Below are 144,179 nucleotides of genomic sequence, written 5' to 3'. Positions count from 1 at the left end.
TGGGGAACCTGACTTTGTAAAATGTATTAAATTAGCACGCCTTCGATGGACGGGACATGTAATTAGGAGAAATGAAGATGAACGACCAGAAAAATTTTCGACCGAAGAGGACCAGTGGGAAGACAAGCCAGAGGAAGACCAAAACTTAGGTATCAAGATAATATAGAGGATGATCTAAAATAGATCGGATTTAAGGCACGGAGTAGAGTTGCCAGAGACAGGGGCGAATGAAAGATTGTTCTAAAGAAGGCTTTGGCTCATAACGGGCTGTAATGCCACTGATGATGATGCACAGAGAATTAAGTGGGATGACTGAAGGTTTTTTTATTCTTAAATATGGGGAGTGCGTTACTAAGTGTATAGTGCTCTGACACACCCCGTGTATATGTTTACTTAAATGCTAAAAAGTGTGCTTGAGGTGGGGTGTGTATTCCCAGGTGTATATTGCCATCACACATCCCGTCTTTATTGTTTTGGAGGTTTTTTTTGGGCCTTCTTTCACCGCTTCTGTTGACTTGTTGCATGGCTATCTCAGTATTCTTAGATCCTGCTGGTCCACTCTATATCCTGCTAGTTGTTGTTTGGGCCATCGTCCCTAGGTTTTCATCATAGTCTATTAACTCTTAATATTGTATTTGGATCATTTCTGAGGTCGTTGAAAATCTCGTATGCTCTCTCGTCCATTGTTCGTGGGATCCTTTTTGGTTTAAGTCTCTATATACATACCTTAACGATACGTATTTTGGTATTCCCAGCACTTCTCTGATTATGGAGTTTTGGACTGTTTGGATCTTCTTCCTGTTTGTTTTACAGATCTGTCCCCATGCTACAGAGGCATACTCTAATGTTGGCAGGATAATGCTATTTGCAACTCTGATCTTTCTTTTGAACCTCATCTTCCTTTTCTGGCCTATTCGCGAAGAGACTTGACTCCTTAATGCCTTGGTTTTGTAGATAGTTTGGTTTACATGTTCTATAAATGTCTATAAATGCGTTATGCCTAGGTATTTAGCTTTACTGGTCCATTCTATTGAAGTTTTGATTAACATTAGATTTCCATTTGGTCTGCCTCTTCTATGCTGGTACATGACGGCCTGTGTTTTTTCCGAGTTTATTGCTACTTTCCATCTTATGCACCAGGCATTTATGCGATTTAGAGCTCTTTGCAGATGACTTGCAGCTAGGTCTAGAGAAATTAACAAAAGATGTGTTTATTTATTTTGTTCTTTTCGAAAAAGCTTTCAATTAAGCTTTTCATAAAACTATTTATGATCAAAATATTGAAGTTTGATAAAAGTGATATGAGAATGCTAGGAAATTTCGACTGAAATCAATGAATCTACTCTAAAATCATCTTTGCCAGCCTTGAAATAGAGGCAAGAAGGAATTAAAATAAAATGGAGACTTTAGACGAATTTTGTATATAATCTTACTGGAATAATTTAGGTTAACTACTTTCTTGTTGTACTTATTGGTTATTATTTTTAAAACTAATTTATTTTGTAGCTGATGTTTTTTCATCTACCCTATTCGACATAATATTCAGACCTGTCATAAACTCCGTATTTTATCTCTACCCACATTATCCAAAGTTTGACATGTTAAATATATTTAATAATGTTAATTATTTATCTTTTCGTGATCAGCACCTATACATTTAAACCTGTGATCTATCTTTCATCTTCTCTCAACATCCGGTTCGCTGTAACACTCCAATTAACATAAAAATGTTCAGGCTGTACCAAAGCCCGAAAACTATTTCGTCGTCCAAAGATGGTAGATTGCTTTTGCTTCGTTCAATGAAGTGCTCCATCATTATCTTTTCTTTTATAATTGTCGAACATAACAAAAGCATTTCCAGCCTCGACTGATGAAGCAGACAGATCACGCAATCGTTCAGAATTATTTAGTGTTACGGGGGATTCAAGAAAATCCTTTTTTATCAACCGTACGCTTTCGTTTGCGATCACAAACCAAAGGCAATTTTAAATAGTGTTATATTTTTTAATATAACTGTCAATATTATAAATTTAATTAGTTAACATAAAAAGAATTCCTAATATAATTTGGAGTAAGACAGTCAGTATTATTGGAGATATTACTAAAAAGATAGCGTGATATTGAGATTATTGGTCAGTAATCAATGTGAAGACAAAACCAGCTGCAGACTACGATTCCGATCAGAAAATATTACTATCAGAATTTCCCATTAAGCTACACAGTAAGACAATTAAAAATAAAAGACAAGAATTGGTTCCAAAACTACCAGAAAATTCTAGAGAAGCATTAGCAAAAGCTGATCTACCAGTGACCACCGAAAACCCTGATAAAACGTGGGACTACACAAAGGAGTAGATCACTGAAACCATCAACAACAGAATCCCCAAAGAAAAAATAGATAGGAAAAAACATTGGATGACTGAAAATACTCTGAACTGTGAAGAAGAAAGACGAAAACTTAGAAGTGGCACATCTAATTGAAAACAAAACGAAATATAGATATGTACCATAAGTACAACTATAAAATACTTGTGTAGAGAGGATAAAAATAAGTGTATTAAAAACATATGTGCATAGCTAAAAGAACATGCTAACCACCAAGAATTTAGCGAACTTTCCTCACTCAGAGTCAAATGACTGAAAAATATCTAAAAAAACTTCTTTTTGATATTTTTTTTTGGAAAAACTTTCTTCCAAAAGAAAGTTTTTAACTTTTAAAGGAAAACAATTGTATTTTTTACCAATGGGAACCCTCTTTAGTAGTGGTTACTTTAAAATTTGACCATAGATCTAAGGATGGCCTTGAAAGCTGAAAGCGCTCAGATAAAAATTAAATATTTTACAGACTTCAGAAATACTTTTGTTTTCCATTATTTTATTTGTCACAAGTTTATACAAAAACATATCAGTTTTTTTATTTCATAAAAATTATTGCAATGAAAATAGAAGCAGTACACATACATTTAACGAATAAAACGGCACAAAAGAAATATAATTATCTAATTTACATGTAAAAAACCACATGTAAATTATGTGGAAGAAATTTAAAAGAATGAGTGCAGTCCTTTAATAGGCAAAAAGGATAAGAGATTAGCAAATCATGAACAAAAAATAGGTGATTCTTCGCAGAGAAATCCGTTGAGAGAAAAAGATAAACTTGTTACATACCTAGCAGAATACTTATTATACAATAGATTTTTTTACTGTATGCCTTGACTGGTTATTCTCCACTGGACGTTTTCCTTATATGTTATTCCTTCGGAGGTCTCAGTCTCTCGAGCCCCCCGACACTACTACACTGATTACTAAACAATGCATTACTGGTACTGAGAACAGAGGACAGTTCCTTTATACCGTCGATGGTGACGTGGTTTGGGTGGAGGTTGCCGTCGGAGTTAGCGTGGGATTTCTGAAAGCAGGATTTTGATTGGCGTGTGGAACGGACAATATTTTTATGAGAGGTCTTCATGTCGAAGGTAACCGTATACTGCCATCTCTGTTATTGAGACAATTAGGCCTTTTTTCAATTTCTGTCTGCTCGGATAATTTCTTGGTTTCCAGAAGCAGATGGGAGGTATGGTTCTGAAGTTTTCGAAATTAATTTTGTGACCTGTATAAAGATGGTGTTCACTTAGAGCTGAAATTAAATCGGAATTACGAACAAAAATGGAATGTTCATAAATCCTATTTTGGATTCTACGATGTGTTTGGCCTATATAGGATCGGGGGCAGTCTGCACAAGGAATTTCATAAGCTCCATGTTGTTCAGTTGCAGTAGATGACTTTGATTGATCGAACAAGAGATGAAAGTTTTTGTTGGCGGTAGATATTGTCTTTATTATTCTTGATTTATGACTGACATATACTGACAAAATTTTGTCGATGGTGTCAGTGACATCTTTGATGTAAGGAAGAAAAGCTTTCTTATGATGAGAATCTGAGTCTTTGGCTTGAGGTTTAGTGGGAGATTGATGATTGTGGATGTCCTTATTGATGTGATTTTTGTGGTAACTGTTTTGGATGAGGGTTCGTTTTATTCTAAAGAGCTCAGCGGGTCTACTTGCATCATCGCAAAGGCTGGTCTGCAGACAAAGGTATTAATGACTGAATTAATTTGTGAAAGTGGATGATGAGAGTTGGCATGCAAGTAACGATTGGTATGAGTGGGTTTTTGATAAACACAGTGATGAAAACGTTAGGATTGGTTTTTCTTTATGATAACGTGAGAAACGGTAGCGATGCACCAGTTTCCACCTCCATCGTGAACTGGATACTGTGATGTATACCATTCAGATGGGTTTAAAAAGACATTAAAGCATCCCTACCATGGGGCCAAATGACGAATGTATCGTCAACATATCGTAGTCAAATTGATGTGGATAGTGCTCTGATCTTGTATAGTCTTCCATAAATATATTGGCAACTACTGGAGATAGTGGGGAGCTCATTGGGGCACTATTTATTTTCTGTAGAATTGATTTTAAAAGATGAAATAAGTGTTGGACATACATGTTTAATGAGAGATAAGTGGTCTTGCTGAATACTGTATTTAGTTTTCAGAATGTTTACTAGAATGTCTGACGGTGAGATAGCGTGTTTAAGATATTCGATAAAATATAAAGAGTTTTTGACGTAGGATAAAGCATTTTCTGAAAGTTCTTTCAGTGCTTTTTTTTCGGATTGGCTAACGTTCGGAGTAGGAACCTTTGAGTTTTTAAGAACTCTAGTGATGTCTTGTTTAGTTATTTCAACATCTTCGAAAGGTAAACAAGAGATGGCTTTTTCAGTTTGACAGATAATTGTGTCAATTGTAATGTGACTTGGGGTAACATAATAATTGAAACCTAAAGCTTGAGTGGCAATGGTCGAAATAGGGGTATCAAAAAAGTTATTAACCACTGTAGTGGCGAATGTATTCTGCTATTTCCCACTTCAAGTGATAGCTAAAAATAACTAGAATGATAGTCCTGCTAGGAAATGGTACTAGGAAATTGACCTGGTCTCACTGCATTTCTGAAAGAAATTTTTCTACTCCTACGAATCATGTGTGGAAATGGATAAAAAAAATATATTTAAAATATACATCGATAATCTCAAAATTTAAAATAAACAATGAAAGTTCTAACTGACCTCTTGAAATAGCCAATACAATAGTAGCTAAAACATTTAATAATATGTCTTCTAACAAACACTACATTATTTTCCTTAATTATAAGATACAAGCTGAAAGTGCAAATTTGCCAGAAAGTGTGACATAAAACAATTCACTTAACCTGCCTTTTACCATTGAAGAACTGGTTAATGCCATAATGGAATTAAAAAATGCGGAGCGAAGCCGGCGAGCCACCCCTACTTTACCGAAGAATGTATTTAACACCATCTCACTTAACTTGTATTGCTTCAGATCCAAGTAAACCTTTGTATGACAATACCTTCAACAATAAGTATATGAACTACTTTAATAGTAGGTCTCACATACCAAAACCTTACTATGAAAGAATTCGAATGTACCGTTCTGAATTAAATATTCAATTTCCAAAAGTTTTTACAGTAAACTCTAACAACTGGCCTCCATGGACTATTGGGGAACCGAAAATAAATGTATAATTAAGCTTAAATATTAAGGATCAGATAAATGCAGCAATATTTAAAGCTTATCTTGAAGTAGCAGTACAAAGGCTGGTTTAAAATATTTACCGACGCGTCAAAAACTGAACAAGGAGTTCGTACCGCTATTATTACATCAAAAGATTCCTTTAAAATTTGACCTTTTCACTTATTCTACCATATAGTCATCAGAACGTTTTGTATTGTTCAATGCCTATTATATATTAATAGCAAAATCACCTCCTATAGTGTCATTTTTTCCGACTGCCTTAGTCCAATTAAAGCCATGCAAAATCTATACTCGAAACATCCCATATAAAAATTAGAAAATTAGAACTTCAGAAAACCGAAAAAACAATAAACTTCTTGTGGATACCTACCTTTCCACATTGGTATTAAAAGTAATGAATTAGCAGATGTAAGTGCTCACGATGTTATTGGTAACGATAAATCAGAAGTCGAATGTCGGAGTGTGGCAAGTGATTTAACAGTATTTTTTTAAAATAAAGTGCTAAGTGCGTGAAAGTGCTGAGTGACAAAATTTGGTTTCAAAACTAAAACAGATTAAAAGTAGCATTTCTCCGTGGCAACCAACAGCAATAAGCAGAAGTTCCCAAGTAATCCTAACTCGCTCTCAGACTGAGCCATAGTATGTATACACATGCACATTTATTCTCAAACAGCGAAGCTCCAAAGTGTTCAATTTGTGATGTAGTAGACAGTACAGACCATTTCGTAACTGACTGTCCTAAATATAGCATTGAAAGATGTATATATGGCATCCCGAATAGCTTGCAAACGGTACTTGGAAATAATTTTGACTACAAAAACTAATAGTGTATCTATCTTGTATAAATATGTTGTATAAAATTTAATCATATAAGTACTGTTAACAGTTAAAGAAATAGAACAGCAGAAAAGAATGCACCGTGGCCATCTTCACAGATAGCCAGGCAGCTCTTAAGGCACTCAATTCTGTAGAGGTAAATTTTAAGCCAGTATGGGATTGTGTGGGTGACCAAAATAAATTAGAAGACCGTAGCAAGGTTACGGTAGCCTTGATACCAGGGCACGATTGTCGAAAGAGTAATGAAAAAGCAGATGAAATGGCCAAACAAGACTCAATAATGCCATTCATTGGACCGGAACCCTTCTGCGGCGTTGTAAAGGCAGTAACAAAAACAGTTACAAAAGAGTGCGTATCACATAAATCTCTGGAATGAATGGACCAGGACAAAGACAGGCGAAACAGTTAACTATGGAACATTCGCCATAATTTACAGCAGCCCTAATAAGCACAGACAGGGAAAAGCCATAGTAGGTTCTGTTAACATGGCACTGTAAGTTGAATAGGGATTTAAAGCTGATGGGATTGACAGATGATGAGCTATGCAGATTCTGTCACTTAAAGGAAGAAACAGCAGAGCACATTTTGTATCAGTGCGATAGCCTGGCAAATATGTGGCTCTTAAGTAGCTATTGACCTTTAAATAACCCAGCTAGAGAATGTAATGTAATTAAATATACTGTAATCATTAAGTCGCTAATTATCTTTAGGATGCTGCGGCTTTTTTGTTTAAACAAATAAAACTATGAATAAATTTAAGGGAATGAGAAAATTTCTTTAATAGACAAAGAACATCGGAGATTATCAATGCGTGATACACAAACAGGCGAGACTTTGGCAGTTTCCGATAGAAAATATTTTAATATAATGAAGTTGAAAAAGAAATCCAACCTGCAGAGAATACAGACATAGCGTAGAAGTACATAAAATATATTACATACCTAGCTGAATACTCAGAGTTAAAAAGAGTAAATGCATAAATGCTAAATTACCAAATCTAGCCTCGAAAAGAAATATGCTTATTGTTTAAATATCATCATCATTATGTGCTACAGCACATCGACCTACTAAAGTTTCCTGTGCCATACTGTTTTGTTTTATGCTGTGTTTTCCAGTTAGAATAACACTCTTTTAAGCATTTTCTGTCTTCTTTTGCTTCCCAAGAGGTGCTTGTTTGCGATTCTAATCATATTAATAAATAAATAATGGATATTTTAGGTTACAAAAAAAAATTATGGTTAATGTTATTGTAACAAGCATTATATTTATACTGGTAAAAGAGTACAAACACGTCTTTGTATTCTCTATATTATTCTGTTAAAATTTGTAGCACTCTCGTATACTTGTACTTCTGTCCTTGTCTGCTTCATAAAATTCATTCTTTTTTTCTTAGTAATTGCAGCTGCAACAAAAAGTTGATGGCTCTATCTAGATCTCTGTCGGTGAATTGCTGACAGGTATGTTATTGGGGTGGGTACCAGGGGAACCTGTAATTTTATCACCATTACGTGTTAGTGTGTGCACAGATTTCGTGATTAGGTACACAACAAAATGGGCAGAAAGAGAGATGGTTATGAGAGGTAGCCTCGTAGCTTGAAGAGATTCTTTTTGTTCTACAAAATACGAAATTATATTAGATGATTGGTAGATACCGTGTGTCATAAATTTTGTTACAAGAATCTAATCGTTATAGTGAAAGAACAAGTATTTATTACCTATAAAAAGAGTTTCCGTTTAAAATGTCTGGCTATAAAGATATATATTAAAGATTTATGTAGATGATATAGAATAGAATAAATAACTACAAGGTACTCAGTCTTGTCAATTGGTTATCGCATTCTTTTATCTTTTCCATGCATGTCCATTACAAGAATTTTGTTGTCGAACTTTCTTTTAAGATTTACTGTTAAGTCTATAATAATAGATGTAGTAATTGTTTAATAATAATATAACTGAATGTATGTAAGGACACAATTTGGGACGATTTGCACTTTGCATTTGGACATTTGGCAACAATATGAATATGTTCCATAGTGTATTTTAAAAATAAGATAACTTCCCCGAATTTTAATCTTCACGAGGATCTTCCTTAATCGTGTGTTTCATAGGAAACACACGATTAAGGATGAAGGAGACTTTCGTAAGGTTCCAGAAGGAAGCAGAGAAGATTGGGCTCCAAATCAATGAAAATAAGACGAAATATATGTATATGAGCCGCAATAGCCAAAGCAGAGACAGAATCGGTCAGAACATCACCATCGATGACTTTAACTTTGAGCGCGTTAGAGAATTCAAGTATCTTGGCACAACAATAACTGAAGACAATAACGGATCACAAGAAATAAACAACAGGATCCAGGCCGGCAACAGATGTCTTTTTGCCCCTCAAAACCTTATAAAATCGAAACAACTAACAAGACGTACGAAGATACAGGCCTATAAAACAATCATACAACCCGTTGTGATGTATGGAAGCGAAACGTGAACGATAACAAAAGCAAACGAAGAGAGACTATGTGTTTGGGAAAGAAAAATCCTAAGGAAGATCTTTGGTCCTGCGCTGGATGAAGCATCAGGACAATATAGGATAAGAACTAACAAAGAGCTCGAAGAACTTTACCCAGACGCCAACATCATAAAAGAAATAAAGACTCCAATGGGCAGGACACCTCAGAAGACATTCTAACGAATGAACAGTAAGACTGGTGTGGGAGGAAGTCCCAACTGGAAGGAGACCACGCGGACGTCCTCGTCTCCGGTGGCGAGATAATATAGCAGGAGACCTAAGCACTATGGGCGTCGAGAACTGGATGGAGGATGCTCAAGACAGTAAACAGTGGAGACATGTTGTCGAGTCGGCTAAAACCCACGAAGGGTTGTTACGCCACGGCGTAAGTAAGTAGGTAATTTTAATCTTCGAATCCCAAAATACATAGGTGTGCATAATTTAAAAACGCTACGTTTCCTTTCATTAAGTATTTGAATGAAACGTTGAACTAATATATTTCATAAGTATATGATCAATGTTTTTGTTATCAATGTATTTATAAAAGGTTAAATTTCATCGGTGTGTATAAGAAATCATTTATACATAAGTTTGATACATATTGTTAACAAAAACTGAATAATCCCGTTTTATATGGAAGTGATCATTATACTGTTAAAGTCTCTTTCACTGACAATCGTCATATAGATGAACTTCTAAATTCGTTTATATCACTAATCCAATTTGCTGGGGAAAGTCATATAGGTAAAACACAAACTCTACATAAAAGAAATTCATTACCATGGTGAAACGCAAAGTGTACTCACAATCAAAAAATATAAAAAAACTTTAATAAATTAAAACACCAAAAAACACCTGAAAATAACAATTTTATAAATACAACTACTAAAAAACTAAAAAATCTACAGGCCAAACCTTCGAAACATTCACGTCCACTAAATTCTTGGTGAATCATAAGGTTGTACCTTATTTAAAATGTGTGTCAAATCAAATCTAAAAATTAAAAGGAAGTACTTAAAAATCAATTAGTACCAAACCAGTTCCATGTATATACTAACGAATTAAAATAATAGTACATTACTTCTGGTGGGATGATACTATTAGTACCGCCTTTATTATAGATTTCGTCTATTACTACAAAGTCAACAATATACAACTGACATGAATTTATGATTTTAAACAACTGGCAGTCACACTAATGGTCCAGAACTGTGTTAGTGGACGAGGACTGTAACTGAAACAACAATAAAGACGATATATATTAACCATCCACATCAAAACAAAGGCCACCTATACGAAAAGAGTCTGTTTTGGGATCAACAAATGTCTTAAAATTCATAAAACTGACAGTAGTGACACTGATGACTTGAAGACAGATAAAACCCTGATGTCCCGAGAAATTAATTTACGCTAATATGTAATATGTAATAGGTTAAAACTCAGGATCCATCCACGCAAATATGAGAGGTAATGAGATATGATGCGTGTCATCGATGAAAGCACAAACGTCCAAAAAACAGTTTCTGGAATAAAAATAAAATTTTACCCCGGAAAGAAAACATAAATAAAAAATCAAAGGATAGCTCGTAGCTTTATTAATGCAGACAACCACAAAACACTGTGTAGGCCCCACTAATAAGCTTTTTCTTTCAGGACATCCTACAAAAAAAAATAAATAAAAAACATAAAAAACGGTCTTTGCCACAAAAAAAATAAAAAAATACTAACAAAAACCGGCGCAAGCCACCAAAAAATCGGGGCACGTAGAGTCCAAACCCTTGAGCAACAAGTCTCCGAACTGAGCGCAGGCTTGAGGCCCAAGCAAGTAATTTTGGTTTCGCGGATAAGTCACGAGAGGACAACAGGAATAAAGAGTCTAACGCTAGTCTGGATTTTGAATCGGTTAGGGAATCATGTTTCTAACCTAACCCAACCCTAATAGGGAAACTTTGTGGAGTCTGGAGAATGCGTCTGTTTCCATGTCGAAAGAATTTCACTGACTTCTGGAAACTTTTCGAGTTTCGAGAGAGTGAGGGGGAAGAGTGAGGCGGAACTATCTATAGCGACGGATGTGCTGATCACGAATCTGTACTTAGTTTTTTTTCAGTACGTCAGGTTTTCAAGAAAAGTGTGTTTGAAATTTTTCATAGAAACTGCCAAAAATACTGAGAAAATATTTATTCAAACCTTATTTTTAATATAAAATTACACTGCAAAATTGAGTTGTTCTTAAAAAAAATAATTCAGTATAACATACATTAGACAATATTTGGTTTTTTATATAATATAAAATTACACTGCAAAATTGAGTTGTTCTTAAAAAAAAATAATTCAGTATAACATACATTAGACAATATTTGGTTTTTTTATATAATATAAAATTACACTGCAAAATTGAGTTGTTCTTAAAAAAAAATAATTCAGTATAACGTACATTAGACAGTATTTGGTTTTTTTTTAAAACTGTTCTCGTTTTCCATGAAAACTGCATTTTGTGGTCTTCTTTTTATGGATTTTTGTGATCGGGTCCCTTTTCAAGGTCCAGCAGTAATCAGCCATCATTCTTATATCCCATCTTCCTTGGTAACGTCTCTCCATCTCCTTTATATCTTGATGGAACCTGTCTTCTAGCTCCTTGCTGACAGCTCCAAGAATTTCGGAAAAATAGTCAACGTGGGATTCCAAAAAATGAAGTTTGACGCTCATATTACATCCCAGTTTTTTATAATTTTCAACCATGTTCTACGAAAGAACTTTATGCTTCAGATTCATCCTGGGTCATTGTATTCTGGAACAATCTGTCCGATTGTAAGGTTCTAATTTGAGGGCCTACAAAAATTCCTTCTTTAAGTTTAGCTTCAGAAAGTGCAGGAAATTTGTCGCACAGATATTCAAAGCAGTCACATTGTTTATCTAAAGAAAACTGCTTCATCAATCCTTACTTTTTAAATAGGAGGCAAAAGAACTCATTTTGGGTCAACTAGTGTATCACGTTGAACATTTTTTTTGTCCCGGTACTAGTTTTTCTCTGAGTGGCCACTCTTTCTTAACGTAATGTAAATTTCTTGCTCGAGTGTCCCACTCGCATAAGAAACATGGATACTTTGTGAATCCAGACTGCTGACCCAAAAGCGTGGATATTATTTTGAGACCTCCACAGAGGGAGTTGTCAACAATATTCGCTATACTTTATTTTATTTAGCTACAGTTCAAGATTCTCATATGTTTCTTTCAGATGCACGGAGTTAGCAACAGGCACTGAGCCACAAGTATCACCATTGTGCAACGAGACACTCTTCAGAGTTCTCTTAGAAGAATCATTAAATAACCGCCATGATGTGGAATCGTAATTGTCAGCTCCCAGTTTCATGCCTACTTTAAAAATATTATGATAATACACCCGTGAGCCCTCTTGAGAAAAATATTCCGCAAACTCTTTTTCACGATGCCTATATCACGAAAATGTGGTACCTGGAACCAATAGATTTTTATTTTTCAGTCGTGATCCTAATGCCGACCACTCACGATACTGCGACGTCGTTCAATTTTATCGAGTTCGACTAATTGACAAACATTTTGATCGTCTGTGACCGTGCATCCAACAAAATCGTTACAATTTTACCACAGAAAAACTGGTTTCTATGATGCAGTACTGCAGAATTCATATCATCGACGATTTTGTCGAACGAAACCGCAGTATCGTGAGTGGCCGGCTTAAGATTTGTGCAGCATTCTTCGATAGGCTTAAGTCTCTCACTAAGTCGTTTAGTTCAGCTTGGATAAATTTTTGAGGTTGGTCTATCTCAGGATTGAATTCATCTTCATCGGTTTTTTCGTCTGAACTTTCATGCTGATGATTGCTGTTGGATGGTGTAAAGAAAAGTTAGAGAAATAGGGATTCCTGGTTTGTGAGATACAGGTCGTTTAGCAGAAGGTAAATCAGGATATTGAATTTTCTGTATTGCTGTAATTTTTTCCATACACTAGGAATGCCGAAGGGTAAAGAGTTACGTGTACCTTTTGTGTCTATTTTCTCAGTAGTTCGACACATTAAAACCACACTTTGTGTGGAGCCCAAGGTTTGTCCTGATCACCAAACTTTACAAGCATCAATAAGGTACTTGTTTGCACTAGTACATAATATCTCACAAGGCTTTTTTTTTAATTTTGTGAAACATTTTGACGTGATGGGCTTAAACCGAATTGATATTCAGAATCAGCGTACCCGTATTAGCTAAGGACACATGTCAAACTCAAAACACCAAAAACCATGTCGGCCTGTGAACGTGTGACGATAATATACTTTAATTTTTTAAAATACGCCTATATATTCAACAGAACATGTTTTTAACCGTCACTGGCTGTATAAAAGACTAAGAAGAAGTCCATTCGGAGTATTTCAATTCCGTCGATTTAATGAGTTGAATGTGCTGAAAGGCGAAAGATATGAATTACTTCAAGTTATACTGGAAGGAAAAGTACAGGGCAAAAGATCAGTAGGAAGACGCCAGAACTCGTGGCTGAAAGACCTGAGGAGATGGTTCGACCGCTCATCCGCAGAGATCTTTCGCGCAACAGTTTCCAAAATTACAATTGCCATTTGGATCGCCAACCTTCGAAAGGACACGGCGCAATGAGAAGAGAAGAATGAGTTGAACAAAATCGATAATTCCCGCTCCTGACTCGACGACCGCATGCGTTGAATGTAGTCACCAATATTTTCTTTACCGTCTGGTGTGTTGAATCGGACACATCCTTCCATAGACATCTATTTCTTGCTAAGAAATGAATGGGACTTCTGATTAATTCCCCCAATCGTCGATTTATTATTCACGCATCAAATATCGTCACGTTAACGTTCTAAGCTCTACTAAAGCTGAATATGTACACGTAGAACTTACATAAATTCGAAATAATGAAATAATTTTCATATTTAGTTTGTTTAGACCAAAATAAATGCCTTGAGAAAAACAAATTCTGTCCTCAACTTATTTAGTACCGTCTATGGCGGATACACGGGGGAATAAGAAAATTCCCCCCTCTACCCAAATAAGGTCCAAAATTAAAGAAAACCTATTATTTATCTCTTTTGTGTAGTTTAAGTTTATCTTTTTATGTTTTTTGGTTGGTGTTTCATTGGAAGTTCTCCTCTCCCCCAAGTTGGAAGTTCCCCTTCCAAGTCAAATGTCTAGATCCGCTACTGACTAATCGAGGTCATTACAAACGTTACAAATTCGTCGTATTTTAGTGTTAATGTTAGAAGACTTTAGATAAATTAAAATAAACATTACATTATAATACTTGAGAAATTTTCTCGTTTTCCATTTTGATGACAATTGCTAAAATCTTTTATTTTCTTTGCTCTATATATTTTATAAATCTTACCCTCCCTGTTATTTATATACAAACATACTTTCGTTCTGTTTTTGGCAAAATTTTAAAGATCTGTGCCAGGCCTATTTTCTCACCGTTCTTTATTTTTTTCTCTTGTTTTTTGCTTCGTTGTACCACCAATAGGTAACCTTAATAATACATACTGTTCTATCCTTTTTCAAATAATATCTTCTTTCTTGTTCCATCTCATTTTGTTTAAAATATTTTTGCCCGAATATACCTCTATCCTCATATTTTAACATCAACTATTTACTTCAATGTTCAGCACAAGAAACTTATGATGTTGGCTTAGTGTTTCACTAATAGTTCTTATATTTACTTATAGTTTTCTCTAGTCTAATATAATAATTTAATTGAGAGAGATCTTGTCGATTTTAATTTGCGATGATTTGATGAAGTTGATTTCTCTCTTTCGAAAGAATTCATTAACAATCGTTATATCTAGTGGTAATAATAGTTACAACATATCACTTCAAGCACCTTTTCTAGTTTCAAAGCCTCATACATCGCTTCATATCATCTTTGGACTAAACTGCAGGTGCATTAAAATCACCTCATATTATGAACCTCTTCTCTGTTTCAAACATCAATGAAACATTTTCTTTTATTCCTACTTATTCAACATACAAGACATTTAACACACTGACATTATTTTATCACTGATCCAGATTATAAATATAGGGTTTATATACCTTCAAATACATTATAGATATACAAGAAGAAAAAAAAATCAACAAACTAAAGAACTCGAAAAACTGAAAGAGCTGGATGGAACAGAATAATAATATTGTTCTGAACAATGGACAGTGGGAGTGTGACGTCACAGCTGTCAATTACTTTCCAAACAAAAGTTGAAATGCCCAATCTCAAGACCATTTAATTTCTATAAAGTTAACATTTTGCTTCCTCTGCTGCTTTTTCTTTTAAGTATATTGTTTTTTACGATAATACATCATAATTCAGTGTTCTATTTCTATGAAATATAGTTTAAAAGTTTAAATTAAAGACATTCTAACCTTACTTTATTGATACATGCATTTTATTGCTATTTTTATAAAACAACATACTTTATTATTTACACAACCTTGTAAAATTGTTGTAGTAACTACTTAGATATTGCAAAAAGCGGAAAGATTCTGTAAAAAAAATTAAAAAATAACGAAAAATACAAATTATCCACACTAAACAAGGTTTGTTTGGAAAGTGAAACTGACAGATGTCAATAAAATCTACGTCATCACTTCCACGGTCCATTAAAGGTTAAAGTACGTTTATTGACGTCCAGCATATTCAAGCAAAAGGTTGGAAAACATTCTACATAGAGCCAGCTTTTCCATGATCCGCGAAAGATTACAATATTGTATTTTGAGAACGATTTCCGAAGTGGAAATTCAAACGTAAATAATCGTACTTTAACCTTTAATTGTGGCTATTTCCCATTTAAATAGTAATTAGAATAATAATAAATACAAAGAGAAACAACATTGCGCCTCCAGCAGAAGTATATCCCTAAAACTTAGAATGAGTTTCGAGAAATAAGACGTTCTTCTTTTTTTTTATGTAAATATTTTGTTTAATTTAATCATTTTCTTCTGGACAACGATAGGCACTACGCCAATGGCCCTATGTCCAATCTACAAGCGAGAAATTACAATTTAGATCGAATTGTTTAGCCGTTGAAAAAACGAAATGATTACGGCAACCAAGCACTTGCCGAGCCGAAGAAAAAATGATACGGCTGAATAAAAATGCCTCTTGTACAAGAGTGGACTGAATTGATGTTACCTGAATTGGATGTTTTTTATTATTCTTGGACTTCCTGCTATACTCATTTCTAAGAAGATTTTAATAGCTTCCAGTCTTAACGGCGGGGTATGGCTGTATAATTTTTTTATGGACACAAAAAGAAAAAATCCCATTATAGAATGTATCGTGTCCACTAACCGAGTTTGATTTTTGGAATTAATGGGTTTATGATATTATTCAGACGAAAAATTTTATGTACTCCAGAATAAAAAAAACATTTTTAATTTGTGTGTATAAGTTCAAGTCGGTCTGAGTTAGGATGAATAGAATAGAGTAGATATATGCTTTATTGTCACTGAAAATTGTACAATTTTGTGGACAAAGCTTACAAAAAGTCAAAAAAATAACAATAACAATTAAAATTTACTAAAATTACATAAATCGTCAATATTACACAATAAAAGATAATAAAATATACAATCCATTGCAAAATTTAACTAAATTGCAAATGGCATAATAAAACCTTACCAACTAGTTTACGAATAAGTTTAAGTTGCTGCATGTGATACATAAATATACACTCATGGACAAAAATATGGAATATTTTGGAATTTTCAAAATAAATTCTGGTCAAGCAAGTCGTTTATTGTAAAATAGAGTTTATTTTAATAATGTTTAATGAACCATTTATGTTTTTATGCGGAGAAAATTGTGAAAAAAATAAATGTTTAATATTAGCTAAATAAGGTTATTTTACTCTAAACTTAAATGATAACTTAAATTGCTTAAACAACTGGTTTAAACTGAAAGAAGTGCATGATCAGTAACGAGTATTCCCCCCTCTAGCTCCTATTACTGCTTGTATCTTTCTCAGCATGCTTGCAAGTAAATTTTGGACATATCCTTGGGAAATTGTATTCCATTCATCCTGTGCAGCGAGCCGAAGCTTCTCTATCGTATTTGGAACAGGATTTCTTTCTCGTATGCTGCGTTTTAGGTGATCCCACATGTGCTCTATTGGATTTAAATCCGGGCTAGACGGTGGCTAATCCAATCTTCGAATTTGGACCTCATCAAGATAATTACTCACTATGGCAGCGGCATGTGGTCGAGCATTATCGTGCATTAACGTGAATCTTTCATATCCAATGTAACCAATATACGACAAAACATGATCTTACTGGATGTTTTAATCGTAAGAATCACCAGTCATCCGTCCAATCACTTCCACAAGTGCGGTACGTACCTCCCAACTAATACCTTCCCAAAGAATTATGTCATCAACTCCAAAATTAACGGTCTGGGCGAGACTGCAGCTGGCGAATCGTTCTCCAACTCTTCTGTAGACGTAGTTTTGACCATCTGACTTCCATAATAGGATTCTGGTCTCATCAGTGAAAAGAACGTTTTTTCAGTTGTCGATATTCCACTAAATATGTGTTCTTGCAAATTCCAAACGACGAGCTTTATGATTTTGGAGAAGACGTGGAACTTTGGCGGGGCGTTTGGGCTTTAAGTTTGCTTCTTTTGATCGTCTAACTGTTTGCGAACTCAAATTAACTCATCAATGTCAATAAACGATTTCGTGTAGAATTAAGAACCAAAAAACGGTCATCAATTGCGATTGTGCACCTTGGGCGTCCTTGACCAGGCCTTCGTACAAAATTTCCTGTTTCGCGGTACCTTTTTAGAGTATTTGAAACTATAGATTCAGTTCTGCTGAGACGTCGTGCAATACCTTTTTGTGCATATCCTTCCTCGTACAAAATTACAATATGTGCTACTTGGACTTCATCGCAGTGCCGAATTGGTGGGATACTTGTTTTAAAATTAGTTAAATCAACACAATATTTAATTAAACTTAATAAATTAAACTAAAAATAACCGAATTAGTATGATTTTTCCTTTACGTGAAGAAGGATTTTTATGATAAAATGTACGAATGACACTAACCACTGAATAAACGTCAAAATAAACATCAAAATATTTCAAACCAGTTAAGTACATCAGCCTACTATATGAGTATTATCAGTAATCTAAAATTATTTTGAAATAATGGTGACTACAAAAAAAAACTGGAAAATTCCAAAATATTCGATATTTTTGTCCAGATTAGGTCTTCCTGGAAAAACATGTAGGTGTTTACGAATTAAGCAAATAGTTTGTGGAATATATAAAGAGGAATGAGTTAAAATCCCGTGATTTTTGAAGTAGCTTCTGCAATGTGTTATTCTACTGAGGCCAAAAAGATACCGTATTGCCCTTTTTTGTAATTTAAAAATAATATCAGATTGGGCAGCTGTACTAGAACCCCAAAAAGGAAAGCCATATCGAAGATGAGACTCGAACAAAGAAAAATATGTTATTTTGGAAGATGCTAAATCGATTTCCTTCGAAACAGATTTTATTGCATAGCAGGCTGAGACTAGTTTCTTACTTAACAAATCGATATGAAGGAACCATTTAAGGTTGCTGTCTATAAAAATACCAAGAAATTTTACAGAATGAAATACTGACCTGGTTGTTATTAAGAAGCAAGCGTAGAAGAGCTCCTTTATAGGATAATGCTACTGTCTTATCCACGTTAAAAGAGATTAAATTAGAGTCGGACCAGGTTTTTATTTTAAATAGATAACAAGGTATAATTGCATGAAGATTTACAATATTAGAGTTCCTCCAGGTAATACTGGTATCATCAGCAAAAAGAAAAAATTTTCCATCGATTTTTAAATTAGTGATGTCATTTATAAAGATAAGGAAAAGTAGAGGACCCGGTACTGAACCTTGTGGTACTCCACATATAATGCTTGTGACTAGAGTCAGTGTCACTTACTCTAAGTAGTTGTTTCCTATTCCTCAAGTAAGATTTTAACCAATTTAAAGAAATACGTCAAATTCCGTAGCTGAACGATCATATCTAGCAATTGTGGTATATTTTTCTACAAAAAAAAGGCTCGTTGACTTCAAGTCATAAAAAATAAGATGAAGAAACATAAAAGAAAATATTTCTATAATTAATTAGGCGATATATACATTCTTTAAAAAAAAGGCGATGTTAATAAACTCATTATTAAATAGACTATTTCACGGCAAGAAAAGATGATATCCGTGAATGCTAGGACTGCAATGGTGCTAGACAGATTCAGACTATTTAGCTGACTAAGCATTTGCAGGAATTAGTATGGCAAAAATGTGACAAGTTTCTTAACGAAGTCGACGTTTGGAAAAACAGATCTTTTAAAAGTAAAAGATCTGTTTGTCTAATCCAACTTAAAATTAAAAAAAAAAAACGCTGTCCACAACGTGTCTGCAATAAATTTTACATTTCTTTGGTCACGTGATTCACCGCCTACAAATGTACAAAACGAAATAGAATCATTGTACAACTATGACAACTATCCCAAGGAAGTAAAGTACAAATTAGAAGTAACTACTAAAGAGGCCAGAGAAATGCTAAGAAGCAGGGCTACTTTGAATAAGTATGGACAACAACAATATACAAAGTAAATTTTTTTAGCCAGAAAGATTAATAATAATAGAAAAAATAGAAAATAATAAGAAACCTGGATAACTCTAGATTTTCTCTTACATCTTCTTTTTTATCTCATTAGTTCAAAGTCACCTCTCTTTATCTTTATCTTGCGGTTAACTAAAAGATCTTATACCGTTTTTAAGAAAATTTATAATATAATACCAGCAGAAGAACGCTTTATATTGGTTGTAAAATAATGCCCTGTGGTACTCTAGATTTTTCCCCGACTCTGCTCCACGTCCAATCATAAAATAGTGGATTGGCATCGAGTTAGCGCGTTTCTCGCCGACCATACTTTATTTTCTGTTCCACGGCCATCTTCATCTTATAAATAAGACATTATCTTGGGGCTCGTAATGTCATACAGCGTTGCCAATAGAAATTTCCCATTACTTCTAAAAATATATTCCACTTCTATACTGTATTTTATTAATTTTTTTTATAAAATATTACGATATTTTCCCATTTTTGAAATAAGGCTAGATGTACTAGAAAACGAACTGTCTAGAAGATGTTATTAGATATTAGATATATATGTAAGGTATTACCATTGTTATTTTTCTTCTTCATCGCGTGAATCGTTATGCCTTCCAGCATCAGATTGTTTATTTTATTGTTTGTTGCTTATCTACTTTTTTTCCAGTTTTTCTGGTCTGCACTCATTGCTCTCATTTATTCTATTGTCATTTCTATCTAGTTTTTCCTTGCTCTACCTCTTTTTTTTTCTTCGTTCTCTTTGGTTTTATTATCCTATTAGTTCAATTGTTTTGGCTTTTTCTCAATAGATGACCTATCAGCTCAAATATTTCCTCTCTATATTTTCTAGTAGAGGTTCTTGATTTATCTCTCTAATTTATTCATTTTTGGACATATCCAGTTTTATTCAATGTTTTTTATTATGTATTATCATTATTTTGATCTTTTTTCATTAATTTCTATTTTTGTGGATCGAAAAATGAATAGTTCCAAATGTCCGGAGGTTAGAAGATTGTAAAAAACTTAAAATAAAACTTTACATTACCTTTTTGGTGAAGTAGAATTATCAGTGCATTATTTCAGTTCCATTTTATAGTAATCCAGACGTAGATTAAAAACAGCTTTATTCTACGAATTTGGGTCGATAATAGTGTTGTGAATATTAGTTGCTCTGTTTTTGTTTTCTAACTTCTCCGATATAGGAGAGAAGGAAGACCTGAACATGATCGATTGGGGGATTTTAACGCTCGAATAGGCAATGAAGTAATACCCGGAATTAAGCAAAAACATAACGAGGATGTCAGAAACGAAAATGGAGAACTGATGATAAATTTCTGCTCGAATAACGAACTAAGAATAAACAACACATTTTTTCACCAAAAAAACCAACACAAATATACATTTAATAACACCTGTAGAGAAAGATCTATGATAGATTATGTTATAACCAACAGAGAAATACATCCATCGAAAATAATCAGCGACCATAGCCTACTATTATGTAAAATAAGAATCATCCTGAAGTAATTTCCACCCATGGGAGAGGCGCCAACACAAACAAAAATCAAAGTCGATGGACTAAATACGGAATCCATGGAATACTTATACAGGAAAAGAATATCAGAGAAGAAGAGATGCCTCTAGGAATAATCAAAACGATCGAAAATATCTACCAAAACAACAAAATAAAAGTATAAGTAGAAGTAGACTAACCGACTCTATTGAAGCTGCCAATGGGATAACAAAAGAGATTCCCTGAGTCCTCTATTGTTCAACCTGATTATGGATTATGGAGAACAGGCCAGAAAATCTTTCGAAAAAATAAAAAAACTGCTTTGTGATTCTCGAATAAAACTCGAAATTCGACTACGTTTATCAAAATGCTACGTTTGGTCGACTCTTCTATATGCAGTTGAAACGCGGACCATAAAAACATCAACCGTAAATAAATTGGAGGCCTTTGAAATGTGGATCTACCGGAGAATGCTCAAAATTTCATGGACATCGCATACCTCAAACGAAGAAGTGCTGCATAGAATAGGCAAGGAAAGAGAACTTTTTAACACAGTAAAAGTTAGAAAAACATCATACCTAGGCCACATACTGAGAAATAATAAGTACCAATATGCCCAACTTATAGTGAAAGGAAAAATCGAGGGAAAGAGAGGCCTAGGAAGGAAAAGACTATCGTGGCTCAGAAACATCCGACAATGGATAGGGCTAAATTTTGAACAGCTAATAAGAACAGCTGAAGATAGAGAAGATTTTAAAATTGTAGTAGCCAACCTCCATTGAGGAGAGGGCACTTTAAGAAGAAGAAGATTATGGATGAAATAATGAAAAAAATAAGAACCAAAAAAGGATACTAAATAGGAGATAAACAACTTATAATAATCTGCTAGGCAGACGACGCAATACTACTCTTTCAAATTGAAGATGATTAACAACGTATGCTGCACCAATTTAATATAACCGCCAAAAAATTTAACATGTTAATTGTCCCAAAAAAAAAAAAATGCATGGTTACAACAGCAAATTTACTAAGATATAAATTGGAGCTGGAAGGTCAGATAATAGAACAAGTAATGGTGTTTAAATATCTAGGCATCACATTATCTAGCTACGGAAATCTCGACAGCAGAGATGAAAACACCTAGAAAATTTGATGGTAAGACACTATGGGACAGAGCTAAAAGGACAGATATACGACGTAGATGCAAGCTGGAGAACATCAAGAACTGGGTAAGAAATAGAAGAATAGAATGGAACGATCATATAAGCTGAATGACAACAAATAGAGTAGTAAAGACGGCAAGAGACGGTTCCGCAGGACGGTTTAGTAGGAAGACCACGAAAACGATGGAACGACAACTTACTGGAGGCACATTAGAAAAGAGTCAGAGTCATGACTATATAAAAAGAAGAAGAATAAGAAGAAGAAGCTCTTCGATACATTTTCTGACCCCTAGTTTATGTTTCTTAAATTGAATTTGAGGTAACTCTTCTCTTATTGTTGATAAGTCATTGGAAAATTCAAAGTTTGCTTTACATTAGAAATTGTCTTTTGTTCTGTATTTGATTTGTCAAAGATCTATTTTTTTATTGCTTCCGAAGCATTAGTCTGATTTGGAGGATATCTTCAAGATAAATTCCAGACAACTATTGTTTCAGTGTTTATTTCTTAAATAAATATTTGTTTAATGAACATCTTTTATTTATAATACAATATCAAGGTTTTAAAAACTTATCTGGAATTATAAAACACGTAAAATGTAATAGTAAAAAATGTAGTACAAAAGCTACGCGTAGTATTAATCCAATACACTCAGCAATTATCTCGAATTTTTGGAAATATCTCATCATGTGGCAACCATGTTCGATCGTGAGGTGTTTCGGTTTTTTATTCTGGCGGCTTCTCATTTGAATACGAGGGAGTACAGTACCGGACACAAGTTTTCTCACCTCTATCGCCTCTAAAACATTCAAAGTCGTGACTCGATCCGACAACGGAATGAAGAAGGGCTATATGACCATGTGCTTACTTTTTCTACTGATTCTTATCATTGGTTAAGCACATATTAAGAAACTGTTAGTGCTATATATCTGCGTCAAAAGATACGAGTAACTGATATATCAAATTGAGTAATAGAATACTGCTATTATAGAATAATTTCGAGAAGTGCATAGAATAGTCAAAAAGAAAATATTTGAATAAAATATTTGTTTACAAATAAGCTGATGGCAGAAAAAGATGACAGTTTCATACAGTAAAATGTGCATACCTACAGCAAAAAATACTTTTTTTATTGAAATATGCTTTCTATATATTACAAAACTACCAATACCAATAAAAATATCATCATCATCATTCTGGCTTTATAACCCTACGTGGGTCCTAGCCTCCTAAAGAATTTCTCTCCAGTCATCCCTATCCATCGCCTTTCTTCGCCAAGCACGTATTCTTATATTTATCATGTCTTCATCGATGTTATCAAGGAACCTTGTTCTGGGTCGTCTTCTTCTTCTTCTTTGACCGATGGGTCTATCAAGAAGCATTTTTCTAGCTGGGTGATTTTGTTCCATTTGCGTTACATGTCCTATCCACTTCAGAAGTCCTATCTTAATATATTTACAATATCAGGTTCCCGGTATATTCTATAAAGTTCGAATTTGTATCGTATTCTCCACACTCCATTGTCATTCACTGCTCCATAGATTCGCTTTAGTACTTTTCTTTCGAAACATTCTAACATATGTTAGGACTGGGCGTATTATTGTTTTGTAGAGTTTGATTTTGATATTTCTAGATATAATTGTGGATTTAAGGAAGATATTGAGCCTAAAATAGCATCTGTTGGCCTTGCAAATTCTGCGGTTTATCTCTGCGATAGGATTATTTTCAGTGTTAAGGAGCGCTCCTAGGTATACAAATTCGTTCACTGCTTCGATGTGTAACAAAAGCAAATGAATTAAGGCTGGCTAGCGGACTGTGCCGGAGAGTGACTGCTTGACACTCAAACGAGGATTCGGCCAATGTGCATGCCCTACAGAGACCGTAAAATGAGAAAATGAATGACAAGGTAATCAAAAAAATATATGAATAATGTAAATGAAAGTGATAAACTATGGAAGTTGCTATAAGATATGACTGGGCGCCTGGAAAGTATTAACATATATCTGAAATGAAAAGGAAAACAGGTATTAATTGAAATATTTTGACTTCACAACAAATTTAACACTTAGCCAAATATAATATATACAGTCTACTCCTTTATGCTACCCACCACCATTTATGTACAGTTAACCCAGTTACTTGTATACTAAAAAAAATTCCCTGGTTATACACAATTGATCCTTGATTTTCTAAATTTACAAATAATAAAATATAAGCAAAAAAATTTAATGATTCTATTTAAAAAAGGTAACTTACTTGCCCACTAGAATATAATTATGCACTTCGGCTTTCAATTAAAATTAATAATAAAGTAAAATGGACACTCTATCCTTAGGGGATAGGTGCCAAAAGTTTAAATATATATTAAGGAAAATACCAATAAAAGACACTCTAATTAGATGTGTACACATAAAACCGTACAATAGAGTTAATAGGGAGGATTTAAAACCTCAACCTGTAGTTGACAATTACTCCTTAAATGTTATTTAGTATTATTTAAAAAAAATGACGGGTCTTTATTATTAGAAGAAATGGTATGATTTAAAGTAAAAAAAAATTATTATATAAAAAATTATTAAAATTAATGGATAACAAAACTTTATGGTAAAAATTGACAATGCTCCACATGATGTCCATGTTCACAATACACGAAACTGTCACTACCTACGAACAAATCGCTGTAGATTAAGTCTTTCAGAAAAAAATAGTCTTAATTATAACTATTACAATATTTTACCAAAAAGTATAAAACAGCTAAGCTGTAATAGTTTCGATAAAGTTATAAAAAATATCTTCTAAAATATTGTTTTTACTGCTCAGAAGAATATATGACTCATTGCAGAACATCCACTGAACTGCTTACCGTAACTTTGCCATAAATGTTTTTCTGTTTAATATGTGTTCGTGTTTGTATATATTATTTAAGTTACGTTTTATATTCCTTTTTTAATACTATGTATGTTTTTTTTTTGACTTGCTACAAACAATATTTGTATATGTTATGTAGTTAAATAAATACTCTACTCTACTCTACTATACTCGAATGAATGAGGGAGGTCCTTCCGGTTGGCTTCCCTAAGTTGTCCGGGAATAGTCCGGTAGAGATCTGGACCTCTGAATGAACAGCTAAGGATGACGAGACCCAACCCTAGGGATCAGGTGAACAATCCAACCAGGAACAACTAAACCCTTTTTCTTTAAACAAATCCCAAAAAACAAACAAAAAAAGGAATTCTTTCCTTGACTCTTTATTGACTCCTTCAGTAGGCTAAAAAGAACATTTGTGTTAGCGTTCCTTCTTACTCTTGAGAAAAAATAGGGAAAAACACAAGGTTTATTAACCTTGAAAAGTACTACAAAAAATTACTAAACAACCTTGTATGAAGGCAAACACTTAATGGTTTTGTAAAACTGTGAACTTCTAATGGTCTGACAATATTTTATGTAAATTGGAGATTAAATAGATAATTTTAACGAAAAGCATGATCTGGATATATTTTAGATTAAAAAAGAACGGTATGAGACAGAATATTGTTAGAACCTAAACAAAGATAAATAATTATATGTTTTTAAGGCTGGGTAGTAAAATAGAACATTGACATGTGCTTTTATATCACTACTATATTTTTTTCTAGAATATTTCTTTGTGAAATGAGGTGAAAAATGACAGATACATATACCAATTATCAAAGGAGAAATGACAATATTTTAGAAATCAAAATGGCTTAGCGTTTTTATACTTTTTTATTGATAATTGGATCCACTTACTGGCTCAGAGTGGCTATAAACCAAACGAGACACTCAAAAAAAACAAACCAAAACTTTCTTTAACTTATCTTCTTCCCCCAAAAAACAAACTTTAATATTCTTAAAACAAATTCTAGGCCATCTCTGCCCGCCTACTTATTTATAAACCCAACTTTTCTTCCCCGAAGTCAAAACAAGAGTGACCACTAGTAGTTAGTCGGTTAAGCATGTCTGCCAAAACTGCCGCTTGGAGTCGCTGCTTAATAGCAACTTATAAATTAAAAATTACTAAAAGATATCGACTGAATATTGAATTAAAGATTTTATTTAAAAGTGATGAAAGGATTATTGAATTACAGATGACGTCAGTTGTTGTTTTCTACAAGTGATCATACGATTTGTGGTTACCTGCTTATTTTCATATACTTCGTTTTGTTGGTGTTTATTATTAAACCCATTTTTGTGGCTGATTCTTTTAATGCTACATACCTCTCTCGTACAGCGTTTTCCGTTCTCCCAACAATATTGATATTATCAGCATAGGCCAGGATTTGCACTGATTTATTATATATATATATATATATATATATATATATATATATATATATATATATATATATATATATATATATATATATATATATATATATAAGAAAAATATTCGAAAAGACCTCAGAGCTTATAGAACAAACCAGATTCTTGAAACCATAGAGAACAATAAGAATATGAAAGTACTAAAAACATGTAAATCCGCTAGCAGGAATAAAATCATAAAGATAAAAGACGACCGTGGAACATTGTGCTCGCATAAGGAAGAGATCGTTAGAGAAATCCGAAAATTTTACGAGAAGCTGTATACTTCTACTATTCCGAACCCCGGTATACCAACAAAACATATCTTAAATGTGGGCTCAGAGGATCTCCCTGAAATAATAACATCAGAAATTAGAGTCGCCCTAAAACAAATGAAAAATGGGAAAACACCAGGAGAAGATAAAATTACTTCAGAGATGCTAAAAATGGGAGGCACTGCATTAGAAGCGGCAATGAGAGCATTACTGAATAAATGCCTATTGGAAGGACAAATACCAAAAGCATGGAAAAATGCGGAAGTCATTCTACTCCATAAAAAAGGAGACGCCGCAAATATAGAAAACTACCGACCAATAAGCTTGTTGTCACACCTTTACAAACTACTAACCCGAATAATAACAAATAGATTGACAGCTAAGCTAGATGCATACCAACCAGTGGAGCAAGCAGGCTTTCGTAAGGGTTTTAGCACTATCGATCACTTGCAAACAATCCGGACAGTTATTGAAAAAACAATAGAGTACAACATACCACTACATCTGGCATTTGTCGATTATCACAAAGCATTCGACAGTATCGAGAAATGGGCTCTCTTAACAGCATTGGACGACGCCAGAGTAGATTCAAGATATGCTGCCCTCCTTAAGAATATATACGATGATGCTACTTTTCACGTAAAAATAGATGATGATCTGGAAACTATGAAAATAGACCTTGGCAAAGGCGCGAGACAGGGTGACACCATCTCACCCAAGTTATTTACTTTGGCATTAGAAAATGTCTTCAAAAAACTAAATTGGGTCGAAAAGGGATTAAAAATAGATGGAGTATATCTGAACCATTTGCGTTTCGCAGACGACATAGTACTAATAAGCACAGATATCCATGAACTAAAATCAATGCTACAAGATTTAAATCACAAATCGAATCAAATAGGATTAAAAATGAATCTCGACAAAACAAAGATATTAAGCAACAGCCTAGAAAACATCACGATAGATAACATCAATGTAGAAAAGGTAGAACAATATATATATCTAGGACATGCAATTAAAAACGAAAAGGAAAATCAAACCCTAGAAATTAAAAGAAGGACACAATTATCATGGGCTGCTTTTGGGAAGTTGAGCTTCATTTTAAAAGACAGAAAAATCCCAATACACTTAAAACGAAAAACCTATGACACTTGTATACTACCAGTTGCAACTTATGGATTGGAAACTATGGCAATAACAAGAAAAATGGCAGAACAATTAAGAGTAACTCAACGGGCCATGGAGAGGGCCATGTTAAATATAAGCCTCAGAGACAAAATTCCTAACACCGAAATACGTCGAAGAACTAAAGTAACCGACATCATGGAAAAAATAGCGACATTGAGATGGCAATGGGTAGCACATGTAGCAAGACAAGACACCAACAGATGGTCTCATAAAGTGACATTCTGGAGACCTCGAGAAACAAAAAGAAGCGTGGGAAGACCCAAAAAGAGATGGATAGACGATATAACAGCTGTAGCTGGAAAGCAGTGGATGAGAATTGCAAAAGATAGGGAAGCGTGGAAACAATTGGAGGAGGCCTATGTCCAACAATGGATGAATGAAGGCTGAAGAAGAAGAAGATATATATATATATATATATATATATATATATATATATATATATATATATATATATATATATATATGTATATATGTATATTCAATTTATTAATTATTTATTTATTATTTTTTATTTATTATTATTTATTATTTATTATTAATATTATATATGTATATTCAACTAGTGGTTGTGATTTGTGACATACCAATTATTTTTTCCAGAGCCAGATTGAACAGTATAAAGGAGAGAGGGTCTCCCTGGCGTAGCCCGTTATTTGTTTTAAAAGGTTCAGACAGTTCCCCCTGATTTCGTACTCTACATTCAACTTTTTCAAGAGTTAGTATTGTTAAATTTACCAACTGATTTGATTTTCCTAGATCTTACATTGCTTTAATCATTTCTCTTCTATTCACAGAGTCGTAGGCTGGTTTGTAGTCTATAAAAATATAATGAGTATTAATGCCGTATTCCAGTGTTTTTCCAAGATTTGCTTCAGGGTTGCAATCTGATAAATTGTCGATTTACCACCTCTGAAACCAGCCTGCTATTTTGCTACTATCCGTTCTGCATATGGTGCCATACGGTGACATAGTACTGTGGAAAATATTTTATACGCTGCATTTAGTAGCGTAGTTCCTCTGTGGTTAGAGCATTCAAAAATATATTATTTTTTGTGTACGGTGCAAAGTATTGCTACATTCTAATCATTGGGGAGGGATTTGTGTGTCCATATTTCTTTTATAAGCTGCTGTAATGCTATTATGGTACCATACATAATAGTAAAATACAAAATTATAAAAATTTTTCATTATAGACTTGCAAAAATTCTATATCAAACTTTTTTCAATGCAATTTACTATTTTTGTTAGGAATAAGCTATAATTTTATTTTTGAAGTTTAGATTTCTACTTCGAACGTCAAATAAATTTATTTTAAGGGTAATGGGGTATTTTTTGCGTTTTTTAATTTCTTTTATTCGATAGTATAACCCTTCAAGAGTATCCAGTTAAAATTTCAGAGTGATCGGAGCAAAATTGACGGAGTTATAAGCATTTAGGAGTGAGTGAGTTGAGTGAGTAAGTTGAGTGAGGTGAGTGAGCTGAGAGTGGTGAACAAAAAAACTAAGAGTTTGTCGAAAACAGGAGCAAAAAGATGCTGTAGATATTTTAGCAGGAAGCACGTCGCTATAGGGGCCTGGAATAAACGATGCTGTGTGAGTATAAAAAAATAAGTTTTTTTTAAATGCGTTTTTCTCAAGAAAAAAAAAACTACTTGATCGATCCTTCTCAAATTTTGCACACTACTTTTATGGATAAATTACTAGGTAGCAACGTCAAAATATTGTCCATTTTTTTGTTATAATTAATTTTATAGCATGAAATTAGTCAAATTTTAACAAAAAATTTTTGAAAATTTAAAAAATTCGTCTGTTTTTACTTCTAAAATAAAAAAAACAATAAAATGTACAATATCTTACGTTGCGACCTAAAAAACTCATAATCTAACGAAATCTATTTGGTTTTTTGTCAGCAGATGATCCAGTTATAAGTTACGATGACCACCGCAAAATAACATTTTTGTCATCTTGGAAAATTAGCTTATTTGTAATATTTTTGTACTAAAATTTCAGATAATACTCTTGAAATATTGTACTATAATGTACTAACGTTAAAAATAAATTTATATCAAACAATTTTTCAAAAAAAATCTTAAAAATTGGTTGACATTGAAAATATTCCCTACCCTCCTCCTTAAGTAAAATTGTAGCTTATTCCCAAAAAAAAATAGTAAATTGCACTAAGATGCCACAATAAAATAGCTTCAGAACTTTTTTCAAATTAATAACTTCACAATGTTTTTATTATTTTTAATAACGTTAATAACAAACGCCTAAGATCCAAATCATACTACATTATCGAGACGAACTTTCAGTTACTTGAATTATATCGTACTGTGCAGTTTTTTAAAACTAGTATGAATAATCCACTAAAATAAGGCAAAAAAGGGGACAAACCTCGGAATGAAAGATAATAAGCTGAAAATTTGCATACGTGTTTATTTTGATGGTATAAAACTTACCTCAAAAGTCTTATATAATCACGTGTCCGCGACTTAAGATATTAAAGGTCAAAGGTCACGAAAATGAGTTTTCTGCAAATATCTCGTTTCCCTTACACTTTATGACATTTAAGGTGGTAAGAAAAATTGTAGAATGGAAAATTCTCTTCACTTTTTGTCTCAAGTACTTTTATGTACCTTCAACCCTTCTTAAGATAGAGCGCAAAGAGTGGGGGACCGCTTACCTGTGTATACGGTAACGCGAAGTCAGCCAGTAGGATTCAATAAATAATAAGTTATATAGTTAATTATTCACTTAAAATACTATTATTATCATTAAATTTTTAATATTTATTATTTAATAAACTATATTTATAGATATTAATTATAAAATATATATTTTTTATATAATATTTATTTTATTTTTAACAAACATACAATATTAAATGAAATATTTCAAATGAACTTTAATGATATTTTTAACAGCTGTATATACGATAAATTAAGATCAAGTGCAGAATTCAACAATAATCATTTTTATATTTAATTAAATACTGAAAAAATCATATTTATTATCTTTTTAAATTATATATTTATTTATTAATCCAATAATCGATTTATTAAAGTTATAAATATAATATATATTCTTTTATTATGTATGGTTAATATTTTTGTATTAATTTTCTTCTTCATTGTCTTCTTCTTCTTCCTCTGACTGCTCAATATCGGATTCATCATCATCATTCTCGTTTATTAAAGTATCAGAATAAAAATATTCAAGAATATCAGGTGCATATTCACTTTCTTCATTGAAATCATCTGAAGTTGATGAAGCGTTTAGACATGATTTTCCATTACACTGTCCACAAATTAAAGTACATTGCAATCCTGATTTCCTGCATCCGCAATTAGAACCACAACCTTTCTTGCAATTGCAAAATATTGTATTCAGCAGTTCTTCTGGTGCTGGCGGTAATAATGTTGTTATTGGTTCCAGAAATTCATTTTGCATTACCCAGCCGAATTCTTGGGGTTCTAAATCATTTTCCAACCAAATTTGGGTCTGATAATAGACACGAATGATATACTGACGAGCTGCTACACTTGAAGGTGGAAGACTTGATAACTGCACTGGTTTGTTGAGTCTTGTTGATTTGATGAACTGGGTGTATCGAAAAGAGTCTATAACGTCTTCTGATGTTAGAGCATTATACGCTGCTAAGAAAATACGTACTCCATTTTCAAATAATTCTGGTACAGAGCAGTTTTTTTGTTGAAATAGTTGAGGTGACTGATGTAAATGGTGATTTTTTTCGGACATTTTAATAAACGATATTTTACCTTTCCTATAAATCGCAAAAGTCGAATCACATCCACTAAACGCGTGTAAAAAGCAACCGCCGTACAAGAGATTTGTATTTCGAGATATAATATTCGTAGTAATATGGACGAAAAGTATTTTATTTAATATTGTATGTTTGTTAAAAATAAAATAAATATTATATAAAAAATATATATTTTATAATTAATATCTATAAATATAGTTTATTAAATAATAAATAATAAAAATTTAATGATAATAATAGTATTTTAAGTGAATAATTAACTATATAACTTATTATTTATTGAATCCTACTGGCTGACTTCGCGTTACCGTATACACAGGTAAGCGTTCCCCCACTCTTTGCGCTCTATCTTAAGAAGGTTTGAAGGTACATAAAAGTACTTGAGACAAAAATTGAAGAGAATTTTCCATTCTACAATTTTTCTTACCACCTTAAATGTCATAAAGTGTAAGGGAAACGAGATATTTGCAGAAAACTCATTTTCGTGACCTTTGACCTTTAATATCTTAAGTCGCGGACACGTGATTATATGAGACTTTTGAGGTAAGTTTTATACCATCAAAATAAAGACGTATGCAAATTTTCAGCTTATTATCTTTCATTCCGAGGTTGCATCCTTATTTTACCGGACTAGAAATACATAATAACGAATCGAGCTTTAATTTAAATAGTCTTTTTTGCCAAATTATGTAATTTAGTCAAATTTACGTAGAAGGTTTAAATTAATATTGTATACAAAAACAAAGTATATTTGACAGATAAACGAAATAAAATTCTGGTATATTTTGAGAGGGTTCAAAAAAAATCAGAAAAAACCTAAAGGATATCAAACAGAGTTACTCAGAATAATTTTTTACAATAGTTTTACCTGAGACAGTAAAAAACCATTTCTTCGTCACGACTGTTCTTTTGTCACCGATTTGCTAATCCTGTTACATAGCTATTCAATAGACTTTTGTATAAAGATTACACCACAATACAAGAATCCATTACACAGACAGATGTCACGTTGATGTACACACAAAGAAAGAAATCCATTTCGTCACAAAATAGATCTATTTTCTGCTGTCGTTTTACAACGACCGTGGTTTGAAATTTTCAAAAGGCGTTTTCTAAGACATCTATCTAACTACTGTTTTAAAATATCTCAAGATGATCTATTATGGTTTTAATGATTTCTCGGACAATATTATAGAATAATTAAAACATGGACTAAGGTACTAATGGACGGATATCATTTTTCAAGTCTTGTGTTCACTTTTTGTTTTCATAACATTATTAGATTGTTCTGTAACATGTTTAGTCGTTTATTATTGACCAAATAAACCTGATATAATCCCATCAGATATAGAGGTATAGAGGCCTACAATATTTTTAATTGTTTATTTCTAAAACTTTTTTTTATTCCTCTCATGAAATAAATTAGTTAAAGAATCCACATCCAGAGAACAATTGGTTATTTATATTTCTTAACATATACTCTAATCTGCTTTTCTTCTTTATACTTCGCCCCTTTTGCCCTTTTTTAGTACCTTTTGTACGATATTAAAAACATTTTGTCTCACGTAGGTAGTTCCCTACACTACGACATTGATAAGAAGCACACTTAGACACCTGATGAGGGCTTGAAAAGGGCAGTGACGATGATTGAATAGATCTAATGTTCTACCACCATGAAAAAGGGAATCTGATCCTTTTGTACTATGCAGGTGCACGCATATGGAAGCAAAACAAGGGACTCCTTTGTTTTTGCTTAGGAAGACGTCATTATGAGCAACCAAAGGTTAATGGGTTTGCCACCCAACTTGTGTAATAATGACATTATGATGATCATGTTGAATGTAATTTGATTTTTGAATTTTAAAACTGAGACTAATTTCTCCTGTATTAAAACAAAAAAATTTTAATGCAAAAAAATAATTTTTTTATTACTTTATAATCATATACAGTAAGTTCTCTTTTTATGCGGATTATTTTTATGCGATTTTAAAGTTGTGTGGTTTGTATACTATCCAAAAAAATTTATTATTAACTATTATAATTAAAAATCAACTATTCACATCCAGATGTCAGTAAAGTGAGCCTTTGCAATTCGGGGATTCCCTTGTTACTTGTACTAATGTTGTTAATACACATGGTACAATGAATACACAAGGTATGATACATAATGTTCCAAAATCGATTCGCTTTTGCGCATGACGTAGTCAAGATCGCTTATTCCCGCAACATTTGAATGTAGTTGTATATTAAAGACTTTTAATTTTAAGTTTTTTTATATAATTTGGCTAATTTAATTATAGTAATTATAAAGAGATGATAAAATTATGTTATTATAATATTTATCCTTTATAAAACATAGATATCCTTTATAAGTCAAGTTTTAATTATCTTTTATTACACGTAGGTACAGGTTAATTAACTTATACTCCAGAGTTCGATATTTCAGATGTTTAAAAAGATACAGAAAAGTGGTAATGGAGGTACACAAAATTTGTACGTATATATACCTACTGAACTAAATACAAAATCAAAATAAATAATGACAAAGTCAACTTTATTTATATCGAATGAGCTAGCTGGCCATCGAATATGAGTGTAGTGAGGGCACACAATATTGCACAACATTTAAAATGACATTTTTGTAATATTCGCACATAAAATTATCTTGGTATTGTTTATAATAATGATAACATTGTATATTTTAATAATGATAACATGATTTAACAAAGAAAAATATGTTATTTTGGAAGATGCTAAATTGATTTCCTCCGAAACAGTTCTTATTGCAAATTGCATAGCAGGCTGAGGCTAATTTCTTACTTAACAAATCGATATGAAAAAACCATTAAGATTTCATGACTAATAATTAATAAAAATAAAGATTTAGACTTACGTCGTTGACCTAGAAGTAGTAAGAGGCTGCTCAACATACTTTTTGGACTCTCTGTGTTCGCCTCCTTGTACGCGTTTCTTTTGGTTGGTTAAAAGGGTAGCCGATGTTGATTTAGGCAAATAAAGACTAGGTACTGCCTCATGTTTGAGTTTTAGACCCTTTTTAGAAACGTAATTTAAAAGTTCCTGTTGTAGATTTCTTTGGTAATCTTCAGTTTTAAAATGTGTATACCAAATTCTTGCAGTATTACAATTAAAATTATCCTATCTACAACAAGATATAATCCACAGTTTTCTGGTCACGCTATCTGTAGGAAATGTATGAAACCTAAAGATTTTATCTTCATTGTCACTATTGCAACAAGCAATTACACAGCGTACTTTGAAAAAGGTACAAAACCAGATATACAATGGCAAATAAAAACTTTCAGTTTTACAAAAAAATATTATACAGTATAAATAAATAGTAACTAAACACCATTTGTATAAAGACACATATATAAGCATATATCTAAATTATTTTTCTATTATAAAATAGATGACTCAGTCAGTATTGAGATACTTTAAAATATATTTATTATCTCATAACTTGCAATTTGCAATAGTCACCATTGATAACCGATATTATTGTTGAACTTTTGTTTTTATACAAGCTTTCTGTCTTGCCGGTGTAAAGTCGTCTGAAGTCGATATTTATTGTGTTTTGCGTTTGAACTAATTTGTGTCTTATTTTCATATTATTATATTGTTTGATAAGTAAATTTTGCATATAGTAATCGGTAGGTTATAGTAAGGTGTATATTTTTTATTTTACTAAATTTCATTATAACTCATCTAAAATACCATATTGAATTGTAAAACAGATTTTTCTCTATTGTACTCTATTTTGTTTTTATTTCAGTAAAACTGCTTGGAAGTGAGTGACAGTGAATCAGAATAAGCAACTCTACTACTATTTACCTATTCACAGTATTTCCTCTGCAGAAAATTTTTAAATTTCAAGGGATTTGCATACAAAAAGAGTACTTTTTGTATGCAAATTTTTCTCTATTGTACTCTATTTTGTTTTTATTTCAGTAAAACTGCTTGGAAGTGAGTGACAGTGAATCAGAATAAGCAAATCTACTACTATTTACCTATTCACAGTATTTCCTCTGCAGAAAATTTTTAAATTTCAAGGGATTTGCATACAAAAAGAGTACTTATATTATTAGTATATGTATGAAAACAAAAATAAATATTTTGCCTGAATCTCTAGGAGAAGTAAAGGTTTTACGCTACTGAAAATATATTTTTTATTCAATTATAACCAAAACAAAACATTTAAAAAAAATTAGATCACTTTTTAACCATAATTTCAAAATTAATGTGTACGTTAAGCTGTAATAATGGGTTCGAGGTGGTTCAGGCGATCTTAACTACGTCACACTCCTGGGCCAGCTGTCAAATGTCATGCGCAATATCATACCTTGTGTATTCATTGTACCATGGTTAATACATAGTTCTATTATTGCTGCTCCACAAAATTTTAGTAATAGAGACTGGATACAAGAGCGTAGGCGCAAAATTTCGGGCCAATGCTTTTTAAATGCATTTTATTTTTTTCGAATCCTGAGAAAACTAATAAATATTTTTGAAAAATTTAAACGCAGAAAGAAAGAATACATTATTACCGAGGGCCGAAAGTCTCTGAAAACTTCTATAATGTTTATTTTAATAAGTTACAGGTGTGAAAAAAAAAGAGAAAGTTTAGTGTGATTTTGAATTTCAAATATCTCATTCAAAAAAACTTTTTGTTTATTCTAAGGGACTTTCGGCCCTCAGTAATAATGCAATCTTTCATTCTGCATTTAAATTTTTCAAAAATATTTATTAGTTTTCTCAGGATTCGAAAAAAAAATGAATGCATTTAAAAAGCATTGGCCCGAAATTTTGCGCCTACGCTCTTGTATCCAGTCTTTACCTTTTACTTTTCTGTTCTTCAGGTTCTTAAGTATTTTCCGAACTTCGTGTACATTTATATTAAGTTTTTCATTTGTGGTTATTTCTGGTGTTATCGATTCTAGAGTCGTTTGTTCTTCCTTTGCATAGAGGAACCTTTTTTAGATAGTCAGTCCACGTGTCCTTTTTTATTATGTGTTTTGGTTCCATTAGTTTTTTTACCTGCGTTCTTTGATCTCTTATAAAGCGCTATATTTCCATTTCTTTCGAAAAGCATTCCCAGTGATTATTTTTGCATATATGTTTCGTTTCTAATTGTCTTGTAATTATTATGGTATGCCTCTTGTGTTTTGGTTGACATGCATTTCAGGTAAGCTTTTTTCTTCTCTTTGCATTTTTACTTCACTTTTGTACAAAACCGCGGAGATCTTCGCCTTGGTAACGATTTATTTTTATTTATATTTCTTTTACCAAGAACTTCCTTGGCCGAGGCTAAGATATTACACTTAATTTTTGCCCAGCTTTGTTCGACTCCATCACTTTATGTGATATATGTGTTTCAGTTTTTTTCAGCTGGGAAAGATTCCACAAAAGGACTAGAGATGGATTTCTATGGACAACAGAAACAAGTATGGCGCTTCATAAGGCAACAAAGAAGCGAAATGAGAGAACTAGTTGAAATAGAACACATACAAGAGGATACATGGGTGGCCTTACTGACAGAAATGTTTAAAAAACAAAACGAAGAACCTTTACCAGAAACGCCAAATATGATAACTGAGGAAAAGACTGAAATCTCCCAAAACGATGTGAAAGAAGGAATAAACAAATTAAAAAATAGAAAGTCACCAGGAGAAGATCAAATACCAAATGAACTCTTAAAATATGGAGGTGATCACCTCCAATGGAGGAGAGCGATCTTGGTGATGTTCTTCAAAAAAGGAGATAAGAAAGACCCCAATAATTATCGAGCAATAAATCTATTAAATACAACACTCAAATTGATAACAAGAATAATAGCGACAAAAATAAACGAACTAATATCTCTGCAAGAGCAACAGCAAGGATTTCGGACAGGAAGATCATGCACGGATGCAGTTTTTGTAATAAGACAAATAAAAGAAAAGTCGCTGGAATACAACAAACCAGCATATATGTGTCTGACAGATTTGAAGAAAGCGTTTGATAGAGCGAGAATTCGGGACGCGATACATTTATTATATGAAAAGGGAATATCACTGGATTTAGTAAAAAGCATTGAGAATATATATAAAGATAACATAGCTATGGTAAGATGTAAAGAAATACTATCGCAACCTATCAAATATGAAACTGGCATTAGACAAGGAGATTCGCTGAGCCCATTAATATTTAATCTGGATGAAATTATAAAGAAAGTTAAAAAAAGAAGAGGATATAGAATGGGAGAAAAGGAAATAAGGATAATATGCTACGCCGACGACGCCATAATAACAGCCGAAAATGAAGATGACCTACAAAGATTAATTAAAGAATTCGAAGATACGGCGCTCATATACAACATGGAGATCTCAACAGAGAAAACTAAAGCGATAGTGATATCAGCGGAAACGAGAAGATGTAAACTAGTCGTAAATAACAAAATAATAGAACAAGTGATGGAAACTAAATACTTGGGAATAAAACTGTCAAGCTACGGAAAAGTAGAAGAAGAAGTACAAAAACAAGTGAACATGGCAAACAGAGCAGCAGGATGTCTCAACAACACAATCTGGAGAAACAAGTACCTCACAACGGAAACGAAAACCAGGATATATAAATCAACAATAAGACCGATAATGACGTACACAGCGGAAACAAGAGCAGATACGGCGAAAACACAAAGACTACTGGAAACAACAGAAATGAAAGTCTTACGAAAAATAACAAACCAAACTCTAAGAGACAGAGTAAGAAGTGAGGAAATACGAGCGAGAGGTGGTATAGAGGAAATAAACGCGTGGACCAAAAGAAGAAAAGTCGAATGGAATCAACACATCGAAAGAATGACAGAAAATAGAATAGTACGAATAGCAAGAGACAAATCGCCAAATGGAAGAAGATCATTGGGACGACCGAGGAAAAGATGGTCAGACAACGTCAATTGAGGCTAAAAACCGAAGTAAAACAGGCATTTTGACTATTTATAAAGTAGGAAGAAGAAGAAGAAGCTTTTTTCGGTTATTCTATTATGGAATAGGTATCTTGTGGAGTCATTCTGTACGCTCTCGACTTTTATCTTTTTGGTGTATTCTGGTGTTTTGTTATCACATATATTTGTAATTTAGAAATTTGAAAATATATTGTTGAAAATAAATGCTGATTAGAAACCAAAAACCCTTTGACGTTTTAGCTTCTAGATCCTATTTTTTATATAACTTAAGTACAGGCTAAAAAAAAACTTAAAATGTTTTACGATTTGAAAATCGAATCGTCAAATTAAGCATTCTTTATTCCTCATTCTATGGTTCGGCATTGTTTCAAAAAAGTCGTTTAAAATAAATACAGATTACCAAGAATACAGATACAGATAAATACAAATTCCGAAGAATAATCAAGGAGTATGTAATTTATATAAAGGGGAAGAAGCAACATCTGCAAAATATACGAGAAGATATCGTCTATATTAGACAAATACTTTTCTAATGAGAAACATGTGGCGATTTGAACCAAATAGATATATCGTTTCAACAAAATATGCTCGTTATGGAAACGGTTGACATTCCTGTATAGCTCTAATTAACATTCCCACTGAAATATGATCTAATTAACCGTAATACGTAGTTTAACAAAATGAAGTTCTAATAACTGAGAAATAAGTGTCTGCAGGTGCAACCTGATCTTATTATGAATGTTTCCGGCTAATAATAAATCCAGGTAGTACCGATTGTAATTCTTACTTTAAGCTGCAGGTTAAATTATGCTACGGTTGAGCCTGATTATAATACACTCATGGACAAAAATATCGAATATTTTGAAATTTTCCAATTTTTTTTTGTAGCCACTATTATTTCAAAATAATTTTAGATTACTGATAATACTCATATAGTAGGCTGATGTACTCAACTGGTTTGAAATATTTTGATGTTTATTTTGACCTTTATTCAGTGGTTAGTGTCATTCGTACATTTTTTCATAAACATCCTTCTTCACGTAAAGGAAAAATCATAATAATTCGGTTATTTTTAGTTTAATTCATTAAGTTTAATTAAATATTGTTTTGATTTAACTAAGTTTAAAACAAGTGGGTAAGCCACCAATTCGACACTGCGATGAAGCCCAAGTAGCACAGATTGTAATTTTGTACGAGCAAAGCTATTATTCACAAAAATATATCACACGACGTCTCAGGAGAAGTCAATCTATAGTTTCTAATACTTTAAATAGATATCGCGGAACGGGATATTTTGTACTAAGGCCTGGTCAAGGACGCGCAAGTAGCACAATCGCAATTGATGACCGTTTTGTGGTTCTTAATTCTACACGAAATCCTTCATTAACATCGATACACTTCAGAAATGAGCTATTAAATGTTAGACAAGTTAATATGAGTTCAGAAACAGTTAGACGAAGATTAAACACACGTCTCCAAAATCATTAATCTCGTCGTTCAGAATTTGCAAGAACACATATTTAGTGGAATATCGTCTGGATAAATGTTCTTTCCACTGATGAGACCAGAATCCTATTATGCAAGCCAGATGGCCAAAAACACTTCTACAGAAGAGTTGGAGAACGATTCGCCAGCTGCAATCTCACCCAGACCACTAGTTTCATACGTGTTGGCATAATTCTTTGGGAAGGTATTAGTTGGGAGGTACGCACAGTACTGGTAAAAGTGATTGGACGGATGACTGGTGACTCTTACGTTTAAAAAATCTTGTAAGATCATGTTTTGCCATATGTTGGTTACATTGGATATGAAAGATTCATGTTAATGAACCATAATGCTCGACCACATGCCGCCGCTGCCACAGTGAGTAATTATCTTGATGCGGTCCAAATTCGAACATTGGATTGCCCACTGTTTAGCCCGAAATTAAATCCAATAGAGCACATGTGGGATCACCTAAAACGTCACATGCGACAAAGAAATCCCGTTTCAAATACGATAGAGCAGCTTCGGCTTGCTGCACAGTATGAATGGAATGCAATTTCCCAAGGATATGTCCAAAATTTACTTGCAAGCATGCCGAGAAGGATACAAGCAGTCATAAGAGATAGAGGGTGAATACTCGTTACTGATCATCCACTTCTTTTAGTTAAAAGGACATTTAAATAATTTAAATTAGCTTTTAAATTTAGAGTAAAATAACCTTATATACCTAATATTAAGCATTTATTTTTTTTGCAATTTTCTCCGCATACAAACTTAAAATTAGTCATTAAACATTGTTAAAATAAACTATATTTCACAATAAACTACTTGATTGACAAGAATTTATTTTGAAAAAACAAATAATATTAAAAAATTCCAAAATATTCGATACTTTTGTCCATGAGTGTAGTAATAATTTCTTCTAAATAATGTAAATTAACAAAATCGGTATTTTAATGTATTAAACATATCATTGAAGATAATATACTGCTTAACAGAAAACTAAGACACAATTGGAGTTAATTAAAACAAACAACAAAAGTGTAATACAGTGCTATCGAAAAAAATCGTAATAATTTAGCAAATGGTTTTGAAAAAGTTAAGTGCAAATGGTATCCAAAATAGTAATTGTTAACAAATATTACTTCTATATATACTGTATAGGAAATAATTTAAGGTGGGTACGCACTTACAACAACAAATCCTCGAAGAACCAGAGAAGATAATCACACCTACATCTCCTCAAAAAATACCCGAACTAATTAAAAATAGCTCACCGAAAAAAGCACCTGGTCTAGATGAAATTTCAAATAGAGCTCTGAAGTATATCTCAGCAAAAGCTATAGTATTTTTAACCATATAACGCACGCAATCCTTAGATACAGGCTCTTCCCAAATCGATGGAAGGCAGACGTTATCATGATTCCGAAGCCAAGGAAGAATTCCATGTTTCCGCAAAACTACATGCCGATAAACTTACTGCCAGCAGTCAGCAAGATCGTAGAAAGAATAATACTAAACAGACTACAAGCTGAAACATACGAAATAGGACTAATTTCAGAAGCTTAGTTCTGATTTAAAGCAGAACACTCCAGTGAATTACAAGTACTTAGACTGACAGAATACATAATAGCTGGACAGAATAGCTGAACAGTACACAGAAGCAGCGTTCCTGGATGTAATTATAGCCTTCGACAGGTTCTGGCATAAAGGCCTAATATACAGAATGAAAAGCTACGGATACAGTGAGGCCATGACGAGACTGATCTCTTCGTACTTGAGTAACCAAAGCTTTCGGGTACGAATAGGACAAGTACTATTCACCCTTACTGTACACAATATACACCGCAGATGTTCCAAGAACACCAGAAACACTACTCAGCCTTTATGCAGATGACACAGATATAGCAAACAAACACAGAAACTTAGAAGTAGCGGTCAACAATCTACAGACAGCATTGGCTAATATTGAAGAATGGTGTATCCAATGGTAAATAGCAATCAATTTAGAGAAGACACAATCATATTCAAAGAGAAAAGAGAAACCCCAGAGTAACAGCTGTTAGTGCAAGATAATCCCACACAGTGGATACAACCATCCAAAAAACAGCAACAGCCAGAGCAGGAATAAGAGGACTCACAGGTAGAAAAAGCAAACTGCGTATAAAGGCAAAAAGGACACTGATAAACAGCATCATACTTCCAATAAACACATATGCATCTCTTGCATGGGGACACATATGCAATTCAAATAAACATAACATTTAATCTAACAGAATTATTGACTTTCCATAAGGGGTAGTTAACGGGTATAAAATTACTAACGTGGTAATAAATTCATAAAAACCTAGCAGAGCATTGTGGTATATCATAAATATTTTTGTTGGAATTCTACTAGTTTTAACCGTAAGCCAGCAAAATCGCTCCCCTTAAGGGTGGTTTGGTGGTGAAAAATTATTAGGGTGGTAATAAATTAGTGAAAAATGGGTGAAAAAATATTATGTAGGTTAAATTGGATTCCGCTCATTTGTTCCCGCTATCTTAAGGATTCTCTTAAAGGAACCAAAGGGCCACCTTATTTTAGTAAAATGCACAACAATAAAATTTCGGAACAATCCCGATTTCTCTTTTTCAAATATATGTTATTTCGGGAGCTATGTTAATTTGAACAAGTGTCTTTCGAATTCTTTTCTTGTTAGATATTTTTGTTATTCATCCTTTAAAATATAAGCATCAGCTGTCTTAATCTGTACGCAAACAAGCCTATACTCACGCTTTCTAAACATTATTTTTATAAAAGCTTTAAATATAATACCCACTCCTGTAAATTACAACATGTGACAACAAAAAGAAGTGGATTTTTACCTAAATTTATGCCGGAGCATGACTTCTTCTCACAAAGAAATTCTATAATTGGACTCTCTTTTGTTACTTGAAGGAGCATCGTAAATTTGATTTAAACCATCGTCTGCAGTGACATTTTAGCTGGAGCTGGTCTCACGTACCTAATTTAACAAACACATCCCATTGAAATAGTCAAAGGGATTTCTGACTGTTGAAATATATCAATGAATGAAAAATAAATAAAAAGTTAAGCAAAATTTGAATAATAAAAACTAAAAAATTTCGCTTTTTTATTAAATTGGTTATTATATACAGTTGAGTCCATGGTTCTTTATTAATGAGCCGTGATTTAAAGCATATTACGAAATAAGTCGGAAATTTACTCCACGCAGTGGCTACTGCTCCGATCACGGATAATATTATAACACTAGCGGACCCGACAGACTTCGTTCTGTCAAATAGATTTGGAATATGGCAGCTTATTTCTTTAATTCTTTTGAACAGAACCGTCACCATGATGATAGGCGGTGTGTAAGGGTCAGCTCGGGTGACCTAAGCATCTTCGCTTCCAGAACTTTGGCCACCCTTTTGACCCAATAAAAAACCCGGACTGGAATATCTGCCAGAGGGCTTCAAACTAAGAGGGGAACTTAAGGTTCAAACCTGATTGAAAAATAATCTAAAGGGATAGTGGGAACCTAAAGGCGACAAATATTTATAAAGTGAGTGCTTCAATGACAAAACATAGAGATAATTAATTATTTATTAATATTATAATTAACATAGAATTAATAACCGATGTAATAAAGAATAATAAAATAAGACGTATATAAGTATTTTCAGTAATCGCTTTATTGTAAATCAAGTGAATCATAATTATTAACAAAAATCTGTTTTATTTTTATTGTAGTGATTTATGATATACAATGTTTTTTGTTTGATTACCTGGTGAATACACAAACAAATCTGATGGTTTTCCAACAGGGGAACAGGTAAGATCTACGGAGCAATCATAACCCATTTGGTGGTGCAATGATTTTATTAGCAGGAGATTATCATCAAACATTGCCAGTGATTCCACAATCAACGCCAGCTGATGAACTCAATGCATGTTTAAAGTCCTCAACAAGATTTTTTGTATTCATCTTTACCCGGATGACCTGCTTGGCTATCTGATCGCCTTAATGAAACTGTACACAACCCCAAAGAAATCGTGCAACTTAAAAATCATTTTATTATTAATTTTTTATAAAACTCGTTTATAAACGGCAATGGGATCTAATCATCCACCCTTTACAAAAATTATGTCCGCCTTCACTGTAAAAAATTACATTTTTAATTTACGATATATAAATTCTAAATTCATTTGCGTCGAAGCCGAGAAGTTACTAAAAAAATTCGACTTTGCAAGTCATAAACATTTACTACCTTTCAATAGCATTTGCCATTACTGTTTATGTTCCATAACTTGTATGAAGCACGGCAATTATGGGGACATAACTGGGCGCCCATGCAGAGCACGAGAAAAAGTTACTTCGCAAATCTTGATAACTTTCAATATATATTTCTTTTTATGTCTGGTCTTTATGTAAACTTATTTTATTATAAAAGGTAAAATTCTAAAATTGTTTCAATGAAGAAAATAAACTGTTTTGTGATTGTAGATTTTTTATTGTATACATTAACATTGTACAATTTCCCTTACCCCTAAAGTTTCTTATTTTTTATCCGCTAGCGTATATATACGTCGTGTCATATTCTTTACATAAAAAACTCGTCTGAGGCATGATTTTACAGAATATAAAAAAATTGGTATTGAGTATTATTAGTTTTTTTCTGTAAGTTCACAGATTAAGTGAAGCACAACGTAGTTTATCTAACTTTATTTAACTACAAAAACTAACTTAATTACAAATATCAGAAAGTCTAATTACATTAATAATTATCGCCTTCAAAACAAATAGCCAATACTAATAATCAAAGCCTGCTTCCGCAGGCTTATATAAGCAGAACAAGATGTTTTGGAACCTAACCGGGCGACGAGAACATTCTTAAATTGATAGAAACGGTGCATGGAATATTTCCGGCAGTGAAGCAAATGAATTATCGATTTGGAAAAATCACAGGGCCTCACCTCACGATCTGTGCTTTGTGACACAAAATCGCATCCTTCTTTCAGGCTGTTCGCCTCGAAGAGCACCTAGATAGACCAGGTCGGTGGATTCTGACCTTTCTGTGGTTAAAACACAGTCTCTTTAGGTGTACGGTCTTAGGCTTACTCCATAGCGTCAGTTGCACCGTACATACAAGATCATTAATCTTCTTAGTGAACCTTCTTTCAGGACCGCAGCAACTTCGGACTCAGACCTTTTATTCTTGTTGGTTGGTAGAGTCAGACTGCATCACCTTCATCCGGTCAATGGTGAGTTAAAGCTTATTATATAAATGTTTCTTGGTTTGCCTTTCCGTCGGGTAGGTTGCCATGTAGGAGTTGATGGAATCTTCTTCTTTTGACCAGTCATTATCATTGTTGGAGTATAACCAATTGCTTCACATTGAGAGTCTCGGCAGGCTATCAGAAACAGAGGCACTAGCTGGTCCTAGTCTCTCTGGTTTTTATATACAAATGGGGATAGATAGTTGTTGATGGTCCTGTTATATCGTTCGAGTATGAAGCGGTGCCATCCTGGTGTTTCAATTTCCAGCAAAGGTAAACAAAATGATGATGAAAGAAAAACTAATATGGAAATAGTTTGTGTATCTGCCTTTTATCTAATAGAAAAAGGCTTGATTGTACAGTTTATCGAAAAAACACTCACAATGTCTCAATAGATAACATTACATAGAAATAAATTTTGTGTAGCCCATCGAAAAATGAAACTTTTTCAAAAAATGTAAAACAATTTCAGTTCCATTCAGTTTCTTCGGTGAGATCTAAAAACATTTCATGATTTAAAATTGCAAATAATTCTAGACAAACTCAAGGATAACACACAAATAAATTATTTTTTAATCAAGCCTACATGCAAATTAATGTTGTGTAAAAGGCTATAAAAGCATCTGAAACAATTTATTATAGTCTGTGTTCACAGTGCTTACATATTTTATTCACTATATTAGCAACTACTACGGTGTATTAAACAAAAATATCAATAATAACAGAACAACACGTTAACTGAAAGCGAAAACCCAGAAGAGGCGTTTCCGAACCATATATTCTTACAAAAAGGAATGTATGTTGTACAGCTGGTTCCTAAAAAAACTGATACGACTTTTAGTAAGATTTGATCATTTTAAGCAGTGTATTTGATTGGTCTGACATTATACTATATTTATTATGACAGACAAATAATAAAATAAACAAACAAACAACAAACAATTAAGTACATAATGTTAATTCATAAATTGTAATAATTATTAAGGTCTAAATTTTGATATTATTTTGAATTCCTTCATTTTATAAAGAGTATATAAATGATGATGAATGTCATCAGAAAGGGAAGAGAAGATATTATGTTCAATTTAGAATTCGCTGGTTTCTCCCTTTCGCATTGGGTATGCATATTCCTATAGAAAAATAATAGACGAGTAGACTATATACGTGACAAATATGTTAAAATCAATATTTATTTATAGCCAGGAATAAATTCACAAAAGAAGAGTGTACAGGCGACAATCACTCAAAAAACTAAAATCTCAGAACTGGTAAAAGACATCGATATATGTAATGATATAATTAATCGAAGGTAAAATGAATCAGCCTTGTTAATAAAGACACACAAAATGCAATACAAAACAATTAAATGAAATATATTATATATAAGTATTAATAAATGCAGTTCAAAACGAAAATCAGTAATACACTACACATTCAATTAATAGTAAAATTAATACAGTTTAGTCAAATCAGCACGTAAATTGTACGCAACAATAGTGATATTAATGCAATAAACTAAGTCGTCAATTAATATTAAATCAATAAAATTATTAATACAAACAAGTTTATAATAATTACCGATAAAATAAATTGAACTCACAACAAATGTAAAATGTTTTTAATAAAGTTCAAAAGGTTCAAAATCGCGACACAATATATAATAATTTGGCACCAAGTAAACGTACTTGATTCATGCAGCAACAAGATAATGGTGTATATAAGTTGTACTTTACCGCAATGAAATGATAGCACCAACACTCAAACGTGGGGTCCGACAGGGATGTATACTATCACCCTTGCAGTTTAACATATACTCTGAAGAAATCTTTCAAGAAGTACAAGAAGATGTTGAAGCCGGAATTCCAATTAACAGAGAATGTATCAATAACATCAGATACGTGGATGACACGGTGATATTCGCTAACAATTATGAAGCCCTCTAGGAGTTAGAATCAGTGTGAATAATCAACCAATAGCAAGAGTAAAAACATACAACTACCTTGGTATGAACGTCAATGAAAATTCGGACCATTCCCTAGAAATAAAATCTAGGATAGAGAAAGCAAGATCTACATTTCAAAAAATGGCTAAGCTATTTAAATACCACGATTTATCAGTACCCGGTTAAAAATCAGGTCACTACGATGTTATATCTTTCTTATACTGTTGTACGGAGTTGTGGATTGTCACAGACGCTACCTGTAAGAAAATTAAGGCGTTCGAAATGTGGCTTTATCGTAGAATCCTTAACATATCCTAAAATTGGCTATCCTGAAGATAGCCAAAATTGAATACCTCGGTCACATCATGAGGAACAGCGAAAGATATGGGTTGCTGCAATTAATTCTTCAAGGAAAAGTAAAAGGAAAACGCGGACCAGGAAGGCGAAGATTTCCTGGTTGAAAAATCTACGTACGAGGTTCAACACAACAACCACAAATTGTATCTGAGCCACAGTTTGCAAAATACAGATTGCTATGATGGTCGCCAACATCCGTTACGGATAGGCACTACAAGCAAAAGAAGTGTAGCGATGGTCTATTCAGCATTCTGTTAATGCTTTTAAGATTTTCTGATGGCTTATGGTATCGAGTGCTTTCTCGTAATTCACGAATATCAGTGTCAACGGTTTGTTGTATTCTGCAGACTTCTCTATCAGGTTCTTTATCACTAGTAAGTAATCGTTAGTGCTGTAAACCGATCTATCGTGTTATGTTGATTCATCAGCTTTATGTTTCTATTTTACCTTCTTACAAGCACAGCAAACAAAAAAATATATAAATAAATGAATCTAGTTTTAAAATTAATTCCCGAAAGTTTCAAGTAATCCTTGCAACGAAGTTATTAAATTCTTAACGGTCGTTTACTTTTGCCTCTTCTCCTCGGATAAAAACCGAAGAAAAGTAATCTTCAATTAGTTAATATGTAGTCCGTTTCGTTTTGCTTTTGTTTTACGGTTCATTCGATAAAAATCTTGTCCTGCTCGGAGCCAGTTTCGACTTTAACGACTTAATTTTCAAACGCGCTTAGCAGATCAGGACTTGATTATAATCAGTTCATTTGCCTTTGTTTATAGGACACATTCTACTTTTTCTTTTTCTGTTTAGAATTTATTCTGCTATTTCTTATACTGATTTTCAATCGATTTGTGTATCAAAGTTTTATAAAATTTCTTAAAAAGTTGTTTGGAGCTCTTGTTGTCCGTGGTAGCTAGTTTTTAACAGTGTTCATTATGCTATTATAATTTTGGATTTGGAAAAATTAATATAAAATGGAGAGTCTTTTATTAGCTCTAGTTTTTGTGACAAATGGTTATCAGTAGACTTCGGCAAATATGCATATTGCATATTTTGCATATTGTGCATATTTTATGCAAATATTTCATATTTTGGCATATTTGTATAAAAGTTTGCATAAAGTGCATAAAAGTTCAGATTTTTATACTGTATTTGAAAATTTTTAAACATACCAATTTATTTCAATTCTTGTATAAAATTTTGTAGTCATTTTAATCAAGAAATGATCTAAGTACGTAATCTCTACAGGTACAAAACATTTACAATTTCAAAGAAGATCAATTTAAGTAGCCCTCAACATTCTTAGAAAGTCTCGGTCACTGAGGCATTCAGTTATTGGATAATCGCTAAGGGTTCGCTCATTTGCATTTTATGATCTAATCCCCAAATCTATCTACAATTTATTGTATCTTAACAGCAGGTAAACGGCTAATAGTTTTGTTCCTAATTTAGGGATTTTCCAAAATCTCCCAGTTTATTGAATTAGGTACCTAAACATTTCTAATTTGATGCTCAGATTTGTAAATCATTTTTGTTTTGATATTCAAAGCGTAAACACTCGTTGTGCGTAACAAAAAGGAAGATTGTGATTTTATAATGCCTAAAACAACCAGTGCTTCAACTTGGATTAAACCTTATAAAGAGCTGTCTATGGATATGGGAAAAATCTACTGTTCAGTCTGTGGCAAAATTGTAAGTATCTAATATTTTCTATTAAATATCTAATATTTCATACATACAGGGTGTTTCCAAATGACACTTACAACGTTTGACTGTAGATACTTCTCGAAAAATTGAACAAAACGATATAGTTAATGAGGGGTCAAACTTATTTACTTTTCGAGATACAGGGTGTTAAAATTAAAAAAAATTAAATTCTTTTAGTTAATAACAACAATAACTTTAAAACCAATAAACGTATTTACTTGAAATTTAGTACTCGTAGGTTGTTTTTAAATGAAAAATAGCTTCCTTTAGTGAGAAAAAATTGTCCATGGTACAATACAATGGTGTGTATTTAGAAAAATTTTTCACCTTTACTTTTTTTATGAAGTCAGCTATTCTAAAACACAATTATTTTTATTGTAATTGAATTAACAAAAAAAAAAACTTTTGTTGAATTTTAAAATAAGTTATATGATGTACTAATGGTTAGTAACAAAAACTAATTTGTGGATTAATACTGCATTTAAAACACTTAGCGAGTGTTTTTTTTTCCAAACCAGTTATTTGATTTACCAAAAACACCTTGTATATTTTTATATTTTAAAGGTTGGGTTAAAATAAAGGTTTTTATTTTTATTTATAGATAGCATGTGAGAAGAAATTTCAGATAGACCAACATGTGAGAACTGCTTCACACATTGCAAAAAAAGGAAAAATAGGAGGAAAACATCAAACTTCAATGGCTAAATGTTTCCAATCTACTTCAAAAAAATTAGATAAGCAAGAAACTTTTAATGAAGACTTGTGTCGCACATTAGTGTCTGCAAACATACCGCTTTCAAAATTAGCAAATGTAAATTTTAGTTCGTTTCTAAAAAAATATTGCAAACTTAATGTTCCAAGTGATCGGTCTCTAAGAAGAAATAATGTGAACGGGCTATACTCGTCGGTGTTAATTAATATTAAGGAAGAAATTGCAGATAATTATTTTTACATATCTGTAGACGAAACCACTGATTCCGCAGGAAAGTATATTGCTCATTTATTGATTGGTGTTCTTAAAGAAGATACCTTACCAAAATCTCATCTTATTTCATGCCAGCAACTTGAGAAAACAAATGCTTTAACAATTTCGCGTTTTATACAAGAAACATTAGCAACTTTTTTTCTTCCGACAACTATTCCTTCTAATAAATTACTGCTTATTTTATCGGATGCTGCTCCTTATATTGTGAAAGTAGGACAAAATTTAAAAATATTTTTCCCATATTTAATACATGTTACTTGTGTAGAGCATGGATTAAACAGAGTTGCAGAGGAAATACGAAAAAAGTTTCCTCTTGTAAATACCATGATATCCAGTGTCAAAAAAGTATTTCTTAAATCTCCTATAAGAATTCAACTTTATAAAGAAATGCTACCTAACATTCCTCTTCCACCACAACCTATTTTAACGCGATGGGGAACATGGTTAGAAGCAGCTAATTTTTATGCAGATCATTTTGTTAAAATAAAGAACATAATTGATACGTTAACAGATGAAAGTTCCCAATCTCTTTTGGATTCTAAACAAACTTTTCAGAGTAACTTGCTTCAACAAGAACTTTCATTTATAAAATCAAATTTTAGTTTTGTTCAAAAAACAATTACTCAGTTAGAATCACCAAAACTGTCATTGTTCGAAAGTACAGCATTAATAAAAGAATTTGCGTCATGTTGTCGGAACGTTAGAGGTAATATTGGAAAAGATATTTTAAAAAAATTTGAAGCTACTATGGAAAAAAATAAAGGTTACCATATTCTTTCTGAAGTAGTCAGTGTTCTAGCTGGAAATATTTCGGAAACAATTAATTTAGAACCAAATGTTTTGGTTAGTTTGAAAAATGCTCCCGTTACATCAGTTGATGTTGAACGAAGTTTTTTCCATATATAAATATATGTACTCAGACAGAAGCCACAAGTTTTTGTTAGAAAATTTTGAACACCACTTGGTCATTTATTGTTACCATAATTCTAAATAAGTTTATTCATACTTAAAAATGATGTAGTTAAGTAAGTGAAATTTTTATTAAAGTTATTAATAAAAGTATATCTATATTGCATCTAGTATTGTTAACTTTTAGTTCTAAATATTTATTATTAGTTACACTATAAGCTCAGCAAAATTTAATTTCTAAATTGACTGATTACATTATAATTTCAACAGATTCAAGATGATGCTGGAGATATTAGTGGTATGTCAGCCAGCAGTCTCCCTTGTTTGTAAACAAGTGGCTTTAGCTCTGGTACAGCACAGAGCTCGTTGGATTAAAATGCCAGAAAATGATTTGGAACAAAATACCACAATTGCAGGTTTTTATGCAATATGTGGATTTAGGCAAGTAATCGGAGCTATCGACTGCACTCATATAAGAATACCAAAAGTTAGTGGAAACATTGGATAATATTACATAAATAGAAAAGGATATAGTTCAATAAATGTACAAGTAAGTTAAGAATAATTCTAGGCTAATTTGGTCACTTACTAAATTTATTGTATATGTCAAAACATAAGTCACCTATTCTGGGCTCATATACAATGATTATAGCAAAAAAAACCACAAGAATGTTTCAAAACAACTTGCTAAATGTCTAAAATTTATATATTTTTAAATATACAAAACCTCTGTACATGTTCAGTGTGGTTTTATTTCTAAATCTAAACAACTGTTTCACTGTGACTTATATATAAAGTCACATATGTTAAACAGTTGTGACAAGTTATAAATAGAATGGTAGTGAAAATCCAGAAATTTGTATTTTTTAAATTTATTTCAAAAATAATATGACTGGGGTTACTGAGCTGTTTCAATGACTTATTATATATACTAGTATGTAATACTATTTTATTCTATTTCAAGACATAAATGTTTGTTTTCTTTTAGATTGTGTCCAATTTGGAAATTATGGACATAGTAGCTCACTGGAGAGGGAGTACTCATGACTCCAGAATATTTAACAAGTGTAATTTAAACGTAGGTGTGAGCAATCTGTGTTCAAAGGCAGATTATTAGGAGATTCAGGCTATGCCTGCACAGTTTATTTATTTAGTCCTGTCTTAAATCCACGATCAGAAAGGGAAGAACGCTACAACAGGGCACATATAAGAACCCACAACTAAGTGGAACGGTGTTTTGGTGTATGGAAACAAAGATTTAGGTGTTTATTACATGGGTTTACCACCAAATTAGAAAACACAAAATGATATATTGTAGCATTGGCAATACTTCACAATATTGCCATTTACAAAGTTGATATGGTTGATGATATTGAACAATCAGGAAATGATGGGATGACAAAAATACCTGCAATAAATAATACGATAAGAGGGAATGCAGCTCGAGCTGCGTTCATTAACGAAAATTTTTAAAAACAAAATTTATTTAATAAAATATTTTACAATTCGTTCTTTTTATTAGTATTTTTTATATTTTCTCTTTTTAATAAAACATTTTTTAAAGTTTTTTCTTCAATCAAAAATTTTTCTTCTTTTTTACAAAATTCTCTCCATTTTTCTTTTTCGCAAGCGTTGCCAACATAAACTTGTTGTAACTAGGACTACGAAAGGTTTAGTTAGTCTGAGCTTAGTCCATGTTTATTAATGACATTCTGAAAATGAAGTTAGTACTCGCTTAATCTGGGACTAACTAGTCAGAGACTAACTTCGGACTAAGCAATTTTTATTAATAAGACAGTATAAGCCCAATCCGTAAAAAATTTGAGGCATTCGAAATGTGGCTATATAGGCATATTCTTAAAACTCCTTGGACTGCAAAAGTCTCAAACGCAGAAGTGTTAACACTAATTGAGCGTGGCAGAAAGCCTATGAATACAAATAAAATAAGAAAAATATCGTGTATGGGCCACACACTTAAAAACCATAAATACTCTACTCTACACGTCATTATGCAAGGAAGAGTGGAGGGAAAAAAAGCTTAAGAAGAAAGAAGATATCTTGAGTTAGAAATATCAGAGATTTGAGTAATGATTGAATAGATATTTCACGTTGGAATAGATAGGGAAGCGTTTAAAGAAGTGATTGCCAACCTTCGTCAGAAGACGGTAGAATAGAAGTTTTTGTGATATATAATAGGTATTGCATATATTTTTTATATGGTAAACTCTTAGTCTATTTGGATTGTCTTTAACGATGGCTATGTTCCAAGAGTTTTAAATTAATGAAAAAATGTTTTAAAGATTACTAGCATTAAAGAGAAGAATATATTTGCATAGAAGTCTCAATGGAGAGAAGTCTTTATATATATCTCAATGGACTCTTGCGTAATTCTCGTTACTTATAGCATTACATCTAGGGTAAAAAGTCGAGGTGGGAATGGAGAAAGTGGATTTTGAGAGATGTGCCTTATCCAATTTGTTCGAATTTGTACAGTTAAAAAAAATAAAGTACGGTACTTTCAATAAAGTACCAAAAAGAAACAGAAAGGCCAAATAGTATATTCCAAACACATAGTAGTTTATAGTGTAGTGAAAACAAACAAAAGAGCACACGAATGTGTTGCTATGGCAATAAGCTTAAAATACTGTAACGAAATAGCCCATCTCTGATGCGGGGTACGTGTCACAATTCTTAGAAGGATGAATCTCGAATATACAATCGATGGCATTTTCAATAGCGCCTGCCTTCGAGGCGTTTCCAACGGGAAGTCTAGAGATGGACTACTCTAGATGATTCTAAAAAATACTTTTGGTATATATATGAACGCTGTTATGAGTTTAGTTGATAAGATATTTTCGTGCTGTAAACTTATAAATAAATATATTTATATAAATTAGAACCGCTCGTTTTATTTAAAAACAGTACAATACAGAGACTGTATAAAAAAATTTAAATATATATTTCTTCATATCTTAGTGGTTGGACTAAGAGAAGAACAAAATATGAACGTACTGTAGATTTATGCTCCTGAAGATAAACCTAAAACACACAGGGAATTTTTCTCTGATCAAATTTATTACACAATTGATTAACTCATACATGACCAATCAATGATTACCTTAGGAGACTTTATTGCTCGCATTGGCAATGAACTGGTATTAGGAGTCAAAGAAACAAGTTCCTCAGTACAAGTTCACGTTCACAAATACACAGAAAAGGTTTAGATCACAAAAAATTAAAATAAATAGCTGAAACAAAAAAGAACAATATAGAGAAACTATTGGATGCCACAATAAAAGAGCTTTATGAGGAAAGACTGAAAAATTAAAGCAATGTCAATAACAGGAGAAGACGGAATTGATGTCAGTTGAACAAAAATTAAGGAAAATATTAAAGATGCGGTATGTGAAGCTCTTGATATGAGAATGGTTTATAGCAACAGAAATGAAACAATAAAAAAGCCATGAGGAAACAACAGAACGTTGACTTTGGCGAGACAAGCAAAGAGCTAATAATGGAAAACTTTTTCCAAAAGAATGGAAGTCAAGAGAAACTTTTGTTGACACGAATCAAATACCTAAGGAAGAATGGATAGATAATTTTATTTAACTGTACAACGAAGAAGACACGAAAGAATTGTTGAAGACACCAGAAATCAAACCGCAAGATATTCAATTAGTCTTCCAGAAACTTAACACTAGAAAACGCCCCAGACATTGCTAAACCCCCAAATAAACTGCTAAAATATCCAGGAGAGAATCTAATACAACTAATACAATGTATTGTTACGATAAATATACTGGCCTAACTTTTATGACTAATTATTCTGTTTTATTGTAGAAATTTCGGTGGAAGTCTAGATTCAAATTATGGTGAATTCTCCAACTTGATGTTCTCGACTATTCCAGTATATCAGGATTTCGTATATAAAGACAACATTTTTATATGGAGAGTTAGTTAATACTCAAGACCCGCGCTCGCGAATTTGTACGTACGGATATAATAAATTATTGTCAGATAAATTAATATAAATAAAGAAATAAATTAAGTCCGTAAGTGTTATAGATATTGAACCTTTTAATAAATTCACAACAAATGGTGTCAGAGTGAGATCGAACATAAATTAGACTTATAATAATAATACAAGGGTGATATAAAATAAATTGTGAAAATGGCTACGATTTATGAGCTGACAGTGACTAATTTAAGAAGACATCTTGAAGACAGAGAATTAGCTTCTACCGGAAAAAAGGCTGAGTTAGTCCAACGACTAAAGAACGCTTTGCTAGAAGAAGGACTAGATCCAGAGACTTATATATTTGAAGATGCTGTCCTCTCGTCGATTTCCAAAGTTTCTGGTGACATCGCATCATTAGAGAACAAAGTTTCCGGTGACATCGCATCATTAGAGAACAAAGTTTCCGGTGATATCGCATCATTAGAGAACAAAGTTTCTGGCGATATTTCGAAAGTTTCCGGCGACATCGCTTCTTTAGAAAGCAAAGTTTCTAACGAGATTTCTTCTCTGGAAAGCAAAGTTTCTGCTAACATCTCTAAAGTCACTTCTGAGATGTCTGCTCTTGACGATAGAGTGTCTTCGTTAAAAAACCAAGTTGCTGCCGATATGTTGGCCTTCGAAGAAAAGATATGGAAAGAGATGGAAAGGAAGATGGAGGAAACAGGGACAGCAGAGAGAGGAAACAATCCAATTAGAGTAGAGATAAAAGAAGACGAGACGAAGTGTAAGTTGGAAACACGGCCGAAATTTGAAGGAAGTGGAAGTTCTGTGCATGTCAAAGTCCCAACTTTCGACGGAAAATCGTCATGGAACAACTACATGAAACAGTTCGAATCAGCTGCAAGAGCGAATGGATGGTCTGAAAAAGAAAAGGCTATAAACCTGACTATCGCTCTTCGAGGAGATGCCTTAGATGTGCTTCAGACCATAGCAGTAGAGGAGACCGATGATTTCGAACAACTGAAGAAGAGGTTAAATATGCGATATGGCCACGAACATTTGGAGCATGTATATCAGTCGCAGCTTAAAAATCGTAGACAGAAGAAAGATGAGGCTCTTCAAGAATATGAGGTAGATATTGCCAGATTAGTACGATATGCTTATCCAACAGCTCCCGAAGACATGATGGAAAAATTGGCCGTTCAAACGTTTATTGATGGTCTTCGTGATCATGAAATGCAGAGAACACTACGATTAGCTCGTCACAAGACGCTGGTTGATGTCTTATCCGCCGCCCTCGAATACGAGTCAGCTACGCAGGCCTCTGGCGGGTACAGTAAAGTTAGGACTGTAAAAGAGGAAGGAGATGAAGATAAACTTGACCAGCTCGTTAATATGATGAAAAGCATGACATATAAGAAAACGAAGACCATCAGATGCTGGAATTGTGGCGAAATAGGACACGTACGAAGCTCCTGTAAACACCCTAGGTACGACGCAAATCAAGAAACTCACCATCAGGAAAACTAGAACGGGTCAGCCTTAGGGGGGCAGCTTCGACCCAAAACTTTTCCAAAGACCCTCTCATACTAATAGCTTCTTTGAAATGTCGTGAAGATAGTGTATATGTAGATGGAGAAATAAATGGTAAAAGACATACGTTGTTGGTGGATACCGGAGCGACCAGAACCATTATACGTCCAACAGTTATAAACAGCCGTAAGAAACTGTTACCAACGAGGTTGCGACTTCGGACCGCTACAGGTGAAAATGCCAACATTCATGGAGAAATCCAGGTACAATTGGGAATTGGAGCAGAAAAGTTCGTCCATACTGTTATAGTTGCTGACATCGAAGAGGATGTTATATTAGGAATGGACGTAATGAATATGCATGGATTCCAATTGGATTTTAAGAATAAGGTAATCAAAGTTGGCAACGAGGAGGTATTTCTCCATCCACATAATGACAACACTGTGCAAGCAGCCATTACAGAAGATACAGTCGTGCCTGCGAGAAGCGAAACGATCATAGTAGCGCGGCTACAGGGAATTGTGGACGAAGGGAGACCTGTTATGATGGAGCCTTGGAACCACGACGATGAGGTTGGCCGTGGAATCATAATTGGAAAGGAATTGGTGACTTCGGCTAAAGAAATTCCTGTGAGACTTATCAATGTCAACGACTACCCAGTGACCATAAAGAAAGAGACAAAAGTAGGAACTTGTGTACCTGTGACATCCATAATCCGTCAGGCGACAACATCTGATAATTCCAACGACAAATTCGACCAAATGGTTGCAGTTGCAGGACAGTCTCTAAATCAGATGGAGAAAAGGAAATTAAGGGAATTTCTGCGGCAGTATCGTGATATTTTCGTACCGAAAGGAGGAAAGACGGGAAGAACTACCGTTGTTAAGCATAAAATTGATACTGGTAATGCTAAGCCAATTCGTCAAACAGCTCGACGATTACCACAGGCGAAGAGAGAGGAAGCTGAAACGATTGTTCAGGAAATGAAGAAAGACGGGGTGATAGAACCTTCTACGAGCCCATGGGTCTCTCCGGTGGTCCTGGTTAAGAAGAAAGACGGAACGACGAGGTTCTGTGTGGATTACCGTTTGCTGAACAACGTTACCAAGAAAGATAGTTATCCTCTGCCTCGGATCGATGACACATTGGACACATTGGCTGGAAGTAAATTGTTTTCTACTTTAGATTTGAAGTCTGGATACTGGCAGGTAGAAATGGACCCAGTCGATAAAGAAAAGACAGCCTTCACCACAGGATCTGGATTGTGGCAATTCAACGTTATGCCATTTGGACTTTGTAATGCTCCTGCGACATTTGAGAGGCTTATGGAAAATGTGTTGAGAGGGTTATCTTGGAAAACATGCCTGGTTTATTTAGATGACATAATCGTCTTGGGGGAGACATTCGAAGATCATTTGAGGAATTTAGAAAACGTTTTTAATCGACTTAAAGCTGCCCAATTGATGCTAAACCCCAAGAAGTGCCAGCTATTTCAAGGTAAAGTCAATTATCTGGGTCATATAGTCAGTAAAGAAGGAGTGGCCGTGGATAAGGGAAAAATCGATTCCATTAAGGAATGGCCAAAACCAACTGACAAACATCAAGTGAGAAGTTTTCTTGGACTATGTACTTACTACCGGAGGTTTATTAAGAAGTTTGCAGATATCGCTAAGCCATTAACGCGACTTACAGAGGAAGCAAGAGAATACCGCTGGGATATAGACTGCCAAAATGCCTTTGAGACCTTGAAAAAGCATTTAATAACAGCACCAATTTTAGGGTATCCACTGCCAGAAGGAGAGTTCATCTTAGATACAGATGCAAGTAATGTGGGAATTGGAGGAGTACTGTCTCAGATTCAAGGAGGACAGGAACGAGTCCTCGGATATTTTAGTAAAGTTCTTTCAAAACCTGAGCGGAATTATTGCGTCACGAGAAGAGAACTTCTGGCAGTAGTGAAATCAGTAGAGCACTTCTATCAATACCTCTATGGAAGAAAGTTTCTAATCCGAACCGACCATGCCGCCCTTAAGTGGTTGATGCAGTTTAAGAATCCAGAGGGTCAGATAGCCAGGTGGATCGAACGACTCCAAGAATACGATTTTAAGATTGAGCACCGGGCCGGAGTTAGCCACAGAAACGCTGATTCTCTTTCCAGAAGGCCATGCTCAGCAGAGTGTTCCTACTGCAACAAAACGGAATCCAAGGAAGCAGCAGTGCTAAGAACGACGATTGTCAACGACGACTGGACGCCTACTAAGATCAGGGAAGAACAAGAGAGAGATCCAGTTATACAGAAAATCCGAAAATGGAAAGAGGAAAACCGTCGACCACCTTGGCAGGAAATATCAAACCTATGCTCAGTAGTTAAGACGTATTGGGCCCAGTGGGACTCATTTATCATCGAAGATGGCTTGCTTAAACGAGTCCTGGAAAATGATGACGGTTCAGAGAAGAGAAGACAGTTGGTGATCCCAAAGAGCAGAATAGCCGAAGTACTTCGTCAGTTACACGACAGTCCATCGGGAGGGCATTTTGGTGTAAGGAAAACCCTTCAGCGAATTCGGGAACGGTTTTATTGGATGAACAGTTCCGACGATGTAAAAGACTGGTGTAAGAAATGTACTATTTGTGCCACGAGTAACGGGCCTTACCGAAAAAGGAGAGCTCCTATGAGACAATATAATGTTGGAAGCCCGTTTGAAAGAATAGCTTTGGACATCGCTGGGCCATTTCCAGAAAGTGAAAATGGAGGCAAGTACATGCTGGTAGTAATGGATTACTTCAGTAAGTGGGTCGAGATTTACGCACTTCCAGACCAGAAGGCCGCCACCGTTGCAGATAAGTTGATCCAAGAATATATCAGCCGATTTGGAGTGCCTTTGGAGATCCATAGTGACCAAGGCAGGAACTTCGAAAGCGATCTATTCCAAGGAATATGTGATAGACTAGGCATGAAGAAAACAAGAACTACAGCATATCATCCGCAATCTGATGGTATGGTAGAACGGATGAATAGGACAGTTGGCAAATATTTGACAAAGATGGTGTCTGATCATCAGCGAGACTGGGACCAATACCTTCCGTTCTTCACAATGGCCTACAGATCTGCTGTTAACGAATCAACAGGCCAGACACCAGCGAAAGTCCTATTCGGACGCGAAATGCGACTACCTTGTGATCTAGAGTTTGGGTGTCGACCTGGAGAAGATGTAGCAGGTGAAGATTATGTGATCGAATTACGAAGAAGAATGGACGATGTACATGAGTTGGTCCGTTCCCACCTTCAGATCGCTAGCGACCGAGTGAAGAAACGGTACGATACACAAGCCGAAAAGGGTTGCTTTAAGAAGAACGACAAAGTATGGCTGTATAATCCCAAGAAGCGAAAAGGTTGTTCTCCCAAATTGCAGCAGTTTTGGGAAGGTCCATACCTCATTATGGAGAAGATCAACGATGTCATCTACCGAATAAGCAAGATTCCGAAGGGAAAGCCGATGATAGTACATCATAACCGGCTGGCGTCTTTCGAAGGTGACCACGACGTAGATGAAGAAGTGGAAGTAAACCAAGTCCACGATGTGTCTGACCTCACGTTTGAGGAATTCATGGGTGCCTATGGAGGTACCGGTAAAGCGAGACATGGTGTTACCACTGAAGAAAAGCAAGATCTACTCGCGCTCCCCGATGACTACTCGCTGGCCCTCACCATCCCGGCCAGTATCAAAGACGCACCAGGGTTGGCATCCGTCTTTCGAAGGAAGTTTGGTCGAGTTGCAGAACTTCAATGCCAGGTGCCAGCTCCCGGTAAAACCTTGAAACTCCAAGATGCATCACGTTACCTTTTCTACCTGGTAACAAAAGACACTGCCCGTGACCAACCTACCTACCGAGATGTATGGGAAGCCTTACTTCAATTGAGAGAGCACGTACTAGAGTCCGACGTGCAAAAGTTAGCCATGCCAAAGTTGGAGTGCCGCCAATTAGATTGGAGGGTTATCCGAAATATGGTGGAGGAGATCTTTAAAGACACCGAAGTCCAGGTGTTAGTCTGTTGCAATCCGCATAGTTACTGGTGCGGAGAGAAAACCGTCCCTTGTCATTTTTATACAACTGGAAGTTGTAAAAGAGGGTCCAGTTGCCGATACCAGCATACAGTTCCGGCTCCAGTCCCGACAAGGTTCCAGGAGGAACCATCTTTTAAGAGGGGGGCAATGTTACGATAAATATACTGGCCTAACTTTTATGACTAATTATTCTGTTTTATTGTAGAAATTTCGGTGGAAGTCTAGATTCAAATTATGGTGAATTCTCCAACTTGATGTTCTCGACTATTCCAGTATATCAGGATTTCGTATATAAAGACAACATTTTTATATGGAGAGTTAGTTAATACTCAAGACCCGCGCTCGCGAATTTGTACGTACGGATATAATAAATTATTGTCAGATAAATTAATATAAATAAAGAAATAAATTAAGTCCGTAAGTGTTATAGATATTGAACCTTTTAATAAATTCACAACAGTATATAGATATTTTAAAATATCTAGATGATCTCGCTGACGCTAGGATTTGATCCCTGGCCCAAGACATTCTAGTAGCATTATTAATTCGTGAAGTATGAAAGGAGGGGACAGCAATAATGATCACTTTCTCTTAAAATCTAAGTTAAGAACACGAATATCAGTACAGAAGCTGAAGCCACAAGAACAAAGAAAAAGACAGAACATAGAAGCTTTTTAAATACCAAATTAAGAACTGAATTATCAAGTTGCCGTAAGCAACAGATTCCAACTGCTGGGAAAAGGAGAGCATAATGTAGACTTAGGACAAGCAGGCAGCAAGTGGCATTAGTTATAGAACAAGCAGTGAAGGAAACCATTGAAAAAAAAGACTTGCCCAAAACGGAAATTGTTTGACAAACAATGCAAGAAAATAAAAGCTACTTAGAACTGCAAATAAGAGAAATTGACATAATTGGCGACAGGAATCAACTAAGGAAATTCTTTAAGGAAGTTAAGACAGTCAGAGAAGGTGGAACTGTTGGGGTAACACGAGCCATGAGAAATGAAGCAGGTAAATTTATAATAATAGAAACAGAAATCGTCCAACGATGAAAGGAATACTTTCGTAATTTACTAAATATTGAAAGTTAGATGAAGAAAGCAGATATAACATTCTATTCTGAAGATGTGGAAATACCAGCACCAACACTTCACGAAGTAAATAATTCAATAACATCTCTTAAAGATCACAAAGTGAGAGAATTTATATGGAAATGGAAACGTTTTACATCAAAGATTGTATGACATTATTCTGAGAGTATTACATTAGAGACTAGATAAACCTTTTTGCCGGTTAAGCCTGACGTTTATTGAATTTCATGAGGTTACTTGATTATCTCTTATAATTATGTATATGATGGAATTAAAATACTGAAAACATAAATAATTTAAATTTAAATATTGCACATAAACTAAATCAATCTTTACGCTTATAAATTAATAAATAATCCGATCCTGCTTTCCTCTGAGTTCTATACCCGTACCGTATTTTCGAAATTTTTATGGAGAAATCGTGGCTTATGAACTTTTGATTGAGCAATAGATTGACAATCTGGGTGTTCTACGTACCGAAGTTGGTTGCAAAGCATGGATGGTCGAGGCCTAGATAGCTCCGTTAGATTATTACAAAGTAATAAAGGGTTATTAGTAGCGATATTACAAGCGATTGTAACAATTAGATACATTATTTTTTCGTTTCACAGGCAATTTAAATCGAACTCCCAGCTGGTTTCGGTCTTAGGTAATTATGCAGGAATTCAAAATAATGTTTATATAAACGTACGCTTTTCTTTGATAGACTGTTTTAGTAATAACATAACATGGATTTATGTTTTATTGTATTCTACATGTTTTTTCTCATTTTTATTAATTTTCTATTTTCGATATTGATTCAATATCGAAAGAAACGAAATGTAACCCTGACTGTTGCTTTAAACACACGTTAATCTCAATTTCAACTATAAAACACTCTTTTTAAATTAATGTGGTAGACTTTAGAGAAAGAAGAGTGACCTCATGCAATCAAAATTAATTTTTCATTGATGTAACTTCCATTATTAATTTATAATTTTTAGTTTGTAATTAATCATTTGTTAATTTATTCTTTAAAACAAGAAATTATCAAAATATTTGTTAAAAATGTGTATATTTTCATTTACTAGATACAATTTTAACCCACTTAAGTACCATACTACAGTTGAGTCCATGGTGCTACACCCGTGCGTCATTAACACCTGGCGGAATAAAACACATACTTTTTATCTAAGCATTATACTGTTATTAAGTAAAGACATATGTTACTTTTATGAAGTATTTATTGTGTCCTCGTTAGGTGAAGCCACTATTGAAGCGAAGGCAGAAAGCGGCTGCCCACAAGGAGGAGTTTTATCCCCATTACTGTGGGCTACGCTTATGGACGACCTACTTAATACACTGTCCAGGGAGGGTTTTTACTGTCTGGGTTATGCGGACGATTTGGTAATTGTAGTCCAAGGACGCTTTACCAAAATAATTTCGGAGAGACTTCAAGTCGCTCTGAGGATGATGGACAGCTGGTGTGAGGAAGAAGGCCTGAAGGCTAACCCTAAAAAAACATCTGTTGTTCCCTTCACCAGAAAAAGAGCACTGCAAGGCTTACAGCCACTAGTGCTCAAGGGAGTAGAAATCCCATTCACAAGTCAGGCCAAGTACTTAGGTGTAATATTCGACCAGAGGCTGACATGGAATGCATACATTCAGAAAGTCACACAGAAGGCCACTATGGCCCTGAACACATGTAGACGAATGTGTGGTAAGAATTGGGGGTTAAATCCTAAAATGAACCTCTGGTTGTACACAAGGGTTATAAGGCCCATGATAACTTATGGTTCAGTGGCGTGGTGGAACAAAACGCAACAGTCCGGGGCGATTCGATTGCTCAGTAGCACACAAAGGCTTGCATGCTTGAGTGTTACAGGGGCCATGAGAACAGCCCCAACGGACGCGCTAGAAGTTCTGCTAAACCTACCACCTCTGCATATATACATACGGAGTGAAGCCAGATCAACAGTACATCGGTTGATCCAAGGCCAAGCTCCAATAAGTATGATGCAGGGAGCTGATAACTTAAGGCTATACCAGGACATAAAGGCAGACCACGTTCTAGGAATGCCTGTAGACCGAATGGTTACGAGGTATAGTTTTAACAAAAATTTTCAAATTACAATACCAAAAAGAGAGGACTGGGAAACTGGTCCGCCGCTAACAGCAAACTCAATATGGTATACGGACGGCTCCAAAACGGATACAGGTACGGGGGCTGGAATATATGGCATAAAACCAAGGACGGAAGTCCGGGTATGTCTAGGAACATACGCGACCGTATTTCAAGCCGAATTAGCTGCTATACACAGGTGCGCTATGGAACTAATCGGCCGAAATGTAGATAACGACTCCATCGTTATCTATTCGGATAGTCAAGCGGCTCTAAAGGCTCTCAGTTCGGTACAGGTCGATTCATGGCTGGTATGGAACTGTTTGGATGTCCTCTCTCAGGTGGGAAGTCAAAACAGGTTGACACTTGCCTGGGTGCCGGGACATAAGGGTCATCGTGGCAACGAGAAGGCCGATGAATTGGCCCGAGAAGGCGCATCTACGCCACTGGTTGGTCCGGAACCCTTCTTTGGAATCGCAAATACGATAAAAAGGGCAGCCATACACAAATGGGTGCAACAGAAGTCTCTTGAGTGGTGGAACAACTCACCAGGACAGAGGCAGGCCAAACAGTTCATCAAAGGACATTCGGCTAAATTTACAGCAGACTTACTTTCGCACAGACGCAGGACTGTCAGAATGATAGTGGGTCTACTCACTGGGCACTGTAGACTCAATAGACACTTGAGTCTCATAGGCCTGACAGAAGAGGACACCTGTCGTTTCTGTCTGGAAGAAGAGGAAACCGCTCTACACGTTCTGTGCCATTGCGAAGGTCTCGCACGAATGCGGTTTCTAGAACTCGGAGAGGAAAAACCGGAAGCACCAGGCTACATGAAAAGGCCACTATCAAGGCTGTTGAGTCTCATTAAGAGGACCAAGCTAGATGAAGTGCTTTAAAATAAGGGGGAAACACAATAGATCTGCAAAGGTCGCAGTGTATCAGGCTCTATTGGCCGCCCCATTTTCTACATTCTACTTTTATGAACGCTCTAGACTCAGTACATAGAAAAAGATAGGTACAAAAATGATTCTTGAGGACATTTTCAGATTTTAAGTACAATTTGTGACGTTTCTGGTTTGTGTACTTGTGATTGTTAGTTTATTAAATGTTTGATGTTATTTTTTTGTCCTGTTTTTGCATTTAGAATTTATTTATATTACACAAACAGTTGGTTTCACAACTAATTTTATATTGGAGTTTGAAATTTTATGGTAAGTGTATTTTATTTTGCAATTAATTTACATAAAAAGTTAACCTCATTCACACAGTTAATGAATGGTTTTGTTTAAGTTTCCGCAAAAGTGAAGAAAATGACAAAAAGAAAATATGTTATTGAATATTTTTAGATTATGCCTGAAAAACCTCTTACTTTACAAGCACAATAACTTGTTTTAAATTTAATCAAGTACTTTAAATTAGAAAAAATAAAGGAGGATCGTTGGAACCGTTTTCATTTGTTCAAGAGATATAAAAATACAATTTTCAAATGTGCACTAAAAGGATATGGGAAGGTTTCGGAGATCCCGCGGGTTGACTGAGTTACAGACCAATAGGTACTAGATAGGATAGAAAAAAAATTATATTTCACAGAGCGTCATAGAAATGAAGCCAAAGTTTCTGGGTCATATTTCGTAATCTAAAATCTGAGATACTCCAAGTTATCTTCTACTTATCTACTAACTTGATACAAGTGTAAGTTGGTTTTGCCGAGGTTCTGCCTCAGGCTCTTTTATCTTTTATGCCACCCACCCTTATATGAATCAATGTATAATTTTAGTCCCTACGCTAATTTTATGGCTTTTCCAGATTTTCATCAGCTTAGCCATTGCATTTTTTGCATTTTAGGTAACGAAATTTTTGATTAAGTTTTTTTTTTCAGATGGCGTCTTACGAATCAGAGCAGAACTGCATTCAAAAGTTTACGGAGGAAGCAATATTAGATGATGAGAAAGAAAAACCTTTCTATAATGATGATGATCACCAAGAGGAAGATTATAGAAGAAGTAATAATTCAGAGAGCGAACAAAATATTTCGGATATTGCAGTGGAAACATCTCCTGTCACAAAAGCATTTTTTATTGGCAAAAACAAATCTACTAAGTGAAAAAAAGACGCACCATCAAAGACTGTTAATACCAGATCTGTAAATTTATTGAAACGATAACCTAGTCCGAAAACTTCAACTAAAATATTGGGAGATCCACTTGAAATACGGAAATACTTTTTTAATACAAATATGTTAAAAATTATTGTCAAATATATAAATCCGCATATTGCTTCAACTGCGGCCAAATATTCTCGTAAAAGAGGTACATCACCTACGGACATGTGCGAGCTTCAAGCACTCTGTATTGGTTGTACTTAGCGTCTTAAAATCAACTCGCTTAAATTTATGAGACTTAAACAATACCCAAGGAACATAGGTGAAGTTATTTCTACTTGTGATGTCTCTAAGCAGGTTTCAATTTTTATTAAGATTCGACAATTCTGAAACTCGCGAAGAACAAGAAGCTGGACCAGTTAGCACCCATATGGAAAATATTTGATGCTTCGTTACCAACAATAAAACTGCTTACAGTCCTTTTCATTTGGTAATAGTGGATAACAAACTGCAAGTGTTTCAAGGGCGTTGTTAGTTGATGCTAGTGTTACTTTGCTTCAAATCTTGAAGTCTATGTAGGGCAGCAACCTGATGACCCTTATGCTGTGAGCAACTCTTCCAATGCGGTAGTCTGTAGTCTTGAGAATATGTGAACTCATATATGGATCAGGAAGGAATATTACTACCGATAACTGGTTCATAAGTATTAGAGACAAGACAAGACTGTTATATGAGAGTCGTTATACGCGAAAAAGCTGAAAGTAGTTGGTTAGTTCAAAAAACAAAACAGAATTACCACCTGAATTTGTCTACCCCCCCCCCCCCCAAAGTCACGGTTAGTTCTTCTTCTTCTTCTTTTGGCATCATAACACTGGATGGGTCTTTGCCTGTCTGGCTACGTCCTTCCATTCAGATCTCTCTTGGGCCCTTCTCCTCCATTGTCTTGTATTCATGGTATTCAGGTCGTCTTCCACGTCATCCAACCATCTCGTCCTGGCCCTTCCTTTTTTCCGCCTTCCTACCGGCTTGCACTGTAACACATTCTTTGTCGTTTTCGTGTTATCTTGTCGCTGAACATGTTCCAGCCATGACAGTCTTGGACTTTTCACAAATCTTAAAATCCACAAGGAATCTACGTTCCTGTAGTTGGCTGTATACCATATATTAAAAAATTAATTAAAATCCTTTGTAAAAGGTATATATTTAAATATATACCTTTTACAAAGGATTTTAATTATTTTTTTAAATCTTAAAATCTCTCGTCGTTTCTCCTGATTCTCCATGTGCCGTCTTCCTCTTGCACCGGGGTTTCATAACCATAGGTTACTACGGGTCTAATCAAAGTTTTGTAGATAGTCATTTTGGTTCTTTTGTCTAATAATTTCGATGTCATCAATCGCTTATTAGCATAGTATGTACGATTTCCGATGGAAATACCTGCATTAATTTCGCTACTTGCGAAATTCTTCTGAATTCTTCTTCATGTACTTAGTTTTTGTTTGGTTTATTTTAAGCCCTCTTTTTTGTGCTTCAGTATCAATTTCCTTGAACGTTTCCATTAGTCGTGCCTTGCTTCTACTAATAATGGCGACATCGTCTGCATATGCAATAATTTGTACTGTTTTGATGTTTATATGGCCTGTTACATTGGTTTTTCTGATGACTGCTTCAAGAACTAGGTTGAACAGCATGATTGAAAGTCCGTGTACAGTGTTAAAAGGTTGTAATAAAAAACATTCACCATAATTGTCTGTATATTTTTATTGTCTACTGTTGTCTACATAAATACTATACATACTTCAACAAGTATACAGGTTTTTGGTCTAAATCACCGCAATACTTTTTGCTAAACTTCTTACAAAATGTAAAGACCTCTTAAAAATCTATAAAAGACATCAACATTCTTTTGAATAATGTCAAGAAGTATTCAGTTAACTATGTTTTAATCTCATTATGTAACTTTAGGTAACAAGTAGCTAAAGAAGAAGCCAAGATATAATACAAAATTAAAACTACTGTTTTATATATTTTTTTAACTAATTATTAATAATTTGAGAGAGCTACTTCAATGGAAAATACTTTCCAACCTATTTAATAATTTATATCTGCATTTTCAGCAGATGTGATTTATAACAAAAATTAATGTTCTCAAAAGAAGTCATAAAATGAGTTTTATTACAGGAAAATAACAAAAATAACTAAACTCATTAATAAAACAACTAACTAATGATTAACTTAAACAAAATTAGATTATTCAACTAGAAAAAAATAATTATAATTTAGAGAAACAATTTTTTGACTTCTTCAGTAACTTTTCACTAAACTTTTGAACAAATCTCTAAACTACACTTTTGCGAATAAAAGACGGAAGCATTGTTAAGTGATACTGGGTAAGATATTATTGTTGCGATTTTTTTCCTCTACGTAGGCCTCGCTATTTTTTAGGTTGGACTAAATCGAATTTCCACACCCTATTTGGATAAATTTCAACGACGTACAATGCAGAACCGTTTGGACACACTGCGATATCGTGGGGGTTTCCAAATTTCTGTCCAAGTTTCTAGAAAAAAAAAATAAATATATCAAATTCATTTTCGAGGTATGCAGGTATAAAATATACAGCGAGGGGCAAAATTATTGAATAAATTGATTTTTTTGAGAATTGAGAATTTTGAGAACCACCTGACACAGCAAGAAAAATGCGCACCTGAATGAGTAAACCTCTGCATGGGCGACATCTCAATGAGATCAGCCAAGAATATGTCGACAATATAGCGTCAAACTATCGGTTGACATCAGGAAAGATGTTTCCCCAGACTGACGGTTTCCTACTTACCATTCAGGATCAGGTTATTCCAACTAAAAATTACCTGAAATATATTGTTAAAGATCCTCAAGTCCAAAATGGCTAATGCCGATATGGATGCCAAGCCATCCAACATCTTATCGGTGGCTGCCAGGCATTTGTCGGTACTGATTAAAAAGAACGCCATGACTAAGTAGGAAAAATTATCTACCAAGAGCTAGCTGACAAACTAAGACTTGTCCAAACCGACCATCTTCCTTATTATCAATACGTCCCTGACAGAATGCTTGAAAATGACAACTACAAGCTATACTGGGACCGCACTGTGCTTACAGACCAACCAGTGGCGCATAATAGACCGGATCTCATACTAGTTAATAAACTTACTAGGCAAACAACACTTATTGATGTAACGAAAAGATCGCCAAGTACAGAGATCTTGAAATACAAATCAGGAGACAATGGAGAATGGAAAGTACCCAGACAGTACCTATTATTCTATCTGCTACTGGTGTTATTCCCAAAAACCTCCTAAAGAACATCAAACAGTTGGGTCTAAATGAACATCACTATAAGGCCATGCAGAATACTCGTCACGACGTCCAGATGTGTACGAAAATTTTTGGGAGATACTCCAACATACCAAGTTACCTAGGGCTCGATAACACGGAAAGAGTCCCACCAGAGCTCAATCCTTTTGATACCGTAGGTATCTGTGATGAGTGAATTTTCCCTTTAGAGGGAGTGTGAGCCGTATGGCTAAATCTGATAGTATTAATAGTAATTTTGGGGACTGGAATGGGAGGCATCGTAAAAAAGTGTCAAAGTCACAAGACGTCACAGTACAAATGAGTTTGGGAAGCCCTATACTAATGTATGTTAATAAATGTGTGATTGTTAGAAATGACTACCTTATTAATTTAATTTTAACCTACATAATTCTCTACTGTGTTGAATTCTTTGTGAAAAATAAGCGTTTAGTCTACGAAGTTAATGTTTTCTATACTATTTTCCTGCGATTTCGTGATTTTTCTTAATTTGGACATTTTCTTTTGATTTGAATCTCCCTTCTTGATCGTCAATAAATATTATTTTCATGTTCGTTTAATGTCGTGATTTTTTTCTAGCTATTAGGTAATTTTGACCCCTTGTCTATTCCATACGGCTTTATATTTACGACTTTCACAAATTCTTGTTAGTTACCATGACATAGCGTGCTAGTCAAAATATCATTATACTAAGGATTTTATCTCATCCGCTATAGAGTAATTAGGAAAACTGTAAAACATATATTTTTCAAAATGACTTCTTAGAAGATAAGCAACCTTCTTAACGACCAAAGGTCATATACCTAAAACGTAAAAAAGCACCGACATCTCGCCTCTCAACACTCGTTGATTAAGCAATAATACATTCCCCTTCAGCAGAATAAAAAAAGACGCCAAAGAAAAAGAAGAAAGACGACACAGATAACAGAGGCGGACTACGAAGCTCTTTTGGATTATCTATAGTTTGGTTCCTTTGCATATTTTTACGTAGGCATCTACAAACGTCCTCAAAAATTGCAAAATCTTTCAATCTTTCAATGATACAGACTCAAATTCTAATTAAATTAAGGTCTTTTAATTGTTATCATGGGATATATCAAACAAAAATTGACATAACTAATGACAATGATTGATTCTGACCGCGGCTACTAAGAATTTGAAATTTTGAGCAAGTGCCGATAAATTAAGAATGAGGAAAAATCAGACAAACATGAATACTGTACCAATAAAGAGGATTTAGCATATGAAACGGAGTGGATTATAAAAAAGAACAGAAATACCAAAAACCGTTAAATTAATACTTCATTATTTCCTTCCTCCACAGAGAAAGCAATAGCGGAAAAACACATTCAAAGCCAAAATTACACCACCGGTTGTAGTAGGTTTCGAAAATGCTTCCAACTTAAGTAAGACTCTAGTCGATGCTGGTATTAAATTAACCATGAAAGTGATAAATAGTGAAGTGATGAAAATTAATATACCCGAGAATACTCAATACAGAAAACTAAGGAGTTTAAATACGAATAAACCTTCGTATCATACTTATGAAAGTAAACAAAAAAGACCGAACAGAGTAATGGTAAAAAACTACTTCAAAGCTGTCAAGCAATTTGATTAAACCAATCTGAGAGACTTGCACACCCCTTAGAATGACATTCGGGTGTTACAATTCATTGGAGCGAGGTGTATTGATTCGTGTTATCAGGCTGCGCCCAGTTCGGCGAATCGGTGCCCGAGAATGTGGGTCCTTCGTGTCCAAGTTCTGGGGTTTTGTTAATTTTTTTGGATTGCTGTCGCCTTTTTGTTAGTATTTTTTGATTTTTTTGGTGACCAAAGCCTTTATTTATTTAATAATCGTAGAGCTACAAATAATCTAGATTTTATGTGTTTGCCATCATATCTTATTATCTCCCCAAGGATCGGGCTTAGGTGATTTTCTAATTGTAAAAATCTAATTCTGACTTCTTTAGCCATTTTATCTATGACCCTTACTTGTCGGAGTTCTCTAAACAAAAAGCGTTCAGCAACGTATTTGGGTACATTTGCCTCTTCTCTGAGGATGTTATTATGAGATGCTTGTAGTTTCTTTTTGAAAATTGCTTATGTGTCCTCATGCGAAAGATGAGGAAGATAATGCTGTTTATCAGTCTCATTTTCTTCTTTATGTGCAGTTTGCTTTTTCTACCCGTCAGTCCTCTTATTGCTGCTCTGACTGTTGTTGTTTTTTGGATCATTGTGTCCACGTGTTGCGTGAAGGTTAAGCCTTACCATAGTGACTCCTAGGTATTTTGCTTCTCTTCTCCATTCGATGGGATTATCTTGCACTAACAGCTGTTCCTCTGGAATTTCTCTTTTTTTTTAATATAGTTGCTTGTGTCTTTTTTGAATTGATTGTTATTTTCTATTGGATACACAATTCTTTAATGTTATCCAATGCTGCCTGTAGATTGTTGATCGCTACTTCTAAGTTTCTGTGCAATCGCTGTGTCGTCTGCATAAAGGCTGAGTAGTGTTCCTGGTGTTCTTGGAACATCTGCGGTGTATATTGTGTACAGTAGGGGTGACAGGACTGCTCCTTGTGGCACTCCAGCCGCCGAAGCTCCGGGCTTGGATAGTACTTGTCCTATTCGTACCCTGAAGATTCGGTTGCCCAAGTACGAAGAGCTCAGTCTTGGCATGGCCTCACTGTATATCCGTATCCTCTTATTTTGTATATTAGGCCTTTATGCCAGACTCTGTCGAAGGCTTTGCTTACATCCAGGAACGCTGCTTCTGTGTACTGTTTGTCGTTAAATCCAGTTGTTAAGTATTCTGTCAGTCTTAGTACTTCTAATTCGCTAGAGTGATCTACTCTAAATCCGAACTGAGCTTCTGGAATTAGTTCTATTTCGTATGTTACGGCTTGTAGTCTGCTTATTATTACTCTTTCTACGAGAATTCTGACTGCTGGCAGTAAGCTTATCGGCCTGTTGTTATCAAAGCAGTCTGCACAGCACATATTGAAAAAGGCATAACTCATAAAGAGGATACAAAGCTATTCAAGCTGATAAGAAATTGAAGTGGAGAACTAAAAACTGACATATTGAGCATGAGAGTTAAAATTCAACCATTAAAGAGTTTAGGACTGGTACCACAGTGCAAAAGATGTCTATGGTCATACCTGGAATTATTTTAATAAGGAACCAAGATGTGTTAAATGCATCTGTAAGCACCTTACAAAATATTGAAAAAAACCATTAAAAGAAGAACAAAAATGGATCCATTGTGGGAAATAATTCTACAAACTATCGCAGATTTCAAGTTACCAAAAAATGTAGTATTTGAGAAATCAGAGAACAAATAAAGCTAGTGCTCCAAAACTGCATTTAGTTGAAAATAGCTGAGGTTATACTAATAGCAAAACCAGGGATTTCACCAAATAAAGTGTCCTTACATAGACTAATATTACTTTTACCAGTGATGGCGAATCTGTTCGAGAAACTCCTGCTTAAAAGAATGAATCCAATAATAGAAGAAAAAAAAGTGATTCCAAACCAGAAATTTGGCTTCAGAAATAAACATTCTACGATGGATTGGGTACACAGAATTACCAACATAATTGAAAAATCATTAAAAGAAAAGAAAGTCTGTTCTTCAATATTTTTAGATGTAGCTAAGGCTTTCGACAAAGTATGGCATGCAGGTTTAATCTACGTACAACCAAAGTTATATGGAATCATCTGGTATTTCTTATTATTTCAACAAATTTAAAAAAACCAGCCTACGAAGTCAAAGAATATTTATTTTAAAGCAATTTAATCACCAATACACAAAATTAAAAATGATGGTAAACTCTTGAAATAATATACTGAAACCACTTGTTTACGGTTAATAATATAAAAATCTTCAATGCGAAACGACTAATATTTAAATTGTTTTTATTTATTTGTGTTTTTTTTAGTAGTCAGTGTAACCACTCCTAACCCTTATGGAAGCTTCAATTTGCGTGTGCATGCTCCTATACAAATTGTCAATATTTTGTTGTGGCAGGTTGTTTCATTCTTCAAGAGCAGTTTTTAAGTATAAATACACTCGCGATCATAAAATCCGGGTCACCTTGAAAATCACCGATATTTCATTTTTAACGAGCTTTATCGTAAATAATAATAACACAAATACAAACTAATGCATATTTCTGAGAATTGTTGCGGTTTCCTTTGTAACAAAGAATTCCAATAGTGCCGATTTCGCGGTAAAGTGCACACTTCCCAAAATGAACGCTACCTGTAACTCCGCTTGTTTTAAATATCTCGTTTGTACTTCGACTTTCTGTTCAAATGCAACGGACAAACGTTTATTATTGCCACCATTAGTGTTTATTAGTGCCATTATTAGTGTTTATTTTTTGACAAAAATGCCTTTGACTGTTGTTGAAACGGCACAAATTGTTGCACTTGTGGAAGACGGTCACACTCAACGGCAAGTCGCAAGAACTGTTAGCGTAAGCCTTTCTACGGTTCAACGAGTGCTTCAACGTTTCAGGAGGCAAGTTTGTTAACCAGGCGACCTGGTTCTGGATGAAGAAGAACGACCAAGTCACTAGATGACCGTTTCCTTGTGTTTCAGGCTTTACGAAACCGGACCTCAACTGCGGTTATGCATCAAAATCGTCTAGAGGAAGTACGAAATCGCAATTTTAGTGTTGCAACAGTCAGAAGAAGACTTCGTTCTTCTTGACTATCTTCTCGGGTAATGGCTAGAGGACCGCCACTTCGCCGGGTGCCTCGAGTTGCACGACTAGCTTTTGCTCGACAATACGCGCATTGGGGAATTAACGATTGTAGCAAAGTGTTATACTCAGATGAATCCCGTTTCTGCCTAACTGGATCCTATGGACGTGTAAGAGTTTGGAGGAGAACCGGTGAACGATTTTCACAAGCTTGCATTGCTCCAAGAATGCCATTTGGTGGAGGCTCGGTCATGGCTTGGGGAGGTATATCTTCCCACTTCCACACAGAATTACCCTTCATCAAAAATGGGTCCCTAACTGCACGAAGGTACATTGCGGAGATTCCGGAATAACATGTTATACCTAACATGGCAGGGCTTGGAGAAAACGCCGTTTTTATGCAGGACAACGTGCGACCGCACATTGCCAGGACCAGTATGTAATACTTGGACGAAGTTGGAATTACAAGGGTACCATGGCCAGCTAGGTCTCTGGACCTGAATCCCATCGAACATCTCTGGCACGATTTGAAAAAACGTATTCAAACCCATACACCTCCTTCTAACAACGCACAGGAGCTTAAGGATCTGTTAGTGAGAGAGTGGAATAACATACCACAACATGTAATCCGGAGAAAAATTGAGAGTATGCCCCGTCGTCTGCAAGAGGTTATTAGAGCAAGGGGAGGCAATACACGATATTGGTCATTGAAATTTTACTGATTTTTTACCACGTTCTGTATTTTCCATTTTTTTTCGTATGTCTTTTTATCAACAATTTGATTTGTTTTCTGTTTTTTTCAATAAAAACAATAAAAAACCATTTTTTTTCTTTCAAAACAAACATTAATGACAAATAAAAAATATATTAGCCAAAAAAAGGTTATTACTGCACCAGAGGCAAAAATATTTAAGAAACTTGAAATTTTCAAGATGACCCGGATTTTATGATCGCGAGTGTAATTTTACCTATTTTAAACACCAATGAATCATCTAATTACTCGTTTAAAGTAAAACATGTGCTAATAAGGTATGGATAATTTTAATACGGCTTTCTAAAGGTTAGTTGGTCAGGCCCTGTAAAAGGAAAATGGGAGGTATTTTGTTGGGCATTGATTACCTCCTCAGGCGCCCAATGATCGATGACCGACTCCGTCTGTGGGTCGATGGTCATTCCCTGGACGGGAAGCGTGGACGTGGGGCCATTCACTGCGTAAACGAGCTTGCCTGGAATACAAAATACAAAGTGTTACATATTAATCTTAATACCAGCTAATTGTTAATAGTAACAAGAATGTTTTTAAATATCTGTTTTAATATTTGTTAAAAAATCATTGTAATCAATATATTGTTTCAAATTTTAAGGGTATACAATTGCTTATTAATTTAGTAAAGCATTACAAAAAAATTTCCGTCGCGTATTTGATAACCTACGATATTAGTGTTCTGTGTATCTTTATTTTAGTCGTTTTACTTAATTTTCTGTTTTTAAATATATTGTTATGTCTTCTGAGGGCTTGGTTTCTCTTTACAATTTTATTAGTTCCTGAATTTCTTTTTAGTTATTGACGATATCGATCTTTAGTTGACACTCTTTCGCACCGGGGAAACAAATGCAAATATTTTACACAAATTGAGTTATCACACTATGATTAAACTATTTTGTTAGTCTAGTCATCAGAGTATTAATCTTTAAAAATCATACGAACAAGCTGAAACTGTCAATTTTATGACCCCAGAAGAATGCAAAAAAGTTTACCACTCCTACCACCGGTTTTCCTTTAAAAAGCCCCCTAGTCATGGGCGCCCATAGGGGGGGCAAGAGGGGGCAGTTGCCCCCCCTATCATTAGTAATATTATTTAAAAAATCAGTATGTATGTAAGTATATTTAAAAAAAAATACATTATTTACGCATATTGTGGCGAGAAACTTGCAACAATACCTCAAAACAGCAAACAACCGGAAACTAATCTAGCGAAATACCGAGAAATGCGGTAGGTACTTCCTTAACAATGCCTCGAATGTAGCTACCTACCATAATATATATATATATATATATATATATATATATATATATATATATATATATATATATATACCAAAAAATATACTTCACATAGAGTTCAAAATGAGCTAATAAATATATGTGGCTTAGTTGTTCGACGGCAAATTATCGAAAAAATAAACCATCCAAACACAATCGCATTTTCCTTGCTTGCCGATGAGACTGCAGATATATCTGGAGTCGAACAACTATCTATTGGGGTGAGATATGTTGAAAAACAAACAGTTAACGGAAATATAATTCATGATTTTTTGGGTTTCGTACCATTAAATGAATTAAATGCTAAATCAATAGCACTTGAAATTTTAACATTTCTTTCAAAAATTGATTTAAATGTGGAAAAATTGGTGGGGTTGGGATTTAATGGATGCGCGACTATGGCTGGTCAAGAGGGTGGTGTTCAAAAGATAATTAGAGAAAAACATCCCAAAGCATTATTTTTTTATTGTGCCTCACACAAATTAAATCTGGTTGTTAATGATTTAAATACTGTTAGAGAAATTCAGAATTGTGTGGGAATTATTAAAGATGTCATCAAATTTTTTCGTGATAGTACTTTGAGACGGCGATTAGCACCAAACATGCCTTTGTTATCCGAAACTCGCTGGTCATCAAAATACAAATCTATTCGAATATTTTCAGAAAATTTTATTGAAATCAAAAATGTTTTAGAAACAATAATAGCAGATAACAAATTTAATTGCTCAACAAGATCAAGAGCACAGCAGCTTTCATGTGCCACATCTGATTCCACTTTTATAATTTCCCTAAATTTGATTTCCAAATATTCTTCTTTCTTAGAACCCATAGTAAACATTTTACAAACTAAATCAATAGATATGCTGGCAGTTAAAAATCATATACAGTTATTTCTTGATATGATAACAAAGCACAGACAAGAAGCGGAAACAACTTTTAAAACAATTTTTGAAAAGAGTACAAATGATGCCAAATCTGTAAGTATTACCCTTGAAAAACCACGAATCGCTCCTAGAAAGCAAACACAACGGTCAAACCATGCGGTTAATTCCGCTGAAGACTTTTTTAGAGTGTCATTATTTATTCCGTACCTAGATTCTTTAATTAGTTCTCTTGGTGTCAGATTTTCAGAAGACAATAATCCTGGTATGTTATTGTATAACTTGCATCCCAAAAACATAATAAAATTAACTGAAGAAGACCTTGCCAAAATAATAGAAATCATAAATAATTTATACAAAATTACTAATCTAAAAGAACAGGCATCATTGTGGCTCTATTATTGGAAAAATCAAACCAATTTAGATGTAGAAGATATTTCAATGATAGAGCTACTAGACCATTGCTTATTTTACCCAGCTATAGCCCAAGCTATAGAAATTTCTCTGTGCCTTCCTCCCACTACATGCACGATTGAAAGATCATTTTCAACTCTTCGAAGGGTTAAAACCTGGATTAGGTCCACTATAAGTGAACAAAGATTAGATGGACTATATATGATGAGCGTTCATAGAAATAAAATAGAAAACAATCGAAATAATTTTATTAAAAAAGTAATAGATGAGTTTGGACAAAAGCCCAGAAACTTTCAGTTTTTATTTTCACAAGATACAGAGCACTAGCCTTCAATATCAAGTTTACTTTTTACGTTTTGTTGGGTTTAACATTTTACCATTTTACATTCTATTGGGAAATTATTCGTTTCAATAAATTATAATACATACAATACTAACTGAAAAAACATGTTAATTTTTTTATAATAAATTATAACAAATAAATTTTTAATTAAATTTCTGCAATTGTTTACAACATAGTACAAATTTTTAATGTCAAATATAAATAAGTTGGCACCCAGCGAAGTATTTGAAGATTGCACACATTTGACTATTTATGCAATTTCGGCTAAGCATGGTAGTAGAAGGGTGTACACCCTACCCTAACCCTTTCAACGTAGTACAGTTTTGAATATTTGTTTTAATTTCCTAGTAAAAGAAATTTTTCAATTCAGATATTATGTTACTTACATATTATTTAAACTACACTATTGCTTGTGTTGCATTTCGTATCTCAGAGTACCTGCTTTTTTTATTACTATTTTTTAACATCCTTGCTTAAAATTGATTTTTTTATTCCTACATAAAAAATTTTGTATATAAAAATTTGTATGTATAAAGTCATACCATAAAATATGTTGTTAATAATTTTTTGTTTACGATTACTTTTACTTTTCTGGTATTTCTTTACTGTTTGTAAACCATGTTTATATTTATTTTTGCATTTTTGCAATCGGGTATTTTAGTTTTTATTAAGTTGTATGGATCAAAATAAAAATTTAAGTTGACTTGCCCCCCCCCCCTGGATTTTGATATATGGGCGCCCATGCCCCTAGTAAGGTGAAAGACAGAAAAAATCGATATACCAAGAGTCTATAATCCGTAGAAAAAAATATTTTGAGCAAAAAATGTAGTTGATATAATTTTTAGCAATATTTATTAAAGCGACCGGCGATTTTGAATGTCAGTTACGCGTGAGTAACAACAAAATTGATTAAACACTATCGAAAAAGAGTGTCCTATCGATAATAATCAAAATGCATTTTTAAGGTGAAGAATGCAGCTTTCGTAAGCAATTTTTATAATTTGTAGCAAATAAAGTCAGCTTCTGACTTGTAACTTTGTAGCAAATGAAGTCAGAAGATGGAGGGAATTTGCCAGGAATCGACAGGAGTGGCGACTTCTTTGTGAGCAGGCCAAGATCCACAACGGATTGTCGAGCCACTTATGATGAGGATGATGAAGTTAGTTTCTATTATAAATATTTTTAATAAATAAACGTTGCATGATTTTTGCTATTTTTTACGATTCTCATGAGGTCAATAAAATTTATCACTTCCATTAACCAGTCACTATGTAATTTTCATTGCTGGAGTCTAATTTTTAAAACCTATAACATCAAATTTCGATTTTGAGTTTTGGTAACAAATATGAGGTATTTGAAATATGCCTAAAAACGATGTACAAACGATTGCATGTCACGGGAAATGACTCCAGAAAGACGGTATTGGATGAGTTTGTAACTGAAATTGTTTAATTTCAAAACACGTTAAAAAATTGAAAAAAAGCAATTTAAAACGTTTTAGATCGTTTGTAATCTGCAAGTTTAAATTCAACATTTTTTAGGTTAGGTTAGGTTAAGTACGTAGTACTTCCTACAAAACCAATTGCGTTTTATAAAAACAGCTGCACTGTCCTTTTCGAAGTACCTAATAAGTTTATATTAACGCTTTGTAAGCTGACTGGCAATAGGGTATAAAATACTCAGACGCCGTTTAATTCATTCGTTAAGTTTAGTGTTGCAATGGCAGCAGACGTTAAGTAATTAGTCCTTTTTGTACAGTTGTTGGGGCGAGAACTCGCATTTTTGAGGTAAATCTTATTTTCTCTTGTGTTTAATCATGAAACATAGAAAGATTTTTTTATCTTTCTAGAGTTTTATTGCCTATTTCAATCAATCAATGGCCGTTTGAGTTGAATTATTTCAATTTACCTACTGGCTGATTTTAAGCTAGTGCGTAAATATTTGAATTAGATATTTCATGTTACAGTTTTATGGTTGCTTAGGGAGGGATTTATGTAATTCATTTTATAAGTTAACTCTCATTTATTCTGATTATTAAGAAGTTACATATTTTATTTTAAAAATATTATGAGTATGATTTAATTTTGATATTTTTCGACTAAAATGTCACGTGTTTCGTTCATTATGAAGTTAGATATTTTATTGAGATATTACGTTTTATAATTTAGACATTTAATAACTAAATTGTCATTCATTGTGTTCATTAAGAAGCTACGTGTAGTAATGTGTAATTCATCATCATATCATCATTATCATTCAATCTTCGCTTATCCACTGCTGGACATAGATCTCCCTCATAATTTTCCATCTATTTCGATCTTGTGCCTCTTGCATCCAATTCCTATGACAACGTTTTAGATCGTCAGTCCTACGTGTTGGTAATTATGATTTCTTTTTTCTCCATATACTACTCTTTCTTTTGTAACTAGCTTCTGCCCTGTTCCTTGCTGGTTTTTAATTTGTTTTATCTTGTTTTTTTGGATTCCCTCCATTTAAATGTTTTTTACTTTTCTTGTTTTCTAGCTTCCTTATATTTTTGATAGTACATTTTTTATGGAAAAGCCATTTTTTCTTAAAGCTATTTTAACTTTGTGCATTTCCTCTTTTTTATGGTCCTTATGGTCAGTTTTTCGGATCTTGTGGTTAGGGTTTTAATTACCGAATTTAATAGTGCAGGATGATGGGTATAAATACCTGTCAGTACGGGTTGGTTTTCATTAGACTGTATATCCTATACTTCCGTGTTCCTTCCTATATAAACAAAATATTTATCTGTAGACTGTGGCACTTACAGATTTCAAATCTACAATAATCAATGTACAATACGTATTTTTTAAATTGGAGTTTTACAGGTTCTAGTAATTATGCAACCAACATTACTCAGTATGAGTCGCTTTAAAAATAAATTCGTACTGTGTAATCCTCTCTTTGAAACATGACTAACATCGCCTCCGTGGCGCAATTGGCTAGCGCGTTCGGCTGTTAACCGAAAGGTTGGTGGTTCGAGCCCACCCGGGGGCGCACTTATTTTTGCTTTTATAAAATTTGAATTTTCTTATCTTTTCTTATTAAATTAGTCGAATCGGTAGTTAAGCAATAATAAATAATAATTAAATATTTCGTAACGAAAAAGTTGATATTATTCAATATTTCATACCAAAATACTTTTTAAATATCCTTATTTTTGTGTGTGGTTAGAAATATGACTGCGGATTACTAGATCCATTCGCCTATGCAATTTTTGTTATTTGAAATCGTGAATTTATATACTTTGTAATTTTGTTTTACATTTTTAATATCCTTAACTAAAATATACTTATTTATATAATTTAAGAAACAGAATTTTTATATTTTAATATGTCATAATATGCAATTGGTAGTGTAAGGATAAAGCAACAGAAGGTTAGTTAGAAGAAAGAGGCTAGAACGAGGTATGGCAGGTTTAAAAGAGAGGAAAATAAGGATACATACAAGGTAAGAAAGAGGAAAGCAGAGCACGCTATAGCTACTGCTAAGGATAGATCATATGCAAAGCTGTAAGAAGAGTTGGAAACACCAGAGAGGGTTATACAGTTACACAGATGTTAAAATAAACCAAAGAGGACTTTAGAAAATTGATAAATGAAGAACATTTAGAGGAGAGACAGAGGATACGGACCCCAAATGAGAATGCAATGTGAGCATGAAGAGGGGGTTGTCGAGGCTTCAAGTAGGATGAAGAATGGTAAGACAGTAGAACTTGATTGAGGTTTGGAGGAACTGTGAAATTTTGGAAGGCTCTAGGAGAGAAAGGGGTTAATATTTTGTGGCAAATATTGAGTAGGGTATAATATGAGGATGAAAGGTTTCCCAATGCATAGATGGAGAGCGTGATGGTATCACTGTATAAAGATAAAGTGGACATTCAGGACTGTAAGATGTATAGAGGGATAACATTAATGTCGCATACAATGAAAATTTGGTAGGAAACTGTAGAGCAAAGGTTAAGGACAGAGACATTCATAGGAGAACAGTTTGGAATTATACCAGGAAGGAGGATAACGGGTGCCTTGTTTGCTTTGACACAGTTAACAAAAAAATATGCTACATTCGGTATTTATAGACTTTGAGAATGATATGACACAGTTCCTAGACAAGAACTATGAAGATGTATGAGAGAGAAATGGGATCCCGAGAAGAACTTAAGGCTTGTGAAGGGTAGGTAAGAGGGAGCGTAGGGACACCAAAACCAAAGTAAGGACTTTTGTCGGATTGACCTAAGGTTTTCCAGTGACCGTTAATTTGCATCAAGACTTTTCACTGAGTCCCTATGTTTTGTACATTCCAAAATAGACAAAACCACTGTTAGTTAATACAACGCTAGTATAAAAGCTTCGCTTCAAAATGGTCTGATTGACAGATATTAATAAAATATTATAAAGAGTTGAATGAATTTACAATAATACCTTTAGCAGAAACTCCAAAAACTCGTCCCATATCTGGTAAAGTGATCGTTAGAGGTGGTTCCTTCTTTCCTTGTAAGGTATATAATCCTGCTCTAGGACATACAACACGCATATTCTCTCTGTCAGCAACACAAATCCTGTCCAATGATTCTATGAGGGCCAGTCCGTGAGGCACTTGAAGGGATAGAATTTCTGAAAAACAATTTCATCGATAATTAATAATTTCTTACAATTTTTAATAAATTTCTAAAATGTTTTTGGTAAAAAGAGAGGGGTACGAAAATAATTAAAAAATCTATTTGTTGTGTATAAAGATTTACTATTCCATAACACATTTAATTTTTTATTTTTTTATAGCGATTCTTGTACTTGTGTTTTAAATATCTACAGTTTTGTCCAAATCTTAAACCAGTCGAGGACAGTGTCGTAAATAATTATTGATACAAAGGAACTACGTGTTTGCGACCCAAACCAAAATTTCAAACTAGAATATAAATATAGGGACAGCAAAAACATGTGTTCAATTTACTTCTTTCCGATGTTGGAATCAGACAGCCCAACATGAAAGCCATTTCTTTATGTGTTTTGTAGAACTCAGAGTTATATCATCTTCTCCATGTTTTCACAGATTGCACAAAGTATTCTTTTAAAAATCTTTCTTCTGAAGATATGTAGAAAATTTACATCTGTTTAAGAAATAGTCAATGTGTATAAGCCATTTATCAGCATTGGTAGAATGAGAGTATACAGTGATGAGTGTCCACCCGGCAAAATAGCGGAAAGGATAGAAGATAGATTAAGTTGTGAGATAGTACGAGATAAACTAGTTTTAGATGTGGCTATTTGACTTCAGCCATAATTATACGGATGACCTCGAAAATATTTTTTATTTTAATAATTTCTGATGTTAGAATAAATGATTGAATAAATTAAGATATATTATATTAAAAAACATTAATTAGTAGCGATTTTAAATTATAAATCTTTAAGTTAGTTAACAATAAAAATAACTCAACTGAAATATTTGACTAAACTAAAGGTAGATATGTTCCGTCCGAAAACAATTATTGTATGTGGAATTGGTGTAATAGTTAGAGACGTGGTCTATTGACAAGGAGGTTGGGGTTCAATTCACACCAAGGATAAAATTTTTGTTTTATTCAATCAAAAAATAATAAAAAATATGATACATATTAGGTAACAAGTTTTCGAAAAACTCATTATTTACAATTTATTCTTATTCCAATGTTATAAAATAGAAATACAAAATAATTCAAATTCAATTCCAGTTTTACAGTCTTCAGTTGTGAATGCAAAATAATCCGGTGAAGACTGTTTAATGTCAAATCCATCACTAAATTCTAAGTGATAATATCAATTCCTCTGTACAGGTAATGATTTTCAAAACAATTGACAACATTGGAATGGATGCGCGCGAACTGCTTTACAGCTAACCAAATCATCAAGCCTTCAGCCATCAAATAATAACATATCGAGAAGTGTTTTTGTACGGTAAACAGAAACTTTTTATTGAAAAAACAATTCGTAAAAATGGTTTTAACGGTCGAGGAAAAAGTGCAAATTGTTGTCTGGCATGTGAATGGATTATCAGACAACATGATTAGACAACAATTTGTCAATATGTTTAAAATTAGGCCGGCTCCAGCATGATCATCAATTCAGTCTATTATCCGTAATTTTTTTTTTACTTATGGATCAGTGTTCGCTCCAAGAGGAGTTCGTAGACGAAAGGAGGTAAATCCAGATTTGGAACTAAGGAACACTTTGATTTGTGCAAGTATTGAGCAAAATCCTACCCAATCAACATCTCGTCTCGGAAAACAATATGGAATTTCAAGATTTAGAGTAGGTAAAATTTTGAAAAGACATGGATACCGTCCCTATAAACTTCATAAATCCAACGAACAATTCTCTGGGGATTAATATAGACGTTTAGAATTTTGTCAAACTGCAATGGAAATGTCACATCAAGATGAACATTTTTTAGAGAACGTTTTGTTCACCGATGAATATACGTTTTCATTGCATGGCCGTCACAATTCAATGAATGCTCGGTATTGGTCTCGAGGAAATCCTCGTCAGATTTATGTCGCTCGTACTCAGCGTCCTCGAAAAGTAAATGTTTGGGGATGCATAATAGGGAATCATGTCATTGGCCCATTTTTTATAGACGTATGTTGACTGGGCGGAAATACTTGGAACTTCTGCAAAATCAAAATGTCCCAGCCCTTCGTAATTTACCAATACCTTTCGATTCCATATGGTTTCAACCGATGGTTGTCCTGCACATAATTCTCGCATCGTCAGTGAATATCTCAGTGCGACTTTTCCTAATCGATTGATTAGTGGTCACGGAGATATTTTTTGGCCTGCAAGATCACCTGATCTTGCACCCTGTGATTTTTTTATGTGGCGATATATCAAGTCCAAACTATATGGAATTGAAGACGATAGGCCTAATTCTCTCCAAGAATTAAGAGAAAAGATCTTTGATTCAATGAGAGGTATTAGTCCAGAAACATTAACTAATGTTAGACGAAACTTTTATAATAGATTGGGATATTTTCTGCTGCCAATGGAGGCTTATTCGAACATTTTTTGTAAATACATTTCATTAGAATAAAATACGTTTATTTAGAATATTTTTATAGAATTTCTACCTATTTACACATTTTTTGTAAGTACATTTATTTAGAACGTTCTTTTATGTTTGAACAATTTTTACTTTATTTTCGAAAGTACATTGTTTTTTGACTAGATTTTGATTACAAGATTTTCATGTTTTACTATAAAGACTTCTAATAAAGACTGAAATAAATGTTTAGTGATTTAAAGCAAAACGATATAATATCTGCATAATTTCAAATTTTAATTTTTAAAAAAGTGAAACCTCCATGTTGGATTCGAACCCTGAGCGCCTGGATGAGAACATCGTGCGTTGAACTCTGATCTACCAGACTTTTATAATTATTTAGTGACAGTTTGGGTTATTGTTCTGCTGCTGTTCAAATCATAGTAGAAATTATTCTTGGTTAATAATTTAAAACTTTAGATTAAATAATCACTATTAATTAAATTATTTTATTCACATTTTTGCTTTATTGTGGTCAATCAGTTTTTACTTTATGCGAAATTAAAAAATGGAAATACGTCACACATACGACGTTACACATAATAATTATGACCGAGGTGATTTAGCTCGAATCTAACGTCTAAAGGCGTGAGACTATCGATAGTGGTAATGTAATGTAATGTAAATTATAGGTTTCTATCGATTATTTCTCACCTCTACGAGTTTCATCTCTTTTTATTTTACAAGGTAACTGTGTTTTCTATCTCTTACGTTACAAAGCCGGGTGGTAAGACACTCATCACTGTATATTGTTAGTTTGTTCTTTTGGTATCCAAAAATTTTAGCGAGAAAAAATCTCTACTATCTAACCTATCGTTTTTAACCTTCGCAGAATAATTTTAAGCATATCTTACAGAGTATTGCTTAATAGAGGTTGTTGTCCTTATTTTGTTTACAAATAATGGGTTTATCTTTATACATTTGTGACCTATAGGTGTGTAAAAACTATATAATTTTAACACAACTAATAAAGGGTGTTTTTTTAGAGGTATATGACTTTGAAATAGAATAAAACAAAGATGATTTTTATAAATTGACACGAAATTGACTTTTTTCGAACGATAATATTTTGACATTATAATTTAAATATGATTTCTATCATATGAGAACCACGGCTGGCGCTGACATAGTCTAATCTAGAGGTCCAATTTTTCATGACTTTTTTTAACATTTGTGGCCTTATATCGGCAATAACGCGTCGCATGTTGTTCTTTAAGTGATCAAGTTTCAGGTTTCAGGCTTATCGGCATAGACTAACTTGCTTCAAGGCCAATTCAAGAGTCTGAAAAGTGAAATTATGCTGTTACCAAACGGTTTTTTTCAATAAATCAATTGTGCCACGAGCTGTGTAACATCTTGCGAAGTCTTGTTAAAAACACAGCTCCTAAACATCATGGATTTTCAATTAAGGAATAAAAATTCAGTAGTCATGGTTCTATAGTGGTTACCATTGACTGTAACGTTCTGGACAGCATCGTTTTTAAAGAAGTATGGACAATGATTCCACCATCCCACAAAACACACCAAACAGTTAGTTTTTCTGGATATATTGGTGTCTCAACATACGATTCAGGATTATCTTCACTCCAAATACGAGATGTTTGTTTGTGGACATAGCTATTCAACCAAAAGTGAGCTTCATCGCTAAACAAAATTCGCTTATGAAAATCAGGACCAACGACAATCTCGTTTTGGGCCCATTCATAGAATCCGTAGCTTGCTAGGTGATCCTGTAGCTTCAATTTTTGCAAGAGTTGGATTTTGTACCACGCAAACCAGGATCTTTCCGCAAAATCTTCCATAAAGTAAATGAACACATATTTAACTGCTGTGCACGAAGGCGGATAAGCTGATTCGCATCTTCCTCTATGCTACGCTCTACTAGGCGTCAGTCTATTCATGCTAAAATGCCAAACCAAACTAAATGTAAATTACTTGACAGCTGTATAAATGGCCGAAAATTAAAAAAGTGTGGCCGACTTCCATTTCTATACCTCTAAAAGATACCCTTTATATACCTGGTGCAGTAGGAAATATTCGAAGTAGAACACCAGCAGCATTATATTTGAGTATTCTTGAGTTGCAGTATCCGTCGGCAATAAAGATCTCTCCTGTAGATGCAATAGCGGTCGATGTTGGCTTACAGAAATGTCTTTTATCTGCTCCTGGTTCTAATCTTTGACCAAAAGTTTGAGACGGCTGGAGCTCTCCAGGTTTAAACTAAAAAAAAAAAGGAAATTGAAAGAGTAAAGTAAAGTAAAAAAAGTAAAGTTATACATTTTTAACACAAACGTCAATTTTACGTTTTTAAAAACAATTAAATCGTTTGGCTATTAGATAAGATGCTAAGTTTAAACTTTCTCAACTTTAATGTATTAAAGACCAACACAATCGAGTACGTAGAGTAAAACTAATACCATATAAATATAATTCAAGATACACTGATCGTTGCCATACAAGTTCGTTTCCCCAGTGCGACAAAGATAACTGACACAAATTTAACGTATCTCTTTCTAATTTGCCAGGTTTATTGACCACGTGATCGAAATAACCAATGAGAAGGTCACATGGTCGACAAAACCCGGCGCATTAGACAGAGATGCAGGGACTGCTTTGAGTCCCTGCATCGCCTGCCAGTGTCCTCGAATCGAATCAGACTGGAGGTAAGTTGTCTACGAAACAAGACAGACTTGTGTTTTTTGATGTCTTTTTAAACCCATCTGAATGGTATACATCCTAGAATTCAGTTTACGATGGAGGTGGAAACTGGAGGAAGAGGTGGAAATCACAAGGTTTTCATTACTCTGTTTTTCAAAAACCCACTCATACCAATCGTTACTTGCATGCCAACTCTCATTATCCGTCTTCACACATTAATTCAGTCATTAATACCCGTATCTTAGTTTATACAAGTAGACATTAGTTTAAAACAAAACGAAAACGAAAATCACATCAATAGGAGATCCACAGACATCAATATCCCACTCAATCTAAACCCAAAGACTCAGACCCTCATCATACGAAAGCTTTTCTTCCTTACATCAAAGGTGTCACTGACAAAATCGACAAAATTCTAAAATCATGAGGAATAAAGATATTACTTACCCCCAACAAAAACTTTCATCTCTTGTCCAATCAATCAAAGACAACATTCCAAATGAACAACACGGAATTTATGAAATTTCTTTGTGCAGAGTGCCCCCGATCCTATATAGGCCAAACAAATCGTAGAATCCAAAATAAGATTTATGAACATTCCATTTCTGTTCGCAATTCTGATTCAATTTCAGCTCTAGGTCCACCATCTTCATACAGGTCACAAAATTGATTTTGAAAATTCTAGAACCATAGCCCCCATCCGCTTCTATAAACTAAGAATTATCCGACAAGCCATAGGACTTGAAAAAAGGCCAAGTTGTCTCAATAAAAGAGATTGCGGCATACGGTTACCTTCGACATGAAGACCTCTCATAAAGAAAATATCCTCAATCGTCAAATATCCGCCAATATCTGAGCCAAACCCAACACTAACCCCCACGCCACGCTCGACAGTATAAATGAACCGTCCTCTATTCCCAATGGGAGTAATGTATTGGTTAGTGATCAGTGTAGTGTCTAGAGGTTCGGGAGACTAACACCTCGGAAGCCCTTAAGAAGACATCAAAGAGGATGTCGAAAGCTCGGCGCAATGATAATTGACGCGGTTTACCCCGGAAGGCTTTTGAGTTTAATATTAATTCTTATAATAGTATTAATCTTAGCTCTAGGTTCAGTTCAGCTTTCTTAGCTGAAATTAAAAAGCTATACTTTCTTCGTGTTGTGAATTATGGACTGACGTTAGAAAGTTTTTGATAGCTTTTCCACCTTCCTAAGTACTGAAAATGTTTTGGTTTTAACGCGGTTACCAATATGTTTACGAAATAACCAACAACCAACCAACCTTGTAATTTAAAGCCAAAAATAAACCAAATGATAACAGAAGTATTAGGTTCATCCCACTCAATAGGCAACAGCAAGCATTAGTTATGTATTAATTCATCTTGTAGTGTATTTTTAGTAAAATATGAATTAAACTTGTATGTTTTTATTTATCAATTATTGTCTGAGCAAAAAATGAAATAAATGAATCAATTTAATATCAAAAAAATTGACATACGTAGTCTGTGGGGCAAAAAGGTTTGGGAAACACTGGGTTAAGGAAATTAGTTTTGAAATGCATTGTGTAGAGGTGTATTTTGGCATCAATATTTGCTTCCAAATTTTTATTTTGATATAACGATTTTTGCTGTATAATATTTTATTGAGATAGAGAATTATTGTCTTCTAACAATTTAAATGTAAGGAATAGTGATGCGCAATACATAGCCTCTCCTATTCAAATGTCAACCTCACCTACCTGTGAGATGATACCTTGACTTACTGACCAACAACTTCGTGTGGAAGAGTCGGTAAGTGGAAGGGCATCTTCTTGTCCTAGAAATGGAAAATCGTTTCTAAAGGCGGACGAACCAGACATGGTCAACGGCGTGGAGATGCATAAGGCAACGGGAAACCAATGCATTAAAGGCTCATAGAGCATCCCTAGTTAATCATCATGACTAACAATACAACCAAACACTCTACTGATCATGAAACTCGGAAAACAAGATGCAGAGGAGGAAACTCACAAGGCCTCCCCGGTCGTAAACATGCGAAAACCTTGCAAAGTAGCGACTTGGAATGTTATAAGTCTACATCAAGCTGGAAAAGTACATAATACCGTTAAAGAAATGGAAAAGCTGAATATAGATATTTTAGGAATCAGCGAGGTCCAATGGCCCGACTCAAGAAAGATAAAAATGAACAATAAAACAATATATTATTCAGGAAGTCAAGACGGTTCACACAGATATGGTGTCGGGATAATATTAAACAAAAACATTGATAAAGCTATAATAAATTTCACTCTATACTCCAACAGAATTATACTCTTACAATTAAACCAGAACAAACCCAAAATAAACATCCTACAAGTTTATGCTCCAACTGCGGACAAACCAGAGAGCGATATTGAAACTTTCTACGAAGACCTAGACAACATTTTAAAATGCATTAAAACGCAAGATATAACAATTATAATGGGAGAATTTAACGCAAAGGTCGGGGAAGAAAAAGTAGAAGAATTTGATATAGTCTGGGCAACAGAAACGAAAAGGGTGACAGGTTTATCGAATTTTGCCAAAACAATATTTTTGTTATAGCTAATACATTATTCAAAATGCCAAAAGAGAAGACTATGTACCTGAAAGTCACCAGCAAATCAAGAAGAGAGAATGGTAAGAAACCAAATAGACTATATATTAGTTAGACAAAGATAAAGGAACGCAATTATATACGCAATTATATCCAAGTGTCGACATAGGACCAGATCACAACCCAGTAGTGACCAAAATTAGGCTCAAAATGAAAATTATAAAACGAAAAACAACAAATGCAAAAATCGATACAAGTAAATTAAGGAACCCACACATAAGGCAACGCCTGGCATATGAAATCAACAACGGATTAATGAAACAATTCAAATTCTGCAAAATACTGAGACGGATAAAAAATGGTTATTAATAAAGACAGAAATAGATAAAAGTCAAAAAGAAATTCTAATACCAACCAGATATAAAAAGAAGCAATGGATGACGGAAGAAATTTTATATTTAATGGAAGAAAGACGTCAATATAACAACAAAGATAATCAGATGTACAAAAAAGTGGATAAACAAATAGAATACAGAATTAAGAAAGCGAAAGAACAATGGTTAAAAGAAAAATGCGCAGAAATAGAAGAATACCAGAAAAGACATGATAGTTTTAACATACATAAAAAAATTAAAGAATTAACTCACAATAGAACAAGAAAACCGGGAATACTGAAAGATGCAAATGGAAATACTAACGACAAATTAAAGAGAGGGGCAGAATCATGGAATACGTCCATGGGCAGAATACATTCATGAACTATTCATATACAAAAGAACAGAACAGATGGAAATAGAAGTAGAAGAGGATATGGTTTTAAGGATATTAAAAGAGGAAATTAAACTGGCATTAAAAAACAGCAAAAACGGTAGAGCAGTAGGTCGAGACCAAATCCCTATAGAAACCTTAAAATGCATAAATGATGAAACCTTTATAATAGACTTATTAAACTCAGTATACAAAACAAGACACATACCGAAACAATGGTTACTCTCCACCTTTTGTGCTATCTCTAAAAATACAAACGCTAAATATTGCAGTGATGATGAAATAGATGATAGTCAATTTGGGTTTAGAAACGGACTAGGAACCAGAGAAGCGTTCTTTGCTTTTAATGTGTTAACTCAAAGATGCATGGATATGAATGTTGATGTGCATGTTTGTTACGTTGATTTTAAAAAAGCATTTGACAAAGTAAGACATGAAAAATTAGTCCAAATTCTAAAGACAAAAAACATAGACCATAGGGACTTACGAATAATAACAAACCTCTACTGGAATCAAAGAGCACAAATCGTAATAGATAACGAACCCAGTCCAGAAATTGAAATCAGGAGAGGAGTTAGGCAGGGATGTATTATGTCCCCATTAGTATTTAATGTATAAGTGAAGCCATTTTTTAAGAAGCATTACTATCTCAAAGTAAAGGAATAATAATCAACGGAAGATCTATTAACAACATAAGATATACAGATGACACCGTGATTATGACAGGCTCTGCTGAACAATTCCAATTACTGCTAAACAAAACAAACAGTTTCTGTGAAAAATATGGACTAAAAATGAATATAAAAAAGACCAAATACATAATAATAACAAAGAAAACAAACATACCAACAAACATGCATTTGGGAAATGTACCGATAGAAAAGTATAAATACGTAGGAACCTGAATTTCAGAAAATAATGATCAAACAACTGAAATAAGAGCCAGGATAGAAATAGCAAGAAATGAGTTTGTAAAAATGAAAACAATTCTCTGCAACAAAGACCTTAGATTAGAACTGAGAGTAAGAGCACTGAGATGCTACGTATTTTCTATTCTGCAACATGGACTTGAAAGCTGGACATTAAAGCAAGAACACATAAATAAGTTACAGTCCTTTGAAATGTGGTGTTACAGGAGGATGCTTAGAATAGCATGGACACAGAAGAAAACTAACACGGAATTATTACGAGAAATGGGCAAAGAATGCGAAATAATAAACACAATAAAAATAATAAAGTTACAATATCTGGGACACGTAATGAGGGGACAGTGATATGATAAGGTTGATAATACAGGGAAAGATAAGAGGAGGAAGGAGTATAGGAAGAAGGAGAGTGTCATGGTTGAAGAATTTAAGGGAATGGTTTAAATGCAGTTCTATAGAACTCTTCAGAGCAGCAGTAGATAGAGTAAAGATAGTGATGATGATAACCAACCTCCGATCGGGAGACGGCACTTAAAGAAAAAGAAGAAGAACAATTTACATATTATATATTTTATGAAATTTGTATAAGCCGGCTTGGTTGTGAGACCCCTCAACTAAATTATTCGGAAATTGCGTGCGTACTAATTGAGATATCGACACGTGAAACGTGTTGATCTGTTTCAGTCAAACCAGAACAGCTAGTCCCTAGAGAGTAATAAACTAAATATAATGACAATGATAACAGGAGGAGAAAGATTTTTATTGAAATTCGAGACGTCAGGTCAGATACATTTGAAAGTACATATTTACATGGAAAATCATGATCAGTTAAAATAAACTAGATCAAATGTATAATTATATGTAGTTTATATGGAGGACCCATCCTCCTGAGATTTGCCATTCCTTATAATCAGTTGCAGCAAAAGCCTATTAGCACCCGGTTCTATATGTTCTACGGTTTTGTAAATAAATTCTAATAGTTAATTTCTTATGCTAGGGTACGTTTATTAAAAGTTTCTTTTGTCTTTAATCTTGAACAATCGAACTCGAATGTCTGCCCATTCTGCTCCTATTATAAAATGAACACGAAGTAGATTGAAAAGTCTATTTTATAAACAAAAAGTATATTTCTTTTTGTTAGAATAAATAAATACTAACCTTAAACACTTGATGCAACGCTACGTCGGTTACCCAAATGTTGTCATGTCTGTCAATAGTTAAACCGTGTGGCATATAGAAGAAATCAGCTCCCCATCTTCCAAGCACTTTTCCTGTTTGTGGATCTAGAGTGAGAACTGTATGTTCTCGTATTGGTCCCAGATGCGTTTGCTGGTAGTGGTGCGTTTCATTAAATGTACTAAAACAATAAAAGACATAATTATTGAAGAGGTGGATTCCAAAAGGGCTAAGTCATTCTTTTTCACATTTTGAGGTTTTAGTTGGATCTGATACTAGAGCATCATTTCTAACGTTAAAAAAACAATTCATGCCATAACAGCTTAAGTCAAGTATACTATACAGATTACAAATGAGTAATGTTTTCCAAAAGTGCTTTAGTCATGTCTTGTTCTTTTCCAAACAGGCTTAAGTCAGTTGTTGAGTGTTCGCGCATGCGCGATTCCAGCTGTCAGCATTTATTTGCTGTGAGTTTTTGGTTATGTTGACTGTTTGAGGTGAAACAAGTAAGTAATCGAAAACGTGTGTTATAAGTATAAAATGAGTGTAGATTTTGTAACAAGTGATTTTTCAGTATCTGTAAAAGAAATAGTAAAGAAGCTCATCCAGATCCTCGCATTGTTTGTGCTCATAAAGGTGATGTTTGTAAGGCATATCTATTGACTTCTAATGATGTAAGTAGCTTTTATGATAAAATCTACTCACATAAGACTGCTGCTGATCAGAACAACTTCGTATTCAAATACCTTATTAATTAAGAGTCTAAGCAACATAGGCCTAGAAATAAAACAAATCCACGATCTCGAACACTTACAAAATACTTCATACGACAAGCAAATGGTGTTTTATTAAGTGTGTGTCATTCCATATTCCTGTCGATCACACAGTTTTCATCAAAAAGATTGAATCGTTTAGCTAAAGCTTTAAAAGAGTCAGGAGAATGTCTTTGTGAAAAGCAAGATGGAAGGAGCTAGGATAAAGCCAAAAGATTTAAGTACAGCTCAATTAATGATTGATTTCATAAAATCATTAAAGTGCTGTGAAAGTCATTATGCTCGGGGTAAGAGCGTCCGCGGTTACCTTAGCCCTGATTTAACTATTAAAAAATTGTGGCGTATTTGGAAACAAACTCAAAAAGAACAGAAAAAGTCACTTGTATCTTATTCAAAGTTTTTCAAGATCTTTCAGACGAAATTCTATCGAAGTTTTGGCAGTCCAAAGACAGACGTTTGTTCATTTTGTGATCTAACAAAAAGTGAAATAAATTTATGCAAAGACCTTCAAAAAAAGCTTCCCTTATTACTAAGTACAGATTGGACTAGTTGCGAGCTAAGAAATTTTATGAACTGCTTAAAGAACAGAAGCTAATGTAGTTAAGATATCTTTTGACATGGAACAAAACCAGCTCTTCCAAACGAACAGTTGGTGAGGTATTTTATTCTCGACAAATTTTGGCTTATAACCTTATTTTGTATTGATGGAAGGTATACAAGATTCTACTAATACTTTTGTGTACACATGGACTGAAAACCAGAGTGGGCGAGGCTCCAATAAAGTAGTTTAAGCTCTGTATAACTTTTTGGGGGTTTTGGAAGACAAGTTTAAAAATGTTCCAGCGAAATCATTGACACTTCAAGTGTTTTCTAATGCTTGCAGTGGACAAAATAAAAATCAAAATGTTTTGGGTTTCCTACTTATAGTCGGTTCGCTATATTTACGCGGGTTTCGGATTAAAAATTTTATTGTAAGTACCCAGTTTTAATTACCTGCTCTTTGGGGAAATATCAACTGGTCAAATGAAATGAAAAATAATCCATAACTTTTTTTAATTAAATATTAATGGAAAATCTTTTATATAATTGACAGTATAATAAGGAGAATTACTTCATTAATGGAGTCTAATGTGGCTAATATAAACCTAATAATAATTTTATATTACACTTCACACAGAAAATATGGTCTATGTATATTTGTTCCATGGAGAGAATTTCTAATGAAAAATAAAAAAATTTAACTTGTCAACAAAAATGAAAATTAGTCATTATCATCAAAAATATCATAATCGTCATCATCATCACTGTCATCACCATTAATTGTTATTATGATTGGACTTATTTCGTTTATTTTATTTTCACGAGTCCACCAATCTTCTATTAGTTTCTCGCACTTGAATATACAGTTACACCACACTTCTGGAGTTACAATTGAAAGTGCTTTTCGCCAAGTTTATCGAACTACGTCGTCGCTATAACCGTTAGGCCCAATATGGTTGTCATAATATTGTTTTGCTATTCCCCATATATATTGGATGGGATTAAACTGGCAATGATACGGTGGCAGACGTAAAACTTGATGACCGTAACTTTCAATAATCTGATCCACAACAAAGGTTTTTGGTTTTGCGTGGATGTTTGCCAAGCGTAATAATTCTGATTTTAAAATATGTTGTGTAAATGGTATATGTTCCTTTGTCAACCATTCTTTAATTTTATTAACAGTCCAAGAATTCGTTGGACTTTTGTTTAATACTTCAGAATGGTAAGGTGCATTGTCTAAAATAATTACGCTGGGCTCACTTAAACCTGGGAGAAGTTTTTCATGTAACCATTTTACAAACATTTCTGTGTTCATATTATCGTGATAGTCACTTGATTTTGATTTAGATGAAAATATTAAATCAGCACTTTCTATAAAACCCGATTTCCCTCCTGCATGTAAAATTATGTGTAGTTTCCCTTCTCCATCAGTATGTTTGATAGACTTTACGTTATCATCTTGCCATATTCTCTTGGTTGCACCCCTAGAAAATATCCATGTTTCGTCTAAATATATAAAATTTGCCCTTTCTTCTTTTAATTTAGAATATTTTCTTGGAAAGTTAATTCTTTTATGCACAACAGAACTTCTTTCACAAAGGGCTTTTCTGTTATCCTCCTTTTGAAATTTGAAACCCAAATTATGTATCACTTGCCATAGACTTGTTCTGCCAATTTCGTCAAATTTTCTATCTTTTAATTCCGAGAGAATTGTATTTAAGGTCACATGTTCCTTTTTGGCTCGCATTCGATAAATGGTATCACGAATTTCAAATTTTTTTCCATCTGGAATATCTTTCGTTTTCAATGATAGGCGAGTTTTTCGGTGATCTTCTTTCGGCCGTTCATTATTGCGATTTTGTAATACTCTGGTTTCACTAATTCCTAGAGCATCACATACGCGTTGTTGAACAGACATTACCGATTTTAAAGGACCGCCATTTTCTTTTTCATCCGTAAAATACTTATGTACACTACAAATTAGACTATCTACATCTAACACACGTCTAGGTATTTTTAAATATTTCCACCAAACATACAATGTCAACACTGGCAAAGAATCAATTGAACTGCAATATTGTAACAAATTTATACCTACCCTAATGTTATTTTAATGTATTTTAAAATATGACCATTAATGCAGTTTTTACCTAATTTTCTGGGAAGTCGTTTACTGCAACTGGTTATCAATGAGTCATTAGCATAATTTTGTTAATCCGAAACCCGATATGCTATATGCCTCCTGATAGAGCATTTAGACGGTTTGAAAAAATATTTAGAAGAAAAGAAACAATAGTTGAACCAGAGGAGTACTACAAAATGTTTGCATCTTCAGCTACAATTAAAGTTTTAGGAAAAGACTGAAAACTTTTTGATTTCATGGATGCTGCAAAATGAGTTTTATTGAAGAAGCTCCCTTTTTTGGTGCGTGAACAACGAGTTTTTTCATTTTCAAATAAAAGTAATAAAGACATTGAAGCTAAAATACCTACTGTAGTAATTTTAGTACGTTTAAAATTATAAAAAAAGGATACAATTTGCTCGGAGTGTACAGTACAGTGAAGTATATGCTATTAGTGAATCATGTAAGTGAAAAGAAAAAAAAGATGTGGAAAATCTTCTCAAATTTCTTTCATTATCTGAAAGTTCAAAAGACTGCACTTACCAATGTGCAAAATGGTTCCAACGATAATAATACTGTAGGATATGATGAACTAGAGCCTTTTATTTGAAAGATTTTTCAACTTTACTTTTCAAATTTTGACAAAAATGTGAATAATTAATTTTGATGAATAAAAATTAATTTTTAATTATGTACTTAGATAGTTATTAAACCTTTGCTGAAAAGACAAGCTCTAATTATAAATAAACTTACAAATGAATAATAATATGAAGTTGTCTTCTACATGAATTTTCCAAAAGTGCTTAAGTCACTGACTTAGGTCGTTTTGAAAAAAAAACCAAAAAAAGCCATGATTTTGTGTTTAAATCTTTGTCTCAAAAATTGTCTTGAAACAAGAATTTGAATCTGCAAATTACATGATTAATTCTATTCCAAAGTAATATTTAATTATATTCTTAAACATAGAAAAAATTCGTTGCTGAAAAATTTACTTTCTTGACTTAAGACCTATTCATACATCTCACGTCGCGGGAAATGCTTCCACGAGAATGGCATGGGGTGGAATTTGCAACAGAAGCTGCGTAGTTTCGAAAAACGTATTTGTACAATCGACAAGAGGGAGAATTAAATGTTTAAGATCATCTGTAATGTGAAAGTTTAAATTCAGCGTTTTTAAGCATATTTCAAATGCTTTATATTTGTTATATGAGGCTCAAAATTTTATGTTACATGTTTTGAAGATTAGGCTCCAATATTTGAAATTCAAAAGGCATTTTGATGTTTGTCGATAGGACACTCTGATCAAAAAATATCATATATCATATATCAATAGAATATTTAAAAAATTATTGATTTCACGCGCGTAACAGGCATTCAAAGTCGCCGGTCTCTCAAAGTTGTTTCTAAGAAATTGGTTCATTCTACAAAAAAAAAGCAAATAAACAATTTTGTTCAAAATTATCTACCTACATTTCTTTTTCATCTCATTTTTGAGGTGGGGTCTTAGGGGAAAGTTTTTTAAATCTTTGGAAGATCATTTTTAAAGGTTCAGTGGCATTTTCGTCTTTAACGACTGGAGTGTACGTGGATAATTTAACTACCTTTTGTTGTGATCTATATTTGCAAATGCCTAAACAATGATTTCCACAAGTTAGCCTACAAATTTCGGTAATGGAATAATTTTCTATCCAACAAATAAAGACAAAAAATAATTTATTTTCATCATATTAAACTGTTCTAGTAGAGAACTATTTCTAATACTTACGTTTCATCCCATACTCGATCTACTCGATGGAATATAACAGGTTGAAGAGCAGAATTAACTGACACTCCTGAGACCTGTCCCAATTTTAAAGGTTCCTCCGGCCAGTTTTGTACAACTTTCGGTACATCAGGTTTTTCTGATATGTCAGCTACGGTAGTTTGTTCCTCTGACTGGGGGGCATCCTGCAACAACAAAAAATATTCACGCTGAAAAGTGAAAAAGTAGAAAGAGGCACGTAGACTGTATTTAGTATACCATCCTCCTAACTGTACATAATATGCTGAAGTGCACAAAATATGGTTAGTTATAAAATATGCACTATAATGAATGAAAATGGATGCATGCTATCCTAAAATGAAGAAAACTTGTAATTTTTATACTTATACTATAAGTAGAAGTTGGTTCTTTTTATAATTTCGAATAATTTAAAGTCGTGAAGTAAGGTCGAGCGCCCACAACGCAACTGTTTTAATTTAACAGTTGAAAACCAATGGGAAACTAGTTCTAGGTGGATCGCCTCGTGGGCGAATTCCCGAGCTTTTACACTGCCGACACCAACATAATAGTTTCAAGTGCAATCAGTTTCAGACCGTAGTTTTAACAGTTGCGCAGTGGGAGCTCGACCTAAATGATTTATTGGTAGCATCAAAATAAATCCACTCGACGTAACTTCAAAACTGACTTACATATACTGACTACAAAACCACAAGAGTTCAACCACAATTCAGAAGCTCACAAACAAAACTACAACCCGTCAAAAAAGCCATTGCCTTGCACTTTGCAATTTTTACCTTTGTACCTAGATGCTTACACAAATATAATTCTATCTATGAAATTGTTACAACAGAATTTAGCAACTGATCCAATTGTATTGAAAGGTAAATAACGTATTATCTATCTATCTATATGTCTATGTATACATCTATCGTAATTAAATTATATTATACAGGGTGAGTCATGAGGAACTTTACATACTTCTACCATATGTAGAGTCCCTCAGGGAGCATATCATGTGGCCACTAAAAAATGTCAACTCCTCTTCTTTATTCATTAACAGGGTGATTTATGTAATTGACCATTTATTTCATTTTACTGTAGTGTTTATACGGCTTATTTGATTTTTTTAATTTTTGCATGATACAGTACACTACTATCAAGCATTCGACTGGTATTAGCTAAACTAAAAAATTCCAGGACTGGCTTTGGAAAAATTAATTTAGGGATTCGTATTAAATATTACACTCTGTATAATTTTTTTTTAAAATGCAATAAGTGATTTTCAAACTACATAAATAGCCAATGAAAACGACATATGCGACAATGTTGTCGCACTTTTATTAAATTTTTAGTAAACGATCAAATCTTACCAAAAATAGAACAACCATAATGAAGTATCAAATTATAAGGTATTAATTTAAACAAATGTTATAAATTTCAAACATTTTAATTAAAATGAGTTCCTACAACATAATCTAATACGTAGAAAATTAACATATTTACTGTCACAAACCTCTTGTATGTGTTAGTTTTTTTTGATTGTAAATGATTAAAATTTTATGTCAAATAATAATACATTGCATCAACTGTACTAAATAAAAATAAATCTAAAAAAGTTTAAAATGAAGGTTGGCGTTGACCGTTTGACGTTTCTTGATATTTTATACCCATTGTCATTATTGTCATTATCAATTGTTATTTATGTGTACAAGAATACATATTTCTTCTGTCATATCTACGTTAAGTACATTGTGTTAGTTTTGGTAGAGCTTTTGTTACTTTCGTTCAAAATGCCACATCAGTTTTCGACCACAGAATATGCAGACATAATATTGGTTTATGGATTCTGTAATGGGAATGGTAGGGCTGCTAGTAGAGAATATCGCAGGAGATTTCCTAATCGTCGAACTCCCAGTCATCCAACATTTGGGTCAGTTTTTAATTATTTGCGAGAAAATGGCACTTTTCCTAGTGGAACAACAGAGCGACATGTAGATGAAGCGCAGGAAGATGACATTATGGACGCCGTTACTATAAACCCTACAATAAGCACTAGACAAGTAAGTCGAGAACTCAATGTTACTCAATCAAAAGTAAGTAGAGTCATTTACAGATGAAGCCCAATTTACCAGAGACGGGATAAATAATTCACGAAATTCACATGTGTGGGCAGAAGAAAATCCCCATGCTATTCGAGAACGTCGTTCTCAGTTAAGGTTTTCGGTTAACGTGTGGATTGGTGTCATAAATAACCAATTAGTAGGTCCTCACTTTTTTGATGGTCCTTTAACAGGGCAGGTCTATTTGAACTTTCTACAAAATATTTTGCCGAATTTGCTTGCCAACGCGAACGTTGCTATCCGAGGGATGTATTTTCAGGATGATGGGGCACCCCCACACTTTTTACTGGCAGTGAGACAACATCTCAATAATGTTTATGGCAACAGGTGGATAGGACGTGCAGGTCCTATTTCGTGGCCTTCAAGATCCCCTGATTTCAATCCCGTTGATTACCATATTTGGGGACGATTGAAGCAACTAGTTTACGCAGTGAATATTAATAACCGACAACAATTAATTGATAGAATTATACATTGTTGTAATACTATTAGAAACGATCCCCAGAGTATCCGTAAGTCAATACGTCAATTAACAATGCAGCAACAAAAATGTGGACAGGCTAGGCTGCAGGGTTCCATTTCGAAAATCTATTTTGAATTATTTTTATTTTGTTACCATTATTGTATCTTTTCCAGTTCTAATTTATGGGTTTATCATAACTATGTACATATTTTTAGTTTTTTTTTTAAATTGTTCTTCGTTATTGTTAGTAGTTACTGTTTTTTGTTGTGCAGTGACTCAGTTTATCATTTCAATTAAAATGTTTGAAATTTATAACATTTGTTTAAATTAATTACCTTATAATTTGATACTTCATTATGGTTGTTCTATTTTTGGTAAGATTTGATCGTTCACTAAAAATTTAATAAAAGTGCGACAACATTGTCGCATATGTCGTTTTCATTGGCTATTTATGTAGTTTGAAAATCACTTATTGCATTTTAAAAAAAATATATACAGGGTGTAATATTTAATACGAATCCTTAAATTAATTTTTCCAAAGCCAGTCCTGGAATTTTTTAGTTTAGCTAATACCAGTCGAATGCTTGATAGTAGTGTACTGTATCATGCAAAAATTAAAAAAAATCAAATGAGCCGTATAAACACTACAGTAAAATGAAATAAATGGTCAATTACACAAATCACCCTGTTAATTAATAAAGAAGAGGAGTTGACATTTTTTAGTGGCCACATGATATGCTCCCTGAGGGACTCTACATATGGTAGAAGTATGTAAAGTTCCTCATGACTCACCCTGTATAGGTAAAAAATTATATAGGTATAATAGTACGTTAAGATTAATGTGAGATTACAAATTAAGAGTTTAATTTGTATTAAAGAACCATTTTAAGTAAAAATAGCATAAACAAATACATCCTTTCATCAAAACCCACATTTTGGACAAGATGACGAGAATAACTCTCTCTTAATTGTATGCTGCTAAAACTAATTATGATAATTTCAAAGTGAATGATTTTTATTGCGGAAATAGCTGCAATCTCCCTATATTGACATACACCTACCTATTCACGTATTATAGAAAGGAAATAATGATTTACCTATCATCCACTAACCGAGATGCTTCAATGAACTCGCCCTATCTCGTGCGAGTCAATAAATCCATAATCGTTGCCGCCAATACCATCTGGCTTTGAAAAAATCGTCAGTACAAACACTCTGGAGTGCTCATTAAATAGAGCAACTGAAGTAACATCTCCACTCGAGGAAAATCCGAATCACGTACAGAAAATGATTCTGTGGAACATACAAACGCACTTTTCCAGCTGTCGCTGGGGATAAGTGCGTCATTATTTAGGAATTTTATCTCAGGATTGAGAACAGCATATTTTTTAGGTGATAGTATGGATATGTAAAATTATAAACAGAAATTTTAGACATAAATTTGTGTTTTCATAATATTAGGTATATTTATGCAGTATAATAGTAGTATATTTAGTGATACTGGAGCCACTAAGTATCTGCCATATATATGCGCCAAAATATCTGCAATGTATGTGCACATATAATATATTGCACATCTAATAAAATATGAATATTACATAGAAGAAAAAATAGACAATTTAGGGAAAATCAGTTAGGAATCATAAAAGGGTCAAGAAATCAAAATGAAATACGAAAGTTCTACAGAAATGTAAACAAAATAAGTAAAGGATAGGAAGCTGTAAGGGTAGAAAGGAAAATATCCTAAATAATACAAACAGATGGGTTGAATTTTTCGACGCAAAATTTAATGGCCATCATCAAGAAGCACATAACACCCTAGTAGATCTAAATGATTAGAATCTATTCAAAACCAAACGAAAGTCCACCTACCATTGAGGAGATTGCCCAAACTATTAAAAAGCTGAAGAATATTAAATCACCAGGAACTTTTATTTCTTGGCAAAATGAGACAATGCCCTGTAAATAAGACTATCAAAAGGTTATCCTTGGATATTATTGACTACATGGAAAAGAAAATGCGAAGGCATGGGAGTACCGGTACGGAACGAATACCTATATACATTAAGTTTTGCAGACGATCAAGTAGTGATTGCACAAGACCAAGACGACCTCAGCTACATGATGAAGAAACTACAAGAAGAATATACCAAGGCTGGCCTAGATATTAACCTCGCGAAAACAGAGTACCTATTTACAAGTGAAGAAGACATAGAAGATCTACAGATTGATGACAACGTAATAATCAAAGGAAAGGATAAATTCAAATACCTGGGGTTTACAATCACGAAAAAAGCAACAACAGAGGAAGAAATTACACAAAGATTAGGACAAACAAGAACAGCAATCCGACAACTTAACTCAATATGGTGGGATAGACACCTAAATATGAAGACAAAAACGCAGATTTATAAAACATTAGTGCGAAGTATTATGACATATGGGGCTGAAAATTGGATCATAAACAAGAAAAACAGCAGTAAGATAGTAGTAACAGAGATGGAATGCCTGCGAAGATGCTGCAGAGTAACAAGAATGGATAGGAGAAGTAATGACGAAATAAAGCAAAGAACATCAATAGAAACAGACATACTAACATATATAGAACAAAAAAGACTAAAGTGGTATGGACATGTAAGAAGAACTAGCGACAGCAGATGGATAAAGAGAATAACCGAATGGAGCCCCATAGGAAGGCAGTGAATACTGTAGAATCTCTAAATATATATATAAAAGGTTATCCTAAAAAACAGATCATAACCAAACCTCTTTAAAAAAAATCGGAAAAGATATTCAAATGGAAACAGTTACTCAATGGAAACTTCAACGTAAGCTTACAACATGTATGATAAATGACTAGTTAGCCAACTGGATATTGTTAATAACTAAGATAGAATTGATCGTTGGAAATTATAATTCAATGGCAAACCATGTTTCTAAGCATTTGTCTTACCAAATTGTTCTTACAAAATGACATTAATTAATCCATGCGTCATCCAGATAAAAATATTGTTGTCTTTTCTTCTCAGAGTTCGAATTTCTCTGAGTACCAGTATCAGTTTATTGTTTTATTTAGCTTGAAAGAGAACTATCACTTAATTTCAGTAGGTACAAATGATACAATTGTCAATATCCTCAATTTTGTCAAGTCAGCGCAGAAATGGAAACTTTCAATTTAAAAATCCTCTATCTTGAGGAAATATAGAATATATACTTCAGGAAGAGCAAAATATTAACAAACAACGTCGACTTCTCAACAATAACCCACGTACGTATTGAATTTTTGACATACATATTTATACAATTACTTACACTAAGATTTGATGGTTTAACACTAACAAACACAATGATAATCACTAAAAATAAAGACAAAGTACACGTCGCTACTACATAATTCCGCTTCGCGTTCATAGTACTAGCGGTACCATATTGCAGCCGAGACTGCGATAATAAGAATCGCTAAGGTCATTTGGTTCGCTGTAACGAGTAACGGTACTTACTTTGTGCTGTTTCCTACACTTCTGCAGTGATTCGTGCTATTAATATAACTTTTAATATTCGTTCTGAAAATTGTTATATTTTTGTGCCAAATAATTAAATGACAGGGAACTGCTTAGCTAAAAAATACATTGTTAACGTATAAACTTTACAATATAAAAGTTTAAATATTTAAAGCATTTAGCTTAAGTTCAGATTATTCACCCTATTATGTTCAAAAGTAGCCTGAAGGAAGATAAATATCACAATTGGATAACCACAACACATTACGAAAAGGAGACATGTCAGCTAACTTTATGAAAACAGGAGGTACTATTTAGAAGAAATACCGCAAAAATGTGTAGTTCTCGCAAAAATATAATTTTGGATTTGAACGATTTAAATTTAGTTCAAGAACAGTAACAGGGAATTTATTCTTCGTATGAAATACGATCTCATACTTCGTATGAAATAAAGTCTCTCAGTGTTTTGTCAACATCTGAAAAAGTTTTTTGGTACCAAGCTTCACAATTCTTTAAACAACTCCCTGCTTTGGTCAATGTTTTTACCTCTTTATTTACAGATTTTCCTTCTATTTCTAAACTATTTTTCTGATATTCTTCTAGCCAGTATTTAATTGTACTGCTCCATTCACATTGATGAGTGACATCTTACTCCAAATTGAACTTGAAACAAGTGTATGCTTCTAAGGCGAACGCATACGAAGAAGAAGTGGAATAACCACTTCTCCATTTACATTAATGAGAGACATCTTCCAAATTGAACTTAAAACAAGTGTATGCTCCTATGGCGAACGCATACGAAGAAGAAGTGGAATAACTACTTCTCCATTTACATTAATGAGAGACATCTCACTCCAAATTGAACTTAAAACAAGTGTATGCTTCTAAGGCGAACGCATACGAAGAAGAAGTGGAATTATTTTATCGGAATATCGAAGAGGTACTAACAATAGCGAAAACTAGAGAAATCTCGATAGTCCTAGATGAGCTCAATGCAAAGATTGCAACGAGCCGAAGCGGAAAAGTGTGTAGGAAACTATGGTCTGGGAAATTGCAAAGGGTACCGTTTATTACAAATTTACCAAGAGCAGAACTTGAATATGACAAATATATTTTTTAAGCTACCAAACAAACGACTCGATATAATATGGCAATTGGCTATAGATACATCGAAGAAAGTAGTTAGGAACCTTATAGAACACATAAAAGCTAAAGCAGATTTCAATAAAATTAGAAAAGTCCTCTACACAGGAGATTTTGTTTTATGAAATGAAAGCTCGTAACTTGAATGTGACATTAAGGAGAAAAATTGGAATTATTCCAAGCATTGTGGATGTATAGAAAAATTCTGGAAATATCATGCACCGAAAGCGCCACAAACAAAGAGGTTCTTAAAGAAATGGAAATTTTAAATAAAATCAAAACAAGAAAATTGGAATATATCGGACTATTACACGTAGAGAGAAATACAACTTACTACAACTACATCAAATGCACTTTTCAAAGCAATAGCCGTCTCTAAAGCCCAAGTATGACGATTGCAGACCTCTGTCGCGGATATAGCACGAAGAAGAAGAAGAAGATATAATAAAGAAAATAAATTTTCACATGAAGTATATTTATTACCATAAATTTGCGTTTCGATAAATAGTTTTTTTCTTTTCTTACGTGCTTCACAATGTTTGCTTTATTCTGTTATATTCCATGCGATCTTCATCAGTTTTCCATATAGCTTCTCTCCATGCCACTTTTGCTGTCCATTATTGTTCCTCCCGATACCATTAAAATTGTACCACATCTGTATATGTAAGCTTTCTGAACAAGTCACATACGCTCTACAGTTTCAGATTGCCTCCACACTCGTTCACCCTTACCAGACGATAATCTAAATAAAACTTAAGTCTAGATTTGTCGGTGAAAAAAATGCTGAAATTATTAACCACACTCCAATACAGCAGCGCAATCGCCTCTGGAAAGACGTAGGCGTCTCAGTGGTCTACTAGTGTAGATGTGGAGTGTTTAGTTATGCTGACGATTTGTTACAGTATCTGGACTTTTGACTCTAAGTTGATAACCAATTTAGAGAGATACCTCTAAGAAAAATCAGAAAACAACACAATAAAAGTAAAAGTAGAAGAAGAATTAACCGACCCTATTGAAGTTGGCAATGTGATAAGACAGGGAGATTCCCTGAGTCCTTTATTGTTCAACCTGATTGCGGATGAAATAATAAAAAAAGTAAGAACTAAAAAAGGATACCAAATGGGAGAAAATCAACTTAAAATAATCTGCTATTTAGACGACGCAATACTACTCTCTCAAAGTGAAGATGATTTACAACGTATGGAACGATAATATAAGCCGAATGACAACTAATAGAGTAGTAAAGACGGCAGGAGACGGTTCCTCAATAGGAAGACGATCAGTAGGAAGACCACGAAAACGATGGAACGACAACTTACTGGGACACATTGAAAAACAGACAGAGTCATGTCTATATAAAAAGAAGAAGAAGAAGTTATTTAAAAACATAAATGATGTATCCTTGATATGTTATTGACTTAATAATAGTGTTTTTTTTTTGTTCATTTCCTCTATTAATATGGGTAACTAGATCCTATTGCACTCTACCGAATAATTTGCTACGCAATTGGTCTCATTTAACATAATTAGAGCTGCTTATTTGATTTTTTTTATCATCTGCTTTTTTCAGGACTATAATTGAATCTTCCCATTCAACCCTGTGTTCATTTTCCGATATATGTTTACATCTTTGAGATCTATCAAATTCTTTATTTTTATTATAAGATTGATGTTCACTTATTCTAACGTTTAATAGTCTTGATGTTTCACGTAAATAAAAATGATCGCATTCAGAAGGTATTTTATAAATACAATTCTTTGTTCTTACTTGTTCATTTTTAGGTTTGGTGTTAGATAAAATATATCTCAATATGTTTGTTGTTTTGAATGTTGTTGAAATATTGAATTTATTTCCTATCATTTTAAGCTTTTTCCATAATCCTTTTTTGTATGGTATTGTTATTTTCCTCGTATAATATTGTAAGATCCCGTTCTAAGTTCTTCAGTTGTTCAGTTCGGTATATATTTAAAAACTCTTTATATATAAACAACAAGGGATAATCATTTTTTAATAAAACAGATGTTAACAAATGTTTCTCCTCTAAAAGAACGAATTTTTGGTTAAAGCACGTAATTGTGACTGTTTTTTTCCTGGTTTTTTCTCATCATTTACTATGGAATCACTAACGGGAGAATTTTATACGAATCACACTAAATTTTTTTCTGGTGGGTATTCTCAAGTCAAAGTTGATTTCATGTAACCGAACGAACGATCTTACAATAAAGTTGTCCCAAGAACGCAACTCAACGATATTGGCAATATCTACTTTAAAATGTATATATGTCTGAATTGGCAATATAAATGAGTCAGATAAAATTAGATTATTAGAAGAATTTTTCACCAAGTAACAAAAAACAAAACTTATTTAATTTATTAATGTTTGTGTTTTGAGAACGATTTCTGAAATGGAAATCGAAATGTCAAAAATAAGCTTATTTTGAACTTTGTTGTGGCTTATTCCCAACGAAAATAATAATTGTATTAATTGAAATTACTTCATAAAGTAGTCGTTATGGTGTTTGGGTTATTTGTTAAATAACAAATATAAACATTCCGTGGAGTTGTATTAAAAATATATAATTTGCATAACCACCTAAATTTATTTCTATAGTTTTATAATAATATCAAAATATGACTGGATTTTTCCGATGTTTGTATGTGCAGTTCCTACTTAAATTGAATTCCTTGTATTGGTAGTTTCTCGACGTCATCATTTATTAACTCTTCTGATCATATGTTTATTATAGTAAACTCATCATGTATTACCTATTAAAATTTATTTAGAATATCAAATTCACCTATACACCGTGGCAAAACATAATAATACAAATATAACAAAAAAATGTTATATGTATTAAAATTAATATCTCTATTTGCTTTGTCAAAATTAATACAATATTGAATTTTACTAATACCACACCAAATACTACTTCCAAAATAATTTAGTTCATATCAATATTGATCTTTATCTTTATAATCCACATAGGACTGTTGACACCGGATACACATTGGAATAAAAACTATATTAACCATTTTGCTGATTAAATATATTGCGTATCACCACTTGTATTAATAATTGTCGGTTGTAGTACTAAATAGTAAATTATATTCTAGGCCCTTATCTCTAATTGCTTTAATTAACTTTTTTTATCGAGAATAAATGAACTTCATAAATGACGGGACTCAACAAAAACGATGATATAAAAGTGTATTTGATTGGGTTTATGTCCTCCCACAAGAGTATTACAACCAAAATTTTTATCATAGCAGTAAATTTAAAACATCAGTTATTGCGAATATTAGTTTATTGAGGAGAAGGCGTTGACATTTTAATAATATGATCATGTCTGTAATTACATATTCCAACCCGAGTGGCCTACTTCGAAGAATAAGAAAAAGAAAGAAGTATGTAGCAAACGGCTGGAGGAAATTAAAGAATTTAACAACCATGAGAGTTAGAAGAGACAGTAATTTCAATTAAAATGTTTTTATTAAACAGCTAAGCTATGTTTATACCACTGAAATCTAGTCACAGTTGACCAATTATCAATTCTTCTTTGACTTAAATTACTAAGTGATCTCTCTTCTTTGTCAACCATTTGGCATCCACTCCTGAATGTAGGTCTCTCCCAATTGCTTCCATCTTTCTCTATCTTGCGCCACTGTTTTCCTACCACTGCTCTTATGTCATCTACAGATCTTTTTTGAGGTCTTCCCATGCTTCTTGTTGTCGTCCTTGGTCTCCATTCTAGAATTCCCCATGTCCACCTGTTGTCATTATATCGGGCTACGTGACTTGTCCAGCGCCATTTAATTTTTGTAATTATTTCCACAATATCCCCAATCTTCGTTCTATGTCTTATCTCGGTGTTTCTAATCTTGTCTCTCAGTGATATTCCAAGCAAGATTCGCTCCATTGCTCTTTGCGTTGTTTCTAATTTTTTAGCAGATTTTTTGGTAAGGGCTACTGTCTCCAATCCATAGGTGTAAACTGGTAGTATGCATTTGTTATACACCCTTTTCTTTAACGTCCGTATATAGTTATTTTAATAACTATTGTCTAGGACGGGAAAGATTTTTGTTTTGGTTCAGAGCAGTGACTATACCGTTCTGAAGAGACTTAAGGTGGTCGAAATACGTATCAACGGTTGTTGCTGCACTGTATCAAAACAAAAATCTAATACCGTCATTCTGTTTTGTTATTTACTTCGTTGGAAGTACGAGAAACTGAATTCACTACGAATTTTCACAAGGATGAACGGCTTGTGGAATGTAATTTTAGATTCCCTTGCCGAGTAATTCATCCAGCTGTTTGTTTCGCAAATTTTAGGAAACACAGTGGTTAAGATTTGAATTCGGTTTCGCTAAGTAGAAATCGTTTGATTTCTCTTTTTGTTTTTAGATGGCGTAGTTACGTCCGTATATAGTTATTTTAATAACTATTGTCTAGGACGGGAAAGATTTTTGTTTTGGTTCAGAGCAGTGACTATACCGTTCTGAAGAGACTTAAGGAGGTCGAAATACGTATCAACGGTTGTTGCTGCACTGTATCAAAACAAAAATCTAATACCGTCATTCTGCCTTTTCTTTAAGTTTACAGGAATGGAGCTGTTTTTCAAGATATATGCTAGTTTGACGAAAGCGCCCCATGCCAATTGTGTTCTTTTAATTTCAGCATCTTGATTTGGTTTTCCTAGTTTGATGATGTGACCTAGATATACATAATGTTTAACATTTTCTATGGGATGATTTTGTATTGTTATATTTGTCTGGTCTCGGCTCAGTATTTTTGTTTTACTCTAGTTCTCTAGTCCTGAAATTGCATTTAATTGTTGTAACATATCATTTAGTTCTTGGATATTATCGGCTATTAAAACTATGTCATCTGCGAATCTCAAGTGGTTTAAGTATGATCCGTCGACGTTGGTACCCTTGTTGTTTCGTTCTAGTTTCTTAAATATGTCTTCTAGAGCAAGGGTAAATAGTTTGGGAGAGATGGTGTCTCCTTGTCTTACTCGTCGTTGTAGTCTTATGGGATTAGTTTTTGTGCTTTCGTCCAGCTTTATCTGCATGGTGGTATTTTCATATATGTTTTTAATTATGTTAGTGTATCTTGAATCTATACGTGCATTTTCTAGAGATTTAAGCACTGCTCATAATTCGATGGAATCGAATGCTTTATGGAAATCGACGAACGCCATATGAATTGGAACATTATACTCTATGCATTTTTCTATCAGTGTTCTTACGGTGTGCAAGTGGTCTATGGTACTAAATTTTTTTCTGAATCCAGCCTGTTCGATAGCTTGATAAAAATAGAGCTTATGTTTTAGGCGGTTGGTTATGATTTTAGTTAGTAATTTATACAGATGTGATATAGTTTGTCTCAAAATATATCGTTTTGACTTTCCCGTCCTTAAAGGATCAGTGGTATTATCGCCATTATTAATAGACAAATACATTTTAAATTTCTACCTGACCGCTCAGGGTTGAATCAGGTACGGCTAATGTAATCAGTCATTAAAAATCTCTACTTGCTACTGTGGTATATTAGTGAAGATTTTTCGTAACAAATATGTTTGGTCCACGGAAAAATAATCGCTAGAGATCTACTAAACATAATCAAAAGCATTTGTCATTGGACGCAAAAAAATAGTTAAAAATGTGTGTCATACTTTAATAGATAGGGGCCTAATCAAACAGAATGTTATGAAAAGAACATATTTACTTACAAAAACGTCGATATTGTCGACAAAGCCTATTGTAAGCGAAGAACCATTGACAGGACGAAAAAAAGTAGTAATTTTTAGTCTCATTATTTGGACAGTACTCAATAAGATATTATAAGAAGAACAATAAGTTGTTCTTTACGAAAATCAGATAGTTCCTACGTTAGATAAATTAAATTGAAGTTATAGGAAGAAGAAACAAATATAGATACCACTCTTAATACAGTCCTTTCTAAAATAAGTTTTAAATACTTGAAGAACTGAGTATCTCTCTGAAATTATAGGTTAGAAAACAAATCTATCATATATCTGGATAAAACATGGTTTGATACTCATGATATAGTATGTAAAAGAAGGTCGATTTTAGTAAAAAATGTCATACGAAAGCATCTTTAAATAAAGGAAAACGCATAACAATAATTCACGCCAGTTCGAAAGATATGTGGGTTCGAAACTGTTTGTTCTTATCTGCAAAGAATATCAAAGACTTCAGCTTAGACTATCATGAAGATACCAGTGCAGAACTTTTTAAAAATTGGTTTCAAAATTCTCTTTTGAAAAATATTCCTGACAGTAGTGTAATCGTCATGGATAACGCAAGCTACTACAGTCTACAGCTACAAAAAGCGATAAACAAGTACTAAAACTGAAATTTATGAGTCTTTATTAAAAAATGTTAATTATTTTAAAGCCATATATATATATATATATATATATATATATATATATATATATATATATATATATATATATATATATATATATATATATATATATATATATACAGTATACTCCCTCTATAACGAACACGGTTATTACGAGGTTTCGCTTATAACTAGGTACATTAGATGTCCCGTGAAATTTCTATTGAACTATAACCCTCTATAGCGAGGTAAATGCTTATAACGAGAGAAAATAAGATTAAAAAACGTGTTTTTTACGTTTTGGCCCGGCCGTAGCTATAAATAAATACCCTTTTTAACTGCGGACCGCCCGCAATAAACTTCTTACAATTTATGATTCTTAGTCGGAAATGTAATAGACAAATGGTCCTAATAGACAATATGTGGAAAGTGTTTTAAAGGTTGTCAGAAACTTTCGCAAATGAAGAAGCATAAAACTGTTTCACATCTTTAGAAAATATGATAGATAGAATACTGGACAATTTAAAGCAGTCAAAAATGACAAAATAACTTTATACGCTTTATACATATTTACAGAATACAGATTTTTTTGTTTTAACGTATATCATTGACAGTAAAAGTAAACAACTCTTTTTTGTTTTAATGCATTTCATTGACAATAAAAGTAAACAACTTTGTTTTAAAAATGCCATTCAAACAATATTTATTAGCATCTTATATTGCTCCGAATGGATTCACTATAGAAAGTTAATGTTTTAGAAAACTACATATTCATATGTATGCACAGTATTATTGTTGTTGGATATAACGAGATCCGCTTATAACGAGGTAATTAGTCTGCCATTTCAGTTCTCGTTATAGAGGGAGTCTACTGTATATATATATATATATATATATATATATATATATATATATATATATATAGACTAAAAATTACTACTTTTTTTCGTCTTGTCAATGGTTCTTCGCTTACAATAGCCTTTGTCGACGATATCGACGTTTTTGTAAGTAAATATGTTCTTTTCACAACATTCTGTTTGATTAGGCCCCTATCTATTAAAGTATGACACACATTTTTAACTATTTTTTTTGCGTCCAATGACAAATGCTTTTGATTATGTTTAGTAGATCTCGAGCGATTATTTTTCCGTGGACGAAACATATTTGTTACGAACAATCTTCACTAATATACTATACACACAGTAGCAAGTAGAGATTTTTAATGACTGATTACATTAGCCGTACCTGATTCAACCCTGAGCGGTCAGGTAGAAATTTAAAACGTATTTGTCTATTAATAATGGCGATAATACCACTAATCCTTTAACGACGGGAAAGTCAAAACGATATATTTTGAGACAAACTATAGCAAGGATATGGTCCGTAATTCTCGATGTTTGCTTTGTCTCCTTTCTTGAATACTAGAATGACTTCGGAGTTGTACCATTCTTGAGGAATCTTTCCTTCATTAATTACTTTATTGGTTGATTTAGAGCCATTCTTATTTCATAGTCGGTTATGTCCGGTATTTCTTCTGAGCCGGTGTTAATTATTGATCGTTCAGTAAGTCGTTATTGTGGTTGTGTATTTACCGAGTATAATTTAGTGTAGAATTTTTCAATGGCCTCACTTATTTCCCTTCTGTCTCAAGCGGTGACGTTTTTCTCATTTTTTATTTCTATGATTTTGGTAATGCCGCTTGAGTTTTTTGCTTTCAGTACTTTCATATTTCAGTTATCCTTAATTATATCTTTTATTAGATTGTTAGTATAGTTTCTATGATCGTTCCTAATTTTTTTCTTTACGTTTTTGTTTAAACTTTTGAAACTTTCCGAAGTTCGATCTGTTCTGTTTCGTCTTTCTTGGAGTAGTTTAATTGTATTAGGTTGGAGTTTAGATGTTTTGGCTATTTTCGTGTTTGGGCTTTTTTTTTTAACCGATATTGGTATGACCGAAAGAGGTATAACAGGTCTAAAAGACAAGGAGATAAGGATATATACAAGGTGACAAAGGGGTAAGCAAAGCGCGCTGTAGCTACAATGGTAAATTTACCAATTTACATATTGTATAAGAGAATAGAATAATCTATATTAAAGAGATAATTATCAATTATTGACAAACAGATAAGTGAAGAGTCAAATTTATACCAAATTCCATTTGGCTTTATCATTAACAACCATGAAATATTTTTAACACTCCGTTGGTACCAACTTTGGCTCCCAACGTTTTAAGTGAAAGTGTTTTAATAAAATTGAAAATTCTATACAAAATATGAACACTCAAAATTAATTACATTACATTACTTCATTTTTTACCAAAAGCAGAATACCCGTAATAAATAAATTCTCGATAAATTTTTGGCGGTAAAGTGTTTTTATTCGTTTTTGTCTTCGACACTGCGGTATCTTTTGATCAATACTATGGCATTATGAGGCAATTATTTGGCACAATATCAAAACCTTTAAACATGGCACGCTATAATGATTTTACGTGACCTATTCCAAAGGTTATTAGGACTACAATTTAAGGGGAAAATGCATTATACTTCTAAAAATGTATTAAAGTTATGGATATTTTGAATTCATTTCGAATAATTGTGAATATGAAAAATATACTTCGAGAAAAATTTGTTCTAAGTTGTTACTGATTTTTTTTTGTTTGCACCATGGTTTAGTCACTGTTAACACAGTAACTAGAAATAAACACTTGAAAAAATATGAAAAAATAATGCAAACTTGATATTCCAAATAATATCTATAGATTAATCAGACTATTGGGATATAAAAATGTTGGGTTGCAGGCCGGGACGAGGATAATCTGTCCTTCTAAAAACGACGGGAACTGTCGACCGCTGGAGAGTTCAACCCGACAAGCAAACCAATTTGAAGTGGACTAAGCCAGAATATTCTAGTACATAATAACTTTTATATATAAGCATACCTTCTATGAGTTAAGTTTAGTTGATAAGATATTTGCGTGCTATAGACTTATAAATAAATGTATTTATATAAATCAAGAACTGCTTGTTTTATTTAAAAAATGGTACAATACTTTAAAGAAGGCTCATGAGGCCCAACCCTGCCTGGGTTGGGCCTGATGAGTTGGATTATAAGAAGTAAATATAACTGAGTTGTATTTACCAAAATACGGACTTTTAACTTTAGGACTTAATTCCTTCGACTTCTCATTACATTGTATTATATGGGACGAAAGTAAAGTAGCTAGTGGCGGAAAAGAAATTGCTTCTTGTTTATTAAAATCGGCAAATGCCTGACTCTACCATTGAACAAATAACCATATAGAAGGACAACTGTTATGGTCAAAACAAGCATACGTTTATTTTGATGGCATATTTATGTATTTTCAAGACATTCTCACAGATTTAGCAAATAGATCACAAGTTTTTGTTGAAGGGTCATACTCATGTGGAAGCAGATACTGTCCATGGTCACATTACAAGGAAAAGATAAAAGATACCAAATATGACAATACTGACTCCTTGGACTTAAAAATAATTTGTACACCATGTGAATGTAGGACTTCAGGCAATTCAATTTATTTTTTGACAGAAAAGAAGTTCCTTTTTTCTTAAGAAAACTTGACACTGAAAAATAGTCTGTTTTATATTTATCTGTGGTTATCTTCAAGTTTGTCAAGAGGTTATAGCAAAGCTATTTTTTCAAATTTCACATAACTTGATACAAGGACCTCTTTTTTTTGCAAATATTTTTTCTTTGCAGGATGGCTTGAAGGAAAAAATATCTGGATTCTTTTCGCATAATATGTCCGAAGGATTGTAACTTTCGAGATTTGATGGTGGGCAGTACCTCTCGGTTCTTATTTATTCTTCTGAGGACCTCCTCATTTATGACTCGGTCAGTCCACGGGATCGTAAGTATTCTCCGATATAGCCACATCTCAAATGCTTCCAGTTTTCTGCACATATCTTCGATCAAGGTCCACGATTCAACACAAAAAAAGGACAGAGAAGACGTAGCAACACAGCATTCTTACTTTTGTATCAAGAGAGAGTGACTCTTGTGACTCTTGAAGAAGGCCCCCATCCGATTGAAGGTGGATCTCGCTTTTCCGATGCGTACTCTAATCTCTTGGTTGCTGGTCCATTCTTTATTTTAATGGTGCCTAGGTAGTTGTAGTGCGTCACTCTTTCTACAGGGAATTGGTTGACGGAGAGTTGACCTTCTGTTATACTTTTCTTGCTAATTATCATAAGCTTTGTCTGCTTAACGTTTATATTGAGTGCATATTGTTGACTGTAATACGTGATTTTGTTCATAAGAACTTGTAGGTCTTCTAAGTTGTCCGCAAATACTATGGTATCATCTGCATATCTGATGTTGTTTAGCCGGTAACCATTTAGTAGAATACCTTTTTCAATTTCGTGCAAAGCTTCAATAAATATTCTTTCAGGGCACAGATCGAAGATTAGAGTCTCTCACTCCACGCATGATTTTCACATAGTAAGTGTGTTCACCTTCAACTCTGACATTAGCTGTCTGATTCCAGTAAAGATTTCTAATTATTTTTAGATCTTGGTTATTAATTCCTGTTTCTTTTAGTATTTGCATCATCTTGGCGTGCTGTACTCGATTAAACGCTTTCTCGTAATCAACCAGACATGCGTATACGTCGCAGTTAACGTCTTTGTATCTCTGGAATAAGACTTGTACTGAGAACAAAGTTTCTCTAGTACCAATAGCATTTGTGAACCCGAACTGGTTGGGGAAAATTTGACTTTCACACAGCTTATAGATTCTCTTATGCATTATCTTTAAGAACAATTTTAGGAGATGACTCATGAGGCTTATAGTACGGTAATCTTCGCATTTTTGGCTGCTGTTTTTTTTTGGAACTACAATAAACTCAGATTTCAGCCAATCTATTGGTATTTCTCCAGAGTTATATATGTTGTTGAATTTATTTGCGATTATTGCTATTGAATTGTTGTCCATTAGTTTGAGTAGTTCTGCTTGTATATTATCAGTGCCTGCCGGTTTGCCATCCTTTAACTGTGTTATTGCGGAATAAACTCCCTGCTGTAATATTCTTGGTCCATTATTTACCTCCTCTTCTAGATCAAAGGTGTTATCTCTTGGTCTTCAAATAGTTTTTCTAGATATACTTTCCACGTTCGTATTTTACTCTGTTTGTAAAAAAGATGATGTTTCCGTCAGAATCAGTTATATTTCCTTTCTGCCTTCGTCTTGGTGCCCCTGTGAGTTCTTTAACTCTCCTGTGTACATTGTGACTATCGTACTTGATCTCACTATTACCATATTTACTATCAGTATATCATAATTTTTATAGAAATTTACATACATCTAACAACGTGAGTGATTACTCAGAAGATGATGAAGACGAAGTTTTTGTGCGTGACGGATATTATTAGGTTTGTTTAGTATTTTAACAGTATCGCTGTCGTTAAACGTAATAAAATCTTAAGTTTCACACTTTACAATGGTTGTCATGAACAAAAAATAAATAAATAATTCTATAAACTTAAATAAAATTAAATAAAAGTAAATAAAATTATTTAAACTTTATTAAAACTATAAAAAATTATAAAAAATTGTAAAAATTAAGTAAAATTAAAAAAAATTAAATTAAATAAAATTATAGAAAAAAAAACAAAATTAAATAAACTGAAATAAAACGAAATAAAATGAAACAAAATGCAATAAAATGAAATATAGTTTAATAAAATTTATTAAAATTAAATAAAATCAAATAACAATAAATATAATTAAATAAAATTAAATAATATAATTAAATAAAATTAATTAAAATAATTTAAAGTTTAATTTACAAAATTTATAGTCGTTTATAGATAAGTATTTACAAATGCAAAGTTTTTAATTACAATTAATTATTATACCTTCCCAATATTCATGATTCTTTTAAGAATATAATTTTAATCAAAATTAAATAATTAAGCATAAATACAAGATAATAATATAAATGTATATGAAGAATAAATTCTATTTTATATTATATTTAACAAATTTTGAAAATTACTATAATCAATAAACTAAATTTTTAAAGAAAAAAATGAAGATATTTTATATTTTTAAGAACTTAAATTTGAATGTTATTATAAAAAATATTAACAATTCATTAATAAGCAGACATAAAATTTAAATAACCTACAAAAATAGTAATAACACGCTATAAGAAGTATTCACTTCTGGCTGCACCCCCAAGTGCCACGCTCTTATTTTTAATTAAAAAGTAATTAAGTTTAATATTACAATGTATATTTTAAATATTATAATTTTAAAAGTTATTAATCTGGGGAATTAATTATACAAGGGTTTGTAAAAGAATGTATATTAACATACATCCTGTAAACAAAGAATAAAAAAAACTTAAAACACTTATGTAAAATTTCAAATTTATGACATGGTGCCTTTTACCTCCGGCATACAAATAATATGTATTGTATATAATTGTAAAATTATGTCTGCGACTTTCTTTAATCAACTATTGTTGGTATATTCTTATCGTTGACTTCTTCTTTTACTATTGGCTACCAAAGCTTGCTAAAATCTGCTGATTGGTTTGCTACACATTTTTCTTCATTAAGTAGGATAAAAGCTGCTTTTTTTGATTTTCTCTTCTTTTATGATTATTGATATATCTTTTTATTATAATCTGTGCTCGTTATGCCAGGAATATTTGTATATCTGAGATTTGTCAAAGTCTCTATTTATGACGTGTGTTTAATGCTCGTTTATTCTGACACTTGGTGGTCTTGCGGTTTCTCTCACTCTAGACTTCAGATATGCAGATAGAAAATTTAAAGTAAAATAAAACAGTCTTTCTTGCGCTAACGGCAGACGATAAAATAGATGTTTCTACATAAACTCAGACGGTATTATCAAGATGATATATCAGACGGCGATTTTCAAATCCGGAAAGTCAATATGCTGTTAAGATATCGACCTAAAATTTGGAACCAATTCATCCTGTTTTAAAACTCGTCCTAGAAATGAATGGGAAACACTTACGACGGCGTTGCTAGTGTCTGTATATTTTTTGGTATCATAGGCGGCATATCCTCATTTTTTTTCCAATTCTCCGGACAGAATAAAAGCGTTAAAGCCCAAACGAGTTGCAATTTATCTAAGAGAGAAACTTGTGACAATATTATATTTCAAATTAATGATCGTTTTGCTTTTAAAAACCATCTGTCGGGTACAAAGACAGGAACTACTTTTATAAGACATTGAAATCTTCTGCAATTCATTTCCAATGATTGAAAAAATATGCACTGAAATTGGAAATGACAATATTTTACTCGAAACCAGAAATAACAAAAAAAAAAAACAAAAATGGAATCTCCTGCTTACATACTTTAATATTAAATTTAATAGTCTCACGTGGTTTGGGTTCAACATTTTGTGAAATAAGTAGTTTTGATTATTTTAATAGTGATGTCATTGACAATGCGATGCCAATGAAAGGTATTTCTCTACTTTGAAATTGACCAAGAAACTAAGGAATACAATATTGGAAGAAAGACTGCTGGCGCTTGCTGTCCATTGAAAAAACTTTAGTTGCAGATATTTCTGACTTCAACGAAAAGGTTCATTTCCGATAAAAACGGGAGGATTGAGTTTCATTTTAAGAACTACGCTTTTGTTAAGTGCTTATTAATTTTTTTGTATTCTTGAATCAATGCCCCCTGAACAAAATTATTACTAGCCGCCACTGATATTATCTATATTCATTTTTGTTATAGTATATAATTAATTATTTTAAAATTTATATACGTGACATTATCATTTACAGGAAGGTGATATGCTAACCGAGAAAGTACTTTTCTAGTTACCAGGAAGATTAACGTATTTTTGTCTCTTCCAGAATGTTTTTAAGTGTGAAGAGAAATGATTATAACGAATTGGCAGTCAAAATTAGACCAAGAAGTTTACAGTAAAACCAGGTTAACTATTTTCACAACCATATTATGTAAAATCGTATAATATTTATGATAATTTGAATATCAAGTATGTTAACTGTTTAAAATTATTGATTGACTAATTTTCTCATATATTTTATCAGAAACTACTGATTTTTTAACTTCATGTTAAACATTCTATCCTTCAGGTTAGACGAAAGTGAATATAAACAATGCACCATATATTATATACATTTTTGATTTACTGTGAATATTTACACATAATTTGTTCATATTATAATTAAGGATTGCGCAAGAATTTCAGGCACTAATTAAAAACTGCTTCTTTTCTACCTTAACACCAATATAAATACTAATTTCCTGACACAAACAAATCCCGTACACAAAACCTCCTACCTGCAAATATCCCTGGTTGAGTTGCAGCAATTGCCTAACTTCATCGTACAAGGCCTTGGTGTCCCTTTGGCCGTCGTCTTCGAAGGGCAGAGCAGAAAGTTGGAGCACTAACAGCCCGAAAACGGAAACAGCGGAGACGATTGAGGTGACCATGGCCGACTGAGATCAATAGAGGACGCGGCGGAATGGAAGGCGCGCACAAGGTGCGGATAAACGGATATAAATCTGGCGGAATGACAGGTCGCGTGTCAGGGGGTGGGTTGGCGGAAGGGGTTGCGCCGTACGTTCTGATTCGGAAAGCCGTTTTCTTTTTATATAATGTAGGTAATTATGTATACACTGAGAAAAATAAGTGTGCAAATATTTCTCTCTAATAAATCTTACTAAAAATCTTTGTTTTTCATGAAAGTAGTGTCTGTGTATTTTGTATTGATCTGTAAGCAGTTTAACGTTACGTATTTATTACGTAATTTTTTATTAGATTTTTTCAACAATACTATAAATTATGTACTTATAAATTTCTATTACAGTTCATAGTAGTTATTTATACTCTACGACGTATGTAATTATATTAAAATTTTAGATTTATTTTAATTAGTCAGATTTTTGAATAAATGGCAAGATATATCTATGTTATGAATATAATTATGTTGTTATCTATAAAAAAAATGGGGGAACGGACGGTATTGTCGTGTACATAACCTTAAAATGTCCTTATTACAGAGGTATTAATTAAAAGATAAAAACTTAAATTGAAATCTACCACAAATTAAATGATTTTTATTTTAGGTACCCATCACAAAATAAAAACCCCATTTGAAAGAGATATGGCACTTTAAATGATGACTGCGGTAGTACGGTTGTAACGAATCTTCCGGCTAACTCCGTACACGTACTTGGCTAATTTCGTACATACATAATACCGTTTCAGTAATGTGTAAAATGTGTAACGTGTAAAACATTCAACGTTTTATTGCAAATATTTTCCACTTTTACAGTTTTATATATGTTGTTATTAAAATTTTGTAAGGTTTCTTACCGGTAGCTTTATTATAAGCTGGAACATATAATTTTTCCCTTTGGGGAAAAACTGTACATTCAAAAATTTTCCAAAAATTCAAAAGTATTTCTTGTGATTATATCTTTACGCTGTAAGAAAATTAACAATTTACACATAAACAATTAACAAAATTTTATATTTGGTTTTCCCTTTATATTTGGAAAAAACTAGTTTGTTTGAATTTTTTCGAAAATAAAAAAAAAGAAAAATAAAAAAAATTTTGTACTAGTCTCAGTCCGTTTTTCTATTTTAATATTTGTGGTAGCACGTTTTTTTCACTTACTTTTAACACAGATTTCATAGGTGTTGTGCATTCAGGTGTTTTATTTTTCTCGCAAATCAGAAAAATTTGTTGTTTGACTTGCTGAATTTCTGCCTGACTTGGATAAGTGGTTCTTGACGTCGAAGGAAGTCGATTATTAACTTTATTTAGTTCTAGATTTTGAGGAAATGGTGAATTTTGGATTTCTCATGTTAATGTATGTGCATCGTCAACAGATTCAGTTGATTCTATATTTGTAGGTACTAAAGACTCATTAAATTTCATAGAAATATCTAATAAAATGGGCGCTCCTATATTTTCAGGCTCCATTTCTGAATTTTCAACAGCTTGTTCGGCAAAAATTCTGTCGCTGCGTGGAAGTTTTTTTATATTCACCAATTATTAAGACAGCTGCTACTTTGCCTGCTTATATTAATAATTAAACTAAATATTCAAGGTATAAACACTTTTGCAAAAGCTAGCAAAGTCAAAACAACTAGAAAATTGAAAAACGTTAACTTTTGAAATGCGGCGGCTTCACGTTAAAAATCTATAGCTCTTGCTCATAGCAATCTATTGCTATAATCTATAGATTATGGCAAAATCATCCGCATATACGCATGTTTAAATGGATCAAAGTTTTATTAAAACATGTTGTTGATAAGACATCACTTTGTCTAACTCCATTTTCAATATCAAATGCCTCTGTTAAATCTCCATCTATTCTTACCATGGTTTTGGAAACGTGCAGTCACATCTCCGCTACATAAAATTAAAAAAAAAACTATTTTACCAAAATTATTTTAGAACACACTAAACTTTCACCTAAATTTATTGTAAAAAAACAATATAACTAGTTAATAAAATACATCATTTCTGAAATAATAATTCCTATGAACTGGCTAAAATATTAACAAATTGAAGTACTTACTGGACTGAAACACTAAATGTTAGAAGGAAGCCTAATCCCAAACACATTATTGAAAAAAAAAAAAATAAAAAGGCGAGCGAATTGCTTGTTTTTCTAATAATATTTTAGTTGATAAATGGAAGGACAAACGTGACGTCCTTTATATCTCTAATAAATTGGGAAATGAAATGACGGAATTTGTTGATAGAAGGAATAGAAGCAGAGAAAAACCTACTGCAATTTTTAATTATAATAAGCATATGGGGGGTATCAATCGGCAAGACCAACTAAACTCTTACTACCCCTGAGAAAGAAAATCATTAGGGTGGTACAGGAAGTTGGGCATGAATTACATACAATTGATGATAATGAATTCGTACTTGCTATATAAACAATTTGTTTTACGTCCGATGACCCTTTATGTCTACCGACTGTCAGTTTTGGAAAAACTAATAAACATTGGGATGAATAAAAAGCTGAGGCCGACAATTAAAACAGTCCACGTTATTACCAAAATTTTGGCCAAGGCCAAACAAGGGAAAACAGGACAGAAAGCGATGTAGAGTATGCTCTGGCAAGAAAATGACGCTTTACCACTGCCAGCAATGTACAGAAGAGCCCGGATTATGCATCGAATGTTTTAACGATTACCATCAATAGTGCAACATTTTGTATTATACATATAAACAAATTATGTAGTAACGTTATGAATTTAAAGTTTTTTTTATTGTTCAACTAGTTTTTAAGTTTTTTATTACTTTTTGTTTTGTTTTTAATTGTTTTGACTAAGTTTATTAAAATAGTCTTCAATAAACTTTTAAAGTAGTAAAAAATATACTGACACGCATGCCTGTCAGTCAGCACCTGGTAAAAAAATTATACCTAGGTGCGCTCGACACACATTCGTGACATTGATATAAAACAACTAAACCCTCTATATATGGGCTTCAGTTTAGTACTAGAGCAATTATAATGCCCAAAAAATTAAAATTTTTAGAAAAAAAAATGCCGCACCCGGCAACCCCGTATCATAGAAGCAAGCAGCGAAAGTGTTAAACTCCTATCGACAAATATTATTCTAAGCTATGAAATTTTATTTTTATCGTTCCTTTAAATAAATTATTAAGTCAATAATATCATTAGATTAATTAGAAAATTACCTTCAGGCATATTCGAAAATAAGTTCTCATAAAACAATTTTATACATTATCTACTTAATGCTCTTGACTGGTGGAGACTACTTTGTTCTACATGTAGAAAACTTTTCAAATAGGTACCAATTACAGCCAGCAACTATGATCGTAAATATTTTAAGAGTATCTTTTCTAGTACACTATAAATAAAAAATGATTAAATATTTTACAATATAATTACGCTATCAAATAATAACATACAGATATGTTAAATTTGTTAAATAAATAATAAAAAACTATCATTATGTGATATTTTTTCGTCTAGTGTTCATAGCTTCTTACGCCTTTCTGCTCCCAGATTCCATTCTTGTTTATTGTTCCAATCTACAGTCCAAAGATTCCTCTCCGACATGGTTATTTTGGTCTTCCTCATCTTTACCTAGGTAAGAAAGTTTATCTTAGACTTATCTCTTGCTATTTTGTCGACACGGGTCTCCTCCATTCTGCTTATGTGATTATTCCATTCTTTTTTTCTATTTTGTGTCCATTCATTTATACACTGTTCGTTACATTTTCTTCTAATGTCTTCACTTTTCTTTCGATCTCTCATCGCATTTCCTGTAATTCTTCTTAGTACTCTCATCTCTACTGTTCCCAGTAGCCTTTGCGTTGTGGCTGTGTCGGGTCTTGTTTCTGAGGCATATGTCATTATTGGTCTTACACTGGCTTTATAAATTCTTGACTTCATCTCAGTGTTAATGTGTCTGATTCGCCATATAGTGTTATTAAGGCATCCCGCCAGTCTATTTTGCTTTTTGTACTTGACCTCACTTCTTTGTCCAGGTCTCCATGGCTAGACAGTGTAATTCTCAGGTATTTTATTACCATTACCTGTTCCATACTGATGCCATCAATTTCTATTTTACACCTGGTTGGTTCTTTGCTGACTACTATTGTTTTAGTTTTCTGAGATGAGATTGTCATGTTAAATTGTTTTGCTCTTATGTTAAATTTGTGGACCAGTCTTTGTAGACTATCTTGGGCTATCAATATTTCGTCGTCTGCGTAACAGAGTATTTTTATTTCTTTGTTTCCCATTCTGTATCCTCTTCCTTTGTTAACGCATTTGATGATTTCATTCATGATTAAATTGAAGAGCATGGGGCTTAATGAATCCCCTTGTCTTATTCCGCTGCCTATTTCTATAGGTTCTATAAGTTGTCTATCTATTCTGACTTTCATTTTGTTGCTTTGGTAGATGTTTTCGCTAGTTTTTATAATATTTAGGGAAACTTCTTTATTATACAGAAGATGGATTACAGCTTTAAGCCTTACTCTGTCAAGCAATTTCTTTAGATCAATCAGACACGGAAATTCTGGTCTATTATACTCTAGTGATTTCTCAGTAATTTGCTTTATAACGAATATTGCACCTGTACACAATCATTCACTACTAAAATCCTGTTGTTCATCTGCTAAACTTATTCTCTAATTTATTAGCACTTGTAAAATTTTTGTTGCAAGTTTTAGGATAGTATTTAACAAGTTTTTACCTCTGTAGTTTTTTGGCTGTTTTTTATCTCCTTTTTTTAATAGTAGAGTTAGTTCGCTCGTTCTCCATTCTTTCGTTATTTTATTATATTTTATAATTGTATTAATTAATGTTGTTAATTTTTCTGTCATTGCTGCAACAGAATATTTCAGTAATTCGTTTGGTATCCCGTCTTTACCTGCTGCTTTTCTGTTTTTCAGCTTTTTAATCATTTTTTATTTTTCTTACACGTGCATGTGTTTAGTTTCTAGTTGTCTGGTAATTATGGCATATGTCTTGTGTTTTGGCTGACATGTATTTCAGGTAAGCTTTTTTCTTTTCTTTGCATTTTTCCTTCACTTCTGAACAAAACCATGGAGTTTTCGCGTTGGGAACGATTTATTTTTATTTATATTTCTTTCACCAAGAACTTCCTTAGAAAAGGCTGAGATATTAGACTTAATTTTTGACCAGTTTTCTTCGACCCAATCACTTTTTGTGATATAGATATGGTATACATTTGTATGGTATGTAAAAACTAAAGCATAATAATTAAGGAATTTGACATCATCCTTGATATTTAAATAAAGGTTTGCAAATTTACACAATAATAAAACTACAAGGTATCGATTTTGCAAATATCTTTACTAACATCTAGAAACTTAGACGTACAAACATAGTTGGTACTCAAAATATTTACATAAATTTAAAAGGTAATAATTAGTATTTGATTGCTTATTGTCTTAAACACTTAGGATAGATAGACAAAGATAGATAAACTATAATATTTATTACTTAATTTTTCCCTGGCAGAATCTTATGGTTTTGAATAAGATAAGTTCAAAATTTCTTAAACATTTTTAAGGAATAAGGACTACAAATTATAAAATATTTCTTTACTAAGTAATGTTTTGATACGCAGATGGCTTCTCATAATTTTAATAGTGGTTTGTAGCATTATAAATGGATAAGAAGACAAGAAGCAAAATCTGAAATGCTTATCGTTTTTCTGACTCTATCTGGCTTTTGGAATTAGCATTTTTGGCAGATCTTTTTAGACACCTTTGAAAATATTTTAACAACTAAAGATAAAGTAAAAGCATTTCATGCAAAACTTCGTTTGTTACAAAAGTCTCTGCAAAACAAAATGTTTGAGTCTTTTCCATGTGTTTAGAAGATTGTTAAAGATAATGCAACAGACCAAAGTTTTGCAGTATCGGCTCACATTTCTCGTATAATACAGAGCTTACACAATTTATAAGACCAACTTTTTACATACTTTTCAGACTTACACTTACACAGAAAATGGGCATAGATGAATTTAAATCCCTTTTTGAAACAAATTTGTAGATCTGGCTGATGTCAGTACCACAATAAAAGAATGTCTTCTAGATTTTGTTGGTGATAGCCATGCCTAAAATGGAATTTTATTCGCAAAAGTCGACGTATTTTGGATGAAAAGAAAAAACAAATATCTTCATACTTGTGTGAACTAACATTTTCTTCAATGGTAGACATTAAAACTAGACTGCATTTAGAAAATTATTTGATTGTTAATGTTTCAAAAAAAGCACCACAATTTGATAATCTTTGGAAAAATAAACAAGCACATCCTTCCCACTAAAATTGTGTTTTTTTTTTGTGTAAGAACCTCAACTGTTTCTTTCAGATGGCGACCCCCCAAGTAAGGCGTCGCGACTCCCCTAGGAGTCGTTACCCACAGATTGAAAAATACTGATCTATGCCATTGTTTCTCGGCTATTTAGGAAATATTTTCCCATCTACGACGGTCTTAAAAACGATGGACAAAATGCCGAATATTCGTTTATACTGATCTGTGTATCTTAGTATCATTTTAAGTTGATTGTAAGAATATAGAATACAGTCAAACCCGCTTATTGGAATAGCCTTAATAGAATCTGTACATGGATATACTAATAAGTATGAAATAAATGCATAATGTAGATATGTACACATTTTCTTTTTAAAATACAGACAACTCAATTACTTATTTTTTCTTGAAAAATAATCGGTAATCTTAGCCTAATTTTTTTCGTGGCATAAAATATTAGTCACTTGTTGCTCTAAATTATAATAATTAGAAAAATTAACATTGGATTGACCCTCCAGAAAACTCCTTATAATATTACAAGCCGTTAGGACTTGTCGATTGGACGGAATTTTCACGGAATCGGAAAAATGTTCGTCTTCTGTCTCATCTGTGGCTTCAATATTCAGTTGGGTGGTTTCATTATGTGGCTGTAGATCTTCAGTATCATCAAAAACAGATAAATTATCGCCAAAGGAAACAAATCTTGAAAAATCTTCGTCCGTCATTTGGAGGAGTTCTGGATTTTTCTCATTTTTTACAGGTGATATAGTTTCTAAGTCATTGAAATATTTGCACTTTATAAAACAATTTTTTATACAACTTTCGGAAATATTCTGCCACCTTTTATTCATCATATGTATAGCAGAGAGAACTGAAATTTTTCCTGTCATGTTATTGGAACTAGCTGACGACTTCGTGTCATAAACATTCATATTTGCTATAATTTTTCTTATTACTATAACTTACTTACTTATTATTATAACTTCTTTTCTATAATTTCTCTTTAAAGCAGAAATTATTCCTTGATCCATCGGTTGAATAAGTGAAGTTGTGTTGCCGGGCAAGTAATGGATTGTTATATTATTCAACTTCACGTCAGGTTTATGGGCAGAACAGTTATCAACAAATAACAGAACGTTTCTATTCTTTTCTGTCATTTTCTGGTCGAAGTCAATAAGCCATTCCTTAAAGAGGATTGTTGTCATCCAAGCATTTTACGGGCAATGATTTTATAGATTTAAATCACCTTGGACTTTTTGATTTTCCGATAACAAAAAGTGGCAATTTATCGCTTCCGTCGAAATTGGCACAACACATAATCGTCAATCTGTCCTTTGGTATGTTTCCGCCCACAGATTTGTCCCCTGGGAAACAAAGGTTGTCATCCGGAGTAGCTTGGTAATAAAGCGCAGTTTCGCCACAATTGTACACGCACGATGGTTCATAATCTTTCATTATTAAAGGTAACACATCCGATATCCACGTATTTACCGCAAATACATCGGTATCTTTTGCTTCTCCAAAAATTGTTTTGAAGGAAACTTGTGAACGATTTTTCCATCTGTAGAACCATCCATTTGTCGCTTTGAACTTCGTGTTACCAAAATTTTCGGCTATTTCTTCAGCTTTTTCTTTTAAAACTGGACCGCTGATTGGAATATTTCTGTTGCTTTTCTCAGTAAGCCACTCGGCTAATGCCTGTTCCATGTCTGGATCTTTCCCACTGTGTTTTCGTTTTTGGGTTGATTTTGTATTAGCTCGCCAATCGTTGATGAAACTGTCTTGGTTTTTTAAAAGTTTGCTCACCTGAGCTTGTGAAATTCCAAACTTTTTAGCAATTTTGATTTGACTACACTTGGATTGTTTCGCGTATTCAATTACGTCAAGTTTTTCTTTTAAAGTAAGATCCTTTCTCTTCGAATTTATTGAGGCCATGACTCACTTGCAAACACGTAGGTCTCTGGGAAAATTCTAAATTATTTACTCTAATAATTCTAAGTTAAGTGTCGCTAAAAAGTGTTAACTGGTAATGAAGTGGCTTGAGAATAGAAATTTATAAACTGATGAAAAAGTACTTTATGACCTATGGATGTTTTGGGGATAGGTCGAATTAGTTTTGATAAAGTATACTCGTCTAACTGAAAAAAATTCCATTAAGCAATAGTATTTTCTTAAAACGTATTCCTATAAACGGAAAAATTTATTAAGGAGTAAATGAAAACGTTTCGGAACCTCAAATTTCTATTCCTTAAACCGAATTATTCTAATAAGCGGGTTTAACTTAAAAATATTAATTTTGTTGTGGATTTTCTGATCGAGTATTATAATATGATGATGATGAATACAATTTGGCGGAAAAACTAGCTTTTTAGGGAGAAATAATAATTTTTTATTATTTAGTACATTTATATATATTATTTTTTCCAAAATGGAACAAATAACATATTCAACACATTTTCAATTCACGAACCATAAAAAATTGTGGAATTACAAATTTTAGATTATGTTTTAATGAATACGAGCTAAATCACAAAGAAAACCCATAAAATCCAGAAATAGAAAAAAAATCAAACAAAAACGGCATTATATATAAAATTTCCAAATTATCGTTAACAAAAAAAAATAAAACAACCTATAAAATGTTCTCATAAAGAATGAACAGCTGTCAAAAAGTTGTGACTTAAAAATCCTAAATTGAGTTGTAAAGTAGTTTTTTTATTTGTGAATCTAGTTTTGGCTTTCAGCTGCTTCTCTCCATCCAGGCTGTTGCCAAATATATCCAGTCGTGGTCATGGTACAGAAAGCGTTGTAATATTTGCCAGGGGCTCGACAGTAAGACCATTCCGGACACTTGCACCGAAATTGGCTCCGGAATTCCTCTTTACAGATCTCGTTCCACCAACATATTCTCTAAAACATAAAATGTATCATTTAAAAAAAGCTCGCTCGCAGTTCATTCAAATTACATATTCCCAATCGTAAACAATTGCACGTGACAGCCAAACAGGGTCGTACTGAGGTGTATCATATGATCTTTAAAAATAGTTACTTCGTGAAACTAGCATTTATTCTATCACAAGACAAGATAATAAAAAAGCGTTAAAACGCAGGAACTATAAACAAGAATGCAGTACAAATAGTAGGATATGCGGACAATATAACCATAGTAGCAACAGATAAAAAAAAACCAAGAAATAGAAAACGAAGCCAAATTAGCCTATTTGAAAGTTTTTGAGAGGAAGGGTATCACAAAAATACAAAGACCAAAGAGGAAAAATGAAGAGAATGCAAGACAATGGATGAATCACGAAATACAAAAATGGATAGGTCAAAAGAACATAGTTAGAGCAATAAAAACACAAAGAATTGGATGGTATGGACACATAACAAGAAGAGAGAAGATCAATCCGTTAAGAGTTATAACGAAATGAATACCACCAGGTAAAAGAACCAAAAGTAGACTTAAACTGAGATGAGGGCAACAAGTGGAAAAAGACTTGTATGGAAATTGAAAATATTGAAAGGATAATCAAGGAGAGAGAAGAATGAAGAAAAGTAGTGGAAACTGCGAAGTCACACAAGAAACTGTAAATGACTACAATTTTAATGTAATTAAAGTGAGCAGTTTGGACCTGTAAAATGATAATCATACTCGCTCAAAGCAATTAATCATATTTAACAGCCTCTTGGCGAATGAGAAGGCGAATACCATTACGTGCGTGTTAGGCTGTTTATATTGGGAATATGTAACATGAATAGGGTTTGGTGTGGGCTAATTAGGAAAAAAGTATATTACATGATTTACTCTAAGTCTCTATATCTGTAACTTTCTATTTTAACTTTTCCTCAGTTACTACAGATAGTATAAAACATACACGGAATAGCTTTGGATATAGACACTTGCGCTCATAACGAGAAGAAAGAGCCTACTTTTATATTGATTAAACGATAACAATAATTTTTTACTGCGTTATAAATTTCAAAATAAAAATTGTGCCTGTGTATGTGTGTGTGTTTATGTTACTGTATGTGTGTATGTGCTTCTTTGTGTATATGCATTTTGCGTATCATATGCTTTATCAATAACCCGAAACTATTTTCCAAAGTAAAATCCATTGCTCCCTTTAATGAGCAAAAAGGGGACTGTAGCAATAAGAAAAAATATAATAAATAAGTCCAGGAATAGACAGCCATAAATGAAAAAATCATTAGTGTAGACATAAAAATAAAAGGAAGAAATATAGTCATATTAGGAGTATATGCGCCTTATTCTTAAATTAATGCCATTGTTTTCATTTATGTTTCTAATAAAATAAAATTACAGTTAATTAAAAATATATTTAATATGTAAATAAACAACGTGTGACAATGTGACATCTCTGACGAAGAAGTTATAGAAGAAAGAAACTCTCTGGTAAGAAAATAGAAGTTATAGAAGAAATGGATGTACAAATAATGGGAAGAAGTAAAACAAAAAATATAGGGAGGGAGAACATCAATATTAACGAGAAATATAGCCTATACCATTCCGGAGTAACGCTGAAACACAAAGCAAAAGAAGGAGTCCTTATAATAGTGAATAAAAGAGTAGAATCAAGGATAACAAACTACGAAGCAGTATCATCTAGAATAATTACAGATCAAATAAAATTAAAAGCCAAGATAGGGATAATACAAATAAACGGATCAATAGAAGGTAATGAAGAAGAGACAATGATACAATTTTACAACGAACTCCAAAATGCATTAGACAAATTAAAAAAGACAAGAGAAAAAATAATAATCTTAAGAGATTGAAATTCAAGAGTTGGTAAGGACGTTAATAGGGGATTAGGATATATTGCACAGTATGGGGACGAAACATTAAATAGAAATTGAATTAAAATGATAGAATTCTGCCAAACTAATGACGTGATTATAGGAAACATATTTAGTGGACAAACCATTGTGGCTGAAAAGAGAAATGAAAAAACTTAATCGACTATATAGTCTATACTAAGAACCTAGAACAAAATATACAAAACATCTTAACCGAAAAGGAACTGGAACTATCCACACAACACAGGACGGTCATTGCAAAACTGGAGGATGAACAAAAGGAGGAAGTGGAAAGAAAAGAGTACAAGAAAGTAAAGGTAAACAGACTGAAGATAGAAATTGTGCAAGAATTTTACAAGAAGGAAATTAACAAAAGATTGAGACAAATAGAAAGCCAAAAATAAACATGGACAATGGAAGAAAGATGGAATACCTATCGTAAAGTCTTAATGAAAACAACAACAGAAGTGTATGGAATCAAAAATGTAATAAACAATTGAAAATGACAAGATCGTGGAATAAAGAAGAAAAGGTAGAAATAAAAAAGACGAAAATGGCATGGAAAAAATACATTGAAATGGGATTAGAAGAGAATAAAGAAAAATATTATAGGAAGAGACGATTGATAAAAGGACAGTAACACAAGCAAAAGCAAAATCATGAAAAGAATTTGCAGAAAAACTATAAGAAGGATATGTAACAAATAATAGAAACCTTTGGACGATAATACGACATATGAATAGAGGAAAACGAAAGGAAATAAACGCAGTAAGAGATACATCAAAGCAAATGAATGGATAGATGGAATAGGGTATAGAAAGAATATTATGAGAAAAAATTTGATACCGAAGTAATAAAGGAAGATAATGTAGACACAGAGCTAGAACAAATAAGTAGAGAAGACGGGTAAAATACATGGGAGAAGAAGGAATAAACTAGCTGAAGACTGGCAGAACAACATCATCGTGCTAATATACAAAAAAAGAGAACATATAAACTGCGCCAACTATAGAGCAATACGTCTGTCATCGTTCGGCTTTAAAATATATATGAAAACAATAGGTTAAGTAACTAAGAGAAGAAGTATAAATGGAAAGACAAATTCTAAGGAAATGCTTAAGAAAAATAAATGTATCAAATAAATTGATAAAACTATAGAAAGTTCTTACAAAAAGGAAAAAGGAAGAGTACAAATAACGGGGGAAAGATCAAAGGAATTTAATTGGAAGAGAGGTATTAAACAAGAAGATAGTCTCAGCTCTTTGCTATTCATAATAGTACTATACTAGAGTAAGAACCAACAAACTACAGACAATAATAGGATACCATAGATTACAACCGGTAACAATAGAGGCCTTAATATACGCCACCGACCTAGTTCTTACAGCAGATTCCGTGAAATAAAATGCAGAAACTAATGGATATATGGAAAAAAAAATAGAAGAATTAAAAATGCAAAAAAAACAAGGAAAAAAGTAAGACAATGATAATAATCAGCAGCAAAGAAGATAAGAAAGATAATGAAATAAAGATAAAATGTAAAAACTCAGAATTGGAAATAGTTACAACTTGTGAATACCTGGGAAGTATAATTATTTCCTTAACGACAGAAAAATAGACTGGGAAATAACAAATAGAGCAAAGAAATCAAACAAGTTATACTATGCGTTAGTCCCAACACTGAAAAAACGAGAACTTCTACGAGAGATAAGGATAAAAATAATATATAATACAAAAGTGATACCGACTGTGCCCTATGCAAGTGAAAACATTAGTGATATGTTTAGCTATTTATAATATATTTACAAAACAAATAAATAGCTATCTACTAACTAGCAGATAATGCTCTTTTTATCTTTAAACAAACATATTTTACCAAACTATTCCAACTAACAGGTATATACACACATATACTCACTCACCTCAGTCAAGTATCCTTTAATGGAACTATCCGTACTCCTTTTATTTATTACCCTATTATCTACGTAGCTAGCTGCGAAGATCAGTACACATAGCTAAAAATAACATTTTGTTTAATTAAAGCTTTCCGAGATTAGTAAGGGACTCACCTGTAGCAATAGTTTTAACATCTTCCAGGGAGAACGGGAAAATTGGCAGTGGCTAGTAAACCGCCCTCGTTATAATACTCATTTAACGATTACAGGTAAGTGTTAAATATAAAAATGAAGAAAAAAATCGAAAGAATTCGATTAAAATGGTCAATTAAGAAGCAGAAGTGAAATATAAAAACAGCAAGAAGAGTGAGCATCATTTTATTGAAAAACATGCATAAATCTCGGAAAATACTTGAAGTTAATAAATAAATTCTTTCCATGTGAGCTCCCATGTCGCATAGTATTAGCCTGGGCAGCGTTTGGTAAATTAAGCTATGTATTTAAATCGGATCTACCAATATGGCTCAAAAGGAAAATCTTTGACCAATGTATGTTACCCGTACTTACTCATGGAGCAGAAACATTATTACTTACAAAAAAGGTAGTTATTAAGATTCGCGTGACTCGGATGGCTATGGAGCGCCAGCTGTTGGGTGTCTCTCTGAAAGACCGAATCTCAAACGAAGAAATACGTCGTGGAACAAAATCAAGAGACGCTATCGAAAAAATCCGTCGTTACAATGGAATTGGAGAGGGAACATAGCCAGCTTATTAGACAATCGATGGACAAAACGTATTTTAGATTAGAGACCAAGGCAAGAAGCAATACGCAGCAGAGGACGCTCACCAACTAAAAATACTGACGACCTGAATTTTTCTAATTCAATTAGCTGTTCTGTTACTGGCACCAGAAAATTCAAAAGTGAAAATTTTGTATTATCTTGTTGTACACTTCTTTTATGCAAATCCTTTTATGTAAATAATCCAAGAATTTACAATAGCTTACATAGCTAATCTAAAAAAAACTTTTCTCCACCATTTCGCAGATTTTCGGTCTATATCATATGTGCTAACGTTTTGATCGGCGAGATCTACTCCTCCCATAAAATTATTGTAAAAAATAAATGCTTCTGGATAAGTGAACTCAGCTTTTTCTCCAGTTTTCAGGTTTCTATTGATAATTCCAACAGTTTGTACTGTGACAAACTAAAATCTCACCCTCTTGTAGAAAAAATCCATGACATTTACCAAAATCTTATCATCCACGACATCCATATCACTATCATATGGATTCCCTCCCACATCGGGATTATGGGTAACGACAACGCCGATCGCTTTGCCAAAGAAGCTGCTGTATCCAATTGTACACCACGTAATATACAAATTGCCAGTGACCTAAAAACTAGTATAAAGAAACTCGTACGAAATTACTGGCAGAATCTTTGTAAACAATTCACTACATTTTTACACCAAATAGATCAGACGATTGAGCGGTTCGTTATCCCTGGTATAACTAGAAATGAGATGGTTGTTGCTAGAAGATTGCGTATCGGTCACACCAGATTTACACATGGTCACCTAATCAATTCTACACCTAAGCCAATCTGTCACTATTGCCAATCTCCACTAAGCGTTCTACACATCCTTGTGAACTTCCCTCATTACAATAAACGACACCAAGAACTGGGCATGAAGGGTGACATCACAGATATATTATCGAACCAGAGCCAAGTCACAGCTATCCAGTTCCTGAAGCTAGAAAACTTACTAAATAATATATAACTATAGTATATTTTAATATGTAATTGTACCTTATATATAATTGTATCCACGGTGCCTCGTGCTAATGGCCGAAGCTGTCACAAGCACGTTAAATTAAATAAAAAAAAAAGGTTACTAAACATGAAAAATTTATGGTATTTAGTAGGTTGAACGAAGTGAAAAATCTATCAAAGCATAGACACACATCTGGTGACCGTATGGTGTTAGCTAGAGTTTTAACAACTCGTTCTCCTTGAGTTCCAGTAGTTGGTGTGGATTCTTTTCCCGAGTAAATATTGAAATCTATATAATCCTGTGAAAGAATCACTTTGTTGTCACATTTTCATACCTCTTTTAATGACTTCATAGGAAGATACTGCTTCAGGGCAGATCTTCCTTTGAACTTAGTCATTGATTCGTCGACGGACTTATGGCAACTCTCAGTCCTCGTCTTTACAAAAGTTTGTTTCAAACAAGAACCACTTCATCGATGTAGTATGTTTTTGATAAATTAACCATTTCTTTCAGCACTATTATAGTAGAACTTAGATAGCAGGAACACACAGCGATCCTTTAAAATCTTTTTTATGAGGTAATTCGAAAGTGATTCGTTTTGTGACCAGTAGTGTGAGATAGATGGTACTTTATTATAACACATAACCATAGTACAACCAATCACTGTCATCATTTCTGTACATACTGATTCTGTACGTACATATCTGTTTTTTTGGAAGTGCTGCTATTCTTTGGTTTGTATATTAAGCAATATGCATAAATAAAATACGCCGAAATAATTTTAGAAAAATATCAACAGGACGAGAACCTTTATCAACATTTAGTGTTGTTATACCAATTCTATGAGTGGGTATTTCTTTTTTCGGACAAAAGTTTTTATTTGGTATATTCCATTGTGCAGTTAATTCATTCCTGTCAGACGCATCTTCAAATATTTCAGCGTTATCAGATCTTTTTTCCTCGGAAGCAGTGATGTTTATATCTACACGTTCAAGAGTATTTTCAGGTACTTCATCAGAATCTGAGGCAGAATCGCCACCAGGTACATAATCAGACTCTAAGGCAGCACAAGGTTCTTCCTCGGATTCATTTTAGAAATATTGTTAGTTGTAGCCATCCTTGCTACTGGTGCATACACATTTTTACTAATGTTCTATGTGTTGTTTTCTTTCAGTGACTGAAGTTCATCGCTTATGCTTGTTTCCATTCCACGTCTTTGACAGCTTCAGCGAAGATTTCAGGAACATTATTAGGAAAATATCTTACCGATAAAGCTGCTACTAGATTTGTTTCTAAATCATACTCACAATTGTAGTCCTTTGTCGGTTTTTTTTATTTGTTGTACTTCTCCTATTTTCATTAACTACTTTTTCTTCTTCCTGTATAGCTTTTTGTTTGATGTTTCTTTCTGTAATATTTTCCACTGTATTTTTAGTTAGAGTTTGTGCAATTTGTTCATTCTCAATAGGTCTAATTTTATCTTTATCAATAGAATTTTCATCAAAAGTTATATTCCGTACATGAATTAGTTTTATTTCTTCTGGATTCCATAACATGTAACCATTATCTGAATAACCCACCCTAATTGGCTTCTCACCACGATGATATAATAAGACATCTTTTTCATATTTGGCTTTTCGCCATACTAAATTTCAGCAGGTGTTTTGTTATCAGATAAATTTCAAATTTTAGTTATATTAATTAAGTATGCTGCTACTCTCAAAGCTTTACCCACATGATTTTAACCAAATTTGAATCAAAAAGTAAACATCTTGCCTTTTCCATAATGGTTCTGATTCAGAAAAACCATTATGTTCTGGATTCCTTGGTACTATATACTTATTTTGATTTCATTATTTAAACACAATCTTTTAAAAGCTTTTGAAAAGTATTCACCTTTATTATCACACCTTATTCGTTCAATTTTTACATTAAATTTAGCTGTGACCATATCAATATATTCTTTAAATTTATCTATTACTTCAGATTTCTTTTCAATCAAGTAACATACAAAAATGTCTGTGTTACGTCTATAAACGTAAAATACTTTTTATTATTATGTTACTGGATCTATAGGACCACATACATTAATTTGTAGACACAATTCCTAAAATATTTTTTGCTTTTCTTTTATTATCAATGCTGTGAAATAGTAATCTTGATTGTTTTCCTTTTAAATAGATATCACGTACACCAGATACGGAATATTTATCATAATGATCTACTTTCCTATGCATTAGCACTTGTGCGAGATGTTTACATCTTAATTTAACAATACGCAAGTTATATACAAACGCAACATCAGGATTTCTTTGCTTGATTTTATTTTGCTGATTTTATTCTGCTGGTTACTGTGAAGTAGACACAACCAACTCGGGTATTGATTCCACCAAAGGCCGAGTCTTCTGCCCTCTTTAGTCGTAGTGGAAAAGCGTGATCGTTCATAACTCACAAATATTTTTAAATTGTAACGAAAAATTACTTATACACCAGTATAATTATTACACCAGTATAAACCTTAAATATTCTAATTACTACTATTTTTTCTATTTATATTGAATGAGTATTTGTAATTTCTAACCATTGCGGTATAAACTCACTATGTAATAAGTATCATAAATTATTTATTTAACCTTTTTAAAAGCTTTATTTGTAGTGAGTTAAATAATACAATGTTACAGTATTTCAAAAATGACTGAAAAACTGACTGTGACAAAGTTACAGCTAAGAGTGGTCTTCGTCATCTAAAAACCTAATTTATAAGCTGCCTATAAAGTGCCGCGTTGCATTTCACCTGGCTGGTGGCCAGCAGTCTTTTCAAAGGTTTTCTTCATGTGAGCGGTGGAATCGGCGAACCTCAGCTAGTTTAAGGTTAATATTCTCTCATATAACAGTTCCCTTTATTAATAAAAAGTCAATGCATTTGCTTTGACTTTTATAGAGTAATTGGTGTTTCCGATTCCTCTTCGGTTTCTTGTTGGGCAGTGGGTCTTCTTCTGAAGGTTAAGCAGCTTTGAAGGTTTTGTCTAATGGAATTTCTTTGTGGTGGTGAAGGCGAAGGCTCGTGCTAGGACCAGGTTATTGCAATTTTTAGTAATATTTTGTTTCGACGTTTACAGCAAAGGCATCAGATAACTAGGGTGATAACCACTGCCAAGGTTGATATAGTAAACAAAGATAAATGAGGACATTAGAGCAACAACGATATATGCCACAAAACTAAGGTTTTGAGAAAATCAACTACCAACGGTTTAAAAAAATGTGGCTTGCACTCAAACACAAAAACTTCAAAAAAGTAAAAACAACAATGGTTTGTCCTCTTTTTAAAGAACTTTGGTGTTCCTGTTCAAGGTCGCTGAAGCCGTCTTAATGTTCTGTACCATTTCCTGCAGTAATACACATGCTTATATTCTTAACAATACCTGTAATATTTCTGATAAATTGGTGGTATATAGATTAGACAGTTTTCTTTTATTTAATGGAATGTTCTAAAGCTTTTACCAATGCTTAGAAACTCTTCATTCCATAAATGTTTCATTAGAATACAACGAACTGGCATATCTTTTTCGTGGACTTCTTCTTATTTGACTTCTTGCCTTAAGTGCCTTCTTATCTGACCGGGTTAAATTAAAGGACCTTATCCACTTATTATTAAAACGATCTAACGACCAAATATTAAAACGATCGAAAATATCTACCAAAACAACACAATAAAAGTAAAAGTAGAAGAAGAACTAACCGGCACTACTGAAGGACAATGGGATAAGACAAGAAGATTCCCTGAGTCCTCTATTGTTCAACCTGATTATAGATGAAATAATAAAAAAAGTAAGAACTAAGAAAGGATACCAAATAGGAGAAAAACAACTTAAAATAATCTGCTACGCAGACGACGCAATACTTCTCTCAGAGTGAAGATAATTTACAACATATGCTGCACCAATTTAATATAACTGCCAAAAATATTGACATGTTAATTTCCCCAAAACAAAAAAGACAAAATGCATGGTTAGAACAGTAAATTTACTAAGATGTAAATTGGAGCACAAAATGTATATAACAAGAAGAACACTGGAAAGACGAACATGATTTTAAGTCGCAAGACCGAAAGCAGACAAGATATGTATAAATAAAAAAAGAGCCTATGAAAATGGACAAATAGAAAAACCAGAAGAAAATTTCACAAACAATGAAATTAGAGAGACTTACGAATACCTAAAAAAAAATAAAAAGTGGGTATAAACCTCAAACAAGTCTATGTAAAGATGGACAAATAATCAGTGACCAACAGAAAGTCACAGAAACCTGGAAGTATTATTTTCAGACTCTACTTGGAGTACACAAGTAGACATGGAAGATGAAATGGGTACGAACTACGTAGAAGAGACTGGAGTAGAAGCTCCAACCATAGAGGAAGTTCTCAAAGCTATGAAGGCCCAGAAAAACAATAAAACCCCGGACGTTGACGAAATGCCAGCAGAATTGTCTAAGGTAGGTGGCGACCACCTAGCAAGATACATCCACGCGCGCATCAAAGACATATGGCAAGAAGAGACAATACCCGACGACTGGAAGAAAAGTATAGTATGCCCGATCTATAAAAAAGGAGACAAACTCCAGTGCAAAAACTACCGTAGAATTTCTCTACTATGTACACCATATAAAGTCCTCACGTATATTATAAACCAGCGGCTCCAACCACCAGCAGAAAATATTATTGGAGAGTATCAGACGGGCTTCCGATGGGGAAGATCGACACTGGATCAAATATTTACAGTTAAACAGATCTTGAGTCAACGGAGAGGTTGTCAATAATATTCGATACGCAGACGACACTGTACTAGTCGCAAGAGCAGTAGAAGAATTACAACGATTACTTACAAATATAAATATTGCCTTGCAAAATTCTTCTGCATTAGAGATATAAGCATCCCTCTCCGATTAAGAATGGTAAGGGGCTACGTATTTAACACGCTATTATACGGTGTAGAGGCCTGGAATCTCAAGCAGAACAATATAAAAAATATTAAAAGTTTCGAGATGTGGTGCTACCGTCGAATGCTGAAGATAAGTTGGGTCGAAAGAGTTACAAACTTTGAAGTAATGCGAAGGATAGGAAAAGACCCAGAAATTTTGTCAACGATCAAACGAAGAATATTTGGATCACCAAGAAGACATAAATACGCATTACTTCAAAATATAATACAAGGAAAAATATAAGTAAAACAGAATCCAGCCCGTAGAAGAATGCCATGGTTGCGTAATTTGAGAGAGTGGTTTGACTGTACCACTAATGAACTCTTTAGGTCAGCTGTAAACAAGGTCAGGATAGCCTTTATGATTTTCAATCTCCGATAGGAGTGGCACAAGAAGAAAAAGAAGAAGATCTTGAGTAAATCATGGGAACATGACATTGATGTTCACAATGTGTTTGTAGACTTTAAACAGGCATATGACTCAGTCAAAAGGAACAAACTCTATAATATATTCGCTGAATTGGCAATACCACACAAGCTAATTAGACCCATTAAAGCCACAATGGATGAAACTCAGGCATGTGTACGAATACAAAACCACCAGACAGACTTTTTCAAAATTTCGCAGTGACTAAAACAGGGAGAACCGCAGGGGTTAAACTTTGATTAACCTGGCACTGGAGTATGTGGTTGGACGAATGCAAACTGGGCGAAGAAACTGACCAACCGAACAGTTCAACTGGCCGCTTATGCCGATGATATTAAAATTATGCGTAGAATATCAACAGGAGCATAGGAAACATACACAGAGTTAAAAACGCAAACAAAAAGGTTAGGTGTGGAAATTAAAGCAGAAAAAACAAAAATAATAATACAGACGAGAAGAAATATAGTCCCACAAAACATTATACATGAAGATGACATTGAAACGGTTGGAAAGTTTACATACCTAAGAGTAGAAATATATGCCGACGCATCAGAAGATGGAGAAATACGGAAGAGAATATTGCAGGTAAACAGAGCTTATTTTGCCCTCTCCCATATATTTCGGTCTAAAAACGTCTATCGAAATCCACAAAGATGAGAATCTATAAAACCTTAATTCGACCAATAGCATGCTATGGCAGTGAAGCATGGGTCTTGAAAGAAACATCCAAAAGAAAACTCAACACATTCGACAGGAACGTACTGAGGAGAATACTAGGACTTGTGAGGGAAAACGGAATATTCAGAAGTCGATACAACAACGAGCTATATCAACATTATAAAGAAGCACCACTGTCAGACTTCATTAGAATACAAAGATTGGAATAGGCCGGACATACGATAAGAATGGGAGAGGATAGACTACCAAAAAGAGCACTAAATGCTAGAATAAAGGGAAAGATACCGGTTGGAAAGCCAAGAAAACGCTGGAAGACACGGTAAACTGCGACGCAGAATCCCTTTTAGGAGTCCGGGTATGGAAAAGATCAGCCACAGAGACAAGCAAGGGTGGAAGCAAACATAAAGGAGGTCAAGGCTCAATTTGGGCTGTAATGACTTAGAAGAAGAAGAAATTGGAACTGGAAGGTCAGATAATAGAGCAATTGATGGAGTATAAATATCTAGGCATCACAATATCTAGCTACGGAAAGCTCGAAACTGACGTATAAGATCAAGTGAATGAAACAATATGGAGAAATAAAAATATCAGGAAAAAAATGAAGGCAGAATTTACAAAACAGTCATCAAACCAATAATGACATACGCGGCAGAAACACGACCTGACACAGAGAGGACAAAAAGGATATTAGAAAAAGTTGATAATAAGACACTATGGGACAGAGCTAGAAGTACAAATATACGACATAGATGCAAGGTGGAGAACATCAAGAACTTTGTAAGAAATAAAACAGTAGAATGTAATGATCATATAAGCCGAATGACAACAAATAGAAGAAAAGAAGGCAAGATACATTGGTTCCCCGATAGAAAGACGATCAGTAGGAAGGCCTTGAAAACGATGGATCGACTTACTGGAGGCACATTGAAAAAGAGACAGAATCATGCCTACAAAAAAAGATGACGAAAAAGAAGAAGATAAATGCTTCAAAACATAACATTTCGTCTATCTTTCACAAATTGATAATTATATATTTGATTAAAATTACATTTTTCTTAGTTAATAAATATTTTGTTTGTTATAATCTGCCAAGTTCCAAGAAACATTAAATATTTGCACTTCTTTTTCTTGTAAAGCATTCTGACTATTTTGTCTATTTCTCTCTCTGTCAGATACTTGTTTTTTTCTTTTAAATAACGGTGGCCCAAGTTTTGTTTGCTTTTTCATTTATTTCTAGACTGTCTCTCTTTCAACTGGATCGTTTTGTTTTTCTGTGATAATGGTAAAATGATTTTCTTGGAAAAAGTTTTTTCGATAATTTACACCATTATTTCAATTCTTCTGAAAAAAATACTGACAAAAAGTTTTAAAATAGTTTTCTTTCTGCCAATACTTACTCTTATTTCCAACTGCTAGGGATAATATAATATTTTAAAATAAAATGCATAATCTCTTACTAATAATACCGATGATAATTTTGAAAAAGCATACCTAAATGTTAATTTCTTTATTTAAACTTATTTTTTTATATATACATTTAAATGTCCAAATTGTCATTAAAACATATTTTTAGATATTTTATAACAAAAAAGTGCTAAACTTTAAATACCTTATTATAGGAATTCGACTTCCAACGGTAGGCAACACACAATTAGCAGGTGATATTAATGTTGCATAGCAGAAGATACCTATTTATTGATTTTTAATAAAATTAGTCATTTTATGTAATTGATTGTAATAATACCTTAGTTGTAACGACTTTTTTATTGTCTCCAAAGGTTTTATTGACTTTCTTAAAATCAATTTCAAACAATTTCAGAGCAAGATCAGCATAACCGTCACTTAAAATATTTTCTTAAAAGAGATCGCTCAAATTGGATAATTTGGGAAGCAACTTGGAATTCTATAACTCTAAATAGTATAATCACTATGTAATCAAATAATATGTCAAAAAGATATCGTTATATATAGGAACTTATCGCCAAAAAAAACAAACAATATGTGCGCTAGAACAAGTCAACCAATGATAAAAATAGAACTCATCAACTTTGATTAGATTTAAAAAGATTTTTAGCAGATTATATTATAAAGGTTTTCTCCCCAAAGGGCAAGATATAAATAACGAAAACAAAGTTAATGCTATCAATATCCCTTGTCAACTATTACAACAAATTTCATTTAGGTATTGTGGGAAATCAGTAAAACTAACCTTTGGAAGTATCTGATTGGTGCCAAAATACTGTAAGACTTATCTGACAAAGCCATAGTCGTAATACAATAGTATGTTAAGATTATGATGCTTTCCCAGACAATGAAAAAAGACCAAATCATGATCCAGAAGCCTGCTAAAACTCCTACGGAACTTTTTATCTATAGTTCAGTCATTTGGTCAAAAAAAGAGGTTACCTACCTGGAAAGTTTTCTGGAAGTTTTAAAAATTAGTAATTTCGTAGATTTTGATGTGATCTTTCCGAATTTTAACTTTGCTACCTCATATTTCCGCCGCTTGCGCTGCCATATTGGAAAAATGGCGCCTAATAGCAGTTTTTTTGCAATATCTAATTTTACGAGAATTGTTTTACTTTCAGATGCATTTTACAAGAAACGTTTATATACAAGATGAAATAGAAAAAAATTCCTACAATTTATGTATTTACAATTTTATTCTAAGATCAATAGTTTTAGCACTGCT

The 144,179-nt window shown here is 33.3% G+C and overlaps 2 protein-coding genes and 1 non-coding gene across 4 annotated transcripts; 1 reads left to right on the top strand and 2 right to left on the bottom strand.

Moving 5' to 3' along the window:
- Positions 1 to 68,075: 68,075 nt before the first annotated feature.
- LOC140434201 (peptidyl-alpha-hydroxyglycine alpha-amidating lyase 2-like) lies at positions 68,076 to 120,614 on the bottom strand. Of its 2 annotated transcripts, none has more exons than XM_072522286.1 (7): positions 120,410 to 120,614; positions 98,478 to 98,659; positions 93,257 to 93,455; positions 87,191 to 87,392; positions 82,520 to 82,711; positions 75,512 to 75,618; positions 68,076 to 68,890 (listed from the first exon to the last, which is right to left on the bottom strand). In XM_072522286.1, the coding sequence occupies exons 1-7, from the start codon at positions 120,560 to 120,562 to the stop codon at positions 68,765 to 68,767; spliced, it is 1,161 nt and encodes a 386-aa protein (XP_072378387.1). In that variant the 5' UTR covers positions 120,563 to 120,614; the 3' UTR covers positions 68,076 to 68,764. The 2 variants fall into 2 exon arrangements, with proteins under 2 accessions (XP_072378387.1, XP_072378388.1); XM_072522287.1 differs by lacking the exon at positions 120,410 to 120,614 and adding an exon at positions 104,370 to 104,524.
- TRNAN-GUU (transfer RNA asparagine (anticodon GUU)) lies at positions 81,022 to 81,095 on the top strand. Its single transcript has one exon. It is a non-coding gene; the product is annotated as a tRNA-Asn (tRNA).
- Positions 120,615 to 126,323: 5,709 nt separating the features above from the next.
- LOC140434200 (uncharacterized) lies at positions 126,324 to 133,848 on the bottom strand. Its single transcript, XM_072522285.1, has 3 exons — positions 133,805 to 133,848; positions 133,658 to 133,750; positions 126,324 to 129,827 (listed from the first exon to the last, which is right to left on the bottom strand). The coding sequence occupies exons 1-3, from the start codon at positions 133,823 to 133,825 to the stop codon at positions 129,645 to 129,647; spliced, it is 297 nt and encodes a 98-aa protein (XP_072378386.1). The 5' UTR covers positions 133,826 to 133,848; the 3' UTR covers positions 126,324 to 129,644.
- Between the last annotated feature and the right edge of the window lie 10,331 nt (positions 133,849 to 144,179).

Source organism: Diabrotica undecimpunctata, chromosome 2 (genome assembly GCF_040954645.1).
Source record: "Diabrotica undecimpunctata isolate CICGRU chromosome 2, icDiaUnde3, whole genome shotgun sequence".
Classification (NCBI taxonomy): domain Eukaryota; kingdom Metazoa; phylum Arthropoda; class Insecta; order Coleoptera; family Chrysomelidae; genus Diabrotica; species Diabrotica undecimpunctata.
Note: the sequence above shows the minus strand (reverse complement) of the source record. Positions and strands in the feature narration are given on the sequence as shown.

Bases quoted from the DNA above. Each gene is read 5' to 3' on its own strand.
- LOC140434200 (XM_072522285.1), bottom strand. From the start codon at position 133,825: ATGTTAAAACTATTGCTACAG. The intron at 133,751-133,804 runs GTGAGTCCCTTA...TGTTATTTTTAG, and splicing joins TGTTAAAACTATTGCTACAG to CTATGTGTACTGATCTTCGC. The intron at 129,828-133,657 runs GTGAGTGAGTAT...TTTATGTTTTAG, and splicing joins TTAAAGGATACTTGACTGAG to AGAATATGTTGGTGGAACGA.
- LOC140434201 (XM_072522286.1), bottom strand. From the start codon at position 120,562: ATGGTCACCTCAATCGTCTCCGCTGTTTCCGTTTTCGGGCTGTTAGTG. The intron at 87,393-93,256 runs GTTAGTATTTAT...TTTTTTTTTTAG, and splicing joins CGTTGCATCAAGTGTTTAAG to TTTAAACCTGGAGAGCTCCA. The intron at 75,619-82,519 runs GTATTATTGTAA...TTTGTATTCCAG, and splicing joins TTTTGGAGTTTCTGCTAAAG to GCAAGCTCGTTTACGCAGTG.